General features: G+C 37.5%; 3 protein-coding genes and 1 non-coding gene across 4 annotated transcripts in view; 3 read left to right on the forward strand and 1 right to left on the reverse strand.

Annotated features, from left to right (window-relative positions):
- The window catches only part of CPED1 (cadherin like and PC-esterase domain containing 1), a 366,758-nt gene extending 360,740 nt beyond the window's left edge, over positions 1-6,018 (forward strand). Inside the window, exon 23 of the mRNA XM_049771138.1 lies at positions 5,484-6,018. Coding sequence (XP_049627095.1) covers positions 5,484-5,702 — 219 coding nt within the window. The 3' untranslated portion in view covers positions 5,703-6,018. The remainder of the gene's footprint in view (positions 1-5,483) is intronic.
- Positions 6,019-31,247: 25,229 nt separating this feature from the next.
- On the forward strand, positions 31,248-41,581 carry WNT16 (Wnt family member 16). Its single transcript, XM_049771149.1, has 4 exons — positions 31,248-31,342; positions 31,569-31,810; positions 33,631-33,917; positions 40,998-41,581. Exons 1-4 carry the CDS (start codon positions 31,248-31,250, stop codon positions 41,460-41,462), a joined length of 1,089 nt encoding a protein of 362 aa, XP_049627106.1. The 3' UTR covers positions 41,463-41,581.
- A 4,064-nt stretch (positions 41,582-45,645) lies between these two features.
- LOC126031426 (small nucleolar RNA SNORA51) lies at positions 45,646-45,778 on the forward strand. Its single transcript, XR_007503306.1, has one exon. It is a non-coding gene; the product is annotated as a small nucleolar RNA SNORA51 (small nucleolar RNA).
- A 12,120-nt stretch (positions 45,779-57,898) lies between these two features.
- FAM3C (FAM3 metabolism regulating signaling molecule C) lies at positions 57,899-87,871 on the reverse strand. Its single transcript, XM_049771128.1, has 8 exons — positions 87,771-87,871; positions 83,453-83,482; positions 81,504-81,627; positions 74,712-74,770; positions 73,304-73,354; positions 70,092-70,176; positions 59,389-59,515; positions 57,899-58,395 (listed from the first exon to the last, which is right to left on the reverse strand). The coding sequence occupies exons 1-8, from the start codon at positions 87,796-87,798 to the stop codon at positions 58,306-58,308; spliced, it is 594 nt and encodes a 197-aa protein (XP_049627085.1). The 5' UTR covers positions 87,799-87,871; the 3' UTR covers positions 57,899-58,305.
- Positions 87,872-144,179: the final 56,308 nt, after the last annotated feature.

The raw sequence follows: 144,179 nt of genomic DNA on the forward strand, positions 1-144,179 counted from the left end.
TAACACATACATTTAACAAATTTTATACACACCTCTCTCTCTCTCTCTCTCTCTCTCTCTCTCTCTCTCTCTCTCTCTCTCTCTCTCTCTCTCTCTCTCTCTCAGTAGATGTCTCTCCAGTGACCTAGGATATGCTTCCAAATTTGGAGAAGCATATATTTCCAAGTGTCAGACCTCAGAGTTTGCCCTTAGTTAAAATAACAATTACACACAAATTTATATCAGTTCTTTATCTCTGTAGCAAGGTCTTTCATCATTGTTTTCTAATAGGTTATTTGTGCTATGTACTATTATAACACCTTGAAGCTAAATTAACATTGCTAACTGTTCTCTTCCAAAACCACATTCCAGTTGACACTTTTATTGGACTTTAATAATCCTAAATGGTCCTCTGATTTTGAGAAGGACCCAAATGGGCACATTTCCACACATGAGATCAAAAGAAGTAATTGGCTCTTTACCATACAGGTATCAAACATTTTCCACTTGCATAACATTTCCAACCTTAAAAATAAAACTGACTTTCTCCCTTAACTTCACAGCCCAGTAATAGGTAAAATTTTGAAATTCAGCTTGATAGTACTGCCAGGTAGAGAATTAAAAATAAATTCAAAGGAATAATTTCCATGTGAACATATTATTATGCCCACCGAAAAATAGCTCCGTGTGTGCTTCATGTACTAAGAAGCTATTTATTACATGGAAACAACATGGTGCTTGACCTTGGGGAGCTAGTCTTAGATAATGCCTTTGAAGTCATTTCATCCTTGTTCCTACTTCAAATATCTTAGACATGTGTCTTTATATAGTCCCCTTGAGGGTAGAGAGCATATCTGGATTATCACATGTTTTTTTCTAATATAGATAAATCTTAAAATTGAAAAATGGAAAATGTATATAATCACTAAATTTTATGAGTTGACATAATTGTGTTTATCTTCTGTTTTTCTGTTTTAAAATATTTTCAGACACATGAGGAGACAGGAATTAATTGGATAGGGTGGGTAGCAGGATCATTGTCCTCATTTTCATCAGTGGTCTTATGATCCTGAGTATATATGTATATTTCTATATAGCAGTATGTAGATATATTGCAGTGGTCTAGCTATGTATCTAACCCCCAGAGCCAGCAGCAGTGAAAGCAGGAGAGCCAAACCACAATGACCAAACTTTGAAGTTTTCCTGTAAAGGAAGCTTTTCAGGATCTGGGAGTTCTGGGAGGGTACATGGGGACACTGGTAGAAGAAAGTTGACACAGATGGCTGGACTGGTACAGGAACATAGTATGCCTAAAACTCAACATAAATGACTTTGTAATCATAGTGTCTTGATTAAAAAATATTTTTTTTATTTTTTTAAACTTTATTTTTGATTGATTGATTGGTTTTTGGGCCACACCCAGTGGCGCTCATGGGTCACTTCTGGTTTCTGTACCAGAAATTGTCTCTGGCAGGCTGGGGGCCTATATGGGATGCCAGGAATCGAACTGGGTTCTCCTGGGCCGGCCACATGGAAGGCAAATGCCCCTCCTGGCTGTGCTCAGAAATTATTCCTGGCAGTCTGAGGGAACCATATGGGATGCTGGGCATTGAACCTGCATCTGCTGTATGCAAAACAGATGTTCTACCCACTGTGCTATCACACTGGTTCCAAGATATTTCATTATTTTTCAATAGATTCCTTACCATTCAAGGTAAACAATTCAAAGATAAAATAAATTGTAAGCAATTTCAGAAATAAACAAATATATATGTAGACAATTATTTAGCAAATTCCTATAACAAAATATTTTATAATAATGAAATTTTACTCCTGAAATTAATTGCATGTTTAGGGATATATAGCACATGTTGATTTTTAATGCTCCTCATTTCAATTAAAAATAATATTTTTGGCATATCAAACTTGAAATAGGTCTTTCTAAATAAGATTCTCAGATTTCAGGATTTAGTATGAAGAATCCTGACTTGACAAAAGAATTAAAACTTATCATCTTTGATTATTACCTGCAATATTTTTAAATGAACAGTGTGTTGGGCAAAATACCTGGCATTTGGCATATAGGTAACAAAATTAATGTCAAAAATAATGCCACAAAAGGGATACTGGCTTTCTACAAAGTATTGAGATTGTCCTGAACAGGTGTGGAAAAAAGGCATTCCTGTCTTCAATTTTCAGTAATAACCTCTTTATTTAAAAATAAAAATGCGGACCCGGAGATAGCACAGTGGCGTTTGCCTTGCAAGCAGCTGATCCAGGACCAAAGGTGGTTGGTTCAAATCCCGGTGTCCCATATGGTCCCCTGTGCCTGCCAGGAGCTATTTCTGAGCAAACAGCCAGGAGTAACCCCTGAGCACCGCCGGGTGTGACCCAAAAGCCAAAAAAAAAAAAAAAAAAAAGAAGAAGAAGCATGATTATTCTTCCTAGTATGATCTGTCTAAATAATGACACTATTACCAACTCAAAGCTGTATGCAAATAGACAAATATGTATATTTCTATATCCATTTCATAAATCACATCAGAACTGCTATAAACAACCACATTATCATTATTAAATGCATCCCTGAAATTAGAACAAAATATTGAAATAATTTTTAAAGAACTATAATCTCTTGCAATGGGAAGGATCTTTTTCTATTTTACATGCAATAAGTATGTAGATTATCAAGAAATTACAAAAGCCACAACTTAAGATAAAATCATAAAAACAAAATGAACCTTATTTTGGCTTGAGGAAACTGGAATAATATTTTTTCAGGGTTGAATGTAATATTTATGCTTAAGAGTTTTCTTAAATAAACTTCCCTAAGAATGTTCACTAATCTTGCCATGTATTATTATAAACCTCAAAATAGACAAGACTTTCAGAAAAACATTAGTGTACCTCCCCAACCTATCATATTTAAAGTTATTACATAACCAACCAAACAGAGGTGAAGGTGCTATACATAATAGGAACTTACAGGTCTTGAAATCTGAAATAATAATCAGCAGTTAGCTGCAAACTGAGCTCTAAATTATAATCCATGGGGATTCTATACCACAACCCACTGATTTCACTAGATTTTTAAGAATCACTTCATTTGAAAGCCTGAGCAAAAAAAGTCGCAACTCCCATAACCGCAGGAAAACATTTCTTTGAGGCTAGCAGCATATAATTGGTTTTAAAGTACAATACAAATACATTTTCCATCAAAATTATTATGGCTTCCATAATTTATGATTATAAATTAATGCACCATTCATTAAAATTATAACCAACAGTTAACTAAGAAGACATTTAAAATCACCTATAATACTCTACCCAAAGATTGCTATTAACAATTTAATATCTATAAAGAATTCTTATTCAAATAAATTTTTAAAATTGTTCAATTTAACTTGCAATAAAACTAAATATATTTGTATATAAATATCACATGAAATTTAAAATATTTTTATTTTTAAGTGCTTTTATTAATTTTCTTAATGAAGTAAAATCGTATCTCCAACTCATTATATGACACTAAAGAATTTTATTTATCCATAGGAACAGGATTTTTATTAGTCAATAATAAGAGAATATTGTGTCTCTTTATTAATTAAAAGGGTCTTATTAATATGAAATATATAATTCCATTCAAGATATATTTGCAAGATATATTTTATCTTCTCTCTGCTTTCCACCATTATCACAAGCTCTGTCTTGGTCCCTACTTTGTTCCCACTAAATATTGCTATTGACATTATTATTGAATATTGTTATTGAGTTAATTTTACCCAATAATTAAAGATAAAATTTTAGAACTTTGGGGTCAGAGCAATAGCACAGAGAGTAGGGCATTTGCCTTGCATTTGGCTGTCTCAGATTCTACCCCCGGCATCCCATGTAATCCCTTGAGCCTGCCAGGAGTGAATTCTGAGCACAGAGATAAAAATAACCCCTGAGCACCATCATTTCTGGGTGTGGCCCAAAAACAAACAAAAAATGTATAGAACTTTACCAGAACACTATTTGTGAACTGTTCAAATGAGCAGTAAATATCTCTTCTTTGTATCTGTAAGTGAATCCTTCACAAAATTTCTATAAAGTCACAAAGAAATTAACAATATTTATTGCCTCTAATAAAGGAATTGGTGACAAGAAATGTGGGACACAGATGGGAAATAAATTATTAAAATTAATTTGTGATTTATAATATTTCCAATATTAATTAGTCAAGGTTGTTTTTGTGTAGTCACATAGAAATACAAGTTTAAGAGAGCATAGGCTACTCCTTTAAATTCTATAATTTAATAAATGTCCAAAGAACAAAATACCAACTGTTACAGTGTAAGTTATGGTACATGAAAAAATATTTTATTTCTCTGAAAATAGTTTTATTGCCATTCTATGAAAAAAATTCTATGACAGGTTTAGAATACCATATTTGAATCAGCGATTCACAGAAGCCCTGTAAGTACCTATTTACATGTTAGTATTTCACCTACACACATGATTAAGAAATCATCTGATGTCCAATAATTATTATGGAGAAAATTATCTTCATCATTTATTATCAGGAAAATGAAAATCAAAGCAACTGTAAGATATCACCTCACACCAGTGAAATTGGTATGCATCCAAAAAAGTAGAAACACCTGGTACTGGCAGTATTGTGAGAGGAAAAAGTAACACCCATCCACTGTCAGTGGGAGTGGCATCTAGTTCTGCCTCAGTGGAAATCATGACAGAGTCTTTTCCAAACATTAAGAGTTGAGCTGCTATATGATTCAGCAATTATATATCTTGGTATCAACTCTAAGAACACAAGCAATATTTTTGAAAAGATAGATATTTGCAGTGCTATTCATGAGACAAATGTGGAAACAATAAGTGTTCAAGAATATATGAGTTGATAAACTGTGGTACATATACTCAGTAGAAAACCACTCATCTATGAGGAAAGATGAAATCATTCAACTCATCACTATATGGATGGAAATAGAGAGTATCATTCTCAGTCAATTCAGTCAGAAGGAGAAGGGCAAATACAGAATGAGCTGTCTCATGTGTGGCATATAAAGAAACATTGTTAGAGGAACAAAAGTGTCCATTGGTAATAAACTCTACAGAACAGGGTATGGGGACGAGCAGGAAGGTGAAGATGTGAGGACATTTGTGGAAGGATGTTAACACTGTGGTGGTGGGTGTGTTGTTGAAATACTGCATGCCTAAAAGTTTTAACAGTATGCAGATCATAGTGACCAAATAAAAATTGGAATAAAAAATAATTAATTAAAAAAATAGAAGTTTTCTTAACCAACTCCTTAGTTGTGTTTGGCTCTACTCCCCTGAGGTAAGAAAAGCTGTCAAAATCTCAATTTATTTGTCTAATCTTTTTGAAAAATAAATGATGCTTGATTACGTCTATGTGATAAATATACTGTTACGGTTTGGTCTCTTGATTTTCAATATCCCTTGATTGTCAATAGTTTTTTTCTTTTGCTCTTTTTCTGCAGGTAGTGAGATCAAAGTTAGACACAGAATTTCACTTCATTAAAATGAAATTATCAAGAAAGCATACTGTGGGAAAGTATTTCAGCAATCAACATAAACTCCAGCAACAACAAAACTCCGTGCGAAATTCTCAGTCGCCCTATCATGTCAGAGGTCCAGTTAATCAGGTTTACTCTGAAATCCTTCTCAGCAGAATGTGTGCAAGTAAAAGAACTGTGTAGACTCCACTATGATGAGTGAAGTTGGAAATGGGGATGAGCCCTTCACATGGATCACATGGTTCACCATGGTCTGTGAACCAGATTTCACCTTCATGCACACCACCACTTGCTTATGTACAAAAATACATGGTGTATTTAAGTGACCACAATAGCAGTTTTTACTACACCCTTATAAGTATGTGCACCTGAAAATAAGTTGGCTTTGAGGGCCATAAATGTGCTCATCTGAGAGAGCACAGGCCTTGAAACCCTGAGTTCGATCTTCAGCACCAGATTGCCTAATGAAACCTCAACATGTCTCCTGAGTGTCAACAAAAGTAACGGGTCATAAGCACTGCCATATATGGCTCCCACAACAATAAAAATTGTTAAGTAAATAAACAAATTGCTTCAAGGTGAAAGAGTTAAAAAATGACTTTTTAGAATATAATCACAAACTAAAGTCTCTGTGTGCCAGCTTTTGCATTGTGGTGAAAGAAGATAATAAAGACATTTGAATGATGTAGACAACATAGAGAAGATAATGGTCTTACGGATTGTGCTATTGTCTCTACCAGTACATGAATACTGATAAGGAGAAACGCAATTACATTCCACTTGCCAGTAGGGACTGTGCTTGTGTTTTGTGGAACTACAACCTTTGAAAAACAGTAATGCTTCATAAGAGAATTAAATTAAAGTGTACAAGGGACCGGGGTAATAGCACAGCTGGTAAGGCATTTATTTGCCTTGCATGTGGCTGGCCTGGGTTCAATCCCCAGCATCTCTGATGGTCCACTGAGCCTGCTAGGAGTAATTCCTGAGCACAGAACCAGGAGTAACCCCTGAGCACCTTCAGGTGTGACCCCCCCCCAAAAAAAAAGAAAAAAAAGTGTGTGAGAGAGGGGAGGGGGTGGGGAAAATGTTATATTTTTGCAATTAAAATTCAGTATATTTATATTTGTACTCTATGTTTTGTAATCATTCCCACCTACCCTATCTCTGAACTTGGGTAGGACAACTGAGTCTTAATGATTGAATACATACTTTTAAAAGTAAGGAACAAAATATAGTTCCTTATGTATCACTTTATTATATTTATTGATGATATTACTTTAGAAGGCTTTCATTTACTATTTGTGACCTAAGTAACTTTGGACTATAATTAAATTGTATGCAAATATCTTGCAATGAATTAGACATTCTCAATTGCATAAGCAGTTTTAAATGTGTGTATGGCCAGAAAGTATTGTGATTCCAATAACTATTTTTTATGCAACTGTACCGTATCTAAATCCAGAGTTGTCCAAAAGTTATCTTTTTATTGAAATCTGACAAGAGGGCCCAGAGATGGCTCAGTGGGAGAGCACCTACCCAACAAGCTGATAGTTGGATTCCTTATACTGGCCCATATACTAAATACAATGTCCATGACACTGCCTTTGTGATCCCTTGTTACCACAACAAAAGTGTGACATCTCCAGTTCACACAGCAAGGTATGTGAGAGCACAACTAACACAGAAGTGTTTTGGGGAAGCCTCACCTAATGGGTTATCACAATGACAATAGCCAAAGAAAAGCAAAAGAGGGAGAAACAAAACAGCAAAAGCAAAGTATGTGGCAAACATTTAAAACATCTAATTTCTAGCACTGAGAACTTTCTCAACTGTTTTAAGTTCAAAATAGTCAACTTCAACTTCATTTTGCAAAAACTTCACTGGGAAAGATTCCAAAATTACAACATTACATTTTAGATTTTTTTTTAACCAAGGCACCACAACTAAAAATGGTTTTTTTAAAGGATTATTTGAGGAAGGAGCACTGAAGGGTTATTTCAATACATGATTGAAATTACCAAATGTACAAATACCTCAACTTCTTTATCAGGCAAAATATAAAACTGTTTTGATTGACCAATTTCATAGTATAAATAGCTACTTCCTTTAAATACTCTATTTTTATACAAATATATTTTATATGAAGTAAATGAATTTATATTTAACTGTTTTGAATTCTATTTAAGTATTATATTACTCATTATAAACAATGCATATCTGCATATTACAGGAGATCAATTTTTAAAAGATGGCACATAATTAACTTTTGAAAATAAAGATCTTTCTAATATCTGCAGCACTACACATGCATAATTTCTAGGTTTCACAAATCAGTGATAATCTTGTCAATTTACATGGGCTTCTCTTTGTTTTTTTAATATATTATGTACTCCATAACAGTATTATAGTCAGTAGGGTGTCTTATAATTTACTGTCCATTTAACTGTAATCACCATCTAACTAAGGTGACTCAAGCATTCACCTATGCACCATTGAAATAGTAACTAATTTTTGAAACAGCTGTAAAATATTGCTAATAAATGTCTTACTAGCAATGGCCTCTGTATAGATGTTTTTGTGTACTTTTTTTACTGTTCTTTTTAATACCTTACACACATTGACCACTTGAAGATGGATTATCATATGGAATCAACTCGAGTGTGACTTAATAAGATAAACACAAACATTCTCTAAATTTTAAATCTATGAACTTCATGCTGTAAAATTATCAAAGAGTTTGAACAAGGTCTGGAACAATAGCGCAGTAAGTAGGGAGTTTGCTTTGCACATGGCCGATCGAGACAAACCCGAGTTTGATCCCTGGCATCCCATATGGTCCCCTGAGCCTGCCAGGAGCAATTTCTGAGTGCAGAGTCAGGAGTAACCCCAAAGCGAGGTCAAGTGGCCCCAAAACAAAAAAATAAATAAATAAATAAATAAATAAAGTTTGAACATATGGGCTGGAGGTATAGTACAGAGGGTAGGAATCTTGCCTTGTATCCTGTCAATCCAAGTTCTAACCCCAGCCTCACAAATGGTCTCCAGAGCACTAAAAAAGCTTAATCAGAAGTAAATCCCAGAACAAAGAAAATATTGCCAAGCATCCTTGTTAACTGTGTGTGTGTGTGTTGAAAAGCGGTGTGCTATTTGTTAGCCATTTAAATAGAAGAATAAGACCCTGTAAGGACACATGGAATAAAAAATATTTTACTATTGCTTGCTGATTGAATTTCCATTTGGGTTATTTTATCTTCCTCATGTTAGTTATACCTTAAATTTAACAGTTCTCTCTACAGAATAATCAGATAAATTATTGATTATGATGATGAAAATGGTACTGATAATATTTGTAAGTAGGGGAAAAAACTTTTTAGCTCTAAAATGTCTTCATTTAGTTCAGTTTCACTGAAGAATTTCAAGGAGATTAAAAGAAAACTGGATAAGTATTTTTTTTCACCAGAAGAGTTTTAAAATTAATGTTGTCGTTATTTTGCTTTTTTGGTCACACCTGACTGTGCTCACTCACTTCTGGTTCTGCTTAGCAACCACACCTAATGATTGTTCACTCTTGGTGAGCTCGGGGATCATATAGGGGCTGAACTCATGTCAGCTGCATGTAAAGCACGCACTTAATCTGCATAGCAACCACCTAAACGAGTTTTAATATTAAGGCTAGAAAGACAATACAGTGAGTAAGGCACTGGCCTTGCATGCAACACCTGGGTCCTTCCCTGATATCACATATGGTACCCTGAACATCAACAGGAGTAATCCCTGAGCACAGAGCTAGGAGCAAACCCAGTGTATGTCAGGTGTGGCTCAAAAAAAATTTTAATTAGAATAAAATAGTTTTTAATTTTAAAATTATATAATGAAACATAAAATTATCACAAAATTCCTGGTTAGGATTATGTTAAGAATGGAAAAAAATTGAGTACTTTTAGCAGCAGTAATCTCAAAAACTTGAATCTAAGTACAAAATAATACTACAACAAAAAAGTAAGTGTTCTGCAAATGCTACGTTAGCTTTTTCTAATAAGTGTATAAAGTTTAACTGATTTTGATTGCTCTTGAAAACCAAGGCACTTTGATAGATCACTTCGTCTTAAGGGGATGAACCAGAAACCCCAAAGACCTATAAAGACAGCAGGATATGCCTGTGTCTACAAACTAGATTTTGTACTTGGCACAGCTTCCAAGATTTCAAACTGTCAGAGAGCCTTTTATCATGTTTTTATTACAGCAGTAACTGCTATTATCAACTTCCATATTTCTTTATGATTGTTGTAGGGAACTGCAAAGTTTCTTTCCCCTTCGTTTCCTAACTGATAGAGGCCCTGTTCATAAAAATGTGCTCTGTTTTATTGCTATTATTAAAGCCTAGAGAATTTGTTTTAAAGCCCTACCAAACAGATTCCTATGCTTTAACACACGAATGCCAATCAAACTATTTATTTCAAGTATTGTTGCAATTTTTATGTCTATTTCTAATGTAAGTAATGAGCATTACTTAACCTCTACTAAAAGAAAGAACACACTTATGGCAGACACTTTCAGATAAAACATAGGAAAAATCAGGTACTTACAAAGTAGTCATGTTTTAAGTTTTTCCTAAATTTATAGGCAACACGTTATTTTATTAAGTAACAAATAGCATTTTATAAAATTAATTAAATATTTACATAATATAAATTATAAAACAACTTTAATTGATCATTGATATATCAAAATTCAGAAATAGAATGGCCTCATAAATACAAAATGCAACTCATTGTTTTTAAACCTTCCTTATTTTATGGTTGATTGCAAGAATTCATCAATTTTATGCTAAATTATTTAATTATGGTGGTAATGTAATTTATATATATTATTTAATTGCATTTCCATGTTTTTAATCATCTATTCCAAGTCCAAATTAAAATTTTTAATTTTGACACCAAAATTGATATTTTAGTTGTATTTATGTTGCATAGTTTATAGTTTTAATTTGTCTATAAATTACATGCTTTTAAATTGTATAACTGTCTTTAATATTAAAAATTAAGAAGAGTAAAATAAGAATATAGTCCTATGCTACATTTATCCTCAAGTGGGATGTTTCTCCCTTTTCTCTACTTTTCAATAAACTTTTCTACCTTCTGAAAAGAAAACAAAATAAATTAAAATAAGGTGATTGTATATTGCAACCTATAATCAATTAGACAGCTTCTAATCTTCAGTTAGGTATAAGAAGTTGCCTGGTCTCCAATATGTTTATGTTAATAACTAAAAATCATAGATACACAGTTTTTTCTAATAATGCCTGTATTTAAGCACCAGGGTTACAAGTATGCTTGTAGTTGGGTTTCAGTCATAAAAGTACATCCCCCTTCACCAGTGCAACCCTTCTGCCACCAATACCCCCCCAATTCCCTCCTCTCCAACCTCTTGCCTGTTTTTGAGATAGACATTCTATTTATCTTACTCGCTACCACTGTAGTGATAGTTGTTGGTGTAGTTATTTCTCTAACTGCACTCACCACTCTTTGTGGCAAGCTTCATGTCATGAGCTAGTCCTTCCAGCTCTCATCTACACAATTCTTGACATCCCTTTGCAGTAAGTGCATGGAGATGAGAACATAATAAAAAATGCCAGCATTAAAGCAAATGTGGCTTAGCCTCATCCATTAGACTCATCATAATCAGGACACAGAAGAAAGGAGACTATAGCTTTGGCCTTCATTCCAGAAGTAAGCCTTTGATGTGCAGGATTCTTAGATGGTTAAAAATGAACACCGGGGCCGGAGAGATAGCAAGGAGGTAAGGCGTTTGCCTTTCATGCAGGTCATCGGTTCGAATCCTGGTGTCCCATATGGTTCCCCGTTCTGAGCATGAAGCCAGGAGTAACCCCTGAGCACTGCTGGGTGTGACCCAAAAACCACAACAACAACAACAAAATGATGAACACCTTCCTTTCAGTTTGGTAGACCTTGGATATCCTTCCAAAACTCTGCTTAATATATAAGACTTCACAAGGTTTCATTTATAAGAAAAATTAATAATTCTCTAATTTTACTGAATGAATAATCTTAACCTAGATTATCCAAATAGAATCTAAATGACCTTTTGTTTGTTCTTTAGTTTGGGGGCCACATCTGGTAGTGCACAGGGTTTACTCTTGGGTCTGTGATTACATATCATTCTTTATGTTGTGTAGGGGACCATGTGTGATATCAGGGATTGAACCCATGTTGGTCACATACAAGTACCTTTTAACCAGTACTATCTCCCCATTCCCTGAATATGCTTTACATTATATATTCTTATCCTAATCAGAAAAAATTTAAAACATAGTCTAAGCATCAATAAAGCATATCATCCAGAGAAATTGAACTAACTTATTTTTTCACACATCAAATCATTTACCAATTATTATTTATACTTATTTTTCTGGCCTTTGTCTTTAAAATGGAATTTATGCAGTATTTCTGTGTGTATTTAATCTGTAATCAAGGTACATTTAAACCTTACATTTATTTCATTCTCTGCCTAGCCTTAATTAAATGTAACATGAAGCTTATGTTTTAATGGGCATGAGCACTCCACTTTTACAATATCTTGAAAAGAGTTTATGGGACTTTCACTAAAAAGCAATACCTATATCATTGGCAGGACATGAAATTATTTCCAGCTACCTCAAGACAGGCGATAAAATTTGGTCTGAATTAAGAATGTTATGGGGAGAACTCAAACAAATGTTTATATAGCATTGGAGTTTACTCATCAAATGGCTTCAATTTGGGTTCATTGGTTTCTATCACATGTGCCCCCCTAGGGGAACCTAGGATCTGTTCATACTTGTCTGTGAAGAGTCCCGATTTCAATGTTCACATTAGCTATGCAAAATCAATGGCATGTTTTTAAAAGGGTGTGGATGCAGTCCTTAGTACAAGTTATTGCTGCCAAGAAAGGGAATAATTTCAAATAGCATGGTGTTTCTAAGGTGTTATTGGTAAACACCCTCACTCTATCTTGGCACTTTTCCTTTAAATAAATTGATATCTTCCATGAATTATTTATGGATTCTGAGATGAGATTAATACAGACATTGCATCTCAGGTTCCTATTTCTCAGAAGAATGAATAGACTAAAGTGGGTGGTTGGCCTAAGTACTATTTTTATATTTCCTGACATTATCCTAAGTCTTTGGTTTGCTACATTTCTATAAGATAATGTCTCTTCCAATAAAAGTCTCCCTAGGTATCTTCTTTAGTAAAATATAATAAAATAATTATTTAATTATGCTGCTTCTTATTAGCATGAAAGTGAAACTGGACCAAAGTTAGGATGTTCCTGGTCTGTACCTGGGAGAATATTCCTCAGGGAATAGATTCAGCCATGGGATTTCAAGTTAATTTTATATGAAAACATATGAATAAAAGCACATGGATATATATGTAAGTAAATATGTGTGATACACATACATTGAAATAAAATGCAAAGAAAAGTCAAATAACCTTTATATCTATTATATCTGATCCTAGAAACATTCTTCTTATTTATTTATAGCAATGTGCAAAACCTTTCGACTAGTAGTTTCTCTATCTCTAGATGCCTCAGCCAGGTGTTCGTCTGGACATGTGGGGAATGTGGGTGGAGGCTTCTGCCAAGCAGAACTGGGAGGGATGTGCTAGGAAGGTGTTTGGCAGATACCTCTCTTGGAAAGTGACACAAGTGACTCAGCTGCCAAAAATCACCAGAATGAGAAGATGCTAGGAAGACACTTGCAGACATTTACTGTAGAATTTGTAAAGGGAATGGAGAGAAAGAATGAGGATTTGACCACTCTATTCTCCACTGAAAATAATAAAAACAATAAGGCTCTCCTGTAGGAATTACATTGAGTGGGGAATCTGGTCACACACACACACACACACACACACACACACACACACACACACACACACACACACACACACACACGGCATCTTTGCCCTCTACTCCACCTTACAACTTTCCTTCTGCACTAGGCGGAGCTCGGAGTACCATATGGATTGTGGGTGATTAAACCTAGATATGCTGCATCAAAGGCAAGTGCTTTACCCTCTCTGTTTTCTCTCCAGCCTCGGTTTTAATTTTTTTATATGATCCGCATACCAAAGTTTTCTGATTTTATGTGTACAGTTTAATGTTGGTTTTTTTTTTATCACATTTACACTGGCTTACCACAATCACCATAATTGCACTCTACATTTTTGTCACCCCAGGAAAAATATAACAATCACTCTCCACCTTTTCTTTCCTTTAGTTTTGGACAATTACTGATTTACTTTTTGTTTCTATCGATCTGCTTAACCTAAACATTTTGTACAAGTGTGATGACATAGCATAACATCTTTTGTGGCTGGCTACTTCTATCTTACTTTAATCTTTGCCTTCTCTGTTTAGAAATAAATTACTTAGTACAGAAAAGATACTTCATAAAAATCTTTTAATACTAGCAAAAATTCTTGGACTTTAAAAAGTGTTTATTTTCTGGAGTGAGAAATTGTACTCAGAGCATTTGTCTGAGGCTTTGCAAAAGGATTTAGTTAGAAAATGGTGCTATCACTTCCTAAAGCCCTCACTTGTAAGGGCAAATATTTCTTTGTTCCATTCCATCCTTGAGGCTAAGGATGAGTGCCAAAGAGATGGCTAGAGAAATGTGAACACATATGAGGACAGCTTGCTTCTCTGGAATCTGAGAAAAACTGAGTCTGTGGGTACTCAGGGAGATACTGGTAAAAAAGAAAGCCAGGTTCTCAAGTCTGCAGCCTAGATGATTCGGGACTCTTCATAATACCTCATGTAGCATCTGCTCATGTACTCTTTATTCTGGCCCTGTCAAAACTAGGCAGTCTGAGAAAGTTACACTCTGATAATGACTCAACAGGACTTATACCACAAGCCCTTATACAGGCTTTAAGAGAGGACAATTGTTGGACAATGTTTTTTTTTTTTTTTATGGCATCTGACGTATCAGCTATCTAGAAATAAGACAGTAGGAGGAAACAAAGAGCATCGTGAAAATTATCTCAATGAGTCTGCTATTCTGAAGAACAGAAAAAAAACAAGAGCAAGACTGTAATTGTGGACCCAGCTAAAGCTAACTGCTAATCAGATCCTAGAGTATGAGTGAATATTGACCATAGAACCTTCCTTCAGGCATGCAGACCATGGTTTCTGATCTGATGAAATATTTCTATTAACTTTTTTTTCTACTGTTGTCAAATGCAATATTAATTTAGCATCAAAATTCATCATTTTTGTGTCATAAATCTTCCCTTAATTTTATATATAATAAGTGCTTACAGATGCAAATCATACTTATATGGAAGAACATAATGGTTAAAATCACTATTGGCCATATTGTAGTAATTTTGCAAACAGCTGTTTCAAGTTAACATATGTGTATTCCCAGTCTTGTGTGTATGAGATACAAGTTAATGTCAACAGTACATTAACAATGCAACTGAATTTGATTATGGAATTGAAAGTTTATGGGTAAAAGAATCACATTTTCACTGAAAAACATAGGTAGGAAGATGTTTTTCTAGTGAATTTCTAATAGACACTGAATCTTTTACAGTCATTGATTTCATAATTTTTGTAGCAGTGGATAAACTGAAAGATTATTTTGCATAAATGCCTCCTCAAATAGGATAGTAAATTTATTCTTCAGCAATTTAAAGTTGCAAGTGACACTAGAAATACATTTTAAATATAAACCTATAGAATTTCAGAAGAGCTGAGTCAGTAACAAAGTGCCTTTACTTTTCACAAAGTTGTGTCTAGAAATAAAGACCAAAGGAGTGAATCTTTGTTTTGTAATGGAATGACTCCCCACTACATCCATAATTCTTTATTTTGCTATATTTTTCTGCTACAAACACTTTCAATTAGTGAAACATCCTCAATCTCTTTTTTTTGGGGGGGGGGAGGTCACACCCGGCAGTGCTCAGGGATTACTCCTGGCTGTCTGCCAGAAATAGTTCCTGGCAGGCATGGGGGACCATATGGGACACCGGGATTCGAACCAACCACCTTTGGTCCTGGATTGGCTGCTTGCAAGGCAAACACCGCTGTGCTATCTCTCCAGGCCCATCCCTCAATCTCTTATGGTACTAATAATTTTTAAAATTTTTTTTTTGGTTTTTGGGTCACACCCAGAGGTGCTCAGGGGTTACTCCTGGCTGTCTGCTCAGAAATAGCTCCTGGCAGGCATGGGGGACCATATGGGACACCGGGATTCAAACCAACCACCTTTGGTCCTGGATTGGCTGCTTGCAAGGCAAACGCCGCTGTGCTATCTCTCCGGGCCCCAATTTTTTAAATTTTTTATTGAGATTATTGTGAATTACAAGTCTTCCACAGTTGTACTTTAGGCATATAATGACAGTGAATTAGGGCCATTCCCACCATCATTGTTGACCTCCCTTCCACCAAAGTTCCCAGCGTGCATCCCATATCTCCACCCTTAGCCACCTGGTATACTAGTGTAACAGATTCATTTTGTGTTTAGCTTGTTATAGTTTGGGTCTCTTAATTCTATTGTAGTTGTAAATAAAATAGGCATAATTTTATTTGGGGCAGGTTTTGTTATTTTAATATTTTTAAGGCACCACGATTTGCAAGGTTGTTCATGATAAATTTAGACATATAATATTTTAACTCCAATTCCATCACCCAGTGTCAACTTCCATCAACCAATGCCCCTTATGCTCTCCCATTCACTCCCAGTCTGTCCCCAGAACAGGCATATTTGAAGTTTGTTATTGTAGTGGGGTTATTCTGCTTACAGTGAGCATAATTTTAAATGATGCCTGAGAATCAAAGGGTAATTGACTGTCTTTGAAGTACTAAGAGCAAATATAACATGATTTACCAAGTTTATCTCTCAAAGCTAAACTTTAGAATCACTTACATTTGAGCAGTGGGTTCAGAATATACATAATCTCTGAGGAATAACTAAAGTAATTTTAGTTATTCATCTGGCAACTTAAATACTTTGAAGCTCACCTGGCATTACTAATACTGAGTAACCATTACCCATTGTTTGTATTTTGTCAATTTAGTTTAGTAAAATGTTATAACTTAATTATAATTATAATTCTTTATAATCCCTCCACCTTTTCTATTTAATAAATTCTAGCACTGACCAAAACAACAAAAACTTCACTTCATTGTGCTTCATTTTTAAGCAGGAGTTTTCTAGTAATAGAAATCCACTGAGAAGTTGGCAAGGACATAAAATGTTACAAAGATGAAGAATATTATTCATCTGTTTAATTATAGATGGAAATTAGAAGTTTATATTCATTCTTTACTCCTGATAGAATTTAAGATTAAATGCTGTCTAGCTATGATGCCAACTGTCTTGAGAATTTTCTCAATTTCTTTGTTTGCCCCACTAGAATATGTCTCCAACTACTCTATCCATTCTCAGGGCTCAATGCATGTACATATTTTTTAGAAAGAAAATAAATTACCATTCAACTTTATTATAACAATAACCCTCTTTTTCTAGAGTACCTCCCAACAAAATATTATGAATAATTTGTATTCACATACATATGCTCATCAAATTTCTATGACAGGTTAAAAACAGTGAAATTCTATTTCAAAAATATTTGAAAGAATTTTTTTTTAAAGTTGACTAAACATGCCCATTTCCTTCCCTTTAGTGTCCTGAAGCTAAACCACAAAAACGTGGAACATGTACAAACCCTTGAGTTTGATTCTGACATCTCATGCTCTCCCACTAGTACTATGGGTGTGACCCTCTTTTTTTTTTTTTTTACTGTTCTTCTTTTATATCCATGCAAATAAAAAGCTAAGTGTTACCCAAACAGACTCTGCTCTATTTAGCAATGTTTATTTCTCTGTTACAGTAAAAGCAGTTGCTGGCTAAAGTTTGTCGAGAGAATAGGATTAAAACATTTAAATCACCCAGAAATAAAGAAAGACTAAACTGTTTCAGCCAGAACATTAATTGGAAAAGCTAAACAGTTTTGTCCATCAAAGGAGGAGGTTAGGATCGGAACAATAGTATAGCCGGTAAGGCATTTGCCTTGCACATGGCCAACCCAAGTTAGATCTCCAGCATCCCATATGGTACCCGGAGCCTGACAGGAGCCATTTCTGAGTGCTGAGCTAGGCGTAACCCCCGAGGGCAGCCAATGTTGCCCCAAAACAAAACAAAACAAAATGGAGGAGGTAATTGAACTTGAAAAGGCAAAGAACGTGTAAAACTGTGAGCAAACAAATTTAAATGACGAATGAAAGAGATTTAGGGCTGGAGGGGTATAATCATGATAAGGCTCCTGGCTTGCAAGAACCAGATCTAGGTTTGATCCCTGGAACCTTATATTACCCCTAGAGCAGGCCAGGAGTAATCCCTCTGCAAAGAGCCAGAGTAAACTCCAGGCATCGCCAGATGTGGCCCAAAACACAAAAAAGAGAGAGGTGCCGAAATACCAAAGAAAAAATGTAAGGTGTCATTTGATGTCACAATATCAATGAACAAGAAAGAGTCTTCTAGAACTTTGCACCAAGTCCTCCAAGTAAATTTCGAAGGCTATAAATATGTAAAGGCATTAGTCTCTCACTGAAAACTAAAATGTTCAATTGTGTAACTGCACATTTGATTTTACAGCTATTAAATATCTGCCTTGATTACAGATTACAAAGATGCTCTCAGTCTAAAGATGATTGTAGTTACAAAAGAAATGTCTTACATTATATTAAGTAATCTGATTAGTGCTACTTTGAAACTGTTTTTTAAAAAGCACTAATCCTTTTTTTTAGCTTAGTTTCAGATTCATAAGAACTTTCTTGTTTTAAGAATAAGCATAACGACTGTAATTGACTTACCAATTGTATTTCTCACATTTCTGAGTAATAAGAGTGTTCCTAGTGTAGAGATTTAACCCTTCAAGTTATGAGGACTACATTAGATTTACAGTAAAAGGCTGCTAGTGATTCAATCTTCCCTCAAAGATACCCCCTTAATTGTTTTAGTATTAAAAATCTAAGCATTTAAAATGAAGTCTGAAAAAAATCAGCATCCAGTAGTTTAATTTTCTAATATTCCTGCAGCAAACAATACTTATATTTAATAACCTTATTTTGAAACATTGGAGCTACCATAGAAACCATGTCTTCCACTGATTAGCACAACTTGTGCACTATGAGAGACCTATAACGATATCATAATTATAAGTACCTGTTACCCTCCCTCCAATTTCCTGCCTATCTCACCTGGAGAGGGAGATCCTTCCAGAGCTGGGAGGGGTCTGTGGTTGGTAATTTAAGGGTTTGCCTGCCTGGGGGGTGGGGTGACACAAAGGCTCATGGAGAACAGAAGGAGCAGGAAGAAGATGCAGCAGAGGGAGAGAGAAAGAGAGGGAGAGAGAGAGAGAGAGAGAGAGAGAGAGAGAGAGAGAGAGAGAGAGAGAGAGAGAGAGAGAGAGAGAGAGAGAGAGAGAGAGAGAGAGAGAGAGAAAGATGAGAGATGAGAGATGAGAGATGAGAGATGAAAGATAGCATGAATGCAAAGGCTGTTTAGCTTAGAAGCCACACATGGTGATTAGGGCCTTATAATAAAGCAGCATCTCTCCTGACTGCTGTGGGTCATTTGCTTGCCGTTATCCTGATACCCACAGACCCACAATAGGGGCAGCAGGTGCCAGGTTGACTCCATGCACCCTCAAAGACTCAAATATTAATATTTAATACAACAAGTACCTACAATAGTCTTAGGAAGTATTTTAATAATTAATAGCATGATAAATTTTAAATCTAAATGTAAGTCTTATATAGCATCCTAATGATATAGGGGTTGACATAAGAGTACAGCAGATAAGGTGCTTGTCCTGCACACAACCGACTCGTGATCCTGCACATCATTCTTTCCAGAAATGATCCTTGAGTGTAAAAGGGAGTAAGCCCTGAGCAGAATGGAACATAGCCACTCCCCACCAAAAGAAAGAAAAAAAAAATCCCAACAAGGTAAATTTTTCCTGATAATTTTAGTAGTTCCTGACACTACTAACTGTGGTCTTATTGTTTCTGTCTTCCTGGTCTCAAGCTGTCAGATTATCTGGGTATTCTATGCTACTGATATGAAGATACTGAAATTACTGCACAATCATAATTTCTACATGATTTCAGAGCAGATAAATACATAACAGTTTGGAGAAAAAATACACAAATGAATTAACTATGCTTCCCTAATTTGATAAATTGGCTTTCTAAGAATTTTAAAGAAAGAACCACTACTTTAACTGGTATTGTAAAAGATTTATAAGTTTTTTTAAAAATCTGCATTATTTAAAAATGGAATTTTACTTTTTGATTCTTTCTAAAGATTAATATCTCTAATACACTTAGTGTATTCATGTACCAAGTAAAAGAATAAAATGCTTATACAAATGTTGTTCAGACATTTCAAATTTTAAATTGATTAGTAACAGTATGTACAGTATTATGTGTTATCAGGTATTTACTCTTTTTGGAGACTGGAGGGAAGAATACTTCTTAGTCTATCTAGCTTTTGATGACTCCTGGCATTCCTATAGCATTGCTCCAATATCTGCCTTGGTCATCTCTTCCTCTGAGTTTCCTTTTCTATATCATTAGAATTTTTGTTAGCAGGTGTAGTACTCCCTAGATAAGCCAGGATGATCTCATAAGTGTCTTCATTTGATTACATCTACAAAGAAACATAACTTGGAGAAAAATCCAAATAGGATCAAATTCATAGGTTTTGGATATCTATGTTTTGGGGATATTCTACTCAGCCTTCTATAATATCTTCCTAATCCCTAAACTATGACTGTTTACCTTGCAGTTATAAAATCTGATGGAGATGCTATTAAGAATTTTAAAATAAAAATATTTTCCTATTATTTGCCAGGTCCCAATGTATGTATAAGGTCCATACAATAAAAAGAATAAAAGTGTCATCATTTAAAAAAGTGATACTGATAATAGAAGCATAAGAAGGCAGGGAAATGAGACAATATAATCAGAGATCATGTTGTATATATTATTTTTAACAAATGGGAAAATTGGATACAAAGAAAAAATAATTTAGTTGAAGGAGGTGAAAGTTATTACTTCTGAAAAATGGGGATAAATTGCAAAATTTGTAGAATTGTTTTATTTCTTGTGTTTTAAATATTCTGTGGTATCATCAGAATTTTAGTGGATATTTTACTTGTTTTGCAATAATTTACTGATTGATTTTATTTTAATTCTCCAGATAATCAGAAGTGAGATTTCTGGATGTGGTGGCTCTATCTTTAATTCTTTTTGTTGTTGTTTTGTTTTGGGCCATACCTAGTGGTGGTACTCAGGAGTTACTCCTGATCTGCACTCAGAAATCATACCTGGCAGGCTCAGGGAACCGTATGGGATGCTAGGAATCAAACCAAGGTAATGCTGTTTGCAAGACAAATGCCCTACCCATTGTGCTATCATTCAGGCCCTTCTATCTTTAATTCTTGAGGGAACTCTATACTGTTTTCCAAAATGATAGTACCTGTATACAGCAGTGTTTCTCTTAATATTTCTGTAGCATGCCATAGGTTCTGGAAACTTAATTTCTTATTTTTAATCATCTATAGGTATTTTTAGCTTTATGCTTTAATTTCTTTGACTCAGTGTTTGTTGAGAAACATATTTCTTAGTTTCCACAATTTAGGCTTTTTCAGATTTCTTTCATAATTACTGTCTAATTTTATAGTATTATGATTTAAAGAAAAAGCTTTTTCAATCTTTGTAAGTTCTTTGATATTTATTTTATATCCTAGCATTTGTTTTATCCTTCAAAATGTTCTGTGAATATTTGAAAAACTACATAAACTCATGGTTTGAGTGAAATGTTCTATTTATGTCTACTATGTCTACCATTTCAGTTCATCATTAAAAGCTGCTATGTCTTTCTCATTCTGTTTAGAAAACTGTGCCCTTCATTATAATGTAGGCTGTTAAAAAAATCCCCTTTTATGAGATTACTATCATATCGCTCTATACTCTTGTAATGGCTAAATCTACTTTTGTGTTCCTCATTTGCTTCATGTATATTAGTCATTATAATATTTATTAAGTCTTTATTGTGTAGTATCCATCCCTATGCCTTATTAATTTATTTTAAGATATAAGTTATTTATATTACCTGTTATAATCATATTATACCTGATTTTGATCTTGACTATTTGCTTGAATGATTTCATTTCAACCTTTTACTTTGAACCTTTATTTTCCTTCACACTCACCTTTCTCACCTCATATTGACTACACTAGGTCGATATGCTTCTGAGACACTGGTAAAATTACAGTGTGTAGGGGATGGAACAACAGTGCAGTGGTAGGCTTTTGCCTTGCACATGACTGACCCAGGATGGACCTCAATTTGATTCCCAGTGTTCCATATGGTCCCCCAAGCCAAGAGTAATTTTCTAAATTAATTTAATACCTTTATTTATACCATTTGATTACAAACATGATTGTTGTTGGATTTCAGTCATAAAAAGAACACCCCCACACACACACACCAGTGCAACATTTTCATCACCAATGCCCCAAATCTCCCACCTCCCTACCACCACCACCCCAGGCCAGGAGAGATTTCTGAGACAATAGCCAGGAGTAACCTCAGCGTGTGTGACCCAAGAACAAAAAAAAAAAAAAAAAAAAAAAAAAAAAAAAAAAATTACAGTGTGTTATTAACCTATGGTGCATCTTAGGTTAGCACATGCAAGGCAAACACCCTACCAATTACACCACCACTCAGGTCCAACAGTGTGTAATTTTTAATTACACTAATTAATCACTTAGTTTAATGTTACCCAACTGTTTAATGTAACTACAAACAGAAAACTAAATCAAATAATATATTTTGAGATTTAACAGGCAGGAAGGAACAATATTTAAGGATATTATCAGCTTTGGTAAAATCATTCCTCTGCTTCTCAGAGTTATCAATTGAGTATTATTATTGAGAAGACACCATCTCTTCCAGTGGCAGGAATACATAGTGCTTTAGTGAGTGTTAATGTGACACTAGCCATTGCCTTGACTAATTGTCACTGCATAATTTTTCCCTGAGTACAGTATAAAGCTTTTACATCAGAGTTGCCCTGCCTAGTGATTCTGTGATGATTCTTAATCTGCCCATCTATTTTGCCTTATTTCATAGGTGGGCTTGTCTGAATATCTTTCTTTCTGCTTAAGGAAAGTAATGACTTCCTTAAATAGTTCTAAACTATCTTATGTGATAAGAAAATCTATACCTAGGCCTCCACTTCACTGTTTCTTCTTTACCTGTGGAAAAATTCTGTGGCCAATTAATTGGTTCCCAGTAGTAATGAGTGCTTCAAAATCACAATTGTGCCATCTTCCTTCTTCATAGAACTGGATATCCTCAACTACAGTGAGCTTTCGTCCCTACTTCTTTTTGCTTTATCCTTGTCTCCTCACTCAACTTCTCACCCTAAGTCTACACTGATATATTCTTCCAGCCTAGCTTTGTTAGCCTTAGTGCCTTTAATTGGGTGGGGGTGTGTGGAGGGGGGGACATAGGAAACTTTACTTTGCATAGTCTAACTCTTCTAGAAAGGCTTATGCTTAGTAAAGTTGATCCTTTGCCCAAACTAGTTCAGTTTTCTCTGTACATGATTTATTCATCAGAACCCCTGGGGCAGGGAGGGGGGTATAGAATGAAGGATAAGATTCCAGCTCTGAACCCCACCCTAGACTGCCAACAATTACTGTAAGATTAAGATGCACTGAGGGCCAAATCAGTTCCTGCAGGAAAACTCCTTCCAGCCAAAACCTGCCATAACTCAGTTAACCTAGAAGGCAAATATTAGTTCTCTCCCCAAAACAGCATTAAAAAGTGGCTCCACTGTATTTGTCTGGTGCTGGTTTCATGAGTGTGCCCTGGGGATTCCAGACAATGCACTGGTGCTCAAGTAGCAACTGGAATCTTTTAACCAGTCGGCTGGACTCAGGCTCTCTTCTGGCATGTGGCCCTGTATATCAATATTGTGGTTTTCAGCCCGTTTTGGAAGCTGCTTCACGAAGCCATGTGACAACCCCAAAAGTTGGTCTGGCACCAGAAGACTTCATCAGATTGCAAACTTGAGAGGCTTCGAGTCTCGAGTCGGCTGTTTTTGTATTGATGCCTCCCTTCCCATAATCATTTACAGAAGGTGAGGGGGGCTGCTGCTGGAACACACCTTACACCTATTATGCACTTTGTGTTTATGTTTCTGAACCCTCGTAAATTTCTCGGGGTCTGAGCACTTGCCTATTCAAATAAAAAATTAATTCTCTGGAGGAAACCCCAGTAGAAGTTTGAGATATTAGCCTTGCTGAACAAACTTACCTGGAAGGAGAACACGGCACAAGCAACAGACCTGTCAGAATGATTTAAAAGTATCCCTTTATTTACTGACTTTAACACTAGTAGAAAGCAAAGCTGTGAAGACTTTAAGCTGAGCTATCCACAAAGTCCCCCCTGGAATTTGTGCAAATCAGGCGGTACATATTAATATGATGTACTAGGTATAAATCATGGCAAATGTCTGATTGAAAAGTGGCAGATTAGGAAATTATCTCTCTGCTGACAGCTCTCAACTTAATGCTTCATTGATTCTGCTGTTGTGGGAGAGTTCTTGTCTGTTAAAACAAAAACCACACAGCCATTATTAAAAGCTTACTCTGTAAGAAGACTTCTTGTAGGCAATAGCGAGCTGCAAAAGAATTATTCAGACTTACTAAAGATGTTTTTAAGCTAACTAGTAAGTGACACTTAAGGTCCATTAAAAGAAGAAGTAAAAATAAATTCAGTGATTAATTGAGGGGTAGGTACTGGCTGGAGATGATATAGAAATGAGGGTGGAGAAGATGGAGATGGAGAAAAGGAGAGAGACAAAGACAGAAACAGAGACAGAGACAGAAATGTTAATTTTGTTAACTTTGGAAGGCTTACTGAAATTGTATGAACTAAGGGATAGGTAATTGGTTTGGGGTAAGTGTAAAAAGAAAAAGATAGTGTAGCATGAAGGCAGTGTTTCTTTAGAACTAGAAATATGCAAGCCCCCCACTTGTGGAAAGGGTAACAACAAAATTGAACTGCCAGGCCAAATGAGACCAAAGAAATAGAATGAATTTAATCAGCAATGACGGCTATGTACAAATCCTGAATGAAGGATTTTCAAAGTCAAACCAAAGGATTTAAAAACATATTGAGGAGTTGAAAAAGAAGAGGACATCATTAAAGCATTCAGCCAGAAAAGTAAAAAAAATAAAATTAAATAAAAAATTTAAGGTCCTGTTTAAATGTGATTTTCCTCATGTGAAGCTTGAGACATGAGAAATAAATGGTAATCAGTGGTTGAACATAGCAACAACAATCGAGACTAAAAGAGCATTTTTTAGCATTGGTCGATTTTTGACTGTCATTTTGTTGGTGGAAAGATACTTATTCCATCATAACAACTAAGTGTAATTATGCAGGCCAGTGGTTAAATCAGATACACATAATCATTCATTTCTAAAGGACTTTCTCCTCGAACTATTCATCCTGAACATTAGAGTATTGCTCTTTTAGCGAGAGAGAGAGAGAGAGAGAGAGAGAGAGAGAGAGAGAGGAAAAGTGTGTTGCTTCCATAATTCAATTTTATACCATTGTGGATTAGTATAATAATAAAACATGACTAGTACTTTAAATATATATGAGTCCGATATTTTAAGTCAGTTTCTGGGTAATTTATCAAAATTGATCATGATTCACTAAATTGTTTTCTTTTACAAAATTCAGAAACAGGTTTTAAATGGGGAATGGAGAGTCCACATTGCTGTGTATTTCAGATTTGCTTACCTGTGCCTGCAGGCAGCAGTGATTACTCTTGTTTGACAAGATCATGTTTTACTCCCTCCATTCCAAAGATATTGCATAACCTGCACAAATACCCCTAGAGATAAGCTATTTCTTTATAATTAGGCTTCATAAGACCTCTTCAACAATAATTTCTAAGACAAGTAGACAAAAGTATTTTTCATTTTAGTTACTGTGAAATTTCAACATGTAAGACAGCATCTTTTTTTTTCAGTTCTCACATTTTCTCCTACTTTTGGCCTCAGTGGCTCCTTTGGCTGCTCCAAGTCTGTCATTCTTATGGGTTTTCCATGCCACCAAAGGTCAACAGGACATCCAGAATATCATTCTCCAGCTCTACAGGCAGCCAGTAGTCATAATCCTGTGTTCTGTTCCACACTGGTAGCATCCAGGTGAAATTTAAAATAGAATGGATGGGAACCCAGTTATGGAAAAAGTCACCTTCTGGTCTTCTGTTCTATCATGGGAGTTAAGACCAGCTGGGGTGCTTCTAGTATCAGTTTCCAGAACATAAGTCTCTGTGATCTGCAACAGAAATTCTTACAACAGGGCCCTTAGAAGTCTTGTCCTCTGATGGACTGCCAGAGGCAGAGTCCAAAGCATATCTGTGTAGGCAGACGTTTTGCTAAGTTTCCCAGGGGCTGAGAGAAAATTACGAGAAGCAGCAGGATCCCCTGGGTTCTACAGTTAATAACGTATACTTGTCCTTGGTGGGAGATGAACTTTATTTCAGGCAGACTACTTTTCTAGCTCAGTTAGTCAAAATGTTCAGCCCCATTCAGTTCCACTGGAAAGCTCCTTAGAGTGAAATGAATATACTACCTATCTTACTCCCTCCCCTCTGAATCCCTTTCCCAAAAATGTAATTCAAAACACCTACCCCTGCTAAGAAGATCTATTTAGCTCTTTGCCCTCCTCACAGATCAATATAGAATCCTCATCAACCTGTGCAAATTTAGAGTCATGGGGGGGGGGGATTTAGAGTCATATAGTGTTTTTCTTAATAGAATCAATTTGAAGGGTCTGAGTTTAAATCATGATTTAACATAATATCTTCTCACTTTATAAGAAATTAATGAAATGATCTTTGGGAGATGGTATAGAAAGTTTAGAAAAATTTATACTACACAGCAATATCGGTCATATATAATACTGAACAGTTAATATTTTGTCCTTTCTCCAAGTAGCTAAATTAAGCTAACAAATAGAGGGGTTGGTGCTAAAGAAATTAAAAATTTTAAATGGGTAGTTGTCCATATGTTTGGATTTGACCATTCACTTACTCTATTCTCAAAAGAGACAATATTCCCACTAATAAGAGTGTAAATGAAGACATATAAATTACACTATGAAAGAGCTCCTCACTTTTTGATTCCAGGTTCTAAATAAAATATCTGTTGCTACTTTTGCCCTCTAAGTAAAATTTTATCTGACCTTATAAAACTGTATACTAAAGTCAAATCAAAAATACTTCTGCAATTAAATTTATTCTCTTTAATTTATCCAGAACCAAAAGTGCAATGAATAGCATAACATAGAAGAAAAAAACGATCAAGCCCAGGCCACTTTTGGATCTGGGCTCCTCTCCTAAGTAGCTACCCACTCATCAATTCAGAATTCTTCCTCCCTAGACCTACAAATCTCTAGGACTTACAGTGGCCCCATCACATATATACACACATACACACATGCACACACAATCACATACAACCACACAGAAGCATGCACACATACCATCTTCCACCTCTAGATCTACAGGATCTCTAATAAGAGATTTCTATTTGAGTTTTCCATAATTTTATAAGAGAGAAAACTGGGGTTCAAGGTAAAACAAATTGTCCAAGATTAAAAAAACAACCTGCTGAGTTTTTCAAATTTTGGTTTCGTTTGGTTTGGTTTGGGATCACACACAGTGATGTTCAGGGATTACTTCTAGCTCTGTAGTGCAGGGTTCAAAGGACCAGATGTGGTGCTGGGGAACTCAACTTTGACTGCCTGCCTGCAAGGCAGGCAAGTGCTTTCTTTACCCCTGTACTATCATCATTCAAATCCATAATCTATAATATACAATCACTGCTACTCATCTCAGAGCTCTTCCCACTGTTTTTCCCAGCCTCCAGAAAACATGGTAATGAAGGAAAGATTGTCCATATAGATCATCATCTATCAAATAAACAAACCCTTCTGAAAGCCCTCCTCAGAAGATCTAAACTTGGTGGGTTTTGCTTACTTTCAGAAAACAACTCTTTTGATAAACTTTCTGTGAACTTTTATACAAAAAAACTTGAGCCACATAAAAAGTAAATTTAGATCTGAGATCTATTAATTTCTAGTAAAATTTGAAATTGGGTCAGAAACTTAGAAAGATTTTGAATTAAGTTATATTGTAATATGTTGTGGTGAAAAAAGCTGGGCCTCTACAATGAGATGGAATTTTTACCCTACTACTTAAACTTACTAATTAAATAGAAACCCTAAGCCTCTTTTTTTCTCCAAATTCAATTTTTTATCTATAAAATGAAAAGAAATGTGAGAGTTGTTGAAATTTCATGTGGAGAAAGAGAGAGGAGGAGACAGTGAAACAAAGAAAGATCGAGAAAAAAGAATACTGGGACACATAAGAGACTCTAGCAGGGGTCCTCAAACTTTTTAAACAGGGGGCCAGTTCACTGTCCTTCAGACTGTTGGAGGGCCAGATTATAGTAAAAACAAAAATTATGAACAAATTTCTATGCACACTGCATATATCTTATTTAGAAGTGAAGAAACAAAATGGGAATAAATACAAAATGTGGCCCTCGGGCCGTAGTTTGAGGACCATTGCTCTAAAGAATAGGAAAGTTCACAATTATCTGGCACAATATAGAAAACTAAATGCATGCTCACTTGGGCTGGAGAAATAGTACATTGGGTAAGGAGCACACCATGCTTTCAAGTGAACACTGTTCCATCCTTGGCACCACAGATATCTTCTCACCTCACCTACTACTCTGCTCTCAACCCCCAATACCATCAGGAGTGATCCTAAAACCAGAGTTAGTAATAAGCCCTGAGGACTACTGGGTATGGACAGACTCCCTTATAAAATCAGTCAAGAAAAAGCTACTCTTTATTTGAATCAATTCCTGAAAACAATTCCTTTGCTTTAGAAATATGGTCAAAGTGACCCTAAAGGCTTTAGGCCATATAACATTTTATGACTCCTTAGGCACTGATATTGTGGGTCTTGGTTTTGAAAATGGTTGACCTAGAGGTCTTAAACCCCTAAGAATAGAATACTTTGCTTCTCCAACGGCTTTATCTGGATGGATGCCTGGACAGATTCGGATCCCTAGAGTAATAACAAAGGCAAAATTCAAGCGAACCCCCATTCCCAAACTAGTTTATATAATTCTCCTGAGTGTGTTAAGGCACACTATAATCTGATATTTCAAACTCTGCTCTATAGCCTTCTCACTGGTCTGTCTTGCCAACTAGACTGTGAACTGCCTTGCCAACTAGACTATGAACATTACTAATTAGTTCAGTGTTATCTTTACATTTTTTAAAACCATAGATGTTTATAATTTTTAAACATTCTTAAAACATGTATCAATGTTAGTTCTAAAAACTTTAATATACAAATGATCTCTACTCCCACAGTTTTACCATTGCTCCTTTCATTCCTTAAAAAAAATCACTTCTTTAATTTCATTATTTAGCTTACTTAGGTATCTGTACAGTATGTTCTTCATGTTAATCCACCCAATAAATGTTCAAAAACCAGATCTTTTGTATTGTGCTCAATTATGAGGGTGATTGCAAGAAGGCTCCGTGATCTCTTCTTAAGGCGTTCATAGGATAAAGTGAGTTTAGAAGATGGCTTTGATTTTTTCAGAGACCACTAGGCATTAGCTAAAATATTTCTGGATCAGAAACTACACCCTATCATCAACTTGACTCTCAAAAAAATTATAATGTGGCTTGAAGACCTGGTACATAGTGTTCGCTCATAAATATCTGCAGGATAAAGGAATAATTGGGATACTGTGGAAATTTCAAGGAGTTTTTATGGTTCTGGGCTGATATAAAAGATACACAGCAAATGAAATTATTTAAGGATAAGGCAAGCAAAGCGAATATTTTATTTAAGTCTGCATTTTGGCATCTGTGTTCACCATAAGAATTTGCTAGCATTTCAGAAGTCCTCTGAGGAGCAGGTGATGCCTCAAGAAACATTTTCTTTCCCAAAGTAGGTCAGGCCTCGCTTTCTGGAAAAAAGAAATTATCCTGAAAAATTCTGGATAATGAACCTTACTGAACCACCAACCACCACCACCACTCCAAAGAGTACAGGATTGGATTCTATACTTTATTGGTAATCTCCAAATATTTTAGAATTGTCTTCATACTAGCTTGTACATTTTAAAAAGAGTTCTTCCTTTTTTTTTTTTTTTATAAATTTCTGTAGTAGTGAGCATACCATAGGTATTTAATAAATTGGGTTTTAGCTGTCTTTAATATGTAGCCCAGTCCAAGAAGGTCATGAAAGCCCCAATGTGGACATCACTGGAAATCAAGGACATAATCTTCACTGTTCTTGAACTATCTATAGTTCTGTCCCTTTCTTTCACTTGCCTCAATCATCTTTGAAAAGCTCTCGGGGACTTTAAAAAGTAAGACAGCCTGGAAAGATGAAATCACATACATGATTAAAGTATAAAGATTTGGTGCAGGTCTTCTGAGATCTTTTCTTTCAATAAAAACAAACAAATGCCTGCTGAAATGACAAGTATCACAGGTCTGATGGCACTTCGATGGCTGCTCCAGCTTTAGTGGGGACCTCAGTGAGGATGTCAGGATAATGAAAGGCCAGTCAGTTTGGTGCCAGCTGTGACTCAGAAAGGAAGGAAGGAAGAAATTGGAAAGAATAGGAAGGAAGGAAGGAAGGAAGGAAGGAAGGAAGGAAGGAAGGAAGGAAGGAAGGAAGGAAGAAGAAAGGAAGGAAGGAAGGAAGGAAGGAAGGAAGGAAGGAAGGAAAGAAGGAAGGAAGGAAGGAAGGAAGGAAGGAAAAAACAAGAGAAAGAAAAAGGAAAAGAAACTCGAGTGAGGGGGAGATAAAAGAAACAAAAAAAGATATTTGCAGCCACCCCAACCGGTGAGACATTCATCCAAAGTGGCTTGGAGTAGTGGCATTCAGCTACCTCCCAGAGCACTCCATGCCCTTCACGGGGGGCTCATTGAGTCAGAGCCCCAAGACTTTCCCAGAGGTGACAGTCTAGGAGGGCAAGGTCAGCAACACACCCGGGATCCGGACCGGCCGCCTAGAGGTCCCCTGCGGAGTTTGCTGGCAGCCAATAGGAACTCGAGGGGTCCGGGGCCGATGAGGTGCGGGGCCAGGGCTGGACCAATCAGGCTCCCAGCGGTGCGGAGGAGGGAGGAGATGGGAGGCGAGGCCCGGGCGATGGAGATGGCTACATCCCCGCCACTTTCTCACCTTGGAATGCAGGGGACGCTCCCTCACTCCAGCACATCCTCCCCTCCGGGCCGCCGCGGGACACCCCCCTGGCCACCCTGAGCTATTTTCTCCAACTCCTTCCACTGCGCTTGGCCAACGAGGAAGTTTCCTGACCGAAGAAGAAGACGAAGAAGAAAAACTGCTGCCCTGCTTTTCTCTACTCTGCACGGAGAAAGGGGTGGGGGGCGAGGGAGAGGACCCAGCTCAGGCTTGCAGAATTGACCTCTGATCCCGCAGGCCTCGGGGGGCGGGGAGGACCCAAGAGGTGCGGTTGGGCCCGGGGGGGACTCCACATGCGGGGGTCATGGACAGAGCAGCGCTCCTGGGACTGCCCCGTCTGTGTGCATTGTGGGCAGTCCTGCTCGCGGTCTTCCCCTGCGAAACGCAGGGAAATTGGATGTAAGTGTTTGGGGGTGGCGGGGTGTGCAGGGGACAGCTGGCAGGAGAGGGCTTGTGATGTGGGGACCCCAGGAAGGAAGTCCTAGACTGGCAGCGGGGACAACCTGCCTGGAGCTGGGGGAATCCTTCGAATGCTCCCGTTTGCAGAAAACCTCTAAAGGCGGGTGTGGGGAGCAGAGCTCGGAGAAGCCAGCGCCTTAGGGTGGCGGTGTGGGGTGTCTTGCAGGTGGCTGGGCATCGCCTCCTTCGGGGTCCCCGAGAAGCTGGGCTGCGCCAACCTGCCGCTGAGCAGCCGCCAGAAGGAGCTGTGCAAGAGGAAGCCCTACCTGCTGCCCAGCATCCGCGAGGGCGCGCGCCTGGGCATCCAGGAGTGCCGGAGCCAGTTTCGCCACGAGAGATGGAACTGCGCCGCGGCCAGCAGCGCCCCGCCCGCCGCCAGCGCGCTCTTCGCCCGGGAGCTGAGCAGCGGTGAGTCCCTCCCCGGACACCACCCGGCACCGCCTCCGCTACCCTGTGCCGCGCGGTAGCCCCCCTGGACATGCCTTTGCGGGCCTCTGACTATTGGCAAGTCTTCCCAAAGAAAGGGTGGGGGGGGCGTATTTTTGTTTATTTGTTTGTTTGGGTTGCTTTTCTTTTTTCAGGGGATCGGTGGAAAAGCCCGGGTGCAGGTGTGTGTGGTCCCCTAGGTGCAGGAGGGTGGGAGAAGGATGATTTCCCCAAGGCCAAGGCGTCGGGACGCCTTCCCGCAGCGCTCAGCCGTGTCCCGCCGACCCCTCGGACCCCGTAGTGGCCCCCTACGTGGGAGACCAGCTGGAGAAACATGAAGTCGGCAGCAGGGAAGGAATGCCCGCCGCCCCATCTGCTTTGATTTAAACCTCTCCAATGCGCTCCTGAGCCCTGGACAAGTGGAGTTCCCGCGTTCCGGGGCTCCACGGAGCATCGGGGAAACGGAATAAGGGTGATTTTTTTTAAAGGGGTTTTCTAAGACCACTGGTTAGGCAAGGGAGTCTAGCACTGCTACTGGTTTGAATTCCTCTTTCTGCCTCTTTTTCTTCCTTCCTCTACATACAATCCACTGAGCGGCCAGTTACAGAAAAAGCCCCCTCCGGTCTAGGGACCCGATAAGGATAAAGAAATACTTAGGGCTTGTTCCAGGAATAGCGACAGATGCAAGACTGGTAGGACGTGGGAGCTGAAAGATTCGTTGTTTCTTAGGTTCATTTTCCGTTCTCCCACCTCCTGTGACCTTTCCCCACCCGGGTCCCCCTACGCACATCGCCGCCCAAGCACCCCCTTTGCCCCCCGCTGCGTTTTGGCCAACACACTCTTCCCAAAGATCCCTGACCCCCTGCAGGGAAAAAAAGAGAAAAAGAAATGTGTTCTGGACTTTTGCTGAAATACAGAGACATTAGCTGCTGGAAAGGATAACGGGCTTAAAGCTGTTTCTACTCCAATCTAAACATCTCCAAAGGAGGGGAAAGTATCCTGCTAACTCCATTCTAGTTATTTTTATTACTGTTTTGATGGTTGCATTCATTTTTATTTTAGTCTCAAACTCTGCAGCAGGTATTCTAAATACACATTCAATCGTCTTCCAGAATGTTTGATTTTATTTTCTACTGACATTTCACTGATTTTTAATGCCCTGAAGACTGTTAAATGATTAACTAGTACTTTGTAAAATACTTAACTTTCATAATAATATCAGGTTGGTTATAAATAAGAAAAAAAGTTATTTTCCTAAACATAGTCTGATGTGTGTAAGGAAAGGTTTGATGTGGAAAAAAGTCATTTGTAAGATTTTATCGACCAATTATTGTGGTCTTTTTGTGCTAAATTTTGATTTGCATCTTGAGATATACTTTCCAATTGTGGTTTTGCAGAACCACATTTTAAATTTTAAACGAAAGATGTGCAGTACACATTTTTCATTGTAACCACCATGCAAAGAATTGTTATTCAATAGCCAATTATTGTCATTTATTGTCTATCAAATTCTGAGCTTTGTGCTGGCATATTAAGTTTTACCTTTGGTAAAAATAGAAATTTTTGTCATATAAGGATGATTTATGTTAGGTGAAAATCCCCTAAGAGAGATACTGTAAATTAATTGTCACTTTAAAAAAGACTAGAGTGGGAAGTTATGCTTCCTTCATGTACATACTCTAAAGTATTCATGTAAGCAATTGAAAATTTACTTCCTTGATAAGAGGCTAAGCTGGTCTTTATTTTGAGTATGAACAGAGAACTGATGGCTTTTTCACTTCGCATTGTGTGTTTTCTTCTAGGTACCAAGGAAACAGCATTTATTTATGCTGTGATGGCTGCGGGCCTGGTGCATTCGGTGACTAGGTCATGTAGTGCAGGTAACATGACCGAATGTTCCTGTGACACCACCTTGCAAAACGGAGGCTCAGCAAGTGAAGGCTGGCATTGGGGGGGCTGCTCTGATGATGTTCAGTATGGCATGTGGTTCAGCAGAAAGTTCCTAGATTTCCCCCTCAGAAACGCCACTGGAAAAGAAAGCAAAGTACTGTCAGCCATAAATCTACATAACAGCGAAGCTGGAAGGCAGGTATGTATTAGAAAAATAAAATAGAATAAGAAACTTGAGGCAAAGAATAGCAGTAGGCTTACACTTCTATATGAATCCATCAAAATAGTCTAAAAGACAATCTATTAATTATATGCTGCATTCTATATATAATGCCTCTATGAATTGATGGTATATGAGTACTGGTGTACCTGTTATCATCTCATTGTTCTTCCATGGGTGTGTACTAATCGTACTGAGTTTACTTTTTCATCCAATGTGACTGAAATTTTTCTATGAATGTGTTCACCAGTGTATACTTTATATACAATAATAAATGTGCAAATACCTGATGGGTTCTTTGGTTCAATTCTGTCACTAGTAAGTAGCAAAATAGAAATTAGATCTACAGCATTTGTTTTCTAATAGGACTGAATAAAATTCCATTTCCTGAATGCTGAATTTTTGTGAAGTTTTAGTGAGCACTGATTCCTAAGTTTATCGGTTTGTCTTTTCAGTGTCCAAAATTTTGCTAATTTTTTTACTACATCAGGGAATGTACAGGATTAAGAAATATAACTTTACAGAACAAAATTTATTGAAGCAATTATTTTAAAATAAAGCAATGCAGAGTCACTTAAATAGTGTTGAATACCAAGAAATATAAACTATATATATATTAAATTAATGGGTATTTAAAATAAAGGTAAATTGAAGATGAGAAGGAATGCAAATATGAAAAATCAATATATTAGTGTTCTATATATGCTGTTTTCTCTATACTAAATTTTCTTAAAATGAAGTAAAATGTAACTCAATTTAGCCTGGATATATTTACCTTAAGACACAATACAACTTAAGTTGTATCATATGGCTTTTTATAAGTGGCTCTTCTAACATAATTAAAACCTTTACATGACAATGTTTAATATGTTACAATAATCTTTTCAGAATAGGAATAGGAATATTACAGTTTTTTAAGATTTCAAAATAGTCACTGTTGCAGTCTCCTGAAATAAACTTCTTAAAAATTGCAGTATCTTTTAGGAGTAGTTAAAGTATACATTGCATTTGGTTTACTTTTTTAGGCAGTGCATAAATCGACTCCACAAGAAGCATCTTTCAGAATATTTAAAATAGATGCTGAATTTATTTTACATTTTTGGAAAGTGAATAAATAGAACGCACTCAGAATAGTTGCAAGTTTCAACTAGTTTTATAAATTTAACCACTTTGGTTTTAAATAAAAAAACAGAACTCAACATATATATCATAATAACTTAAATTCAATGTAAATATTCATTTTAAAAGAGAAAATAAGAGGCTATAGCTATGTGATTTTTTTTATATTTTTGTTTGCAAGATTCAAATGTTATTTTTACCACACCTAAATAGCATCCAAATAAGGAAATTTTATTTCAGAAATATTAATGTAAAAGTGGTTAAATGCCATTAACATGTTCTTCAAAAACTCTAAACTAGAAAGACAGGATAGAGTATAGTAGAGTGCTTGACTTGTACGCAACTGATGGATTCGATTCACAGTATTCCGAATGGTGTCTCCAGCCTTCGAAGGAATGGTCGCTGACCACACAGCCAGGAGTAAGTCCTAAACATTGTGGAGTCTGGCCCCAAAACAAAAGCAAAAAACACAAAACTAGAGAAAAACACCAAGATAAATCAAAATATATATGTTTCAAATGACAAAATAATTAAATGAAAATGTTATCAATCTAGATCTGAAATGTTTTTTTGACATTTAAAAAATAAATTGATAGAATTTTTTAATTAACTAGAAAGCAACTCAGGCACTCTTCTTATATTTAATTTTCTTTATTAAAGTTATCTTTGGGCTTATAGGAAACCTTGTAAGTATTTTTAAATGTACATTTAATTAGTGGCAATAAGTAACTATTTAATTTTAGTCCATTTTGTATATTTCTTTCAAGTACATTATCCTTTAAATCTTGTCACTTTGATCTTAAACTATTGTTTATATTGATTTTATTTTAAAACAAAAATCGTTCAGCATAATTTTTTCTCTATCTTCTGTTGGCAAAATAAAATCTTCTTAGGTTACCTAAGCTTTTGCTAGTACTATAATCACATATAAGATAACTCAGCACAAACATTTGGTATAAGTTTTAGTCTTTTCTGAATTTCTTTTTTCTTTACTGGTCAAGATACACCTTAAAAATTACAAGATATTATTCGACTGTTTTGATGTTTTTGTTTGTCTTTTCTTGTGTGTGTTTAAAGTATTTTCTTAATATGAATGGCCAGAAATGACAAGCCAATTGCTGCCATCATAACAAAAAAAACAGACCAAGTTTTTATGTTATCATCTAAGATAAAAAAAAACCACCTCCCTATTCAGATATTATAATTAGAACTTAAATTTAATAGGCAGTCTTCTGAACAAACTTTAAGGCCTGCAGTCAATCAAATTGATTTTCCCTAGTCTCAAAATCTCAAACTGAAAATGTAGGAAAGCAGTCAGAAAAATGTGGGTACTGGCGCTTAGTAGTGCTATGAGCAGGACAGATAATTTTTCTAACCGCTGACCTTAAATACTCTGATTCCCACTTGCTTTCTGACACCATTCCTAAAGTTATGACTCCAAGAATAATGTTGCCGAACGATGATTGGCTGGCAGAATGTTGTGATGTCTTCCAGGGGCAGAACTTCTGGGAATAATATGACTTGGAATATTTATGGCTATTTCTTTTGGTGTGCTTAAAATATTTCCATTCTTCCCATGTCTACCTCATAAACTTTTAAGTTTCCCTACCCCATAATTTGTTTTATGATGAGTAACTCAAAAAAGTGGGAAGGGCTAACCCCAAATTTTCATTGACCTGTTTTAAGAATATTTATAAGTACTTGAACAGCACATAATTGTTTTGCTTTTCAGCAGGTTCAAATGTATTTTTGGACTGCGAGAGACAACATGGGTCAGAGGAATAGAAATTCTACATATAACCATCCGACCTTATGTAGCAATTTTTATAAAAACTTAAACAGATCATCTGAGGGTTGTCAAAATGAAATGCCCCTTGCAAAATATTCCACAATAATTTCTGCCCGTTTCTGTAAAGTTTGGATAAAGTAACAAACTGGAAAATAATTCTGACCTACTACATTTCCCCTGAGTCAAATTGTGAGACCAATCACCTCTTTAACTACTTCTTAAGTAGTTTCTATTTTTACCTTAGGATTAATGATACACCTTTCTGATTTCACTTCATTAGAAATTTATCAAACCAACACTTAACACACAGAGTCTTGTAGATTAAACACTACCCTCCTAATTACTCTCCCATTGTTTAAAATACGTTTTCCAAGTGTGCACATCTGTTTGCAATAGTTAACAAAACATTCCTCTGTTAATATCGTTATAAACCTTAACAACTCAACTAGAGAAAGGAATTTTCTCATAACCACACACAACTCATTCAGCTGCTATTCCCTTATTTTTCCTGTCACCAGAAAATGCCTGCACTATCACAATAGCTTAAGTTGGATATTTATCATTAGTTAGGAACAATATCCAAAAAACACCAATACGTAATTTTTAATGTGCTCGTACAGTTTTCTTAACTAAATTGCTTTTTCCACTTTCATTTTTTTCTCTGTCTGCTAAAATTATCCTTCTACATATTAAGAACTTATATTGTGCACCACCTACTTCCCTCATTTAAGGTCATAAGTATACTTTATTTTTCCTGTATATGTGTAATAATTAGCACATGTTTATTAACTACCTACTGTGTAAGGCAACTTTTCCTACAAAACGAACCTGAGTAAAATAATTTATGATCACTTGCTCAGAAGTGCTCTCAGTGCTGTAAAATTTGTGTATATGTTTGTATACATGTTGTTTATTACATTTCTTTATTATAATCCATATTGTTTGTGTGTTTTTCTAGGAGTTTAGACAGGCATAATACTTTAAATTGCCTATCAAGTTATTGGGATTCTTCTTGACTTTTATATTATATATAAAGAGAGATGATAGAACATTATTTCTTTTCTAATAGTTACTATCTGAAATAAAAAGTAATAGAATTTAAAGGTAATAGGAAAAAATTGTAAATGTCCTCCTTGAAAGGCATTAAAACTAACTTCATATATTTAAAAGGACAAGTTCTTTTATGGCAGAAAACTTTTCCTCAAATTTCTATATAAGCTTAACAGGCATTGTAACTAGATATGAAAATCAATCTCTCTTTTTATTCTTCAAACAAGTGATGCAGTATGTCACCTTTGGGGATTCAGTCTGCTGTGGGCTGAAAAATAGGATAGAGTCTATTCCATCGAATGTCCCTATACCATTGTCCTTCGTGATTTACACTTTGGTGCAGGACAGTAGGCTTTATTCCTACACCCCTATTCCAATACAGGGTGATGCAAAACGATTTAAGTGAATTGTACTAATTAATTATTCTGTCGCCACGTAATAACCTTTCTTTTAATTTTCCATGCTTTTCACATTGGTAACACTACCAGATGTCTGAATGGTTAACTAAAGAGATTGTTGGCTTCTCTGTCAGGTTTCCGAATGAGAGGCAACTTTAAATCACCAAGTGATGACTGTAAGGAACGTTAACCAGGTTTAAACACATAAACATACATTTTTAGATTTTTTGCTTTCTTTGGACAATTTATTTGGTTATTACCTAACATTGATGCAGCCCTATTTTTTTCTCATGTCCTTAAGTTTTAAATATCTGAACAAAAGTAGGTAGATTAAATTAATTTGAATGTTTATTTGCCGGGAGATGTTTTAAAGGTTTTGTGACTATCTAACACCATACGTTTAACCGACTATGCCTGTGATTCATGCTTTATAAGTTGCTTTCATATAATTTGAAGCTACCTTTTGCCTGAGTTAATGAGGAGACATATCTACTTGCTTCTCGATTTTATGAAGTAAAAAAAAGAGCACGAGTGCTGTTTTTTTATAAAGTATAGTTTTAACTATTAGGCTGTTTATTTTTTCAAACACTACTAAAAAAGTATTGGATATTACAAAAATCAAAACCATATGCTCTCATTCAAGGTTGCAAATATTATAAATTGTTTTAAATATCCTGTCTCCTTAGATAGCTCAGAAACTGCTTAAGCTGTGATGAAATTTAACATTTCACAAAAGTGTCAGTGTCAGGTTTGGAAGAAAATAGCAAAACCTACAAGGCTGTCATTTTATTGTTTCGATAAGAACTGTAAGTAGAATTTGAGCTGGGAGCTTTTCTCTTTCTTTGATGAGATTACATACAGAATTTCCACGTTATTGAATGAAGAGGTCTATTTTTCATTTTCCTCAGCATGTTGACAGAATGTCAACTCTGCAGCTAGTCCTGACAATTTATTACTCTGCTCTGCCATCCTCTGGGAATTGGAGGAAGTTAGGCCAAGCAGTCTGGCATATGAGAGATTAGAACCTTAAAACTTTTGAAATCTTAATATTGTTTTTGCTCTGTTAGTTCCATTTGAATATTCATCTCGACTTTCACTGCAGTTTCTTCTTCTGGGAGAGGAGGCGTTTATGTAAACTTTAATATTGTGTCAGTCATTATTCAGACTAATTCCTCAGTCTGAATAAACTAAACTTTGCTTAGAATCAAAAAGTTGTATAAATGTTATTTCCTGCCTATTTTTACGAAGATGCTTCTTTCTGTTAAAAATCAAACATGTGTTTTGAATTAATTTTAAAAAAAAAAAGCGATGAAGAATTTGCGGGGAGCAACCACATACTCCAGTCCCTTCTTTTAAGTTGACTAGTCAGGGTTTTGCATGTGGTCTCTGACCAGGGCAAAGCATGTTCCCCAGGCCTCAGAGAATAAAACTGACTTGGAGGATCAAACCTAAGAAATCTCAATTGAGTTAGTAGGTTCTCATCCCTGATGCCCATTAGCATCGTCTAAGCTGCCTAATTGAAATAGTATTACCTGGATTCCATCTTGGGTGATTCAATCCCAGTGTCACGGTTTCAGGCTTAGTAGGGTTTCATAAATATTTCCATGTACTGCATGAGTGAAGTAGTATAAGGACTCTCTTGTGCCTCTCAATTTTGTGTGCAATGAGTCACTCAAGGGTTTTATTAACATGCGAATATCTCTCTGGCTCCCCAAACACCTCAGGAGAAACCGCTGAGCACAGAGCAGGGAGTAGATCATTAGAAATGGTCCAGAAGTGAAGGAGGTGGTGTGGGGAGGAACAAATTACAAGTTTCTGACTCTGACAGTCTGTATTTCTCCTAAGCATTGCTCCTATGTTACTCTGACCTGCAGGATGCTCAATGATATTGGTCACAGAGGCATGCAATATCCTTTCAATGCCTCCAATTAGACAAAGTTTAGAAATAAGGAATAAATTAAAATAATAAGATAATAAAAGTATTAATATATTTTATTAAAAATATTTATTTAAAATATTAATACATTACTGAGGTAGTGCTCAGTACTGGCTCTATGCTCAGAATTAGTTTTGGTGTGCTTGTGGGACCATATAGATGCAGGGGATCAAACTTGAATCTGTCATATGCAAGCAGAAGGAAGGTGGTTTGAATCCTGGCATCCCATATGGTCCCCTGAGCCTGCCAAGAGCGATTTCTTTTTCTTTTTTTCTTTTTTTTTTTTTTTTTTTTTGCTTTGTTTTGTTTTGGTTTGGTTTTTTGTTTTGTTTTGTTTTGGTGCCACACCTGTTTGATGCTCAGGGATTACTCCTGGCTAAGCGCTCAGAAATTGCCCCTGGCTTGGGGGACCATATGGGACACCGGGGGATCGAACCGCGGTCCTTCCTTGGCTAGCACTTGCAAGGCAGACATTTACCTCTAGCGCCACCTCACCGGCCCCTCCAGGAGCAATTTCTGAACATAGAGCCAGGAGTAACCTTGAGAGCTGCCAGGTGTGACCCAAAAATCAAAAACCAAAAAAAATAATAATAATAAAATAAAGTAATAAAAGTGTGAACTTAATACAATCTGTAAAGGTTCTTTATATTCTAAACCATCATTTTCTTGTAGGTAGGTACAGACCCAGACAGCTAAGTGTTCAGTGCTCTGCACTGTTGAATAGTTCATTCCTGCTTTATATTTAATGCAACAACTGTTGTTTGTAGGCTGTCGCTAAGTTGATGTCAGTTGACTGCCGCTGTCATGGAGTTTCTGGCTCCTGTGCTGTAAAAACATGCTGGAAAACCATGTCATCTTTTGAGAAGATTGGCCATTTGTTGAAAGATAAGTATGAAAATAGTGTCCAAATCTCAGACAAAATAAAAAGGAAAATGCGCAGGAGAGAAAAGGATCAAAGAAAAATCCCCATCAGCAAGGATGATCTGCTTTACATTAATAAGTCTCCTAATTACTGCGTCGAGGATAAGAAACTAGGGATTCCAGGGACACAAGGAAGAGAATGCAACCGAACATCAGAGGGTGCTGATGGCTGCAACCTCCTGTGCTGTGGCAGAGGCTATAACACTCATGTGGTCCGGCACGTGGAAAGGTGTGAGTGCAAGTTCATTTGGTGCTGTTATGTCCGATGCAGGAGGTGTGAAAGCATGGCAGACGTACACACGTGCAAGTAATTATTCCATCATGCCTTTGGCAACCTTGTTCAGTGACATACAGATGAAGTATCACCCAAGAGTGTATCTCTCACTATGCAGGACTGACCGTTTCTTTTATCTGGGCAAGATCCAATCACACATGGAACATGTAAATTTCTTGAAATTTTAAAGTTACAAAAGTTTTGGATTAATGTATTGCTGGCTTGGGGATTATACTGATTTACAAGGAAGATGACCTGCTTTCAACCAAGATCCTTCTTGCCAAGACAGTTGGTCCATTCTCTGGTTAAGATCCTTGACTGTGGAACTCAGCTATTTACAGAACTCGATAGCAGTGGGTAAATAGTAACCATGTTAATTAGGCATCTTTTAAAGAAATAGGAAATGTGAGACACATTGCAGCTAGCTCGCCAGGAGTGTTTTCTGAATAGAGGTCCAAGAGTTAGCCCTGAAATCTGCTGTGTATGGCCCCCAAATAAACAAACAAATTTTAAAAAATTAAAAAAAATTCCAGCCACATGAAACTCACCTATTTTCTTTATGAAATCATATAGATGTGCATGGAAAAAATGCTGAAAAAAATAAAAAGAAGCGGTGGGTTCTTGCATTTCTAAAAAGAGTAAATTTAAAAATCTTTAGAATATTTTATATTGTTCCTAAAATGTGTTTATCAGAGTTTTTAGTTACAGAAGGAAAAAAAAAACAAAGTATAAAAAGGAAACTATCATCAATATTTTAAGTGCCTTTTAATCACAATAATTGATCTAGAAAATTATCAGTAGAATGATAGCATCTTTAAGTTTTGACTTTCTATTTGAATCATCAATCAGTTTCTACTCTCAGCTGAAATACTCAAAAACTTTTGAAATACAGAAGGTTGAAGGGATCCTGGAAGCCTGTAGCAAATGTTAAGAGAAAATTGTAAAAGGCTCTCCTACATTGTAGGGAAAAGCATGCTTTAAATATGTAAAAATGGTATTTTGTAAAGGATCTTACTTTTAAAAGTTTTATATTTTGTGAATACAGTGTTTAAATTATGATACATACTAAGAATTTGGACAGTTATTGCCTAAATATAAGAGCTAAGGCAATAAAATCATCTTAGAAATAGGAATGACTTCTGTTTCTTCTCATAGTCTTAACTCTTTTTCAATACATTAAAAAAAAAGAAGCTAATTGTGGAGTTATATTGATGTGTATTTTTTGCCCAAATGACAGTTTTATATGTTAGAGTTTAAAACGTGCTTCAAAATATCAAGAATTATGTTACTTTAGCAGTCAGATTAGTTGAATTCTGTTTTTAACTAGCTACGCTTACCTTGTAAGTTTATTTTACATAAATTATGCTGTAAAAGTCTTAACTGGAAAAAAAGAATCTAAATCAGAATAATGATCAATTTGTGGATTTAATAGCCTAGATATTTATTATTCTGTAAGTAATGCTGCATTTTCATGTGAATGTTGAATAGCCTTTCTTGTTTTTCATTCATGCATGTATATTCATATTTTATGTGGTTTTATAGAATTATATTCAAAGTTGTATTTTAATATGAATGTTTATGTTTTTATAAAATTGTTAAATATTTTGGAATTATATAAAAAATATATAAGTTCAGAATGGTCAAAACTATTCTTATCTTATAATCAGCAAATTAATGTTTCCCTGCATTCTTCCCTCCCATAACTTGACAATTTTGTTTAAGTTTCATGTACCATAACTTGTGGAAAAGAACAAGCATTTTTACAAGAAAGCATGACAGGCTTAATAGTAAAATCAAGACTAAATATTTAACTGTGACCCCTCAAATTGAACAAAATTGTTATTTACTAAATCAAAGATTCATAAATGATATGTGAAAAAATACAGCTCAGATTTAAAAGAGTAATGCACTAATCTTTTTTATCCATTAATTAGAATAACCCAGAAAACAATACTATCCTTTTTTAATAGTAAATCTAATTTTTTCTGCAATAAAAATAGGCAGGAGTAAAGATGATTAAGACTATAACTCCCATTGGGAACAATTTATTCTATTAACTAAATTTTATTATTTTATTAGTTATATTTTTCACAATTATCTTACCCATCAATTATGGAAAACATGCAACCTGTAATTCACAAATACCTGATTTCTATTAAATCATTGCTTAAAAGTGGCATAGCCAGTCCAGATTCTCTTTTATAATATTCCTATACAAAAAGGTCTAACTCACAAGCTATGTCCTTGAGTTCCTTTTTCTTCTATCTTTATTATGGAAATTATCTTTGAAATATCACTTTTAAGGTTAGCAATCTTGCCTTTGGCCAGTGAGACAACTCAATGTATTGGAGTGCATTCTCTGTGTAGGGGGCTAAATTTGATTCCTGGCAATACATGTCTGAGGATCACAGCTGGAGTGACCCCATGATACTGAGCTGAAAATAGCCTCTGAACACCACAGGATGTGACCCCAAAACAAATAAGCAGGGAAAAAAAAAACACTCAATAATTTTTGACTTGGCCATTTCCTTCCTGTCCATCACAGAAAAGGGAGCATTGTGGTGCTGCTGGAATATAGGTTTTGGGCACCAGCATTCCCATACTACCTATTACCTAGAATGTTTTGCCTGAATCAGTTAAATTTCTTTATTGTTACAAGGTTGTCAATGATGTCAACCCAATCACAACAAACACTAAAGAAAATGTAATGACTTAGGCAATGAGAGTCCAAGGCTCAAGTGAAGCTTGATTGGAAAGCTCCCCTAAGTTTCTCAGGATTCAGCTCTGAAAGAGGCTGGCTTCTGTCATTGTTTGCTACTTAGGCTCGACAAAGTGTTGTAGTATTGTTTCAGAGCCTCCCTCAAACTCTATGCTTAGCAACTTTTCCTAATCTTTTGGCTGTCATCCTGCAGTCAACACTTAGAAAGCATTAAGGTGGGTAGGGTGGTTGCTTACACATTGCCGACTCAGTTTCAATCCCTCAGAAGTAAGTCCTGAGCTCCTCTGAGTGTGACACACATACCCAGAAAGGAAAACTCCTATTTTATAACCAAGTGAAATTGGTTATAAAATTGATTAGAAATTTTTCCAGATTTTTTTCTTCCTTTTTTCTTCTTCCCTTTCTACCTCCTTCTATCTCTCCCTCTCTCCCGTCCTCTTTTCATTCCTCCCTCCCTCTCTCCCTCTTTTTCTCTCCCTCCCTCTTTCTTTCCCTTCCTCCCTCCCTCCCTGCCTCTCTTCCTTCCTTCCTTCCTTCCTTCCTTCCTTCCTTCCTTCCTTCCTTCCTTCCTTCCTTCCTTCCTTCCTTCCTTCCTTCCTTCCTTCCTTCTTTTTTCTTTCTTTTTTTTCTTCTTTTCTGGTTTTCTTTTTTTAGATTCTTTTTTTTTTTTTTTTTTGGTTTTTGGGCCACACCCGGTAACACTCAGGGGTTACTCCTGGCTATGTGCTCAGAAGTTGCTCCTGGCTTGGGGGACCATATGGGACACCGGGGGATCGAACCGTGGTCCGTCCAAGGCTAGCGCAGGCAAGGCAGGCACCTTACCTTTAGCGCCACCGCCCGGCCCCTAGATTCTTATATAGGAGAGAAAAATATTTATTATCCAGCATATCCAACAAAGGTTCTTGGAATCTTAGTGACTCTGATTGGGTAATTCTCACTTAACCAATCACAATGATCATTGGAGATTTCATTTGGGAGATGATTCACCTATCATCAACACAATAAATACAGCCATGCCTGAGACAGGCTATGAGATTCATTTCAAATAAACCATGTAACTTGTGAATAAAAAAAGAATTAATGCACAGGAGGAAACCTGGGTGTTATATCATCATTTAAATCTATTTGGGGACTGGAGATTTAGCATGGAGATAGGGTGTTTGCCTTGCATGCAGAAGGACGGTGGTTCGAATCCCAACATCCCATATGGTTCTCCCCCACCCCCCACCCCAAGCCTGCAAGGGGCGATTTCTGAGCCCAGAGCCAGGAATAACCCCTGAGCGCTGCCGGGTGTGACCCAAAAAAACAAAAACAAAAACAAACAAACAAACAAAAACAAATAAAATGTACTTGGATGCCTGAGCAATAACATTAGATATCCCAAGTTCTAGTGATGTGTTTTGGAAATCCCATTCTGGTATCACCTGGTCAGACTACAAAGTGGCCTGAGGTGATTCTATGTCCTTATATATATATTAAAAAATAAAAAAAGATAAGATAAGGCCTCCCAATTCTTACCACAGGCTGTGTTCTTTACACTGACTGTATAGAAAGAGGAGGTACAATAAATGCATCCTATATACACCTCAACACAGGCCCTTTGCCTGGTCTATATTGTGAATTAGGGGACAAAAAAGAAGAAAGAATAGTATTAATTTTAGTAATTTATTTATTATTAATACAATTTATTAATTGTATTAATTTTCAACTGAGTTCAATACTTTTGTAAATTTGGAAATGCCTCAAAAAGGCAACACTGAAACGATGAGAGACAACAAAGAAATTAAATAAAATTAAGAGAAACATCAGGGCCCGGAGAGATAGCACAGCGGCGTTTGCCTTGCAAGCAGCCAATCCAGGACCAAAGGTGGTTGGTTCGAATCCCAGTGTCCCATATGGCCCCCTGTGCCTGCCAGGAGCTATTTCTGAGCAGACAGCCAGGAGTAACCCCTGAGCACCGCTGGGTGTGACCCAAAAACTAAAAAAAAAAAAAAAAAAAAAAAAGAAACATCAAATGGCAATCGATCACTTTAGTTAAGAAAGTAAGTAAATAATTTGTCTTGTATGAATATTTATACAATATTAAAATTACTTTCAAGATTAGCAGAGGATGTGCAGGGATGCGATTTGACAGAGACTCTGGATTTTATTCCGCTGCACAAGGTCTCCCAAATACCACTAGCAATATGGTTCTTGAGCGCTTAGCTGAGAGTAGCTTCTGAATACTACAACATTTCCCCCCAGTGATAATAACAATGGAAAGTAGTTCTCTATGTTAAATGTTCACCCTAGCTTTATGGTTTGTTAGCAGCTTTAGGGCCTTATATTGTTCATAGTAAATATTTCAACAATATACTTAAAATTTCTGAAGTATTATCAGTACTGAAATGAGTGGCATGTGCCTATCAAGTTTGAAGTCCTGAATTTGAGCCACAGCATCGTATGTTTCCTTCCAGTCCTGCCTAATATGACCTCGGTGACCCGGTAATCATTGAAATTGCTCTAAGACTCTCCGTTCTCACCCAAATGGAATCCCTAATTTTAAAAGTGTGGAACCAATAAAGTTTTTTTCATAATATTTAGAATAGAAAAATTGATGAGCTGCTGATACTTTTTGCATTATCTTTTAAAGCCACCCCCAAACAATTAAATCAGCCATTTGAAGCCAATTGGTTAATTATATTCACATAACTGACTTGAGAGAAAAACTTTTAATTATATCTCAGGGAATCATGAATTTTTCTGATAAGCCCTTCTCAAGAAAGTTGGCTAAATTGCCTTAATTACGTTTTAGATTTTAGTTTTACTGTAGACCAGTTGTACTATGTTATTCACATTTCTTTGAGTTAGATGATGAGGTCAGTTGAGGTTAATGCCTGCAGATAGCCTACAGGACACAGATATGCCAGGGTGGAATTTTCTTTAAAAAGAAATAAAAAAGGAACCATAGAAATAGCACAGCAGTAGGGTATTTGCCTTTCATGCAGCCAACCCGGGACAGACCCAGGTTTGATTCCCAGCATCCTATATGGTCTCCTAGCCTGCCAGGAGCTATTTCTGAGTGCAGAGCCAGGAGTAATCCCTGAGGGCCTGTGGGTGTGGCCCTCCCCCATCAAAAAAATTATCAAATACGAACATAGCTCTTTTTATATACCAGGAGTTGTTTCAAATTGTAGGTGTCAAGACATTTTATTGTCAAAGTGAATTCACAAAATAAGTATCCTTGCTGTGGCCCTCATTTACAGATGACAAAACTAATAATGAGTTAAGCCCAACCTCATGAGCAATGAGTTGATTTTCAGCATCTGTGCCCTTTATCAGTAAATGATTTACAGTCTCAAAATTGTTCAAAGCCTGAGTTTTCAGTATACCATATAAAACTTTGTGTATTTGTAAATATAATGAAAACTAGAAGATAGTTGAAAAAGTACTGAATTTTCATGGTTTGGTTATATAAACTCGGTTGGGGAGCAAGATGGTGATGAACAACTAAGATCTTGGAACTCACCATGGAATAGAATTAAAATACACCACCTCTTTATTTCTAAGATCATAGTGTTTTAAAATGCCTGCTATTTTTTATCCCAATGTGGCTAACAGTTGGATTATGCAAGAGCCTAACCATCATTCCAAAAGGAAATGACTGGGGGTAAAGATCAAACTAATTTAGTGTGACTTTAAATAAATACTTACATCCTCTTTATTGTTGTGCTTATAGCCAATTGTTACATAAGGTGCTATTTTTAATAGATGGATGAAATTTACCATTGGTGATGGTTTACTTTCGCATCCAAGGAAAAACCACTCGAGGTGGTTTTCCTGATTAAAAACTTTTGAAACAAAATCATGCTAGAAAAAGCAGCCTCTCCCACTAGTTATAAAGGAAAAGGAAGAATAAATGTGGACCAAGTCAACAAAAACTTGTTTCATTTGGGACTTTTTCATTCACTGAGTAAATGAAGGCATGTGATTCTTTCACGGAAAAGCAAAAAGTGAACAGTGGGCTACCCTCTCTGCCTTTTTCAGCCTTTACTTACTGCCACCAAGAAACAAAAAGCTTACTCTCCTGCATGTTAGCCCCAACAAACCACCCAGATCTTTTTTTTTTTTTTTTTTTTTTTTTGGTTTTTCGGGCCACACACATTTGATGCTCAGGGGTTACTCCTGGCTAGTGCTCAGAAATTGCCTCTGGCTTGGGGGGACCATATGGGACTTCGGAGGATCGAACTGCAGTCTTTCCTTGGCTAACCTCTAGTGCCACCTCGCCGGCCCCATCAGATCTTGATCCATATCAAGTCATTCTTAGCTAGGAAGAGTAACTTCTAATGAATTTAAAATAGTCTCAGCAAATTTACCTGCATAGTTAAATCTACTTTGAGCTCCATATAAATCAAGAATATTTATCAATCTATAAAATGTAAGTTGAGGGGCCAGTGAGGTGGCGCTAGAGGTAAGGTGTCTGCCTTGCAAGCGCTAGCCAAGGAAGGACTGCGGTTCGATCCCCCTGTGTCCCATATGGTCCCCCCAAGCCAGGAGCAATTTCTGAGTGCTTAGCCAGGAGTAATCCCTGAGCATCAAATGGGTGTGGCCGAAAAAAAAATATAAGTTGATTACCTACTCTAGTGTACAATTATTTTTTATTAAAATAAGTTTTATTGATTTCAAAAACTATTTCCATATTTATTCACACATTCACAAATGAATGCATAATTAACATTTCTTCTTTTTTTTCCCCTGTTGTTTCATCTCAAAATCCCTGGAAAACAACTTATTTCTGATCTTTACAAAGCTCTTTAAAGAGTTTCTAGTGCAAGATCAAATTGGGTAAACAGAATAAAAAAAGACTAGAACAAATCCTCCTGAACAGGCCTTTTCTTTCTGATGGTTACAGGAAAAATAACTTTATTAGATTAAAGGTAAGGTTCCCAATTCACAATGAAAAATTCTCACTCAGCTGTCTTAAATATGCCTTCTTCCCCTGAATGCGCCATTTATTTCTCAAGAAACTATACTTTCAAATGTGTCAAATATAGGACTTTCAGTTGCCATGAATCCTGTAATAAGGTCCATATCTGACACACACAATGCTGAGGATTATAGGAAGGATCCTTAAGAGCTTTGCTAATTGAATCTCATTAGCCCTGTGCATGGTGTTAATTCTCATTCCACAAGAATTGACTTTCAGAGGACTAAAGCATATGTTCCCCTGAGCCCAGATAGTAGTGATTCATGAGCACAGAGACAGGAGTAAATCCTGAGCACAGCTAGATGTGGCAGAAAAAAAGAATTGACTTTCAACCATTTTACCATATACAGAAAAGCTCATAATTTATCTTTATTCTTATACTGTATCTAGATATAAGAAATATGTATATATATGTAACCATTGTGATTTACAAAGTCCTTCAAGTTGGATTTCAGGCATACAGTGACAGTGAATTAGAGCCATTCCACCACCAGTGTTGACCTTCCTCTACCAAAGTTCCCAGCATGCATCCTATGCCAGCATTCTTAACCACCTAGCCTGCCAGTGTAACAGGCCCATTTTAAGTTTATATTTTAGTTTAGGTATCTTGATTCTATTGTTGACTTTGGCTTGGGTATTTCGTTCTGTCCTTTTTTATCTTCACCAATGCACCTGAGACCACTTGGCTCCTGAACCCCACCCTCTTTATTTTCTTCTCAATTTTATAGAAACTGCAAAAATATGAGGTAAAACAAAGTAGTTCATATTCACAATTTTATTTTCAAAAAAAGATAGGAGCCCCTATCTAGAAGATAACAATAAAATTAAAAAGGGGGTGGCAGGTTTTGTTTTGCATAGGCACAGCAAACAGTTGGTAAAATTAGAAAGGAAAAACCCTTGGCCTAAAAATCATGGTTACCCTACCCATGAAGCATCATATCATAAGACCAACTACAGGCACCTGGCATACTGTTGGTATAACTGTCTAACCTTGAAGTCTTTCTTCATTCTCCCAGGAAAAGTTCTTCTTAATCATGGTTGTGATATGCTTCTGTAATTATAGATTTTGTTTTTTGCACATATCCTATTTCAGTCAGTGTGTCACAGAACATCTTATGTTTTCATCTCACCATTAGATGGCAAGGCAGGGAAACCTGCCCTGAAAGCAAGTTTTTGCTCTTTCCTAGTCTTCAGCATGTCATATGAGCCTAACCTAGAGCAAATCGGTGCCAGGGTGGCATTAGGGTTTCTCCTGGTGAAAGTTTGATTTCTAGTGCTGGTGCAGAAAACCTTGCTGGTTCCAAGGATGGGATCCAAGGTTCAGAGTTGGATGGCCAGTGTCCAGTCAACTGACGCCTAAGTCAAGTCACTATGACAAATGTTCAGGGTGAAAAGCACTATATAATTTATGAGTTCCTATCCCTATTAGATAAGAAATTCTTTCAATACATAAGATTTCCCACATTTTAATGTGGCTATGCAAAAAGGAATAATGACACATTGTACTATGCATATAGCGGTAAAAATAGCAAGCTAAATAATCCCGATAAACAGGTTCTAACCCAAACTCAGACTCCAAGAGAAACTTTTCTACTAGAATTTTTTACTAAACAGATCCAAAAAAGGGATGGGGGAAGCTAACTCTACATAAGAAAATACACACTAAGAATTATACCTATTGAGGAAATACATCTAAAGAAATATACAAAGAAAAAAATATATATATATATAACCTCTAAGTCAAAAAATTCCTAATTTCTATAAGAGCCAATGTCAAGATTATTGAGAGATCTTTTTTTTTTTTTTTTTTGGTTTTTGGGCCACACCTGGTAACGCTCAGGGGTTACTCCTGGCTATGCGCTCAGAAGTCGCGCCTGGCTTGGGGGACCATATGGGACGCCGGGGGATCGAACCGCGGTCCGTCTCCTAGGCTAGCGCAGGTAAGGCAGGCACCTTACCTCCAGCGCCACCGCCCGGCCCCTAGATTATTGAGAGATCTTAAAGCTCCTTGGAAGAGAGCAAAAGGCACTAAGTGCTGGCCACAGTCCCTTGAGAAGTATCCAGAATTTAAGGTTTGCACTTCTTTCCCACACCAAAAGATTATGAGCTTTCCTACTTTCTTCATCACTCACCAACTCTCAAGGACCATGGTATTCTCCAAGAACTGTATACTACTGGTGATCATAGCTCTCTGCATCATTCACTTTATAATTTCTTCTCCAGTGCTGAGGGGTGTGGCTCAAGTATAGCAAGTGTGAGAACTGAGTTCGATCCCTGGCATTGCCAAAATTTCTCTTCTGCTCAAAGCTTGAACTGGTATGACACGCTACTTGAAGCCTTCAAGGGGTCCTGAAATGCAGGGATCAACAAAAGCTACATTTTGGGAGTCTCTTTTTTTTTTTTTTTGAGACAAAATTTGAAATCGTTTTATATGCAATTTCATGATAATGCTCCTAGAACTCATACTTAGCTAAAACAGCATTTCTATGGGTAGGCATGTAGTCTGCTCGCTAGAGTCTCAAACTCGCGGCCCACAAGTTGTTGCAGCCCTCCATACAACATTTTGTGGCCGGCCTTCTAACATGCGATTTTTATTCGGCAAGCGAATAATGGCGAGTACTGCGATATTTGAAGGCCAGCCGTGGGCCACAAAATGTTGTACGGAGGACCACATAAGAAAACAGTTCCATTTCCAAATTGCCCATTCTATCTATTGATGATGCAGATTTGGCAGTGAATTCATTGGCTCTAGGACTGAACATGTTTGTCCCATCAGGCCACAAGCATGCAGTGGCACTAACATCAGAATGACAGTCTTCTCAGATGCATTATACTTTACAGGGAATGTACTCCAAAGTTAAATGTATACTGTTAAATAAATAAACTTACCCTATAAGGGAAGTGTTGATCTCAGAAAGCCATAAAATATGTTAATATTCTCACAACTGAGATTCCAACCTTGCCAAAGTCCCCTTACAAAGGGTTCAGGGAAAGATGCAAAGGGCTGGGTGGATGGTTGGGAGATTGTTTGGAACAGAAGTCTAAATCTCAAGTTCTTGGTTCCTCCAGGCCTGAGTTTCAACTCTTAGCCTCCTACTACGAGAGACTGCCACTAAAAGCACTACCCAGCAAAAGCAACTTAATCCCTCTTGGGTATTCCTTTGAAAGCTCCCAGGAAATACCAGTTTAAGATCTGCATATGAAAGACAATCATCAGTAAAAATGAGAAGGGTAGTAGAATGTAGTCAGAGGCTTGGATATAAAGAAACTCAGGTGAAGAGCTGCATCCTCTCCAATGACTTGTTGTCCCATTTTATTTTTACAGTAAACAAATTAATTTATTTAAATACTGTAGTTTATATAGTTGCTCATAATACATTTGTTTCTGACACTCCATATTCCAATACCAATCCCACCACCAGTATAAAATTTCTTCCACCACTGTCCCCAGATTCCCACCCACTCCCAAGCCTGCCCCCTTGACAGTCAGAAAATAATATACTTTATATATTGCCTATTTATAGGTAAGTGATAAATTATTTAAGAAAAATTACAAGTAAAGGCAATTTGTGAAAATTATTATATCTAGCAATTAGGTCACTAAATCACTGCTGGTTGGGGCCAGAGCAGTGGCACAGCGATAAGGCATTTGTTTACCTTGCACATTGCTGACCTAGGTTGGACCACGTTTCGCTTCCTAGGCATCCTGAGCCAGGAGCGATTTCTGAGCACATTGCCAGGGTAACCCCTGAGTGTCACCGGGTGTGGCCCAAAACCAAAACAAAAAAAACAAAACATAGCACTAAATCATTGCTGGAAGATTTACTAAGCTATTTGTTGTGAGTTGATCTGTTTTGTTTTGTTTTAAGTTAACATTAGGTGGCTTCTATGCCACTCTGATATCTAATTCTGTGTGTTCCTATGGGTGACTGGTTTGTTTGTAGTTTGGTGTCTCCTACATTTGGGTTTAGGTATAACAGTATAGAGCCAATATTCCCAAACTCGATTGTTCTACAGCTTTTTCCAGATCAAAAGGAAAAAAGATCAGTCAACATTCCCTAGGAAATAAACCTTTTTTAATCTAACAGAATGTACCCCTAAATTGTATCTGAAGCTCCTGTAACTCTTCTCCTCTGCCATCATTCCAATACCTTCAGCTGTACTATCCACTTTCGGAAACACTGGAATTTCCTCCTTCATTCTGGAAAGACTGGAAAGCAGCAACCCTGGTCACTGTGCTGAAGATCCCATTCCTGCTCTGTGGTCTATGCATGGGCTCTTCTCCCATTTGTGAAGGCTCTCCCTTCCAATCACCCTTCCAATGACCTCCCAATGGACAATGGACCCACTTCCAGATTTGAGAAGGAGCATGTGGACAAAAAGATTCACATCACAGAGCTTGGTATTACTGGATGGAAAAGGCAAAGGCCAATTTATTAACTTTTATCTGATGGGCCTTTCTAGCCTGCAAGAAACAGCCAACAGTAATAGGAAGAGCAGTCGCACTAACTGAATAGTGTGCCAGGTTAGCACCACCAACATATGGCACTATGGTCTCTGCTTTACAAGTGAAGATGTAGATTTTCTCAAGGTCCTCATATTGCCAACCACTTAGAAAAGGTAAGCAAGTCTCTGCTTTTAAGCCTAGTATGTCTCCTATGTCTCCTGTCTCCTAAGGCTAAAATCCCTTTTTATCATGCAAAAACATACAGGCTGACTGTACATAGTATGAAGAACTCAGAATCTCACAAGTTAAAACTTGTACATTAAAAAAAGACACCAAGTTGTCTTTTTGCTATTTGTGGTACTTCATGGCTGGAAATGATTTATTAGAGTTAAACAATGAATGCAGTAATGGCAGCATCTTGTACCTTTCAACTAGCAATACTGGAAAGACAGACTGTCCTGTGTTAAGCTTGTCTATAAAGTGCCCATGGAACAAACCCAAGAGAAACTTCTGTCTCCAACTGCAGAACTGGCCAGACTTTCCCCTCTGTGAACACTCAGAAAAGATACCCTGGGGTTCAAAGTATTTTCTCAGCAGATCTGCCTGGCAGCTGTCGAACAACTGAGAAGAAAATACTGATGGATGAAGGTTTCTTAAATGACCCCGAAGGGCTTTCAATATGCTGCCATCCTCCTTCCAGCTCCAGGAGGGAGCTGATAAAAAACTAAGCCAAGCCAGCCTGTTTACTCTATCTAGCCCTAAATTTTACACAATCTACAGAAAGTACATGGGGTAGTTGGGAGAATGTAAGCAACTGCTGAGGACACAGCTTGATTAAATGGAGGGAATTCTGAGAGGAAAAGGAAGTAAACGAGCCACTGGAATATAGTGATCCAAAACTAAGTGAAAGAAAAATCATACTTTTTTTTTTGAAGGGTCAGTTAAATCATTCCTGAGAGTGTATAAAAAAAAAAAAAGGAAGATTCTGGTGGAAGGAAGTTGACACTGCTGCTAGAATTGGTTTTAGAAACTTAATACCTGAAACTCAATTTTGCATTAACTTTATAAATTATGGTGTAATAATAAAAAAATCAATAAATTAAAAATCAAGGAAAAAAGAAAAATTCACATCTCCATTTACATGTACTGCTGCTTTTTATCCCAGGCCTAAATGCAGATGCTAAGTGGATTTTTCCATCTTGCCACTGATGGATGCGATCAGTGTTTCAAAAATGTTGTCTAAAGGTGTTTCCACTAATCGCTCTAATTCAAAGAATAATTCTCATTCTTTCACATAAAAATGGGACCCGTCAGCCAATTTGAATGAAATTATCTTTTTTTTAGAGAGAATTATAATACCTATGAAGCTATTTTTTTCAAAAATAGAGAACACTCAAGTGTTCAGGAGGCTTAGGAACCATTCCTGGTGTTGAGGGTCTGGTTTGATGTTCATGCTCGCTCAGGGCATGGTGGTACCAAGGCCACCAGAGCCACAAAAAATGCAAGACTGACAGTGCTTTTGAGCATGCACCACAAATAGGGTATCAGCCTATTTGAGTGATACCTTATGGTTAATTTCTATAAACTTTAAAATTAGAAAGTCCCTGTGCCAGCCAGGAAGGGTGCTTGCCTTCCACATAGCCAACATGGGTTTGAAACCTGGCACCCCATGTCGCCTAAACATCATCAGGAGTTAATCCCTGAACTGAGTCAGGAATAAGCTCTGAGCACTGTGGGATGTGTTCTCATACCATCCTCCTCTCAAGAGAATAAAAAAATAGAAAGTCCAATACTTGAACTTCTTACGAAATAAAATATTAGTGGATTCATTTCAAAACATGTATAAAATACCAAGAATGATAAAGTTTGCTTTAATCAAATTAAAGTCAGGAATATAAAAATCTAATTCAGTTTTTAAAATTTCTCAAATATTATCTATTTTTTTTCTTTAAACAGTCATAACATAACACACTTATTCTGGAAAAGCACTTAGATTGCAAATTAAAAATATACATTCATAAGTTTTTAAATAACAATTAAGATACCAAAACATAAATGCCAAATTTCTTATTTTAATAAAGAAAATTTTAATATTATATGACCATTGTTTCATTTATAATGCTGATTTTAAAAAGATATTATCAGAAAACAAAATGTCATATATTTATTGCTTCTGAAGTTGGCACAATCTATACAAGATAGAACTAAACCAAAAATAAACTGAACTGAAACAGTTACAGACTCACATTTGTTCATTTTAAAAACTTTTATGCACCTTCACAAAGCAATCATTTTATCGTTTTTATATGGTGAGGGATTTCCTGCCACATGATACTTTAAATTCTCTATATACCCAGATATATCCTAAGCATCTTAGTGTTAGCCACGGGAATTACTTTAATTTTGTATTTCAATAAACATAATACATGCTTGACAGACCTTCATATGAAGTTAAATAGGTGTATAATCTTTCCAGGTAATACCCCCCTACCACATAGCAATTTCAAAAATAAACACCAAATTTAATTTGTAAACCCTGAAATTGAATTCGTAGAATTAATGGAAGTACTCAAAATAAAATGTGCATATGAATTGAATTTGATTTAGCATATAACTAAAAATATGAAGCTTACAAAAATTGCACAATACATGTCTACTAACTACATTCAATCTGAGAAAATGGTATTCCAAATTTATTAATATTTAAGAAATAGCTGAATAGCTTCAAACTTGGTTTACAACAAAATAAGAAATACTGCTTTTAGACTTACACAATTCATCTAAAAATTTAGATCCAGGGCCGGAGTGATAGCGCAGTGGTAGGACATGCGCCTTTCACACAGATGATCCAGGACAGGCCTCAGTTCAATCCCCGGCATCCCATATGGTCCCCCAAGCCAGGAGCAATTTCTGAGCACATAGCCAGGAATAATCCCTGAGCATCACTGGATGTGGCCCAAAATCCAAAAAAAAACCCAACTTAGATCCAAAGTTAAGTGTTTTCTTTTGGGGCCAGAGAGATAGAAAGGAGGTAAGGTGTTTGCCTTGCATGTAGAAAGTCAGTGGTTCGAATCCCGGCATCCCATATGGTCAGTCCCCTGAGACTGCCAGAAGTGATTTCTGAGCATAGAGCCAGGAGTAACCCCTGAGCATGGACGGGTGTGACCCCCCAAAAAAAAGTGTTTTCTTTTATTGTAAATGACCTTGCTCATAATGTTTATGGTTTGATACATCGAACAAAATAGATATATAATGACCTAAAACAAATAAAAAAAACAAAACACGTCATTCAGGGAACATCTGAACTTAAAAATATTAGATCTTTTTTCTCTCTCTCTAAATATATATATATATATACACATATATATTATATACAAAGATATTATATAATTGCAATATATATATTTATATATATATTGGTTTGGGGGCCACACCCGGTGATGCTCAGAGGTTACTCCTGGCTATGCACTCAGAAATATCTCCTAGCTTGGGGGACCATATAGAATGCCAGGGGATCGAACCAAAGTCTGCCTTTGCTTAGCCTGTGCAAGGCAAACACCCCACCGCCTGTGCCACCACTCTGGCCCCAGGCTTCTATATTTTTTATGTAGATAGAATTGGGTATAAAATCATTCTGAGTCAAATACAAATGATTTTCCCCAAAACAAGACTGGTAACCTTAAAGATAATAATTTAAGTTTTGTATAGCCTTATCAAAATGTAGTTTTCATCAATCATTTCTTTTTTATATAATATTTTTATTTAAGCATCATGATTACAAACATGTTTATAGTTGGGTTCAGTTATTAAAAACACTCATTAATTATAATTTCCTAAATCTGTTCTTGTATTTTCAAATAAAAATTGTTGTTGTGATATTATATGAATATAGAATTTCTGAGCTTGAAATCAAGATCATTGTGACACTGAAAGCTGAGTTTCTCCAAATCATTTGGTCACTGCTGCTAATACGTAAGTAAGAAAACTATCTTGCCAGTACATGTACTGACACGGCTGCCCAAAATGACATATTAGGTTGGAGAAGAGGTCTGGCCTGGTCCTCTAGTTCTATGGTATTTCCACCTCCATCCTCATCTTTAAAATATCTCACACAAATTAAGTTATTCTCATTGCTAACACAAAACCCATAAGGTATATCCTGAATGCCATCTAGCCTTATATATATTATTATGTACATTATTAACAACAGAATTGCACTGTGCTTTTCACTTCTCTTGGTGTACAATATTTTAATGTCTTGGTTTCCTTGGCAAGGAAGAGAAGATAAGAAAAGAAGTACATCAGGGAAGTCAGACAATAATGTAAAATTACACACACAACTAGTCAAATATCTCTTTAATTTCAAAGATATTATCATCAAAAGACAATATATAAAACAAAGTATCCTCCCTAAAAATCCATAATTAATTAATTAATCATCACATATATTTTTCCACAGCAACTATACATTTTCACAATCAAGCCAGTTTACATTGAGTATGCTATCAGAACCAAGTCATTTATCATAGTAGGCTAAAACCTGTACTATCAGGGCGATGAACTTATAGAAATGGTTTGGTGATTTGCTCATTTTAACACCTATGTACAAAGATATCTATTTACGTTAGCAATAAATAATTCTTATTATCAAAAGAGATGATGCTCGTGCACACAAGATGGTTGCATGCTCATAAAATATTTACACAGTTTCTCATTGAGCAAAGTGCAGATCTTCCATTTTCTCCATATCAGTCTTGCTTCTGGGGGATACATCCTTCCATTTCCACAACTTCAGGCCATCCCTCGTATTTGTTTGTGTCCTTATTGTTCTTTATGTGCTGTGGGAATACATTAATAGTATGACCTATAAGAATGTTTGTGAACTACTTATAATGAATAGTACACCTGTTAGGGAGCCAGAGATAATAAAGTGATTAGGACACTTGCCTTGTATTTGACTGACCTGGGTTTGATCACTGGTGTACCACATGGTTCCCTGAACCTACCAGGAGTGATTCCTGAATCAGAAATCAGTGCCAGGATTAACCTTTCAACTAGCAAGTCTTGCCCCCACCCCCCCTAAAAGCAATAGAGTACCTTCAGCACACTCATTTCAGCAGTATATGATATTAATAGAGAATTCATCTGAATGACTGCTCAGGATATTAATGGAGATATTCTTGGGTCTGGCAGGCAGTGGAATAAAATAATAGCTAAAATTACACAACACACCCATTCTATGCTTCCAATGCCCCTTTGTTAGTGAAAAAGTTAATGTTCGACTCAATTCCAAAAAACATATATACTTTATTATACTTTTGTTTTGTTTGGAGGGGGCTATATTTGGTAATGCTCAGGAATTATTCCTGGCTCTGCATTCAGGAATTACTTCCGATGGGCTCAGGAGACCATATGGGATGCTAGGTATCAAAACATAGGTCAATTGAGTACAAGGCAAAAGACCTACATGCTGTACTATCTCTCTGGCCCCTATTTTAATATACTTTTATAAGCAACATTAAAATGTCTAAGAAATTTCTAAGGAATTTCAACACAGTTTATAGAAGAGAATGTACATTCATACAAAAAATAAAATTAGAAGAGAATGCACGTTCATACAAAAAATAAAATTCTCACTTGGAATCTTTCTGGTTTTGAAATTAAAGTGTCATGAGTATTCCGCATAATTGATTTGAGGGCCTTTACTAAAATATACCAACATATTTACTATTCATTTTCTTTTAGTTTCAAGTAACTGTGACCAAAATCTGTACTAGAATGTTCACCTAATTTGCTTTTGCCTCTACATTTTAAAAACTTGTGACACTAACCTGTTCAAAAGGGCTTTTGGTCTTAATTCCTTTTCCACCACAGAAGATCCAGTTGTCTCTGAATCCAAGACTAGTTATAGACGTACTCCCTAATTCAGCGATGAGATGTCGGGCCTCATCATTGAGTCTGAAAGAGGAAGAGTGAATACAGAGATAGTATAGTTGTCTAAGTGGTATTGATTCACCTAGATCACTCCATAGATAGCCTGATTAAATGAGAAAATGTCAACTTAATTAAAGTGAATTCTAAGTTTTAATACTCCCCGAGCAACTTTCTAATTTGAACTCTTTAGGCACAAAAGACAGAATCTAGAAAGCAACAAAGTTTATTCTATTAAGAAGTTTTTGAATGTGTTACATCACAGCATTCACTTTCCTCTATATCCATCAAGTAAGAAAGAGGAATTGCAATTAGTGAATGTCTTTTCTTGTGATGCTGTTGATGCAGCTAAGAAACTAGCCAGAATTCAGTGTCTGAGTATACAAATGGATGGAATTTCACTACCTCCTAGATCCTGTGGCATCCTAAAATTGCATGGAAACAAAAAGGGCTTGGCACTATTTTCAGAAGACACCTCCCTGACACAAAATATGCTTATATAGAGACCTAACTGGTTGATGTTCATTACTGTACAGACGGACACAGAAATAAATGGCTGCAGGTGATCTTTGGAAAGAAAGCTAGAAACATTACAGTCTTAAAGCCTTCAAGAAGGTGGAAACCTATTTTTTCCTTTGTTTCCTGTTTCATTCAGTTAACAGGTGTATCCCTTTATTTTCATCTCAACAACAATGTCCTGGCTATAGATGGTTTCTTGACTGATTCCAGTGACTTTCTCCAGACAAACAAAACCCAGGTGATGACGGGGATCACTTCACTGCCTCATGGAAGTGGACAGCCTTTGTTGTAGAGGGCAATGATCCATATAGTTTGTCCCTATTTTTAAGGAAATTTTTGTTACCAATTTTTTAAACACATTAAATATTGGTCCTCCAGTTAGGTAAGAGATGGATTTCCTTAGATTTAGTTTCATTACTACAGAGACAATATGTATACAAAATGACCAACAGAGAAGTATTGGTCAATGACTGCCACAAATCTTTGATTTTGGTTTAATTTTTTAAAACTAAACCAAACCAAACAACCTTACACAAAAAGAACTCCACATTTTCTTTAAAACACAAAATATAATAAACAAGGTATGTCTGGCAATTTTTTTGTATTTTTTTTGTTTTGGTTTTGGGCCATACCCGGTGATGCTCAGGGGTTACTCCAGGCTCTGCGCTAAGAAATCGCTCCTGGCTTGGGGGAACCATATGGGACGCCATGGATCGAATCCAGGTCTGTCCTGGGTCAGTCACATGCAAGGTAAACACCCTACTGCTGCGCTATCGCTCCGGCCCAACAAAAAAAAATTTAAATAATTAAAAAATTTAAAAAGCAAGGTGAGGGGCCCAGAGAGATAGCACAGCGGCATTTGCCTTGCAAGCAGCCAGCCGATCCAGGACCAAAGGTGGTTGGTTCGAATCCTGGTGTCCCATATGGTCCCCCGGGCCTGCCAGGAGCTATTTTTGAGCAGACAGCCAGGAGTAACCCCTGAGCACTGCCGGGTATGGCCCAAAAACCAAAAAAAAAAAAAAAAAAAAGCAAGGTGAGATACATAAATGTCTCACCTCACTGAGCCTACTGCCACTGGCTTTATTTACTGATCCTTTAGCTACTTAAATATTTATCAAACATGTCCTGCCTATGATGTTAACAATATACTGTTCAATGTACATTTTAAATTTTACCTCTTAGTGACAGAAAAGAGTTGAAGGCCAAATACCTACACAGGTGGCTTTCAATGACCCTTTTGTTCTTTTCATCATCCACTCTGCAGGTAGCATGTATATGCTGTGCTGCTTCCTTTTAGTGACAGATGAGAGGCTCAGGGCCACTGGACTGGGACATTAGCCTACACCATCGCCCCTACGGGCATCTCTCAGTAGTGTATCCCGGAGACGTTTTTGTGGAGACCTTTCTTCCACAGACAAGTAACTTCCGCTGCTATGAGGTTCATCTTTCTTTCCACTTCTGCTTTTTTTTTTTTTTTTTGAGTTGTCACTGAGGAGCAATTTGTATTCCTGTTTTAAAATTTATTTTCTTTTCCACAGGAAGTCTAAAAATGTCAGGCTTGTAACTTTATTCTCTTTTAATGTGATTTACAAAGGGCCTAAAAGAAGATACTCAAAATGAGTTTTAATTTTACCAGGATACAAGGTGCTGGATTTCAGGACCCATGTCTTTCCCAAATCCAAAACCATAGTTTGCTGTGTCTAAACTAGGTATCCAGGTGGTTAATGTACATTAACTGTCTCGGAATCCAAAATTTAGGGACACATTAGGCAGAGGATGCCTACAAATGATCAGTTCTCAGTAACAACTGCAGGGATTCAGTCTCTAATAAGACACCCTAATGGGTGGTCAGGATCCAGTGCTGGAGAAATTTAGTATGTCCTACATCCTGTATTTAGCATGTCCTGTATTTGGAAGGACTAAGAAACTTGGGCTTGGTTCCCCACATACATTCTGTCTGCTAATATGACCTTGTATTTATGGGTTATAGTAGACCAAAGATTTAAGTGAGCAGGATTTACTATGCTGAGTCCAGTGAGCCATTGAGTAAATTATCAATCCTCATGGGAGGTCTCAGTATCCCTATCATATACAAACTACAGATTAAGAACAAGTTGATTTTTTTTTCCTGTATTGGTATTCTCCAGTCCATGCAAACTTTGTTAATGACTAATAGTTTTTCAGATTTACCCTATGTAGAGTTTGGGGAGACAGGGGACCTTACTCCTCTTTGATACCTTCTATTTAATTAAGGCAACTTCATATTTAAAAAACATGTTGAATGCTATCCAAAAAGTTGTAATTTTCAACATGAGATTGAATAGGTCTGTCTCTGTAAGTCAGAGGAACTCATATATTCATATATAGGACAGAAGTTAGAGATAAGCTTTGTATTCTATATAAGAGCACCATAAGTTTCCAAGATATATTGTAATGGTCATCACATGGTCATTAACCAAGTTGTTAGCAAAAAAGTTTGGATAAGTTTTTCACTTAATAATTTGCTTAAAAATTAACAAAAAGGGGCTGAAGTGATAGCTGGAGAGAAAGTACATTGGGTGGGGTAATTTTTGCCTGTATACAACTGACTTGGTTTTGATCCCCACCCCAGGACTCCATATGGTTGCCCAGAGCCACCAGTATTCCATGAGAGCAGAGACAAGTGTGGCCTCCAAAATAAACAACAAAGAAAGAGAGGAAGAGAGACACCAGGTATAAGTCACCACACAGCCTAAATTTTTAGAAAATATCCTGGGGGCCGGCGAGGTGGCGCTAGAGGTAAGGTGTCTGCCTTGCAAGCGTTAGCCAAGGATACGACAGCTGTTTCCGATGCCCGCCATCTCATATGGTCCCCCCAAGCCAGGGGCAATTTCTGAGTACTTAGCCAGGAATAATCCCTGAGCATCAAACGGGTGTGGCCCGAAAAAAAAAAAAAGAAAAACAAGAAAATATCTGTGAGGGTGAGTTCAGAATAGTGACATTGAAAAGAAAGCATGAGTCTTTAAAATCAGGCAAACAAAACCCCCAAACACTCAACTTCTAAGTAATAAGTATCTCAGGACAAAAAGGACAGGAAAGTTTCCAAACCAGTGCTTCAAGAAGAGCACTCTATGATAGGCTAAAACTTTAAAAAGGATGCCAAATTATGAGTTCCAAAGACAAACGTTTAATACTACTTTAGAGCAGTACATGAGACTCAGATGAAACTCATAAAAACTCTTAAATACCATAGAAAGAGCTTTTGCGACAAAGGAACCAAGAGTTTCCCATGAATGATACAATAATGAGGGATCAAAGCATAACTTTTCTAGGGAGGTGAACACCCTTTGATCAACATAAATAGGGAATAGTGGTTCATGAACATCTATAAAGTGCTTTAAAAGTACACTTAAGCCCCCAGGTCCATACCTGTTCACATACTTTAAATTTTAAAGGAATTTGTTAATGTAATCTTCAAGATGGTATCAGTTACCTGAGAAGCCACCATGGAAAATGGAGATGCTAAGGACATTAAAAGCTCATACTCCAGATTTCAAAAGCAGCCAGGAAATTTTTAGAAACAATGTTTAATGAGATGAGTTTCCTAACAAAATTTCTAGAAAGGATTATAAGCAGGAGAGACCTTTGGTGAGCATTAAAAAAGAAAACAGTAATCAAAAAAGAAGGAATAGTGGGAAGGAGAAAAGAAATAAAGCCTAGTTAAGTTCATGTCAGCAATTTCAGCTTTTGAAGAGGTTTTGAGGCCGCAGATCAAGGTATTTTAATTAGCAGTCTGAATTTCAAGTGTGAGCATATGGTAGTTTCAGAAAATAGACTCTCTGAATAAAACAACACCATATAGTAGGATGGTATGCACTGGCAATTATGTGCAAATTAATCCCTGTACTTATTAATAAAGAAATCCTTTGGGGAGCCTTTGGTAGAGGCATACTGCCCTTAAATAAACATCTTTATCAATGACTTAGATTTGGATATAAGAACAACTCTGGAGAGAGTACAAATCCTAGATCATGAAAATCTCAGGACAAATGTCAGAATCAAAGCCAAGTGAGCCAAAATCAGCAGAACTGCATTTAACAAGGATAAACGAGCATAAAGTCCTTCATTTAGATGAAACAAAATCAAGTTCTGAATGAGGAGAAAGACCTGACTTGGCACTGAGTTGAGAAATAATAATAAAAATGAAGCTGGATATCACATGAAATGATCTTGAGAATTTTAACCCAAAACCATGAGCCTAAAAAATGTGATATGAGTACTTAAAGAAAACGAATACAATACTATCCTGCATGAATATTCAAAGAAATGTAATCTTTCCAACATAGTGAGCTAACGGCTCTGTGATGCCCCATACAGGCCAGACCACAGGCGTGTGGAACATGGCGTTCCATTTCAGGTTAAGAGAGACAATAATCAACCGGGAGAATGAGACAACCAAGAACGTAGCAATATAGAAGTCAAAGGAGCCAAGCTATTCTGTGGATACTGGAAAGGAAATGAGAGGGGGTCTGTTGGGGATGGGAGTTTAATAGACTGTGAAGGAGGGATGTTTGGTACTTTGATAGGGGGCAGCGTGTGTGGTGATATAAAGCTGCATAAGATGGGTGAAATAAGACCCCAAAACACTTATGATAGTTTCGTGAATTAATGTTATCTCAATTCAAAAACAAAAATCCAAAATAGGGGATGGAGTGGTGGCCAACAAATGGCAGGGCATTTGCCTTATAAATCCTAACCATGGCTGGATCCCCCCGCGCTCCATATGGTCCCCCAAGCCAGGAGTGATTTCTTAGTTCATAGCCAGGAGTAACCCCTGAGCATTACCAGGTGTGGCCCAAAAACAAACAAACAAACAAACAAAAAATCTCAAAATACACTGTTATTGAGTCTAAAAAAAGAGAAAACCTTAAGAGAAATACTGGTAATATGAAACACATGGAATATCAGGAGACTGAATCCTGGTGTCTATACGCAAGCTCAGCCCTTTGAATTATGCCCCAAAATTTCTTAGCTAAAGGGTGTCTATTGTTTTTGTTTTAAATGGGAATACTAATAAAAACATTAAGAAATACTGATTAGTATTTCCTTCCTTCCTTCCTTCCTTCCTTCCTTCCTTCCTTCCTTCCTTCCTTCCTTCCTTCCTTCCTTCCTTCCTTCCTTCCTTCCTTCCTTCCTTCCTTCCTTCCTTCCTTCCTTCCTTCCTTCTTTCCTCCCTCCCTCCCTCCCTTCCCTTCCCTTCCCATTTCCATCTTTTTCTCTCCCTCACTTCCTCTCTACCTCTCTACTTTTCTTTCTTTGTTTCTTCTTTCCATCTTTCTCTCCGCCCTCCATCCCTCCTACCCCAAAACAAAAACAACAACAACAAAAAACTCCACTGATTAGGGCAAAAATACAAGATGCCAGTTCCTCTCCCCATATTCCACCCCAAACTTAATTAACAATTATTGTCTTAAAGAATTAGGGTTCAATCAGAACCTACTTTGGGAAATTGCTTTAAGGAAGATCAGTCCTCAAGAATCCACTAAAATATACAGTGTAGATGAAGGGCTCACCATGTTTAGTAGAACTAGGATAAGAAAAGAATTGACTATAGAAAGCCTAGTTCTGCTTTTCTTAATAAACATGCACACAAACCCCTTACCCCAGAGTGAACAGGTACATCCATTTCATCCTCTAAACAACAATATTTTTATAAAGTCCAGTTAATCTTGAATAAAAAAAGACATAAGACATCAGGAGAAGCAAGAGCTTCCAATCATAACACATATGGGCACAGCGTAATTAGACACAGGCTAAAATGGTGATTCGTCTTTGATTTTTTTTGGGGGGGGCACACCCAGGGGCCATTCCTGGCTATACGCTCAGAAATTGCTCCTGGCTTGGGGGACCATATGGAATGCTGTGGGATCGAACCTCAGTCTGTCTGTCCTAGGCTAGCACCAGCAAGGCAGATGCCTTACCACTCCATGCCACTGCTCCAGCCTCTGGTCTTTATTTTAAGATGGTCCTTAAGCATTTCTTCCTTTATGAGTAAAGGACATAATACTTAGCTCATTTCTGGTGTTTAGAAGAGGAAAAAAACTGTTATTAATTGGGGGCAGGGGTGTTGGTTACACTTGACTATGGTCAAGTACTACTCCTGTAATGGTGCTAAGCATATGGGCAATGCCAGGGATTGAACCCAGGGTTCCCTGTTTGCAAAGCAGATACTCCAGTTCTCAATCTCTTTGAGCCCTGAAGAAAAAAAAAATCCTGCAACTATATTTTCATGCGCTACAAACTGTAAATGTACACAATGAATTCGTGTACAGACATACACAAGTTAAACCATATATATTCACAGATTGAACCGCATATAAATCAAGACACTGAGCTTAGGTTATTGCTGTGGCCATATAGGCAGAATCCTTTTCTGCGGTCACTTCTGATACATTTCATAAGCAGCAGAGTATACAGTAAATATTCCTGCCCTGGTTATGAAGTCTGGCTACCATTTATTATTAGTTGGAGAATAAACTGGTGATCACTAAATACATGATAATCTATCTATTGAGAAGTCATTTGTTTAACAAGAAAAGTGGATTTGAAAAAAATTTCTGGATCCTAAATTATACATGCAATATATTGCAGTAGGGGTTACTACTTACTCTATGCTCAGAAGTTATTCCTGGCAGCCTCAGAAGACCATATTTCCAGAATGCTGGACATCAAAAATCAGGTTGGCAGCATGCAAGGTAAATGCCCTACCTGTTGTGCTATCCCCTAATTTTGAAGTAAACTTGTTTAATAATATGCACACTTTTTCTTTTCTTTTTTTTTTTTTTTTTTTTTTTTTTTTAAAAATTTTTGGTTTTGGAGTGTTTTTCCCCAGAATTTTACTGGAAAATTTACCCCCAAATTATATAAGAATTATCTATTCTCAGAGGCCAGAACAATAGCACAGTGGGTAGCATGTTTGCCTTGCACACAGTTAACTCCGATCAAATCTCCAACATCCCATATGGTCCCATGAGCCTGCCAGAAGTGATTTCTGAGCATAGAGCTGACAGTAACCCCTGAGTGTTGGCACTAGGTGTGGCCCAAAAACAAATCAAAGAAATAAAAGTAATATCCTATTCTCTCAGCAAGAGCAAATGGCAATTTATTTATGTTTATAAGGAAAGTTTGCTTTATTTACTAATCTTCAATCTATGAATTTAACACATTCTGATTTGAAAACTATTTCAGTTTATAAGCGTAAAATTGTCTCATATTGTGTTCTTATTGCAAATCTGCAATAATGTACCCACAATACATGAACTTAAAAAGCATGCAATTTGGAAAAAGGAAAGATTTTTCTCTTTTCTTTTTGAGAAAGAATATTAAAGGGGATTTGGCTGCACCAGAAAGACATTAAATTAAGTACATGTGAACAGGCATTTCTAAATTAAATGCACGTGAAGAGGCATTTATAAATCACTAGAAAATTACAAGTGAATTTTGTTTTGTTTTGTTTTATTTGGGGGGACCACATCTGGCTTGTTCAGGGCTTACTCCAAGTTTTATCCATAGTGGTCATTCCAGGCAAAGCTGGGTGGACAGTAAGTGGTCCTGGAGATTGGATCCAGGTCAGCTGTGTGCAAGATAAATGCCTGACCCACATACTACCTTTCTGGCATAAAAAATAAAAGAATAAAAAGGAAGAAAAAAATCTATGACAAATTTTAGACATTACTTCAAGTATTAGAATAAAAGAAACAAACAGAAAGTTCATCGACTTGATTGACCACATCATAAGAGTTAATCTAAACTTCTGAAAATTGGAAAACACCAAATTTTTTTTTAAAAATTAAGACAACTGGGGCTGGAAAGATAGCAAAGTGGTAGGGTGTTTTCCTTGCATGCAGCCGACCCAGGACAGATGGTGGTTTGAATCCCGGCATCCCATATGGTCCCCCGAGACTGCCAGGAGGAGCGATTTCTGAGTGGCAGAGCCAGGAAACCCCAGAGCACCACCGGGTGCTCCAATAAAATAAAAAAATACATAAATCAATAAAAATTAAGACAACTGGAAAGTAATATATTTTAACAAGAGAAATAATTAATGTTCTATATTTAAATCCTAACAAGTTAAACCATATGGCCAAAATAAAATTTGGCAAGAAAAAAACATTCAATCTCACCAATTAAAAACAAAGATATGTTAAATAAGAACCCTTTCCAATACTTTTAGGGTTGAGACCTTAATAAAAAAAAAATTAATAACTATATCATGTGGCCTCCTATTGATATGTAAATGACCATCTGAATTACTCAACTTTGCCCCTCCTGGTATTTGGGAATTAGTTTAATAAAGAGGAGCTCTGGCTTTTGGCTCAGGGAGACACCATGATGGAGAAGCCACGAGAAGCCACTGGCTCCATTACTTTCTCCTGACTGGCTTGGTTTATTATTTCTTTGCTGCTACCCTCTTCTTCAGACCCATCTACATAGGATTTAGAAACATGATGCCTCGGGTGATCTCACAACCTGTATGTTTTATTTTACAATTATAAAACTATTAAGGAACAAGTAAAATTCTGAAAACAAAAACTTAAAAAAATAACTAAAAAATGTGCATGCTCTGCAATTCAACAAGTTTACTTCAAATATAGGGGATAGCACTGCAGGTAGGGCAATTGCCATGTATGCAGACTGAGCTATTTTTCGATACCTGGGATCCCCTAAGGTCCCTGATCTGCCAGGAGTAACTCCTGAGTATAGCCCTAAAACAAAATAAAACAAACCGTGTGTGTGTGTGCGTGCGTGTGTGTGTACATGTAGAGATATTAAAAAATAATTCAAAAATTTTGAAATTAAAACAAAACATTTTTGTTAGGTATGAAAAAATGGAAACACTGCCATCCTAAATATTTAAAATAAAAACAAAATATGCCTGAGAAATCTAGAGATAAAAAGTAAATACTGCTAATAGATACATTTGAGTAATGAGATGAACTGGAACTTTTCTTTTTTGGTCTTTTATATATTTTCCAAATTGTTCAATGCTTACAAGCTTAAGAAAAATGGCAGAAACTATATCATCTACTGAGCTTTTAAAAATAGGAGTCAGAGAGAGTTTAGTGTGTGGCTTAGTGTTCATATATGACCCCCTAAAGAAACTTCTGAAGTATGTCCGAAGCATAGAGTCAGGGTAGCCACTGAGCACCATAAGATATTGCCCCCAAACTAAATTAATTTGAAGATCTAAACAATTTAAATCTATCACACTTCCTTTCACAATTTCACTTCTATGGAAGTAGACATAATCAAATATAATCAAACATTTAAAAATAATGTATAAAAGAATGATTATCACAATGCTATTTATAATATTAAAATTTTTCAACACTGTTTAAATCAGGGGTCTCAAACTCGGCCGCAAATGGCCCTCCGTACAACATTTTGTGGCCATGCCCTAGAAGAATCTTTTTTTGTTTTGTTTTGTTTTAGTTGTTTGGGTCACACCCCCCAATGTTCAAGGCTTACTACTGACTTTGCACGCAAGGATTACCCTGACGTTGCCTCCTGCAGCCCCCAGGTAAATTGAGTTTGAGACCCCTGGAATGGTGGGGCCATATGACAATGGGTTGGAAAACCATAAAAAATGTTAGGAATAATTTTAATCTTAGGAAACACAACATAAAGTTACTACAAAGACAATATAAAGGAGTATAGAAACTTTTATGTCTGATTCTAATTTCACAACCATATGTGATATGTATACGGAGATAAAAAGAAATAAAAAATGTTAGTAAGAGTCTATGGGGGCAGGGGGTGCCAGAAAGATAGCATGGAAGGTGTTTGCCTTGCATGAGAAGGTCAATGGTTTGAATCCCAGCATCCCATATGGTCCCCTGAGTCTGCCAGGAGCAACTTCTGAGCATAGAGCCAGGAGTAACTTCTGAGCACTGCCAGGTGTGACCCAAAAACCAAAAATAAATAAATAAGCAGTCTATAGGGATTTGGATTTTTTGCTCTATTTTACAAATTTTTCTCAGTGAAAATAAATAGCCTTTATAAGTATTAATCATAGCTGTATTTTATACATTTTTCTTTTACATACTTGGTTGCTCCATCATCATATGTTCCCATTAAGACTATTGTTCCATCTTGTATAAGCTTCAGAAATTCAATAAATGGGGCCACATCTGAAGGAAAAGAAAAAGTTTTGACTTTAAAAATAAATTCCAAGTAACTGACATAATAATCTCCAAAGTATAAAATATGCCATAACTCACTATAAATTATAATGTAGAGTAAAAGTAAAATCCTATGAATTATTTTAAAAATATTGTTTATGGGGCCGGGAAAGTGGCGCTAGAGGTAAGGTGTCTGCCTTGCAAGCGCTAGCCAAGGAAGGACCCCAGCGTCCCATATGGTCCCCCCAAGCCAGGAGCGATTTCTGAGCGCATAGCCAGGAGTAACCCCTGAGTGTAAAACGGGTGTGGACCAAAAACCTTTTTGTTTTTTTTGTTTTGTTTTGTTTTAGTTGTTTGGGTCACACACCCCCAATGTTCAAGGCTTACTACTGACTTTGCACTAAAGGATCACCCCGACTTTGCCTCCTGCGGCCCCCAAGTAAATTGAGTTTGAGACCCCTGGAATGGTGTTTGTACCACAAGTTTACATTTTCCCACCCTAATTCATCTCATGCATATTTTCAATAATATTATAAAATATAAGTGAAAAAAATCAGTACTATCATAGTACAATAATTTATTTAAAGCAAGAAACTTAGGGGAACTTGAGAAAGTCTCAGCCTATAAGTAAAATTATGTATCATGGCTATTTTTCTAAAAAGAATTACAAAGCTTTTATCCAATTCACTACAAGAACAGTAATATGTTACATGAATATGTGTGCATATATACATACATATACACAGAGTTAAGAAATCTTTAGAGGATAGATACTGCCCCCAAAATTAGTGAATAAATGTACGCTGTCACTAAAGTCAAAACTACTTATATTAAACATTAGTAATTACTTTACTTAGCACAAGAATAAAAATGAACTTGAAAATAAATCATTTTAGGTATTACAACTGGGACATGTTAGAAGCAGTTCAGGAACTACACATTGTTAATCTTCAACCCTTTACAATCTCAGGTATCCTTAACCTCCAAATCTATCACTACTAAAAACTGGCTTACTTCAAATCTACGTGGTGTCTTCTCACTGCTAAGATTACAAAGACTCTCTAATTAAATTCTATTTAATGCAAGCATTTTCAAATTAAAAACATTATAATAGCAGCTAACAAATCATTTCCCTTTAAATGCAATGATGGAAGTAAAACTAATTCTCAGTTGGAGGATTTTCAGTCATGATTAATTTGCCTATGATGAAATACAAGCCCTCTTGGCCTCACGATTAATTTCCACAGTAGTTTTATAAAAGTGTTTCTAGGTAATAAGTTTTGAAAAGGCCAACTGATGGTAATATTTTGAATTTGTGGTTTTGACAGACATTCAAAATTCTTCAGATCACATTTTAAAAATAAATAGTGTGTGACATAGCATTTCAAACTGTAAAAGCAGGAGATGAACTGAATTAGATTTTAGGAAATCCACCGACAATTGATCTTTAGGGACATACATGAAAAAGATAGGGACAAGAAGGTGCTGACAAGGGCCTCATGACAAAAATTTTCCAACCAATTATTTAAAGTATCAAAGATTAATCATTTCTTGTCTTTTTTTTCAGACTGGAGGAAGAAATCTCGTGCAGGCATGTTTTCCTGTGAGGCTCTAGCACCTTGCTGTACACACTAGAAACTGCTTTCCTCCTGCTCCATAGCTCCATATCTCGCCCAAATATCAGCCCCCCCAAATCTGTATGTAACTCTCTAAGTTATATAACACATAAGAACAAATTTTTCCTATTTTGCTTCTCTCAAATATGAATCTACTTTATGAATAACTCTAGTGACTTGCGTTTAAAAATGAAGAACTATATGCAATGAAATCATTCCAATCATGCATTTTAAATGTGTGGGGAGCACAGAGAGTACAGGGGGAAAAATACTTACTTGGCTGGCATGTAGGGAAAAAAAACAATTTGAGACCCTGGACAGCATATGGTCCTCCACCAACAGGAATGACCCTTGAGCAGAGTCAGGAGTAAGCCCTGAGCATAGGTGGTAAAACTCAAATCTTCAATCCAAACAAAAATTTAGATAAATGTAAAGAAGACCAAAGCTTTGAATCAGTTACAAAACATAGGACTCATAATTTTTAATGTTTTTATATTGTTATTACTTTTAAAAATATTTTACTGATGTACTTGCATTATTTTATTACACTACTTTTCAGATATGCATCTGTGGAAATCACTATTATATGTTATATCCACTACTTAAAATCTACTGTAATTCCATTCTTTCATTATACATTAGTTTCCCATTTTTTTGGATACAACTCACATGCAGTACTCAGAGCTCAGAGCAAAGCCTATGAGAGCATGGTCTACAGAATTCAGGGTTCCCCAAGCCACACCTTGGAGTGCACTAGGGTTGGAGTGGTAGTGGTGGTGGGCAGTGCCAGAGATTAAATTTAAGGCTTTACATGTGCTCTTGTCACTTGAGCTATTTCTACAACTCCTATAATTTAATGCTGTTTCCCAATTTATCTTTCACTTTACCCAATTCCCTTGAGTAACCACTAACTTGGTCTTTTATTCTGAAAAGTTTATTTTTATTTTATTAAGTTTTCAGTTGCTAATGTTTCACTTATAAGTGAAATCCTTTGGTGAATCATATATTATTCATAATCACATTGTGTGTGTGTGCATGGTATTATTCATAGTCACATTGTGTGTGTGTGTGTGTGTGTGTGTGTGTGTAAAGAACAGAGTTGGAGATGATAAGCAATCAGGGTGCGTACCTGGTTTAATCATAGCGTTAAATGACCTCTGAAGCATCACTGGATGTAACCTTAAGACGAATAAACCCAAGAACCACTGGGTTGGCCTTCCCTAGAGATCTCAACACTGCAGGGCCTAAGAGCATGACATCCTGGGACATTGAACTGTTAGCCCACCATAAGAAGTGGCACCTAAATTTCCCTGAGCACGGCTTTGGATGCCCCCAAAATAAGAACGAAGTATAGCCAGCATGACTGATTATTTAAATACAGCTGGACATTTAGTAAAAATGAAGTAAGATAAATAAAATGAACAAAGAACAATACCACTATTCTTTTAACAAAAGGCTACATTTGATTTAAGCGATTAAATCAGTGTTAGCAACAGGATAGTTTTATCTTTCACACTTACCTCCTCCCCACATGTCAAAATATTTAGTGTCTATTAGTTGGCCTGTTTTTCCTGAAAGAAATTAAACTCAGATCAAAATATGCAAGTTAAACATTCTTTATATCCTGGCTTCTTATTCTTAGCCTGTGAACTGAGGCCCCACAGGTGGTAACCAACTCTGGATTGCCCTTCATATAGGGTTCTTTTTAAATATTTGCTTTACAACAAATTTCTTTATGATCTATTACAGTAAATTTATTGACTGGTATATCTTGTAAACCTACATACTTAAAAAGAGGTAATAAAACGCATTTGACCTGGGTTCTATCCCTGGCATCCCATATTGTTCATCAGCCCTGTGAGGAGTAATTCCTGATTGCAGAGCCAAGACTAAACCTTGAGCACTGCCAGGAATGGGGCAAGTCCCCCACAGAAAATTCTCAGAAACGAAAGGTTTGCCAAGTGGGAAAAGTTTAAAAATCTTTTCTCTGTGCTGTATAATTTTAACTAATGGTTGTTGTAAATTTAGTAGCAGAAAATATTATTTTCAGAAAGACATAAAAATTGGAACTATTTGCATCTAAAATATACATAAATATAAGCTAATTTCTGAATGGGATTTTCTCAAGATTTGTTTTGTTTTTTGAGCCACAGCGGCTATGCTCAAGGGTTACTGCTGGCTCCGCATTCAGAAATCGCTGCTTCTCCAGGCAGGCTCGAGGGACCATATAGGATACTGGGGAACGAAACTAGGCCTGTCCAATGTCAGCCGCATGCAAGGCAAATGCCTACAGCAGTGCTATAACTCCAGCCCTTTCTCAATAATCTTATTAAGACAAAGAGCAGCAAACAGAAACCCCCTGCTGACAGGAGATCTATTCAAAAGTTAAATGGTTTTCATCCTTGTATCTTACCACCTTCCTTTATCATCCCATAATAAAATATAAAAAACTAAACATGCAAAAAAAAAAAACAACTAAACATGCTATTTTCTACCATTAAAGACATCCTCTTATGAAATTTACTTTGCTATGAATAATTTTTTCCTATGCTAGAAACAGGGCAAAGTGTCTTTGATCTCCACACAACACAAAGAAAATTGCATGATTTCAAGAACAAACGGTAATTACCTAAAACACCCGTCTCCAGCAACAGTTTGTTGAGGAGGGAGGGAGAAAGAGGGAGAGGGAGAGAGAGGGAGGGAGAGGGATAGAAGAGGGGGGGGGAGAGAGAGAGAGAGAGAGAGAGAGAGAGAGAGAGAGAGAGAGAGAGAGAGAGAGATGAGAATGACCCAAGGAGTGAGGGTGGGGGCTCGATAAGAAGAAAGTTTCAGTGTCATGATTGGTACTTTAATATGATCTTCAAGATAGCTAGATATTGCTCTGAATCATGCCTACTTTTCTACACAAACTAAAATAATTATTCTTACCATTTACCAAGGCAACATTGATACCTCTTCCAACATTATTCTTAACACCACTCATTAATCTGAAGGGGAAAAGACAAATCTAGAATTAGCTAATGTATATAAACTTACCAAAATAAATTACATGAAAAAGTACACATATGCAGTATAATTTGTTTAGTAATGCAGAGGGAATGAAAAGCAAATTAAATAGTCTAATGTTGAAAAATTTAAAGGAAAATCTTTAAAGAAAATTTTACTCACATACAAAAACACCTTAAAGAATGGCTATAATAAAGAGTATTTCTTGATACTCCGTTTAAGATTATGAAACACCATCTTAAAAAAAAAACCTTGAAATATAGGCCCTAGATTATAGGCCCAGAGAAATTATGCTATGGGGAAGGCATTTGTCTTGCATATGGCTGACTCAGGTTTGATCTCTGACATCATATATGGTCCCCCAGGAGTGATTCCTAGGTACAGAGCCAGGAGTAACCCCTGAACATCACTGAATGTGTCCCAAAACCAAAATTAAATAAACATATGTGCCATTCAAAAGGAACTAAGTGAATGATAGTTCTTTTCTACTTTCTGCAACAGCAATGTCGTGGAACAGAAAAAAGAGAAACAACTCTTATCTAATCTGAAAGCAGTTAAGAGTTTCACCTAGTTGTGAACAGTCTCTAAGTGATCATGAATGTAAAATTTCTTTAGATTTAAAAAAAAAAATACATACTCCTGTCAAGAATAATCCCCTCAGCTAAGGGCCAGGAGGAAGACTTTAGCAGTTGGATTATAGTTCCAAAAACAAATTAATAAAACATAAGTAGATGATAAAGGATTTAAATAGTCACATTTTTGCATGAAATTTCACACCAATTTTTTTTTTGGGGTCACACCCGGCAGTGCTCAGGGGTTTTTCCTGGCTCCGTGCTCAGAAATTGCTCCTGGCAGGCACAGGGGACCATATGGGACGCCGGGATTTGAACCGATGACCTTCTGCATGAAAGGTAAACGCCTTACCTCCATGCTATCTCTCCGGCCCCTCACACCAATTTTTATCACTGAAAATCTATACCCTGACAATTCCACACTGACTCCTTTCCCGGGCTCCTGGTGCTTACCATTCTGCTTCCAGGAGCTTCATACTTTCCAACTGCGATAAGACTGTCTTGGGAGTTTGGTTCCATACACCTTTGAATGTACATTAGGCAATTCTAGTTTGATTGATATGCTGATATGCTAGGTGCAGGCTGGAAGCTTCCTTGAGCCACCAGGACAGGGACATACAAGAGTCCTCTTAAGTCCTCTCATTGAACCACTGGGAGGGGCCCCAGAACTTCCTGAGCATAGTTGGGAGATGCCCCTTAAACATACAAAAATATTCCCTACTTAAGTGAAATTATGTGGTATGAAGGATCATGTATTTCTGTATGTTACTTATTTCACTTACAACAATAAACTTCCAGCCTCCTCATCCATGTTGCACAAAACAGATTTTCATACTATGGCTGAACAAACACACACACACACACACACACACACTCTTACTTTATCTACTCCTCTCTCAACAGTATTTAGGTTACATCCCTATCTAATAAGAACAATGATGTCATGAACAGTTAACTTTTTCGAGACACTTTTTTTTTTTATAAAAATATTATTCTGAAAAGATTGGTAAGCATTGCTTCACGTAGGTGAGGTACTATGTTTGCTCCCTGACATGACAGACAACAAATATTAAAGAGGCCAGAACGACAATACAATGGATAGGGCATTTGCCTTGCACACAGCCAACCCAGATTCGAGTCCCAATATCCCAAGTACAAATTCCTGAGTGCAGGGCCATGAGTAAGCAAAAAACATCATTAGGTGTGGCCCAAATACCAAAAGAAAATTAAAAAAAAAAAAGAAAAAAATGACCAGAGATATAGCTACTTGACAGAGCACATGCTTCATACTTGGGAATTTCAGTTTCATATCATACACAAAATGATTTATTTATCAAGTCTCTCCCCCACAGCAAGAATCACGTGAGTGCTTAACAGCTACTAAACTACAGTCTACCACGCAGCAATGAAAATGAACGCAAGCACAATAGCACAGACTTCCCACAAGAGGGCAGAAGTTTACCAGGTTTTTTTTTTTTTTTTTTAAACTGGCATTCAATATTGGAAACCCATACTTAGCATAGGACAAAAAGCACTCAAGCTTTTCATTAAATATGTAAAAGGTAATCATTCTTGCTGACACAAACTGAAACTTTTTTTCATCCCTCATGAAACTATAATTAATTATAGTTGGGGAAGAAAGATTTTTCTCCACAACTTCATACCTCAAGGCAAAAAAAAAAGATATATTCTCCTTACTTTCTTCTAGATCTTCCAATACAGATTTGCTTCAAAACTGCAGGTCTTACAGGTTTTAAGAGCAACTGCTTAAAATGAAAGATCAAAGCAGAGCCTAACAAGCTAAAACTCTTGGACCAAGTCTGGCCACCTGGTTGGCTTTTTGCTAGTTTTGTTGTTTTACAAAATTCAGGGGCTTGCATTGATCTTTACATTGATTTCTTTGCTTATTTGGGGAGTTGGAGGGTGAGGAGGTGGGACATACCCTACCCCTACCCAGCAGTGTTCAAGACTTATTCCTGGCATTGTGATTAGGGATTACTATGGGTAGGCTCAGGGAACAGAAGGGACGCTGGAGATCAAAGCAAGGTTGGCAGCAGGCAAGGCAAACCTCTTACCTCTTACTGCCCTCTGGCCTTGGGCTTCACATTTTTACCTGGTTACATTTTAAGTAATTTTATATGTACCTACATAATAATCTTGATTTACCTCTTGAACCACACAGTCAATATCCTATCTGGTTTTATCTTTAAGCTCACATTCTATCTTGAACACGTACCTTGCTTGTTTGCTTATCTGTTTCTTGCTTGTCTATTTCTCCCTTTCTCTGCCCTTACATCTTCTCAATAAGTTTCAATAAAAACTACATTTAACCACTACTATCGCCTTCCTATCTGATAGCTGAGGAGATAGTTCAAGCGGTTGAGTTAACACTGAGCTTGTATGAGGCTCCGAGGTCTGTTTTTGGACAGTGGCCTTTCCCACTATACTCCCATTCACTGTGGAGAACTGAGATCTGTTGGGAAAGCCCACAAAAAAAGCTATCTGTGTTCTCTCTGACAGCATATATAATTAAAACGATACAGAGAAAATTAGGATAAAAAATACTGTTTGACCCCCTTATTGCAAAAAAAAATCTCTCAAAATAGTCTACTGTATACTACTATACTAACCATTAAGAATATAGTAAAAGAGGGCCCAGAGAGATAGCACAGTGGCGTTTGCCTTGCAAGCAGCCAATCCAGGACCAAAAGGTGGTTGGTTCGAATCCCGGTGTCCCATATGTTCCCCCGTGCCTGCCAGGAGCTATTTCTGAGCAGACAGCCAGGAGTAACCCCTGAGCACTGCCAGGTGTGACCCAAAAACCAAAATAAGAATAAGAATAAGAATAAGAATATAATAAAAAAAAAAGGGGCCAATGCGGTGGCACAGTGGTAAGGCATTTATTTGCCTTGCACGCAGCTGACCTAGACTAACAGAGGTTCGATTCTCAGGCGTCCCAAACCAGGAGTGATTTCTGACTGCAGAGCCAGGAGTAATCCCTTAGCATCACTGGGTGTGGCCCCAAAACAAAAAAACAACAAAAACAAAGACTGTAGTAATAGATGAAATACTCCAGGCTTCTAAAATATTCACTAATATATCTTGATAGCATTTATTTGCTCTTAAATTCAATAGTATACTCTGATATTCACTACCATCTTTTTTGTGGGTTTGTTTGTTTTTTCTTGCAGGGGTGGGGGGGGCCCACACCCAGCAATGCTCAGAGATTACTTCTGAATCTGCACTCATGAATCACTTGAGATGCTCAGGCAATCATATAGGATGTTAGGGATGAACCCAGGTCAGCTCTGTGTAAGGCAAGTGATCTTACCCAGCATACTATCTCTGGAGCCCCAACTATCACCTTTTGTCTATATTCAGCTTTCTCTCGTTGACTCTAAGGAAATGTTGGGGGCTTATTTTTAAGAGAGGCCTATCCTGAGTACCAGAAGATGTTTCAGAGAATCTCCACAGCCCCATCAGCAAATTCACCCTCACCACAAAGGAAGATCTGGACTAGCAGTCTCTAAAGTGAGTTGCAAGTACTCAGCACACAAAGAAGAAATATTCAAAGTCCAACTTAGGAGTTTTCATAGAAACTCCTGATTTTAGTGAGCCTGACAAGAGTTAGTTTACCAAGACATATCAAAATTTGAAAGAAATTATGCAATGACTGATTCAATCTCGTCAGTTCTTCCAGCTCCTCTGACTCACCCTCACCAATATCTGTCACACCCTGCTGCCCTCAATAGTTTTATAGTTGCTTATTTACATTTACTGCTGAAACATCTGTTGTCTCTACAAGACAAAATTCCATGAGAGCAGGAACTATGCTCAATAAATATTAGCTGAGAAACAATGAACAATGCTATGAAAATGCAGCTTCTTTTAACTTTTGATTGGAAAAAAAAAACTTCCAAAGGGAAACAGATGTACTAGAAAAATTCTCGAGTCTCAGTTGGTCCATAAAAAATTTTCCACTGGGGATCTCGGGCCTAATTACAAAGTCCTTCTCTGGGGACTGGATTTTATGATCTGAATGGCTAATTTCTTATGGGAAAAATAGAATGATTAGTAAAATGAAGGTAGAAAAGTGGTCTTCCACAACTTACGTTTAAAGAAACTAAAATACAATTCAACATGTTACTGTACTAGAATCAACTTCTCTGATTTAAAGTCCAACACTATTTTACTGTTCCTGTATGCTTCCTGTATGCTTTTATTTATTTATTTTTGGTTTGGCATTTTGGATGCTCAGGGCTTACTCCTTGCTCTGTGCTCAGGGACCATACCCAGTGGACAATAAGCCTGGATCAGTAATGTTTAAGGCAAATATCCTGCCTGCTGTACTATTTTTCTGACCCTACTTCTTTGGTTTCTATCTGGCCTATATATTTTGTGGATAGAAAATTTATGTGAACACTTGGTCTCCTCTTCGCAAGAAAAATATTCATCTTCAGGGAGGCAAAAGAACTCTCCAAACAGTCTCCTAAAGGCTGGTCACTCACATTACTTAGCTGCCTTCACATTACTTAAAATCAAATTTAAGGCTTCTTTTGAATAAGGTGAATAGGGGAACGGCTAAGTCAACAGGAAGGTTAGTCTTTTTAACAAAAAAATCTAAAACTTTTTTTTTTGTGCCACATGCGATGATGCTCAGGGGTTACCCTGGCTATGCGCTCAGAAATCGCTCCTGGCTTGGGGGACCATATGGGATGCTAGGAATCGAACCTCGGTCCGTCCTAGGTTAGTGTATGCAAGGCAGATGCCCTACTGCTTGTGCCACTGCTCTGCCCCCTAAACTTCTATAATCTAAGTGTTTTATAGCATAATTGAGAAAAACAGCTATAAGGGAAACTAAGAGAGGGGCTTTAGCAATGACATCATTACCACGAAGAAAGGAAAAAAATTAGTTGGAACATTAGACATCACCTAACTCAAATATTTTATTTCATAAGAAAGGAATTATTCCAATAAGTTAAACAACCTGCCTCTAACTGATTGGAATGTGGGCAGAAATGAAATTTTAAGAACTTCTAATAGAAGACACAAAGGAATGTTAGGAAAAAAAAAAAGAGCAGACACAAAATATTAGACAACCCTGCTTCATTTCCTTCTTTCTGAAAGATTACCTCACTATTTTTCATAATTACTAACTTAGTAATTATGAAATTCAAATGAGCAGATGCCTACTCTTTTTGCTTTTTTAATTGGTTGTGCTCAGGAATGACTCCCAGTAGGGCTGAGGGATGGGGGCTAGCAGGTACCTATATGGGGTGCTGGGAATCCAACCTGTGTTGACCAGGTGCAAGGCAAGCACCCTACCTGCTATACTTATCTCTCTAGCCCCTAATACCTAATTTTTTTTTTAACTAGAAATAAAAAGGCAGAATAAAAGCCATGAACCAAAAGCAGGGTCAAAAGTGATGTCAGTGGGAGGAAGTGACAGTTGTCACTGAGGTAGAAAAGAATAAAAACCTACAAAGTAGACTTGCAGAGCCTCACAATACAGGAAACCAGCCTTGTGGCTACTCCTACAACATCAGCAGCAACTTGAGGCTACTGCTAGGTAATTTCACACTTCAGCAACCAGTTCAGCGACATATTTTACAGGAGGGCAGCTGGTCTGTGAGATAAAGCACTATCTTAGGTAGGGCTGGCAAATGCAAGTTTTTGCAGAGATGAAAAAAGTTCTTTATTTGTGCTGTTCAGTACAATAGGCACCAGTCTGACATGGTGATTGACTTCTCAAAACGTGGCTAGCAAGACTAAGGAACTGAACTTTGAAATTCAATCCATTTATATGAGTGGATGAGTTAAAATAAACCCCTATAAAGAATTTCCTCTAATCAAAATAAATTTAGCCACCTGTGTCTATAGCTAGTATATAGGCCAGTTCAGAGCTAAAGAATACACCCAAGAACGCTCTCATCTTTACATAAACTTGGGTAAAATGTCACTCTCTAAATAGAAAATTTAAGAACTATAAGACTCTCTCAATTAAAAGAAAAATTATATAAAGAAAGCTGAAGTCACTTCGTGAAAGTAAAAAGCATCCCCAATACATCTTTAAAAGATCCATTAAGCTCAGATTCAATCTGCTCAAATTTCATCAAAAACTAATAAACTAATAAACACTTACACCTGATCTTCCAGACAGATTTTGGGTCCAACCACATTGGCTGCTCCACTAGCCATTTTGAAAGCAAAATGCTTTTCAGGGCAAGCTTTTGAGATTCCACATTTATATCTAGGAGGCTTTGTAGCTGGGGAGAAGAAAATATTTTCAGAGAAAATGTTAGTAGACTTCATAATGAAGTTAGTTTCAGATCTCAAACCATAATTAGTAGGTAAAACACTGATACACATATCTTAAAATACATGCTACAGTTTTTCCCTCACCCAAAGAGTTCAAATAACCTTAGAACAAGAATCGTTTATGAAAATAAAAGCTAATAGTTGACATAAATAGATTAAGCTATGTAAAAAAATATTTTTACCTAATTATTTTAACTTTGTTTTTAAAATCTTGGATGGGAAGGAGACTTCAGATTGCTACTTTACATTTTCAATTCAGAAATACACAATAAATCTGGCAAAGAGTATCAAACATCTGAGTATCTGCTATAAACTAGTTCTAGCTAGATATTCTCCTTTACACTTTTTTTTTAATAATTCTGATGCTAAAAACAGTAATGAAACAGAATACCCAAAGAATGCTGAGTGTTTAATCAAAAGAGTCATACTTAAAAGAGTCATACTCAGACAAGTGGATCATGAAGATGTGGTACATATGTATAATGGAATACTACATAGCTGTAAGGAATGATGCAACCATGCAATCTGCTGCAACGTAGATGGAACTGGAAGATACTGTGTTAAATGAAGTAAGCCAAAGGATAAATACAGGATGGTATCATTTATACGTGCTATTTAGAATAATTGCATAAAGAAATGCAATAGTTCAAATGGGGATTGTCAGGACTGGAGAGATAGCATGGAGGTAAGGCTGCCTTTCATGCAGGAGATCGGTGGTTCGAATCCCAGCATCCCATATGGTCCCCCAAGCCTGCCAGGAGCGATATCTGAGCATAGAGCCAGGAGTAACCCCTGAGCACTGCTGGGTGTGAACCAAAAAACAAAAACAAAAAAAAAAAAAACAAAAAAGAAAAAACAAATGGGGATTGTCAGGAAACGCCCCCAGAGAATAATGATAAGAAAGAAAGAAATTGAGTGGAGAAATAGAAAGACAAATAAGAATGGAAGGCAGGGGCCCCAGAGATAGCACAGCGGTGTTTGCCTTGCAAGCAGCCGATCCAGAACCTAAGGTGGTTGGTTCGAATCCCGGTGTCCCATATGGTCCCCCGTGCCTGCCAGGAGCTATTTCTGAGCAGACAGCCAGGAATAACCCCTGAGCAATGCCGGGTGTGGCCCAAAAACCAAAAAAAAAAAAAAAAAAAAAAAAGAATGGAAGGCAGGGGCTAAGGAGTCTCAGGTACATTGGTGGTATTAAGAAAGGACAGAACTAAATATCCAAGCCATAGTCAACAACAATGAAATCATTAAGCCCACACTTTACCATTAAAAATTAAAAAACTTTAAATTAAAAATGGTCCTGTTATGCTGGTAGTTTGGGACAGGGGATGGTGGCTCGGGATGCACTCTGGCAACACTGGTGGTAGGACTGGTCCTGAAACACTGTATGTCTAAAACCCAACCATGAATAACTTTGGAAACTACAATGGTTTTAAAGAAAACAATTTTTTTAAATGGTCATGTCTAAAAAAGGAAGAGAAAGAGTAGAAAAACATCTGCCACAGATATAAGCAGAGGAGAAGACAAAGGGGAGGGTGGGAGAGAAACGCCAGTGTGCACTGGTGAAGGGTGTTGTCCACTGAAGGAATGAGATTCAATCATGAGTATCTTTGTAACTGTGCATCTAACAGTGATTTGATTAAATTATTTATTTATTTATTTAAAAAGTCATTTCTATCAGTTTACTAATACTGAATTCTCTCATTGTCTGATTATAAGCTCATGTATGCCCAAGACAGAACAGAACAAATCATCTGCAAAATACTGAGTACTTACAACGTGCAGCTGTGTCCAATGCTGATCTTGCTAAGGAAAGACAATTTAGAAGCAAATAAGTATAATGGAAATTATTAAATATATTCATGTCATATAAACTAAAGTGAATTATTACTTAGTAAATGATAAGTAAAACATAAGTAGCACTTTAGAGACAAAAGACGGACATTAAATTCAGGTTAAATAAATCATGGTAAAAATTAGGCAGAGGCATTTGGGAAATAATATTTTAATATTTATGGAATAATTTATTTTTTATTCTTATATTTAATAAATATAAATCCCAATCAAAAACACACTCTAAAACTTAAATGATTTTAGATACATATGATATACACATTAGGGTATATAAAGCTGTTGCTGGATAATGTTGTACACTATGAATAAAAGTCCTGGAGAATAAGCATAAACCTATCTTATCCTGGGCTGGAGCAATAGCACAAAGGTAGGGCGTTTGCCCTGCACTTGGCCAATCCAGGAAGGACCTTGGTTTGATCCCTGGCATCCCATATTGTTCCCCGAGCCAGGAGCAATTTCTTAGCGCATAGCCAGGAGTAACCCCTGAGCATCATAGGGTGTGGTCCAAAAAGCAAAAAATAAAAAAATCCTATCTTATCTTAGTAGTTATACTAGTAAGCTACACAAAAGAGAAGGTACAGTGAGGAGATTTAATCCCTTTACAATAGAAACGTATTAGGTATAGTATAAAAATTAAGGTCATACATATAGTTTTATAACCTGTTCAAAGGAAATCAAAATCTTCCATTCAAATTTGAATTTGAAAATAGCAGATCTCAATTACTCCTCAGAAGCACTATCATATGCTGACCACAATTCAGGAAATGACTATCCTGGTCACCAGTTGTACCATGGACTGTGTCATGTCGCAACTGTACTATGGACCAATCTGGCAGTTGTCACAAATGTTTGCCAGCTGTTTGGCTATAAATAGTCACTTGGTTTTTAGTTCTGTATTATTTTAGATCATCATGAATTTCCTGTAAGACCAGGATTCAAACTAAAGAACACAGATTCAAAACAGTATGTAAATTTTTCAAAAAAAGGAAAATGGTCAAGTACGGGAAGGTTGTTTAACTTAAAAGAACTCTCAGTAGACCATGTCCACTGAGGTCATGAAGGCATCACCATAGTGGGGGAAATATGTTAATAAGCACAATAGAGCAGAAATCAAATGGCATCTAAACTGGATGTATGATTAAAAAAAAAGTGTGGATAATGATAAAGAGTTGAAGAAACACAAAAACTGATCAGTTTGTAAATTAGGCACTAGGGTTACTGGATGTGTTCTTTCAATTTCCATAATCATATCATTTTCCCTTAATTATGTCATAAAAGAGCAGCGTAATGATGGGAATATATCATCTGTTTCAATGCTCGCTTGTAAATGACAAAACAAAAGCAGTGATAAAAAAATCAACACCAGAAGTCCTTTACTTTGTCCTGAACAAATTTAAATTCTTAGAGTTCATGGTTAAAATGCTTATAAAGGAATTCTGAGGCATCCAACTATATGAGAAAGCAGTTGATTCAGACCAGGGGCAATATAACATCATTTGCATATGCTGGGCATTCTATTAAGTACTTCTGCATGTATTACTGATTTGATCGTCAACCCTATTTTAAAGGGAAACAGACTAGAAACAAAGTAATTTACATATCTGATTTATTCTGTTAGACTGAGCAACTGGCAGAACTAGTTTTAAAAGCATATATATATAAATAAAATCCCTTTCAAACACTAAAATGCATATTGTAACACCTCTACATATAAAAATTTCTCAAGTTTCATCATTTGTTAAAAAACAAAACAAAACAACAAAACTTGCTAATCTCGCTGGGAAAAATCAGGAGCCAGCATAGAAACTCTCAAAATAATCTTTCAGATTGAGAAGTGAGAAAATACAGCAGAGAGCTCCAGATTATAGGCAAAATCCACAAAGACAAAGACACTGAAAACAGAAAAATTCAAATAATAAATTGAAGCTACACAAAGGTAGAGAAGGTTGGTTTGAAAGAAGAAGACAAGACAGATCCATGTAGTTAAGGAAAGAACACTTATATAGAACCTGGAAAAATATCAGATGAAGGATGATAGAAAGGGGAAAGAATTTTTCTCTCAGCATTTGGCTTTAGATATACCATTTTCTTTAATCACTTATACAAGCTAATAACAACAATAAAACCCTCCACTTTCGTACATAAAACATTTCTAATCTAGTGTGCATTTATAAAGGGTGTGAATGGGGTTGTGAGTTCTGTGCTGGACTGTTATTCTTTTTTTTTTTTTTTTTTTTTTTGGTTTTTCAGGCCACACTCGTTTGATGCTCAGGGATTACTCCTGGCTAAGCGCTCAGAGATTGTCCCTGGCTTGGGGGGACCATATGGGACACCGGGGGATCAAACCGCGGTCCTTCCTTGGCAAGCGCTTGCAAGGCAGACAGCTTACCTCTAGTGCCACCTCGCCAGCCTCTGGACTGCTATTCTTAAAATGCTCAGAGCCATGCAAAAAAATCTAGAAGCCTGGTGAAAATGAGATCTAAGATGAAGTCCTAAATTGAAAAATATGCAGATGGATGACAACACTCCAAAAAGGGATTTCAAGAAAGAGTCTTAAGAAGTCTTAGAAAGACACCGATTACAAAATAATACTAAGAGAAAAAGAAGGCAGAAGAGAAACCAGACACAAGTTCCTAAAATGATCAAATGAGACTGTCTTTAAAGCTTAAAAAAATGTTACTTCAAAGTATTAATCGAAAAACAATTTTGAGGGAAAAAATTTTATTAACCAGGAGTTTAAGCAAATGGTATCACCTCCATTTAACTATGAAAGATTAAGGAAAGAAGAGGTTTAAAAGTAAGGACACTATAGTGAAACACATTGCTTTCCACTTAAAAACTGTTATACAGTATTCATTTCAACTAAAATTCCTTTACTTGAGGCTTACAATTCTGAAAATTTTAATACTTGGAGGCCACACTCCTTTTCTAAAGAAAAGTCTGGGCATAGCAGAGAACTGGAACTGCACTTGGCAAGTAGGGTGTTGCAGGGATTAAAACTCACTTGGAATATATTCTTACTCCTCAATTACCTATACTCATTTCCATTCAATCGGCATTAACTACCCACAGGGCCAAGCACCAAGATATCATTGCTCTCACAGTTCATTCTCTAGTGAGAACACTGAATACATGCAAAAGATGAAAAAGACATTCTCTAATACAAAACAGAATCAAACTGGTCCAAATTGAGGCAAATACTATGCATTAGAGTGAACATTTGAAGAAAATAAAAGAAAAAACAATGCATTCTAAGAGGAAAAGAGGCGATTCAAAGATGATTTCTCTCAATCTGCTTATTCAGAAATTGACAACTAGATGCTATTTCACATGTGGGATGGAGAGCAGCTTCAACAAGCTAAAAGCTTGCTCTTAATGTAGACATAGGTCCTTCAGAATCTCACTTTAGTGAAGTTCTCTGGAGAATTCTTTGACATAAAAATCCAAAAAGCTAAAATATTTTGGCTTAGTTTCATTTGGCTTGAAACTAGATGTGAGAAGAGGTGACTTAGTACTATGAAATAACTACCTAATATTAATTTATGAAAAGACCAACTCATCATTAGAGAAATCTCAAAAAGAAAAACTTTCAAGATCAAAACACTTCTTCTGGGTTGCAGTCTCACTTGTTATGTATTGTTTTGATATCCTATGCTTATTTAAATACTTATCAACTTATAATCTTGTTTATAAAATGAGTTGATAGGTAGCTTGCAATGGTATAATTATAACAGTTATAACAGCATTAAGTGGAAAAAAAGAGAAAACATCACAGAAAAAAAAGAAAACATCACAGAAACAAACAGAAGGAAAGCAAGATGGCTTGCTATACAGTAAGCATATAAAATGCTTTAAAACCTCTCACTTTACTCACTTTATTAACTGCAGTCCAAAATTTTGTTCCAAGTTTTCTAGTAGGCAACTCAAATAAACAATTTAGGCTTAGGGGTGATAAATTCTATGATGTGTATTTAGAAAACATGCTTAATATTCCTAGTAAAATAGATCCTATTAAATGTGTTCAAAACAGAAACAGGAAACTCAGGCTTCATGCTATTTTAATTCTAAGGCCTCCTATCATGGATTAAATGATATTCAAATAAATCACCTGAATGATATAATTACACTTTCTTTTCTAGATTCACTAAATAGTACAATGAGTCAATGAAGGCAAACTGACAATAGTTAAGACAACCACATCAAACATAAGATTTATGAAAGGGATTAAACTGAAACTTACCAAATAGATTTCCTAAACTTGCATCCATTTTTATTTCAAATACTTGAGAAATAACATAAAATGTCAGTAAAAATACTGCCACAGCTACCACCAATTTTGCAGCACCTACAGGGCAGAAATAATTAACCGTGAATACGAATACAAGAGAGCTTTTATAGCTGAATTTCCGATGTAAATTACTTTTAAAAAAATATTTTAATTTTTGTTGTTGGACCACACCTGGCAGTGTTCAGAGCTTACGTCTGTCTCTGAGCTCAGAAATTGCTCCTGGTGGGTTCAGGGGGCCTTATCGGGTGCAGATAATCAACCTGATCAGTTGCATGCGGTGCAAGCACCTTACCCACTGGATTAACTCTCCACACCTCTTCTCTACTAAATTTCTTTTTATTTTTCACCGATTTAATTTTAACCTGAGTTACAACAAAAACGATCTCAACAATCCATCAAGAGAAGGAAATTTTATGCATCTAAAAATAATCATATTAGCATTCAGGGTAGATACAGGATTGCGCTAGTCATCAGCCTAATTTAACATGTAAATAATGATGTATCATCATTTCTGGTTGACTACTACACAAAACAATCATGACTAAAGAAAAATATCTCCAAACATACTGATGACTTTTTTTTTGGGGGGGGGGGGTCCACACCCAGCAGCACTCAGGGATTACTCCTGGCTCTATGCTCAGAAATCGCTACTGGCAGGCTCGGGGACCATATGGGATGCCGTGATTCGAACCACCAACCTTCTGCACGCAAGGCAAACGCCTTACCTCCATGCAATCTCTCTGGCCCCGTGATGACATTTTTTAACCTTTTCAAATACTATGCATGTGTGGAATGAATCCTAAGAAGTGCTCCGGGACCACTCTCAGTAATGGGTGGTCCCATTGTGCAGATATGCAAAATGCCTTGGTGGTGCAGTGTTTCTTTAGACTCTCCTGTTTGGAGAATTAAAATTGGAACCTTCACATGCAACACTTTCCTGAGTGTTTCAACTGTCTAAGCTAACTGCCTTGTCCCTTATCTTTGTTACCCACTGTTTATGGGAACAACCCCAATGATACCAGATATTGAAGTGTAGTACTGGAGATCCAGACTACAAATACATGAAACTTTTGGTCTTTAAGTTTAAAATCTTAAGATATTAAATAGCAAAGTCCACCTGAGCCAACTACTAAGCATACTTCATACATACTACACACATAAAAGTGCACAGACGCAGACATAGCACACATATATTATAAAAACACTTATGGATCCTACTAAAAAGCTAAGTGCCTATAAACATAATTTCATCTTTCAGTTTTCAAAATAGTTTTAGTTACTAATAAGGAAAATAAGACCAATAATTTGGATAACGCACATTAAGCTCAATTGTCAGTAGCAGAACCAAGTCTTAAATTAAAAACATTCATTAGTAGAACATCAGAGAAACAAGAAGGGTGCAAAAGCTCTAAAGAGAGAAGAGTTGTAGGTTGAGAAGCTAGACCGGTAATAAAGCAAGTGAATACTTCCATAGGTAGAGTACTGGAGCTTGCGTGAAAAATCTCACAGTGACCTACAAGGCTTCTTGTTGCAAACTGGCCTGAACTCAGAACCACCATTTATTTTAGTCTTAGAACGATCGTCCATAGCACTTCACAATTTTTAACTTTCCAGAACATTCACTCTTCCTTACAGCTATAGACTGACTTAATCTTAAGAATCTTTCTATTATTCACAACCAAAGAATAGGTTTAAATGTTGATACCTTGCTGTAAGCGCGCGCACACACACACCGCACACACACACACACACACACACACACACACACACACACACACACACACCTCAAAATAACCAGACTTCAAACAACCACTTTTATTTGAGAGAAGATGAATTAAAACAATAAGGGGGGCTGGAACAATAGCACAGCAGTAAGGCATTTGCCTTGCATGCAGCCAACCCCAAATAGACCCCGTTTGATTCTCGCTTCCCATATGGTCCCCCCGAACCTGCCTCGAGTGGCTTCTGAACAGAGCCAGTAGCAACCCCTGAGCCCCTCAGGGTGTGGACCCCTCCCCCCGCAATAAGATCTTTCTTTTTCATTTATTAAAGGTAGTTATCTCAAGAGCCAAATGAAGATGGTTCCAAATGTAAAATAAGGACTGAGTAAATAATTGCTTTTAATTATGAAATCTTTTTTCTTTTTTGTGGTTTTTGGATCACACCCGCAGTGCTCAGTGGGTTACTCCTGGCTCCATGCTCAGAAATTGGCTCCTGGCAGGCACGTGGGGACCATATGGGGACACCGGGATTCGAACCGATGACCTTCTGCACGAAAGGCAAACGCCTTACCTCCATGCTATCTCTCTGCCCCTAATTATGAAATCTTTAAAAACTGATTAGATAAAAGTTAAATTCAACTACAATAAATGCAAATCATAAGAAAAAAGAAAACGTGCTTCTATAATTTCAAATCACTGGTGTAAATAAAGTACTTTCAATTGCTGCAAGATAAGTGAGCTACAGCCAGAATAGTAAGTAGTACAATGGGTAGAGTTGGGTGTTTGTCTTGTATACAGCCAACCAAGATTAGATGCTGGCACCCCATCTGATATCCTGAACACTACCAGAAGTGTTACCTTCAGTGGAGAGCAAAGTATAAGCCTTAAACACAACCAGATATGACCACAAAAAAAAAAAAAAAAAAAAAAAAAAAAGGATATGTATGTAAGCTTAAATATTATTTAAGAAAATAATGTAAGAAAAAATAAAATCACAAAATTTGCTAATATACAGATGGATATGGAATATTACGTTGAGTGAAATAAGTCAGAGGGAGGATAGACATAGAGTGATCTCACTCATTAGTAAGAAAGAAAAAGATAATATGATAATAATATAAAAAAAAAACAACAGAGATAAGGGACAGGAAGACCAATCATAGTATGAGGCTTCCCACGAATAGCAGGAGAGTGCTTTTAAAACAGGAAGGGACCACTAGGGGCACTGATAGCTGGAAGTGATTACTCTGGACAAGAACTGGGTGCTGAATAGAGATAAAGAGATAGGCGTGATACTCCCTTACTAACAATATTGCAAACAACAGTGTTTAAAAAGAGATGTAGGGGGCTCAGAGTGATAGTATAGGAGTAAAGCATATGCTTTGCATGCAGCCCATCCTGGGCAGACCGGGCTTCGATCTCATATGGTCCCCCTGAGCCTGTCAAGAGTGATTTTGAGTACAGAGCCAAGAGTTAACTCCTGAGCGCCCCCAAAAACAATAAATAAATAAATAAATAAATAAATAAATAAATAAATAAATAAATAAATAAATAAATAAATAAATAAAAATAGGAGGTGAGAGAAAGAGAGAAAACTCTGCCCCATAAACAGGCAAGGGGGAGTACAGGAGGGAAATTGAGGAAATTGGTGGTGGGAAATAGACACTGTGAAGGGTACATTGTATGACTGAAACTCAATCATAAATAATTCTGCATTGGTAAAAAGAAAGCATATTGGGCCCGGAGAAATAGCACAGCGACGCCAGGACCAAAGGTGGTTGGTTCAAATCCCGGTGTCCCATATGGTCCCCCGTGCCTGCTAGGAGCTATTTCTGAGCAGACAGCCAGGAGTACCCCTGAGCACCGCCCGGTGTGGCCCAAAAACCAAAAAAAAAAAAAAAAAAAAAAAAAGAAAAAAAAAAAAAGAAATCATATGGGTATTATGAACTACAAAAAAAGTTGAATTGGTGACTTGAGAGTCATCATTCTGAAATCACTTATATCACACTTGAAATGTGTTCTACCTCTGCATAAATAAAAAACAAAACATTAAAAAGAAATATATTTTTATTAAACAAACTCTAGTTTCAATCTTTTTGTAGAGCTATTGAAAGAGATGCTTTGTAATTACATAACCAAAGGATCTAAAATTTCAAATTTCTACAAAAAGCATTGTGAATAATCCTAAATTATCTTTAATAGCCATGATATTCAGTAACCTGCACCTGATTCTACTCAATTATAACTAAAGCTTGGAATTTGCTTGTTTACCTACCCTTATATCAGATATTTCTAGGAGATGATGCCCAGATGAAATTTTGTTTGTTTGCAGGTAAAATAATTAAAGCAAATGCTCTTGGTTTTTGACAGATTATAAGCTTTCTCCTATGTTGAGCAGAAGCAAAGATTTCTATAAAGTGTGTCAGTTTTGATCTTGGCAGTACTGGAGGAGGAGGGATGAGGAAAAAGGAATGCATTTATTTTCACTATTAAAGTAGGCAGAGATAATAGTTTGTTTCAATTATTCTCATGTCTTTATATGTCTTTGTATAATGTTATGGTAATTACTCTGAGGCCAGGTAGAGATCTTGCCTTGTGCATAGCCACCTGGGTTCAATCACAGATACTACATATGGTCAGTTCCCTTTTCTGCAGAAAATGATTCCCAAGGCACAGAGGCAGAACAATTGTTGAGCACCAGTGGGTATGGCCCAGTGAAGGGAACGGGGGAGGACACCTAATACCATCAAGCGATGTTCTGCAAATTTTTTCAATATATCGCCCAAAAAAATATTCTTTCACATAACCACAGTTACGCATATTGAACAAGAACCAGCAAATAGTCACTTAAAACAAAATATATTGTATTACATCTTTCACAAATACTAGCTTTAAGTAAATACAGAGGAAAGACCTATGCTTTTTAAACTTTCCAACTCACAGTTCACAATAAATTAGAACTTAACATAAAACAAAAATCAGTTTGCACAGGTTGTTAAAATCATTCATTATATGGATGTTTTGTATATCAGACAAACTAACTCAATGCATAATACCAAAAGCACTGAAATCATAATTAAAATATATGGCCATACAATAATGCCAAGGGAAGTATTGTCAACTATATAAAATAACAAAAGGCTGTAAAATGAGTTCTAGTTCAGTTTCTCATACACATGGAAAGATTTACTATCTCCTTGAGTTTTTACTAAACAGGTTTATACAAAACATAAAACTGGTTCTACTGAATGAAATATCTTTACCTGCTACCCTCATGTTTGGGTTTTTCCAGACTATGGCACTTTCATTAAATATGACCCTAAAATAAAAAAAAGGGGAGAGGAGACAAAATTCATTAGTGTAGAATGGCATTCTCCTGCAGGTTGAGCTTAATTTAGAGTCTATTTAAATTAATTATTAATTATTTAAATTAATATTTTATTAAATGATTAAATGCCATGACATTCTTAGGTCATTTACCAATAATGACAATAATGGAAATACATAATACTAAGCCTGATAGCTTTCACTAGATCATAAAGAACTCTTGAGAAGAGGCTTGCATTTTATACAATGTCCCCAACACCCTAACAAACACGACCTGCCACCAAATATGTGCATGAGGACAACCCCTTGCTGAAAAAATGTGATTATGAGTGGATAATGAACTAGATATTTGTTTGAACCTTCAAAAATCACCTAGCTAATTGCTTATCAATACAGAGGAAAAATGACGAAGAAACAGGAGTACAGACTCTGCTCTACCTCCTGCTCTGGGGTTCATGGCAGCAGTTGATGCCACTTCAACATAATTCAGATGACACTGTGACAAGCACTTACTGTAACAGCTAGTTACTTTAACACCAGGGGTTCTTTTCCTCTTTATGTTTTCAATATAAGTTTGTAAAGTAAATACGTTCAGGAGAGCAGAACTGAAATGTTAAACAGGCTGGCAACTCTCATTCTGGACAACACATGGTATCCATCAAGTGAAGAAATAATTCTGATACTACTTATGAATCAACAAGAAACAGATGCTGGAAAAAAAATGATCTCTGTGTTGTCCATGTATGTTTCTCTCCTAAGAAAGGTAAAATCTTATTGGTGGGGGGACAGAAGGGTTGGATCACATGGGCTAGGGCATGGGGGGGTGGGAATAGTATTCCTGATTCAAACTGAGGTTGGCCAAGCTCAAGGCAAGTGCCTAATCCCTGTACTAACTTTCCAGCCCCAACAGTAAAAACAAACACTAACTTGAGTGCTAATGATTTGCTTTTTCCATCATTATCTGGACAAATTCCCATAACTGGAAAAGACAACCTTACATATCTATTTAAAGTGGTTCTCCACAATAAATCATGAATTAAGAACAAGAGGTGCTAATATATCCCCAAGAAAACATTGAAAAGAAGGTGGAGATCCCGGATTCTTCTTCCTTTTAAAAAATATCCTGGCTTTCCAAATGAAAACATCCGACTGGTTTATCAATGCTTTTTGACTTCTATCAAAACTGAAACTAAACACACAACATGCCATATGCCTTTCCTCCCGAGATAATAATCCAAAAAATAACTTTAACTATTGTCTCTCTGTGGGTCCAGAAACTGTCTTGGACAGTGTGAAAAGCAGTTGGGTGTTTGTTTGCCTGTAGCCACTCACTATTTCCATTCTGTGCTCTTGAGGTCACTCCTGGCCAGTCACAGCCACTAGCTTCCACAGCTAGTGGAAGGACACACACTTCTGGAATAAAACACTGTCATGCATAGGATCTGGTGAAAGACCACCTAAATTAGGATCTCAGATTGACAAACTAAATTGGTGTGGATCTCCTGTCATTTAAACATTTCCTTCAGCCCAACTATCTAACTCTGGTCTCATTTAGTACAGTCCAAAAAAAAAAAAAAAAGGTTTTTTTCTTTTCCAAGTCAAGCCTGAATAAGCTGGCATTATCCTAAGATAGACATCAGGAACAACAGATAGAAATAAGACATCTGTTCTTTCCTGGTGGAAATGAGGGTGAAATGACATCAGTGAATTAGAAGTCCAACACTTTGTACCAACAAAATAGGCCATAAAGACAATTATTTATCAGGCAGCACTATTCTTCCCGGTAATAAAGCATGAACTAGTAATAATGTATACAGAGCAGTTTGTACTCTTATTTTATGGACTCATCCAAAGAGTTCTCTGGCTTAATGGGTATTTACACCACATTGTAACTGAGGGTCAAAGATTAGTCCTAAAGTCAAAAAAGTAGTTTGACAGTACAAGCATATCCACTTTAATTATTTTACTGCAGCAGTTCATAGACAAAATCCTAATAAAGTGGCCTGTGACAAAATTCCACACCATTCAATTTGGCTTTGTAAACTGCCCTGGGAAGTTCTCATTTCTGATACCAACTAGGCACTCAAATCATTGGACAGTTGGTCAAAATTACTAAACAGTCATATTATAAACCCTGTCCATGAGAGAAAAGCATACAAGAAAATGAAGCTTGCAACTCCACCTGCGAAGAGTTAATATCAAAAAACATCCCTTTATTAAACCAGAAAAAGCAAACACAAATTAACTCTCATACGTAGCTGAAAAGCAGCTACTGACAAAGCATAAGCTTATGGGTTTTGGTGGTGTTCTAATAATGCTACACTTGTAGACTCTAAATTTAAATTTCATAAAAATTTCACAAGAAAGGGCCAGAAAGATAGCATGGAGGTAGGGCATTTGCCTCTCATGCAGAAGGACAGTGGTTCGAATCCTGGCATCACATATGGTCCCCTGAGCCTGCCAGGAGCAATTTTTGAGCTTAGAGCCAAGAGTAAGGTGTGGCCCAAAAAACAAACAAAAATTTTTTTTCACATGAAAATACAATGTTTTTTTGATTTTCTTTCCCCAAGCACTTTAGTTTTTGGGTCACACCGGCAGCTCTCAGGGGTCACTCTTGGCTCCATGCTCAGAAATCACTCCTGGCTGGCTCAGGGGACCATATGGGACACCAGGATTCGAACCACTGTCCTTCTGCATGCAAGGCAAATGCCCTACCTCCATGATATCTCCCCGGTCCCTTTCCCCAACCACTTTAATAATAAAAAATAGACAATGTGAACTTGCAGATTATATAAACCAATGTCCCATTCCATGATGAAGGAATCAAAATAATTTTACATTAAATAAAATCAAACAAATAAAACAACTACAACATTTTGTTTTTGTTTTTTTGGGGGGTGGCGGCATTCATCAGTGCTCAGGAGTTACTCCTGGCTCTGTGCTCAGAAATCACTCCTCGCAGTCTTGGTGACCATATGGGGATGCCTGAGAATCAAACCCAGGTCTGTCCCGGATCAGCCATGTGCAAAGGCAAACACCCCTACTGCTATGATATTGCTCTGGCCCCAACAATTACAACACTGTGAAGAAGCCAGAGACATAGCTCAAGTGAAGCATTATATTCTAAAGGCCTAACATTGAATGGTCCTCCTAGAAATGTTAGAGGAATGGTCTCTATAATAATAAATATTCCTTTAATTTTTAAAATATAGGACTAAAAATATTTCTGGGACCATAGAGCTAGTACTGTATAGAAGGTACTTGTCTTACTAAAGCGTCTGACCTTTGATCCCCCAGCATTAGGTACCCAGAGCTCTGCTAGGGGTCACTCTAGAGCTGTGGTGCAGGAATAAGCCCTGAGCTCTACTGGGTGTGCAAACTAGGTGTGCCATCCTCACCCCAAAGAAAACCCACAAATATTTTTTGATCATGTCCTCATATTCCAGTGTTTATTAGAGGACTACCTGCAGAACATATGACTCCCACAAGGTATCTATTGTTTCTTTTACAAAAGGAACATAGATCAAATTGTCCAACGTTCTGTGTTCAAGGAGTGCATCAGACATTTTCACATCAACAACTCTCCATGGAAGGAACATACACTCGTTGAGAAAAACAGAATGGATCCTCTTCAAAAGAAAAAATAGCCTTTGCTTCCCACATTATCAAATAGTTAAAGAGAAGAACAAGTCTCTGGTTTTTTCAAAGCAGTTCCCAGAGGTTAAAAAGAAATGGAGGGGGCCGGAGAGATAGCATGGAGGGTAAGGTGTTTACCTTTCCATGCAGAAGGTCATCGGTTCGGAATCCCGGTGTCCCATATGGTCCCCATGCCTGCCAGGAGCAATTTCTGAGCACGGAGCCAGGAAAAACCCCTGAGCACTGCCGGGTGTGACCAAAAAAAAAAAAAAAAAAAAAGAAATGGAGTGGGGCCGGAGTGACAGCAAAGCTGGTAGACTGGACCTGGGTTCGATCCCTGACATTCCACATCCCAAGCCTGCCAGGAGTGGATTTCTGAGTGCAGAGCCAGGAGTAACCCTTGAGTACTGCTGGGGAGTGGTCCCAAAACCAACACAAATAGATTAATTTAAAAAAAAAAAAAAGAAAGAAGTGGATGGGGCTGGAGTGTTAGATTCAGCAATAAAGTGTTTGCCTGCACACGGCTGACCCAAGACGGATATGGGGTTCAATCCATGGCATCCTATAAGTCTTCCAAGCCAGGAGCTATTTCTGAGCACATAGCCAGGAGTAACCCTGGAGCATCACCAGGTGTGGCCAAAAAACAAACAAACAAACAAACAAAAGAAATGGATTAAAATTTATTTCACTATAAACTATTTTTAAAGGGTAGTAGTTACACTGATGAAAAAAACCATACTGCTATTTATTTCATGTATCCTGTAGGTGCTTAAAAGTTGATTCTTTTTAAGAGCTAAAAAGGGTATGTATCTTTGGTGCTGAGTCAACTTTTAAAATTCCAAATATTTAGCTGAAAAAAATCTTTAACAAAAAATCACATTTTAGGGGCCTGAGAGATAGCACAGCAGTCTGCCTTGTATGCAGCAGGCCCGGAAGGGACCTGGTTTTGATTCCCAGTGTCCTATATGGTCCCCCAGCTTGCCAGGTGCAATTTCTGAGTGTAGAGCCAGGAGTAACCCCTAAGCCGCTGCAGGTATCCCAAAACAAATCTATCAATAAAGTTAAAAAAAAAAAAAAAAAGTTACCACTTAGTAAATATAGCCACCAATAAATGTGATGTCCAGATTCTGCCTTACACACACTTGGGCAGGGTATTAAAACAAGACAGGTTTAGAAAAGTGTAAGGGATAGTGATTGCTGACTGATCCCTGCCATCACAAATGGTCCCTCAAGAACTGCTGGAAAGGATCCCTCAGCAGAGATCCAAGAATTAAGCCCTGCCCATAACCCAGTGTGACCTCACCACACACAACAAAATAAAATGATGGGGTGTGTGTGTGAGAAGACTGCATTTGTTTGAAGGAAAACTCTATCTTCTATAACTGTCTTTATAGATTGTGAATGTAACCATTTTATATGAATACTAATAATGGTAAAATCCAGTTACTAATTTAAGAAAGTTTCTTTTTAAAGGTCAAAGAAACAGCTTCAAGAGACTGGAGTGTATATGCTAGATGCAAGAGTCAAGGTTCAAAATTCCCAGCACCACTCACCAGCTCAGGCCCCCAACTACCACCAAGAGCAATCTGAACATCCAGCCAGAAGAAGCCCCTGAGCAACAACAGGTGAGGCACCCAAATCCGCCCCCCCTCAAAAAAAAGCCTTTTTCTTAATTGTTTCTATTCTAATAGTACACAAATAATCAAAGGTGAGATCTATATGAATTCTAAAGTACCTCTAAGAACGTTTTCAAAATTATCACTTAGCAATACACAAAAATGTGTACTCCTCTAGCATGATCTTCATAAAGTTGACACTATATAGCAACAGCCGAAAAGACTCAAGAGATCTAAGGAACCAATCCTTTGACATAAAAAATTAATGTTCAAACTGAAATCTGGAAGAGGAATGTGGCTGCTCTATTCCTGTATGTATTATGTATGTATTCCTGTATGTATGTATTCTATGCATGTTCTGACAATGATTTTCCTTAGCTTCTTAAGCAACAACATATTTAAAACTATGCTGAAAAGATTCCATTTTTAAATGATGTATCAAAACAGAAACAAACAAAAATATACTACAGAAACATACAAACAAACCTATAATTTTTTTTAATTCACTTCAAGAATGTTAAGCAGTGAATGACTAATAATGAGGTATGCTGGGCCTGCGTGGAGGATAGGCCTTCCTCAACAGACTACCATAAATCTCTCTGCCTTGTATTATCTGGTTTCCTATCAGTGTATGGAGAGATCCTTTTAGAAAATGTCTATCTAAACTACAGCAGTAATTATTAGACTCCATACTTTTAAGGATTAAAAATTGTCAGAATAGAACTTTCATCCTGGCATTTGTTCTTCCGTGAAAAAGTGCCTAAATGTGACCAGAAATATGACTCAAAAGGAGTAGAGCAAATGTCATGCACTTTTAATAACTAGACTTTCACCTCTAGCACCAATTCCCTTCTCCCTTCCAGAACCTCAGTTTGTGACTCTGATGACTCAAGGACCCTTAGCACTCAGTGTGCAAAGTGTAGGAAGGGCCCCCAATAAAAAAATTAAAAACAAACAAACAAAAACTGGTTAGGTGGTCTCAATAAATCATACAAGGGATAAGACCAACCCACCAAGTTGCTGTCAAAGACAGTACAAGAGGTAACCACACCTAGATTGACAGCAAAAGTGTTTTGTACAATGAACCTCAATGTTAAGAACAAAACAGGTTAGGTGTCCCACTAATCATTTAAGGGACAAGACTTACTCACCAAGTTGCTCCAAGACAGTGGAAAAAAGTGACCACACCTAGATTGATAGCAAAAGTGTTTTTGCCAGGATTAACTTCAATGTTAAGAACAAAACTGGTTAGGTGTCCTACTAAATCATTTAAGGGACAAGATACCCAGCAAGTAAGCTCTCCAGAACAGCCAGCGGAAGGGGAGAAGTAACCACACCTAGATTGACAGCGAAAGTGTTTTGTACAGTTTATCTCAGTGTTAAAGAATGCCAATGTTAAAAACTCTAGTTTAGGGCGGGCGGTGGCGCTAGATGGTAAGGTGCCGCCCTTGCCTGCGCTAGCTCTAGGACGGACCGCGGTTCGATCCCCAGGCTTCCCATATGGTCCCCCAAGAAGCCAGGAGCAACTTCTGAGCTCATAGCCAGGAGTAACCCCTGAGCGTCACAGGTGTGGCCCAAAAACCAAAAAAAAAAACAAAAAAAAAAAAAAAAACCTCTAGTTTAACTCCTGCAACCAATGGGAATTCAAAGAATTCTAAAATTCTTTTCCTCTTCAGAAATGTGAGAAATTAATATTAAGGAAATGTTTCAGTGGGTCATTTAACCATATTTTCTATACATAGGACATGCCAACTAAATGGGCCAGACATTCTGGTTCTTAGAGTAAGGAACAGCTTACCATGGCAGAGGGGAGATGTTGGGGGGTGGCAGAGGGACAATGGATGACACTGCTGGAGGATGTGGGTGTTAGAATGTCTTATGGATGAAACTTTGCATTAATAGGGTTTGTAACCATGGTGCCTAAAGTAATAATAATAAATAAATACTATACATACTTCTCAGCCCAGATCCCTAGAACCGAAAGATTAAAACTCCTGCAACTTTAACAAGCTCCCTAGATATTCTCATCATGCTCAGATCCACATTACGCCAATACAATCCAAACCTGGGGAGTCAGGGGAGGTGAAAAATTCAAAGGTAGGGGCCAAGTAATAGCACAGTGGTAGAGCGTTTGCTTTGTAGGCTACCAACCTGGGATTGACCCAGGTTCCAAACCTAGTATCCCATATAGTTCCCTGAGCCTGCCAGGAGCAATTTTCTGAGTGCAGAGCTAGCAGTAACTCCTGACCACCGCCGGGGTGTGGCCCCAAAAAAATAAAAAATAAAAGGTAATTCAATTCAATTCAAAAATTCAAAGGTAATTCAAAACTCACTAGCAAAAATATTTTCTTTCCCTTAAAACGAAGACTGGCAGGCAGGTCTCTAGGGAGGATGTAGGGAAAAGAGAGGGGTCTGGAGATGGACAAATTAATCTAAGATGGGGTGCTGAGGAACACATCAGAGAGGGCTCCTGGGTGCTGGGATCACAAAAGTGACAAGTAAAAATCACTCCCTTTTCGTTATCTACAAAAGCAGAAGTCTGGTTTTTAAAAAGCCATCATTCATTTGAAGAAATAAAATGATCAGATCTGTGGCTGAGAACAAATGCAAACCCAACCGAGGCAAAAATGGCTTTTTTTGTTCTGCCTTTTTCATCAGTTACATAACCGTTTATTAAATAAATTAGTCATCTAACTACCTACACTATTCAGAAAAGTAACGGAAAGATGGGTATACAGATAGAAACATCTAGTGTCCATAAGCAATGGCAAAAATGAGAATAGGGTTCCAATTGAAACAGTTTACAAAGCTGAATGAACATAAATAACCAATTCATGAATCTCTGCATAAAGATTAGAGAAAGACACAAACTTAGAGTACAATGTCCTATCTCATCCATTTTAAATGTATCAGATAAGAAAAGAGCTACCAATTCTGAAGAGAATGGTTCCGCATTTCCTGACTCTAAGCTCAGAGTGACCTCTGCCATGCCTTGGATCTAACCAGGCTCACCACATGCAAAACAAGCATCTTATCCTCTTTCTCTCTAGCCTCTTTTATACTATCTTAAGTAAACCACAGCATTTAGCTGCCTGGGATGACAAATCTTCTAAGGGAAGAAACAGAAGAATAAAATGAGTCTCTGGCAAGGTCATTAGGTAAAACACCTTTCCTACCACATGTCAGATAGGTAAAAAAGTTTCAAATAGTATTTTCTGACCCACTTAAAATATCATTTTTTACTGACCACATTTCCTCCAAAATATATTTGATGTTTAATAGAGAACTTATAAAAAGTGATTCAATAAAACTTCTGGAATCACCTGCCTCATCTACCAGAAAACTTTAAACATTGAGACAAATACTTCTACACTATGTTCAAAAAAACTGCATAGTAAATACTTCCCCCAAAATAGTTGTTTAAAAGTCACCATAGTTAATGGTCAATGAAGTGTAGCTAGTGGAAAGGAAGTGATATTAGCATACATGGACTATCAAACTACGTAAGAATTTTGTGTCCCATGTTATAAAAATCAATTAGGTACTTTCCTCACTAGCCCATAAAAACTGTGAACAGAGTCATCAATAGATGAGTCTGTATCGACACACGAGAATATTAACCAGTACTATGAAGTGGAATAAAATACATTTCACAGCATGATGAGACCAGTCAAACATGATCAGTGAAAGAAGCCATACACAAAGGATCACAATATGTAGAGGATAGGTAAGTAAATCCATACAGAAAGCACACTAAAATAGCACAGTAGGGACAAGGGAAGAGAGTGTAGCTGCTCAATGAATACACTCTCCATTGGGAAGAAAATGTTTCAAAATTACAGTGATTTTATAACTTGTGTGTTAAAAGCCACTGAACTCTAAATAGTTGTGTGGTATGAATTAATTTTATTTTATTTGTTTTTTGGTTCTTGGGCCATACCTGGTGGGTTACTCCTGGTTATTTCTGCACTGAAAAATTGCTCCTGGCAGGCCAGGGGACCATATGGGATGCCAAGGATTGAACCTGTGCTGGACCTGAGTCGGTGGCATGCAAGGTAAAGCCCTACCCACTGTGCTATCACTCTGGCCCCAAATTAACTTTAATTTTTTAAAGAAAACTGAAAGTACTTGTGAGAAACTTTCAAAATGATGACCAGAAGACTAAAAAGAAAAAACACCACCAAAAACTAGGGTAGGAATGAGGAAATATAAGCAACACACTAGTTTCAATCAAATGAAGATTAATAATGCTACAATGGGGTAAAAAGTGGAAACAGAGGAATCGATTAGAACATAAGCTCCTCTTCTGAGAAAGTTAGCATTAGAAAAAAATTAGGAATTATTTTTAAAATAATGACAGGCCTCTATTTTTTAACTTTTTTTTCTTTCTTTTGGAGGGAGTGAGGGAGGGAGGAAGGAAGGAAGGAAGGAAGGAAGGAAGGAAGGAAGGAAGGAAGGAAGGAAGGAAGGAAGGAAGGAAGGAAGGAAGGAAGGAGGGAGGGAGGGAGGAAGGGAGGGGGGGAGGGAGGGGAGGGAGGGAGGGGGGAGGGAGGGGGGGGGGGGGGGAGGGAGGAGGGAGGGAGAGAGGGAAGGAGAAGGGCAACAGACCTCTTTAAAATTATAAAGATCTGGGGCCGGGAAGGTGGCGCTAGAGGTAAGGTGTCTGCCTTGCAAGCGCTAGCGTAGGAGGGACCAAGGTTCGATCCCCCGGCGTCCCATATGGTCCCCCCAAGCCAGGGGCGATTTCTGAGTGCATAGCCAGGAGTAACCCCTGAGCGTCAAACCAAAAAAAAAAAAATTATAAAGATCTTTAAAAAGGCAACAAATTGCGTAATAAAAATTGTGATGTCATTTATAAAGTAACTAAATGTAGAGGGAGGAAGGAAGGGAGGGAGGGAGGGAGGGAGGGAGGAAGGGAGGGAGGGAGGGAGGAAGGGAAGAAGGGCGGCAGGCCTCTTTAAAATTATAAAAATCTTTAAAAAGGCAACAAATTGCATAATAAAAATTGTGATGTCATTTATGAAGTAACTAAATGTTGAACTGCTGCAACCCCCCCAAAAAACCTTCCAGGTTATATAATCCCAAGGATCTGAACCTTTCTGGGATAAGCTTATAACAAATTGTTGCTATTGTTCTAAGTTCAGCACTAGAACTCTGTGAACTGCCCACCTTTGTTTCTCAGGTCTACACTTCAGAGCTTTAACAAACAGGTCTATCAGGAGAAACAACAATAAAATCCTGTCTGAGAGAAAGTCAGTACTAACTTACAATTACCCCTGATACCTGCAAACAGGGTTTCTTCATCTTTTTCTCCTTTCATCTAAATATTTTTATGTAACACCCAAATATATAGGCAAAACAGGTACACGAATGATAATAAATCATAAAGAAATTTAGTTCGAAAAAAAAACAAAACCACACCTCCCCCATATAGCTACAGGCCTATGGGGTTGCCATCAGTTCAAGAAGCTAAGCTTGCAATCACTGTTACATAGTAGGCACTCTCATAATTTTCCTTTTTTTTTTTTTTTTTTTTTGGTTTTGGGGCCATACTTGGCAGTGCTCATGGGTTATTCCTGGCTCTGTGCTCAGGAATCGCTCCTGGTGGTGCTCAGGGGACCATATGGAAGATGTTGATCATACCAGGGTCGGCAGCATGCAGGCTAAACGCCCTCCCCACTGTGCTACTGCTCTGGCCCCTCATGATCTGACTTTTTTTTAACTTTATTAATTTGATTGATTGATTGGTTTGAGGGCTACACCCAGAGGTGCCCCGGAGTTACCCTGGTGCCCTGGCTCTACACTCAGAAATAGGTCTGGGCAGGCTGGGGGACCATATGGAATGCCGGGAATCAAACTGAGTCCCTCCTGGGTCGGCCACATGCAAGGCAAAGGCCCTACCTCTGTGCTATCTCTCTGGCCCCTCTCATAATTTTAATTTAAGAATGTTTGGATGCTGAAAATGAACATTTAAATCTCAAATACTTGGCAAAGAAATCCAAAATCTTAGGGGCATCCTGAGAGTACATGCTATTAATTGTCATTCAACAATCTCAGCCCTTAGCCCCTTTCCAATTACTTTTTCTTTTTAAAACATCTTCATTAATTATTGAAAGATAAATCAACAATACCTATGATGGCAATGCAAATTAAAGAGACCCAATTGTAATAAAACATTCCTGAAGTTCATTTTGAAAATTACTTCAGTGGTGCTCAGTCTTATTTTGACTTCTAAAACAGAAGACCCTGGCACTGGGAATTTGGGAAGGCCCCATTCTGTGTTCATTTGTAGGGTGGTTTTTTTTTTTTTTTTTTTTTGGATGATTCTGAGAAGCCAGTCAGGCTGATAATCACATATTGCTGTCACATTAGTTTTGTTGTTGTTATTGAGTTTTTGTTTGTTTGGGGCTACACCATAAATACTTGAGGCTTACTTATGTCTCCATGCTCAGGGAGCACTTCTGGCAATTCTGGAGAACCATAGCAAGTGCCCTGGATCAAATACCAGAGTTGGCTGTCTTCATGATAAGTGCTTTCACCTCTTTTACTAGCATCTTTCTGGCTCCATCTTTTACATCTCTTGTTACGAAATTTTTTCCTCTTATTATCAAGACATGCTCATTGTAAATGAGCTGAGTAAACATTACAGGGGATTTGAGAGAATTAACACATTTTAAATGACGGGAGGGGTTAAGTGGCTTAATAATAATTCAGCCAGCGCAATCAAGATTGTATATTTAAATGATCTAACTACACCCTTCTGATTCTGCCAATTTCTCATAGAACTTGCACACTCAGAGATCTCTTTGTCTAGAAATCCATAAGCCAGGGGAAAATGTGCCTATTTACCGCTAGCTCTGCAAAATGAAGTGTTCCAAGGCTCTGGTATCTGTGACCAGCATCAACCTTTGTGGATTCTCTAGGGATCCTCTACATGTGCACACGTGAAAAGAGAGATAAGGAAAGGCCAGCACCTTGGGCTGTGACTCTCAAACGTGCATCAGGAAAGCAGTTGGCACAGTGAGTGAGCAACTAATCTCATCGAGCATCACTGCAGATGTCTGACTCAACCGTAGAGAAGACCGAATTCTATGCATTAGTTTTACATTAACTGGTGTCCAAAAAAAAAAGCTTATTATGGGAGATGGAACCACACACTCAAGAGACACAAAATTCAGAGTTTTCCATTTCAGTTCATCAAAATGTCACAGTTTAGACCTGGAGTCACCAAAAAATAAAAAAAGGTGAATAACTTTTAGGAACAGCAGAAAACAAATGAAGGGGGGTGTTGGTTGATAAAGAGAAAAAAAGGAGGTGGGGTGTAGCAAGTAAAGAAAACCTGTACTGATGGCACTCATGCCCAGCCCAGCATCAGTGCCAGCCAGTTGGCAGCATCCTGCCAGCCAGGCACCAATGAACCGGCCGGCTTTGCCAATGGTCCAAGCACTCTCAGTTTTTACTGGACCACGGAAACTTTGCAAGCAAGGCCGTGCACAGAGTTCCAGGGCTGCCTCCAGCCAGACCCTCTGCCCGGGCGCTCTCAGCCCCGAGGAGGTCCAGGTCTCTGCGGAACTCGGAGCCAGCCCAGGCGCGGAGCCAGGTGCAAGCGCCGCTGCGGGGATGCTCCACCGGGGCCGCCGCCCCCGGCCAGGTTCGAGCCCCGGCACCCCACCAACTGCAGCCCGCACGCACCCTCTCCCGGCGGCCGGCCGGGCCGCGCCACGCCACGACACCCTCCGCCCTGGGCGCGCCGAGGGAGCCGCCCCCGGCCGGCAGCAGCCCGCGAGCTCGCAAGAAGGGCGGCGGGGGCCGGAGCCTCCATCCCTCCCTCCCTCCCTCCCTCCCGGGCGCCGTCTTCCTCCCGCTCCCGCTCCCGCTCCGGCTCACCGCGGCCTCCCGCCCGCCTTCCGGCCTCCCCGCGCTCAGTCCTCGCCGCCGGGACCGAACGCCGCCGCCGCCGCCGCCCGGCTCCGGCTCCCGCTCCCTCCGCGCGCTTCCTCCCGGGCTCCTGCTCCCGCCCGCTGCTCACCCGCAGGAGTGGCCAGAGGGGAAGCCAGCTCGCCGCCTCCCGCGTCCCCGCCACGACCAATGGGCCCCCGCCGCCGCCGAGCCGCGCCCGCCCCCTGGCGGTGGAGGACCGAACTGGCGCCCCTGGCGGCGGCCCGCTGAGCAGGACCCGGGAGCCCAGGGAAGTGGCGGCCAGGCCCAGCCCAGCTGAGTGCGGCCCCTCTCGCCACCTGTTCCTGCCCCGTGGGAGCTGCGAGGGGGGGGTGGCGAGCCAGGAGAGAGGCGGGGAAGGGGGCCTGCCTGCTTGGAGCCCCCACTTTCCTAATCACAAACCCCTTTGGTCATCCTAGCCTTAAAAGCAAAAACGTATGTCAACCATAGGACTTTAGGCATTTAAATCCCATTCGACTTGGGTTTGGCCCCCACTTTCTTTTGGGGGGGGTTGGGGTCACACCCAGCAGCGTTCAGGGGCTACTCTTGGTTCTACGCTCAGAAATCGTTCCTGGCAGACTGGGGACCATATGGGATGCTGGGATTTGAACCACTGTCCTTCTGCATGCAAGGCAAAAGCTCTAACGCTGTGCTCTCTCTCCTGCCCCATGGCCCCCATTTTCTTAATCACACCCCTTTGGTCATCGTAGCCTTAAAAGCAAAAACTTGTGTGTCAACCAGCCTCTTAGTTCTTTATCTAGGGCTGTAGGCATTAAATTAAATTCCATTCGACTTGGGTTTGGCCTCTACTTTTTCTTTTTCTTTTTTCTTTTTGGTTTTGGGGTCACACCCAGCAGCGCTCAAGGGCTACTCCTGGCTCTAAGCTCAGAAATAGCTCCTGGCAGGCTCTGGGGAGTATATGGGATGCTGGGATTCGAACCATTATCCTTCTGCATGCAAGGCAAACGCCCTACCGCTGTGCTATCTCTCCGGCCCCATGGCCCCCATTTTCTTAATCACACCCCTTTGGTCATCGTAGCCTTAAAAGCAAAAACTTGTGTGTCAACCAGCCTCTTAGTTCTTTATCTAGGGCTGTAGGCATTAAATTAAATTCCATTCGACTTGGGTTTGGTTTGGGGGTTGACACCTGGTGGTGCTGAGGGGTTTATTCTTGCTTCTGTGCTTAGGGATCACTCCTGGCTCAATGAGGAGACTTTGGAATGCAGGGGGTTGAGTCTGAGTGGGGTGAGCCACGTGTAAGGCAAATACCTTGCTCACTGTCTTATTGATTTCTTAAAATCTAACAAGACCATTGGAAAAATATCTCCTGCCGTGGTCTGAGCTAGTGCTCAGTACTGAGAGCTGGGCGCTTTACTTTGCAAAATCAAACGCAGGTTTGATTCCCGGTACATCATAGGGTGCCCATATCCCACCAGGAGTGACAGAGTGCTCCATGAGGGCAAAGCCAGGAATAAACCAACCCTCAGCAAAGCTGAATGTGGCCCCAGAATCAAAATAATAAAAGATAACACTTGTCTGGGTCACTAGTCTTGACCCCAGCCCCGGTCTTGGAGGATTGCCCCTTGGAAACCAAATGCTGTTTGTACTGTGTACATCAAAATCTTTATTTTATTTAGCAATATAAAGGTTAGGAAAAATATTCTTCTCTAAGGCATTCTTACAAGAATAATATTAATAGCTGCGAAGTCTGTGTAAGTACCATTATACAAAATTCAGGAACACGAAATTGTTGCAACATTCATATTAATACTCTATTTTAATTAAAAACTGGTATCTCGTTAGCAGTTGGGTAAAAGATAGGTAAAATATACAGTATGTTGTAGATATGAAAGTTGCTTTGAGAGGGGCCAGGGATGTGACTCAATGACAGAGGGCTTACCTTACAAGTCGGAGGCCCTGGGTTTAGTCCCTTGCACCAAAAATATAAAATAAAATTTAAAGTCCAGATAGTATAAGTAGTAAGAGACTTGGCTTGCCCTTGGATCCTTTTTTCCTGCATAACTAATTTGGACCATATAGAAATCACAGTTTTTCCCCCCTTGAGTCACACCCAACAGTGTTCAAGGCTTACCTGGTCCCTGAAGGACCAAATGAAATGTTGGAAATGAACTCAAACTGCCACATGCAAGGCAAGCATCCTGCCTGCAGGACTGCTACAGCTCTAGAAATCACATGTCTTACAGCACCATACTTAAAATACTTTCTGGACTTGAAGTGTTTTCAATGGCTCATGCCCCAAAGACCACAACAGAGCTCTTCAGTAGATAAAGAAATTTATGAGTGGAATACAAGTCCCAGATTGGATGGTTGTTGATTCACAGAAACATGATATAAGTGGCTGGAGCCTTGGCACAAGCCGTAGGGTGTTTGCCTTGCACATGCTAAGCTAAAACGGACCTAAGCTAAAACGGACCGCGGTTTAATCCCCCAAACCAGGAGCAATTCGGATTAACCCCTGAACATCACCGAGTGTGACCCAAAAAGAAAAAAAAAAGAAAAAGAAAAAGAAAAATGAAAAGAAAAAGAAACGATATAAGAAAAAAATCATAACACACTTGAAGACAATTATTTTATAAAAACATTTGACCAGTTTTAGGTGTGGCAAGAATGTATATGGCCTGAGTTACAATGTAAATTATATTTCTTAACATGGATTGCAATATTTAAACGTTGATTAATCTCTTCTGAACAATACCTGCTATCAAGTCTTTGTACCACTAGTTGAAAAGTAAAGATAATTTTCCTGATTCCGTTTTTTAACCTGGTCAGGGGTATAGAAGGAAAAGGACATAATTGGGATTAATGGTTACAGAGAACTTTACAAATCCAAGAAGTCTAATGCAAATAGGTGATTCCGTTTTTTAGCCTGGTCAAGGGTAGAGAAGGAAAAGGACATAATCGGGATTAATGATTACAGAGAACTTTACAAATCCAGGAAGTCTAATGCAAACAGGTTTGTCTATTACATAATGATAGATAATGATAATTTGTGTTTTTAAAGCTAATATTTATTTTCTACTTACTGTGTGCCAAGCTCTTTTTTTAAGCACTTAGGTTTTCTGACTCACTTAATCCTCACACTAATCCTCTAAATACAGAACAGAAAAGTGTGAAACTGAAAGGGAAAGTTGCCTAAGGCCCTACTGTTTTGTGCAAAGCAGAGGCAATGTTCAAAACATTATGCCTATAAAGCATGTCCTTTGTACATGAGAAAAGAAAAAAATTCACATTTCCTTGTGAAATATAAAACTTAATTACATGACAAACTTCTTATAGATCCCATGCTCAGGCAGAATATTCTTGACATCAGTTTTTTGTATGTAAAATAATGAATTCCTTTCGCAATATCCTTTATTCCAATACAATGGTAGAGTCCATTTTTACTCCTTGTGAATCTCGATGGCCCTTGCACTTTATTTTTTTAATTTTTTGTTTGATTGGTTGGTTTTTGCGTTTTAGACCACACTCAGCAGTGCTCAGGGGTAGCTCCTGGCAGGCTTGGGGGACTGAACTACTATTGAATTATCACTCCAGATTGTACTTTTTTGGTTTTGGGTTTTTTTGTTTTGTTTTGTTTTGTTTGTTTGTTTTTTGTGTGGGGGGAACACAGAGATTGCTAGCTCCAGACTCGAGATCCTTCCCACAAAGACCAGATGAGACTAGTCAGTAATGCAAAAAGGCATAGGAGTTAATTGTATACCAACATGCTGGGGCTGTACCTCTCACAAGTGGTGACCCGAGCCCAACTTACATTCTTACTTTTATACCCAGTTTAGAGAATTCTAGAATAGGCTAGGTGACCGTTGGTGTTGGATTCACTATACATTACATCATTGCTTTTAAGTGCTAGGTGATTGGTTGAACCTAATAAGATCTATTATGGCGGTTGCAAGCAGGATGTAAACATCCTAGGGGTAGGGGTAGGAATTCGGGTACCCACTAGATAAATTTATCACCTGCTTTCCATTTGAATGCCCACAGGTTCCCAGGTGCTAGTTGCTAGAAATTAGATTGTTTCCTGCATTCCTTAGTTTATAACCCTGCTGGTATGTGCTCATAATGTTTCCCTGTCCTCTGCAGCTTAAGCTTGTCATGGCAGTCCTTATGTCTATGTGAAAACAGCAGTTAATTATTAACTTACATTCTAATATTCCCTTCTAACAATATGGAAGATTGTGATTATGTGGGACTGCTGGGATATAGAGCTTTTGTTTTCACTCTCTGGATATCCAGTTACCACAAAAGAAAATCACACTAGGCCACTGAATGAGGAGAAACAACACAAAGAGAGAAAAAGAGAGCAGCTGAGGCCCAAACTATTCAAGACACCTCAGCCAAAACCATCATACCTGTAAGAAGCCATCTTGGATGTTTCAACCTCAGGTCCTCACTTAAATTCCTCACTTAATGTACCCTAGAAATGACCCTGAACATTGTCAGGTAAGGTCCACCCAGTTAAGTCCAGCTCAGCCACAGAATCTTGAGAAATAACTGTTTTATTATGCAGATTGTGTTTTTTAAAAACCTAACAATAGACAAATATAAAATATATCAAAAATGTTGTTCAGCAGAGTTATATTAAAATCTTTAAAGCTCGTTGCTGTTTACATTAGATTATAAAGTCAAACCTAGAGAGAAAAATCAATGACTAGAGATTCTCTGTTGAAAGACATATTAATTATTGAGTCCTGGATAGAGGTAGATGATGGTGAGATGGATGAAGGGTGAGGCCTTTCTCTGCCGGCCCAGGCCACCGCCAGCAACCCCTACCAGTCGGCGGGTCTCAGGGTTCAGGGTAGCTGCGAGGAAATGATCCACAAGCAGTCAGGTTTCAGGAGACATGAAGTTCTATTAATAATACCTAGCCACCTAGGCTAACCTATTAAGCAGGCTCTCATCAACTGCCCTGCCATCTAAACCTGTTTCTTCTTCCTCCATCCTTCCAGCTCTCATGCTGCTTCTCGCTGAATCTCCCTTAATCCATCTCCTTCTGTCCCTGAGGTAACCCCTTTCTTAGTAACCACAGACTCCTCCCAGATGTGGGCAGGTCTGCCTCTCAAGGTGAGCAAGGCAGGAAGTTGGAAGAGGGGAGTAACAATTCTCCACATATTCTGCTAGGAGAATTGCAGCAGAAAAAAATCCCAGGGGTGATTTCAAAACTTTTTTTTATATGGGGCCAAAGAAGTAGTAGAGTAAGTTGAGCACTTGGCTTGCATGTAGTCAGCCTAGTTTTGGTCCCCATTATCTAATATGGTTATGCAGAGCCAGGAATAATCCCTGAACATATCTGGATATCCAAAGCCATAATAAAACTAACAAAAAGGGTATATAGCATTTTCAGATATATGTATTCAGACCTTTTAAATGGTAACCCTTCTATTGGGAAGAGCCATGGGACAATAGCATTATAGATCTAGTCACCATATCTTTTCCTTCCAAGCAAGTGGTTTCTCAGTTGAGCCAAATTGAATCTAAACTATTAGATAAACTCCAAATTCCATGAGTTGATTCAGTGAGCCAGCTGGACTCAAACCATATCTCTACCAGAAATCCCACTACTTTCCTCTACCTCTGGTTTTTGGAGGGCAGGTTCAAGCCAAAGACCCAATCTTATTGTGCTTTATGTTGCAGTACTAAACATTTCTCTAGCTTTTTTCCTGTTGTTGCAGAACATATGATGTATCATCAGGGGAATACCTAGAAATGGTACAGTTGAAGAAACAAATGCAGGGTGGTAGAGATGACTCAAAAAGTTTGAACACATGATGTGCTTACGGGAATCGCTGGTTCCATCTGGGGCATTTTATGGTCCTTTGAACACCAGCACACCACCAGTCAAGAAGGAAAAGAAAAGAAAACTCAAAATGTCACTTTCACTAATTTCCTTTTAATGAATACATATCCTGGAGATTTCCATAGAATAATATTTGTACTTTAGATTTCAGAGCCCTCACAAAGATCTATGTATTGGATACCCTGGTAAATGGGGATGCAAATAGTTGTGAAATAGGTTTTTGGAAGAAAAAAATCTTTATTAACTTTAATGCAGTCATGCCCAAATCAGATTTCAGGCTAATTTGGTATTCTCAGTTTGGGTATTTATGCCCCATTTTCACATGTTAATTTTTGGTTTTACTACAAACAAATACAACATTTTCTTAATGACTAGTAAATATAGAAAACTATTATATTATTATAATTTCTATATAAATATAGAAAACTATTATATTATATAAAACTATTATAAATATAGAAAACTATATAATATTATTATAGAAAACATAATAATGGAGTTAATAGCTAAGTTATGACAATTCACTTATATGTTTCTAAGAACCTGTTTTTAGATGCAATGCTGATTTTTTATTGTTAATGAAGTTAAGGTAACATGTTTTTCATGTTAATATTTATGGTCTTGATAGGTAGTTGCCTTCCCCTTTCAGTAATCTGTTTTGTAACCCAGGATCAAATATCTGTCATAATTCATTCTTTTATGTTCCCTTCTTTTGTTTCTTTATTGTAACAGATAGGTGAGATAATCATTATTTGCCCTTCTCACTCTGATTTATTTTGCCAACAAGATACTCTCCAGTTCCATCGAAGTTGCAGTGAATTGCAATTTGTGTCTGGGAACATTTAAGGTCCAAAGAGTAGCATGTATACTACAGTATACATTTAATATTTTCAAACTTTCTAAGTTTATTATTCAATTATTTGTTTTATGATAGAAACAGGGCATCTTAATTCATTTAATAGTAAGTTAAACAAAGATCTAATTAAATAAGTAAGCCTGAAAGAAAAATAACACTGGAATGCCTACAGATTTCATGGCCTCATATTTTTTTGGAGTTCCAACTTTTATATAAAGATGACCATTTTAACAATTTTAAGTGTACTGTTCACTAGTATTAAGTACATTTGCATTGTTGTGTGTCTATCACTACTCTCATCCTCAGAATTCTGTTTCACTCTGAAAATATGAAACTCTGGATCCATTGACCAATAACTCATTTCCCCGTTTTCTCTGATTCATGCCACTGAAAGTATCATTCTACTTTGCTTATGCAAATTTGACTCTTTTAGGCACCTAAGAAAAAAGAGTGAAATTATAGAAACACAGCTGCAGTGTCCCCAAAAGCAAATAAAAGGCTATTTTACTATTTTTACCACTGAGTTTCAACACATTTGAGTTTCAACATTAATTCCTAAGTCCTTGGGCCAGAGAGATAGCTAGTCCAGTGGGTAGGGCATTTATTTTGCACAAAGCCGACCTAAGCTTGATCCCTTTATGGTACCTTCTGAGCCATGAGGAGTGATCCTTGAGCACATATCCATGAGTAAGCACTGAGCAAGGACAGCTGTAGCCAAAACAAAAAACCAAATCTTTGGTTTCAACTTAAAGAGCTATTAGGTATCTGGGTATCTGAAAAGTCAAATATTATGTCACACTCTATTTGATACATAAGCAACACAATCCATACAATATAAGTGGTTTCCTATGGAACATGTAGTACTCAATGATGTCAATATTATTGTTGTGTATGTAAACATTTCAATGGGATTATTATGTTACTGACCCTACCCAGATCAGTGATTTATGCTCTACCCTAGAGTGTGACCTGGCATTCTGCTCCCACCCTAGGGTGGTACCTGATTCTGCTCCCATCATTGGGTGGTACCTGATTCTGGGAGATAAAAGCAAGGGTCTGTGGAAGGTGGGGAGCTTTTTGGCTGGAACTGATGCTGAGGCTTTGGGCTTCAGTCTTGTCTACCAAATAAAGCTAATATTTTCACAAGCCTGTCTGTCTGCTAGCTGTTTACCCACCTCTGAACCTCCGGCTGAACAGGGTGGCAGACGCATGCTCCGAGCTGGAGGGGAAAGACCTCATCCTCCATCCCTCCATCAGTCAACCCCATCAAGGGCTGATTTGCAACAATTATAACAAATGACTCTTGGATAAAGGACCCTAATTTTGTATCTTTACATTTTAACAACTTACAAGTCCCAGTTACCAGAAAATGTGAGATTTTTTATAAGTTTTTTATTCTACTTAGAAAATTCTGACTTTGATGAGATTTTTTTTTTTTTTTTTTTGGTTTTTGGGCCACACCCGATGACGCTCAGGGGTTACTCCTGGCTATGCGCTCAGAAGTCGCTCCTGGCTTGGGGGACCATATGGGACACCGGGGGATCGAACCGCGGTCCATCCAAGGCTAGCACAGGCAAGGCAGGCACCTTACCTCTAGTGCCACCGCCCAGCCCCTTGATGAGATTTTTTAATAAAAAATTTTAGCATAGGGAAATTGGCATTTTTGTCTTTATTTAAAGAATATTAAATGATATGTTGCATATGGTAACTCACATCTAAAATGCATTATAATTATGACTATAATGTAATGTTCTTCCCTTGAAATTACATATAAGTTGGTATTAAAAATTATTAAGAATACTAGTCTTTTATTAGAAGAATAAGCTAATATTCTCCTTATAAAATTCTACTTCATAGAAAACTTTCTGAATTCTAGATTCTAATAGTTTTTATTTTGGGGGAGGCACAGACAGTGGTGCTCAGAGGTTACTCCTGACACTGCATTCAGAAATCACTCCTCTCAGACTTTGAGGACCACATAGGATGCCAGTGATCAAACCCAGGTCAAAGCAAATGCAAAACATGCAAGGCAAATGCCCTACCTGTTGTGCTATGCTCTGGCCCCACTAATATTACTCTTTAAGGTATGTATTTATGGCAGTTATCTTTCAATAATGCCAAGTAAAGGCACAGATCAAATTAAATCAAACATAGTTGTGCATATATTTCTTCACATACACATCACCTACAATAAAAAAGTTTATTAGGTATTTCAAAATATAGTTCATCAGACCTTGGATGAGAATAATTTGAACTTTGTTTTACTATTACAGTAAAAATGAGAAAAATATGTTCATACTCGTAACACTTTGATTAAATGAAGAATATGCTTCTCGTCATGTCACCTAAAACATTTGTTTTCATATCTCATTTCCACTGGACAACCCTTAAAAAGAAACAACTGAATGCAAAGTAATTACAGTTTGTGTTTTCTAAAATGCGATTGCTTAAGTTCTGTGATGTCATTCTTGGCAAAAACTGAATAATGGAAAGATTTGGAATTGAAAGGGAGGAGTATTGGGTCCAAGGGGAAGGGAACTGGGTATATTGGTGATGGGTGGTTGGAATTATGTGCATGTGAATCCACCAATAACAGTATTATGAATTACAGAACCACAATCAATAAAATAAATTTTAAAAATGAATGAGTTTTATGAATAATTATATTCAATTGTATGTTTTTCAGTTGCACATGTTTACTCTTACCCCATGGAAAAGTGCATTTTTCCCTGAAAAACTCCTAATTTTATCACTAGTCTGACTAGTTATAAGGTCAGTATAAAAACCTAGTCTCCTTCTCTCTATCCCCAGAGTTTATTCTTAGTCCCTGTTGATCACCCTCTTCCCAACCCCCCTTTCCTTGCAATTTGCAAGGTGTTTTCTTACCAATAAAGCTCTTCTTTTTTCATTCAAAAAAGATTTCTGTGAAAAGATTTCATCTTTGACTGTAGTATTTTCATTTAATCCTTAAGATCTCTAGTTACATTAAACAAAAATACATTATTTAAAAAGACCAAGCATAGGAATACTGGAAACAAAATAGCATATAATTGTTGGTATGGTATGAAGGCCAGATCTCTGGAGGATCTCATGGTCACTAAAGATAATTCAGCAGCACTCAGGAAAGACAGACTCCCATGAGGTTACAAATAACATAACCAAACCTATTCATATCATTGTGTCATTTTTCTATGAACTTCTGAATTGATTTTATATACTCTTTTATGTTTTTAAAAACTTTGGACTAATTTTACTAATTTCACTATTCCCCTTCCAAGGAATTAAGTGGAAACATTAAAATTCAAAACAATAACACTAACTTTCAAATCTTATAGGGCATATGATTTGTGCACAAACTGCCTTTCCTACCATTTATTTAGTCAGGGAACTAGAATCAACTTACCTCTCTCAATTGGTTTCTTTAACTGCATCTTTGATTTCAAGTATATTTCTAGTTGTTTTCCTTGTCCCCTTTCTCCCAAGTAACTACCATATATAAGCTGTGTTGAACTTGTGCCCTATATTTGCTATTTTGAACCAATTAAACATGAAAGAATATATATGAGTTCCTAAGAAAAACATCTTTTATTTTCTCTTTTCTTTTGAACATTTTTTTAATGAAACTACTGTGGTCTCTCTGAGGTTTGGTACATATTTTTAAATGGAACTTATTTGCTCAGAGAAATTCTGTTCCAATATAGCATCTGGTATTTTGTAGAGTTTTATCCGATAGTCAAATTTTCCATCTCAATTCATGAAGCAAAAATTCAGGGAAATTGCTTACTTAAAAAAAAAGAGCAAGATTTTTTTTACTCAGTTTTTATACATTCTCTTTTTTTTTTCTTCTTTCTTTTTTGATTCTAGGTATTACTTTCTAGTCTTTTAATGCTTACTTGTCACCTAAAATTTTATTATATATAATTTTTATAATACTTTTCACTTATTTATTTTACTTTTTAATGATATATTTTAAAATATATTTAATGGTTACAAAATATATTGTTATATGATTATCTTATTTAACTAATTATTAAATTATTTATTATTTAACTTAATTATGAATATTCATATCACTTACCATTTTTGCCTGTATGTGTTTGTTTACTGTGATATTTTTATATATATATTCTCAAACAAAGCCTCTTCTGCAGACTTTTTTAAGTCTTTGCAAGGCCTGAGTTGTGAGAGTTGAGCTGGAGTTGACTTTGTGTCTTAATGACTTTAGATCCTGGCTCCATTTATTACTTAGTAGCTGCTAAGTGACCTCAGGCAAATTTCTTAGTCTGTTCAAACCGTTTTCTTCTTTGCAAAAGGGAGCAGTAACAGTTTCCTAACAAAGGTTTTTTGGGGGGATTTTGTTTGTTTGTTTTTTGGTTTTTGGTTTTTGGGTCACACCCAGCAGGGCTCAGGGGTTATTTCTGGCTCTATTCTCAGAAATCGCTCCTGGCAGGCTCAGGGGACCATATGGGATGCCGGGATTCTAATCGCATGCAAGGCAAACGCCTTACCTCAATGCTATCTCTCCGGCTCCCCAACAAATTTTTGATATGTGGTGTTTTGGTTTGTTTTGGATACAGTAAAAAAATTAATAAAGGGGGCCGGGCGGTGGCGCTGGAGGTAAAGGTGCCTGCCTTACCTGCGCTAGCCTAGGAGACGGACCGCGGTTCGATCCCCCCGGCGTCCCATATGGTCCCCCAAGCCAGGAGCGACTTCTGAGCGCATAGCCAGGAGTAACCCCTGAGCGTTACCGGGTGTGGCCCCAAAAACCAAAAAAAAAAAAAAAAAAAAAAATTAATAAAGCCTTTAAAAATATAGAAATTAGAAGTCATCTGGAACCAGATAATTCAGAAACCAGAAACCACTCTCAGAGATAGTCAGCCAGATGTTGTGGGTCTGACCATTTCCATGTTAGGAGCCTGTAGGGACACAACTGGGAAGTGTGGGTGGGGTGGGAATGATGAGGCAATAGAATCAAACTTTGGGCTTCTGCTTTTTAGTAGGCTTTTGCTTTTTAGTCTTTTGACCTATCACACCATGCCTTAGAAAAGAGTGCCTCATCTTGTTCTTTGGTCTGCATGAAAAACCTGGGTAATAGTTCACTTATAAATATAGGGTATAAGTTATCCTGAAACCCTTATGTGTTCTATAAGACTAGTTTGAGTCTTCCTAATATTTAAGTTAATTTTATTTCCAGGGGAGTATATACCCTTAGGCACCCATTAACTGATTGCCTGTCTCTGTGGTTTTATCATGTGAAGAATTATATACATATATGAAATACAAAACCTTGTGGTTTTGACTTTTTTCACTCAACTTGAGTTCCTTAGTTTCTTGATAGTAGGTCACTAAACATTCAAATATCCAGTTCTCAAGAATAAGTGTGTGTGTGTGTGTGTGTGTGTGTGTGTGTGTAGTGTAGTGTAGTGTAGTGTAGTGTAGTGTAGAGGGGAGGCTCAAGGACAGAATTAAGCAATAAAGTAAATTCTTTGCATGGATGAGGCCCAAGCTTTTGTCCCTGGCATAGCATCCCTGGTTTGCTTGCCTCTCTCCCCCTACCTCAAAAGTTGTTTAAAAACAAAAATGAACAGGGGCCTCAAAAGATGTAAATGTGTTTATAAAAGAGTACCATGAAGGAGTTTTTTTGGTAAGATAATAATTCTTTTTCTTGATTCTCATGGTGGATACATGAAGTAGAACAGGTGATCAAATTTAAAGAAATAGATACCAGTGGAGTACAATTAAAATTGGGGAAATCTGTAAGTTGATAGGTTGTATTTAAATTAGTATCTTGGGACCAGAGAGATAGCCCAGCAGGTAGGGGGTTTGCCTTGCACACAGCCAACCGAAGATGAACCTGGTTTCAATTCTTGACATCCCATATGATCCCCCCAGCCTGCCAGGAGCAATTTCTGAGAGCAGAGCCAGGAGTAACCTCTGAGCGCTAGTGGGTGTAGCCCAAAAACTAAAAAAAAAAAAGGGGGGGGAAAGAGGGGTTATTTTGATCATGATATTGTCCTAATATTTGAAAAAGGTTTTTGAGGAACCTTGGTAAAAAGATCTAACTTTTATTTTAATTGGTACATTTGAATGTACTGGGATTTCAAAATAAAAACATTTAAGACTACAAACAGAACCAGAGAAATAGGACACCTGAAAGAGCACAGGCCTACCATATGTGAGATCCCATATTACTTTTTTTTTTTGAATTAAAGAATAAGTTTATTTTTTTGTTTTGTTTTGTTTTTTGAAAAAAAAAAACATTCCCATCACCAATGACCCAAGTGTCCCTCCTCCCATCCCACACTGGCCTGTACTCTAGACAGGCTTTCTACTTCCCTCATTCAGTCACATTTTGTTATGATGGTTCTCAGTGTAATTATTTCTGTGACTGCACCAAACAATCTCTGTGGTGAACTTCATGTTATGAGCTGGACCTTCCAGTCCTCCTCTATTATGTCTCTGAGAATCATTACACAAATGTCTTTTATTTTTCTCAAAACACATAGATGAGTGAGACCATTCTGTGTTTATCTCTCTTTCTCTGACTTATTTCACTAAGCATAATAGATTCCATATACATCCATGTTTGGAAAATTTCATGACTTCATCCCTTCTGACGGCTACATAATATTTCATTGTACCACAGTTTCTTTAGCCATTCATCTATTGAGGGGCATCTAGGCTTTTTCCAGAGTCCGACTATTGTAAACAGCGCTGAAAAATATAGTAATAAAATGCAAAATATTGTAAACAGTGCTGCAATGAATATAGGTGTGAGGAAGGAATTTTTGTTTTGTATTTTTGTGTTGCTAGGGTGTACCCTAGGAGTGGTATAGCTGGATTGTATGGTAGCTCAACCTTCAGCTTTTGGAGGAATCTCCAATATCACTTTCCATAAAGGTTGGACTAGACAGCATTCTCACCAGCAGTGAGTAAGAGTTCCTTTCTCTTCACATCCTCGGCAGCACTGCTTGTTCTCATTCTTTGTTATGTGGGCCAATCTCTGTGGTGTGAGATGGTACCTCATAGTTTTGATTTTCATCTCCCTGATGATTAGTGATGTAGAGCATTTTTCATATGTTTTTTAGCCACTTGTATTTCTTTTTTTGTCAAAGAGTCTGTTCATTTCTTCTCCCCATTTTTTGATGGGGTTAGATGATTTTTTCTTGTAAAGTTCTGTCAGTGCCTTGTATATTTTGGATATTAGCCCCTTATCTGATGGGCATTGGGTGAATAGTTTCTCCCACTCAGTGGGTGGCTTTTGTATTCTGGGCACTATTTCCTTTGAGGTGCAGAAGCTTCTCAGCTTAATATAGTCCCATCTATTTATTTCTGCTTTCACTTGTTTGGAGAATGCTGTTTCCTCCTTAAAGATGCCTTTTGTCTCAATATCATGGAGCATTTTACCTACATGTTGTTCTATAAACTTTATGGTTTCAGGTCTGATATCTAGGTCTTTAATCCATTTGGATTTTACCTTTGTACATGGTGTTCACTGGAGGTCTAAGTTCGCTAATTTACAAGTGGCTAACCAGTTGTGCCAACACCTCTTATTGAAGAGGCCTTCCCTGTTCCATTTAGAATTTCTTGCTCCTTTATCAAAAATTCAGTGACGGTATGTCTGGGGAACATTCTCCGAGTACTCGAGCCTATTCCACTCTTTATTCCAATACCATGCTCTTTTGATAACTATTGTTTTGTAATACAGTTTAAAGTTGGGGAAAGTAATACCTCCCATATTCCTTTTCCTAAGTATTGCTTTAGCTATTCGTGAGTGTTTATTGTTCCAAATGAATTTCAGAAATGTTTGATCCACCTCTTTGAAAAAGTCATTGGTATCCTTAGAGGGATCGCATTAATTCTGTACAATGCTATGAGGAGTATTGCCATTTTAATTATGTTAATCCTGCCAATCCAAGAGCAGGGTATGGATTTCCATTTCTGCGTGTCTTCTCTTATTTCTTGTAGCAGGGTTTTATAGTTTTTATTTTGTATAGGTCCTTCACATCTTTAGTCAAGTTGACTCCAAGGTATTTGAGTTTGTGTGACACTAATGTGAATGGGGTTGTTTTCTTAATGTTCATTTCTTCCCTATCATTATTGGTGTATAAAAAGGCCACTGATTTTTGTGTGTTAATTTTATAGCCTACCGGGGCCAGCGAGGTGGCACTAGAGGTAAGGTGTCTGCCTTGCAAGCGCTAGCCAAAGAAGGACTGCGGTTCAATCCCCCAGTGTCCCATATGGTTCCCCCAAGCCAGGGGCAATTTTTGAGCACTTAGCCAGGAGTAACCCCTGAGTATCAAATGGGTGTGGCCTGAAAAAAAAATTTTTTTTTTTTGGTTTTTGGGTCACACCCGGTGGTGCTCAGGGGTTACTCCTGGCTGTCTGCTCAGAAATAGCTCCTGGCAGGCACGGGGGACCATATGGGACACCGGGATTCGAACCAACCACCTTTGGTCCTGGATTGGCTGTTTGCAAAGCAAACGCCGCTGTGCTATCTCTCTGAGCCCTGAAAAAATATTTTTATAGCCTGCCACATTGCTATATGCTCCTATGTTTCTAAAAGCTTTTGGATAGAGTCTTTCAGGTTTTCTAAGTATAGTATCATATCATCTGCAAACAGTGAGGGCTTGACTTCTTCCTTTCCTATCTGGATTCCCTTGATATCTTTTTCTTGCCTAATCGCTATAGCAATTCTCTTTTCTTCCATATCTTAAAAGTATACATGTTTATTTGCTCTAGGATTTAAGATATACTGAATAATTCAGTATGATTTCAAGATCCTTACTTTAATTGCACCTAAACTCTTTCCCCCCCCTATAAGATCACTATCACAAATTCCAGATGTTTGGACATAGGGGTCATTCTGGGGTCACCATTCAACTTACTATAAGGAGCAATAGCTCATTTATCAATTCTTTAGAAATATTCCTTGAGATTATAAAAGGAATATAATAAATAGAATACTGTATTCGGAAACATGATTCCAACATCTTGGCATCTATCAATAGGTTGTAATCTTACTGTGGAGAAACTATGCCAAAACTTGCTGCCAATGAATACAAGAAATGCATAAATGCAAGTGAGGGCAGAGGTCACATGCAGGAGATCTGGGAAGGCTGATTCATTCATTACAAACTGACCAGGCAGATTTTTTTTATTTTTATTTTTAGGCCAGACCTGGCGGCACTCAGGGGTTACTCCTGACTCTGAGCTCAGAAATCACTCCTGGCCGACTCAGGGAACCATATGGGATCGAACCCAGGTTCACCCTGGCTTTCCCAGTGCAAGGCAAATGCCCTACCACTGTGCTATCACCCCGATCCCTAGGCTAATTTCATGTAGGTAAAAGCCTTGTTGTGGAAATTGTTGCTGTGGCCAAAATAGAAGTATAGAAATAAAACTTAGCTGTGACAAATAGTTGATCAACGATTGAAAAAAAAAAAAAAGAAAAGTACATTGAGGCTAGTCCCCAAAGGGCCTGGATATAATGAAAGAGTTTAAGATAAAGAAAAGTAATGGAATTTTTTCTAAACAGAGGTCTCACTGATCGTATTTGAGGAACTCATAGAAATGTATCCAAAAGAGAGATAACATTCAACTGGAATGTTGTGTAAGAGGCTTCCTTGATGCCTTCGGAAGCTTGATAGGTAACAAAGCAGCTGGTGAGAGAGATCTAGAAGCCTGTAATCATGAGTGATGCTATATTTGAGGAATGCTATAGTAAACAATGACTTAACATGTTAAGACAGGTTGGGCAGTCAGTTTAAGAGCTAGCATGCAGGCCTTGCATCCTCAAAGCCCAGTTTTCAAGCCTTGGTACCACAAACCTCTCCTAACCACCAGCTGCCATCACAGCACTGTCAGATGTGGTTTTCATATACCCGCAATTACCACGAGGTTAAAGCAACATAGTACCATCCAGATCCCTCAATGATCTATCTGGTCTTCTTGGCAAAGTATCACTGGGAGTGGCCTCTGGTCCTAACCTACTACTTAATAGACTCCCTCCACAAAACAAAAACAAGTACAGGAGAGTAAAAGAAAGTCATGGAAAGATTATTCTTGGCTTTTAAATTGTGGATTTTTCATCTGAGACTTGTGCTGTCTGCATTATTTTAATCTCTCCTCATTCTGTAAGAACTGCTCTTTGTACAAGGTATGAAATGGATTTAGCTTGGAAGGTATCATGTGTAAAGATTTCAAGAATGAGATAACAGTTTAAGTAGCTGTTGTGATTTCCCTATTTTATTAAAAGCAATTTACCGGGCCTGGAGAGATAGCACAGCGGCGTTTGCCTTGCAAGCAGCCGATCCAAAACCAAAAGTGGTTGGTTCGAATCCCGGTGTCCCATATGGTCCCCCGTGCCTGCCAGGAGTAACCCTTGAGCACCGCCGGGTGTGGCCCAAAAAAAAAAAAAAAAAGGCAATTTACCTTTGGTGGTGTGATAATACACTTGTTTTAATTTGAACCTTTAACTAAGGTAGTTTGTTGTCTTAATCGGAAATTTAAAATGTGGTATTTATTTGTCCATATATATTTAAAATTTTTTGTTAGACCATTGTGAATTACAAGTCCTTCATAATTGTATTTGAGGCATAAAGTGACAGTGAATTAGTGCCATTCCCACCACCATTGTTGTTCTCTCTCCACCAGAGTTCCCAGCATGTCTCCCAAACCTGCACCTTTAGCCCCTAGTTCACCAGTGTAACAGCTCTATTTGTGTTTAATTTGTTGTAGTTTGGGTCTCTTGATTCTATTGTCATTGACTTTGCTGTGAATATTTAGTTTTGACCATTATTTTCCCCACCTGAGACCATGTACCTGAGACTATTTGGCCCCTGGGCCCCATCCATCCATCCATCCATCCATCCATCCATCCATCCATCCATATTTTAAAAGGCTGTACTAGATATGAGAGTATAATGCAGGAACTTAAGAGTGATTGCCTGTCAATTATATGAATATGAGTTCAAATCCCTTTTATCCTGGATTAATAGATCACAAAGTTGTGGAGTATAAATACACAATGCAATAATATGCTGCTCTAAGAAAGAATAAACATGCAATGTGTGACAACATGGATTGGACTAGAGAATACACTGAGTTAAGGAAGTCTGAAGTAATATAGAATAGATACAAAACACTCTCTCTCATATAGAACTTAAAGATAACTTATAGAACACAGTAAGGTAGCAACAAAGGGTCATTGATTGGCTACACATATAATTGAGCTGGGGGATTAAAAGAGGAATTGAGAGGGTGGAAGGATCAACAGTGGTGATCAATATGGTGCTAGAGTCATGTGAAACTGTCATTAAACTCTTTATCTCTATAATTAAACTTCTCATTAAATGAGAAACTAGCATTAAATTCTCATAGTATTGTAAATCACAGAATTCAATCACTAGGTTAGCTCTTCAAGCCCATATTGTGAATGCATACTTCCCTTTCTCTTCTTTCAGATCTTTCTAAGTAAGTTTCATTCAATAAAATAAATAATTTTTATTTAATAAAAGTTTAATTCAATAAAAAACTATATTGCTTTACAAGAAAAAGAAATAATAAATAAACTCAATCAATAATTTTTTAATCCATGGTGTGTCATATACACCAAGCACAATCCTGGTAGCTATACTATTTTTAATCCCTAACACCTCAATTTATGCATGCGTTATAGCCAGGTACATGTGTGTGTGTGGTATGTGTGTGTGTGTGTGTGGTGTATGAGTACGAGAGAGACAATACCAACAAAATGGGGTGACCTGGTGAGCATCAAAACTAAAAGATGCTTGCACACTTTGAGCACTGCAACACAAACACCACATCGATATGTTGTATGCCTCACCAGAGTGCCTCTTCCCAGCAAACATGTATGCAAACATCAAAAATAAAGGCATGTAAACCTCAGTGGACATTGCAGTCCAGTGTGCAATTGCCAGCAAGTGCCACAACCAGATATGAGTTCAACACCAGTCTTCACATTAGTACCAGCGGCAATCAAGGGAAGTGGGTTGGGAAGGAGGGGAAGACTATACCTCAGAAACATCTGTACCACGATTTTAAATAGCTATATCTTCTACCAGAAACAAAGGCATGACCGATTGGCTTAAGATAATTAAAAGTTCATCACCTGGAATCAATCCTCTACAAGGGAAGATTCTACTGCTGCTCTGACATCAATTTACTCAAAAGAGTCTTCCCTTAACACTGAGATGATTTAAAGAACAACGATCTGCGTACTGGACAGGGCTTTCTGCATTGCCCTTTAATTGTGAGTTTGAAATTAGACGACGCTCCACACCATCCTGACTTCAATGTAGGATATACAGATTCTAAGATCTTCAATACAGAAACATACCAACAACAGAGACTGTGTGAAAAATAATTGTATTGGCACTGTATTGGCCACTGTATTGGCCAACTGTATTGGCACTACAATGACATGGATTGGACAAACTAATTTGCCCGGAACCTAGAATTGGGTCTTATGTCAGGAAACTTCAGAGGTAGGGTCTTCTTGTATTTAGGCCAAGGTTTTTCCTTTCCATGTCCCCCATACTTAGGTGGGCCTATGCAAATGATAATTTCCACTCTACACCATGTTTACTGTGCTCCTTTGACTCTAAATCTTTAAAAAAGAAAAAAAGAACACTTAAACTTTTGAGGTTGACTTGAATTAATATGCAAGTGCAAGGAAATGTAAAGAACTACTATGTCTTCAAGTTTAAGAAGTTATATAAATTTTATGGCTTTAGATTGCTTTGTGTATCTCTAGAAAAATTTATAATGTACTGCAATCTGGGGGTCTTGGGGGACAAAGTAATTTACATGGGTTCTGTTTTATCATCCTTTGTAAGTTTAAAATTGGGTGATTGTCCTTCCACTGTAACTTTACCTTGTCCTCTTTCTTTGTATCATTGTTCACATAATTAAAAATAAAAATTATAAAAAGATAATTAAAAGTTGTGTTTAATTAATTAGAGAATTAGTAGTTTTAATGTTTATATGTGTTAAAAAAATATTTAGACCATTTTTGTCCCTCTCTGGACCAAGTATAGAGTCTAGTTAAATTTATCCTTAAGAATGACCCCTAGGGCTAGAGTGATAGCACAGCAATAGGGTGTGCATGTGGCCAACCCTAGACAGAGCCTGGTTCGATTCCCAGAATCCCATAGGGGTACCCCGAGCACCCAGGAGCAATTTCTAAGTGCAGAGCCAGGAGTAACCTCTGAATGCCACAGGGTGTGACCCAACCCCCCAATTAAAAGAGAAAAAAAATGACCCCTAAATGTATACATTAATTGATGTTCCACTCTCGAAAATAGTGTGTTCATATCAAATTAAACTTTTAGTAATTCAGGTTCAAACATTTTCAGGTTACAGAAAACTAAAATTTTAAAAACTTCCAGAAGACACTTGACTTGTATGAATTATTTTATTCTGTTTTGTGCCTACTTGATAACCAACATCATAAAAGTATATATGGTAAAAGTCTGAGAGATAGCACGGAGGTAGGGCCTTTGCCTTGCATGCAGAAGGATCGTGGTTCAAATCCCGGCATTCCATCCATATGATCCCTTGAGCCTGCCAGGAGCGATTTCTGAGCATAGAGCCAGGATAAACTCCTAAGTGCTAACGGGTGAGACTCAAAAAAATTAAAATGTATATATGGCAAAAAAAAAAAAAAAAAAGAAATAAAGGGCCCGGAGAGATAGCACAGCGGTGCTTGCCTCGCAAGCAGCTGATCCAAGAACCTAAGATGGTTGGTTCGAATCCCGGTGTCCCATATGGTTCCCCGTGCCTACCAGGAGCTATTTCTGAATTTCTGAGCAGACAGCCAGGAGTAACCCCTGAGCACCACCGGGTGTGACCCAAAAGCCAAAAAAAAAAAAAAAAAAAAAGAGTAAAAAAGAAATAAAAAATGCCTAAAAGGCATATGAAAAAAATGCTTCACATCACTAACTGTGGTACATATATACAATGGAATATTATTCAGCTGTCAGAAGAGATGAAGTCATGAAGTTTTCCTATACATGGGATGTATATGGAATCTATTATGCTGAGTAAAATAAGTCAGAGGGAGAGAGATAGACACAGAATGGTCTCACTCATATATGGGTTTTGAGAAAAATAAAAGACATTTGTGTAATGATTCTCAGAGACAAAATAGAGGAGGACTGGAAGGTCCCAGGCTCATGACATGAAGCTCACCACAAAAGAGTGATGGGTGCTAGTCACAGAAATAATTACACTGAGGGAAAAAAAAGTATATATGGCAGATTTGGGACTAAAACTCACTTTAATTATAAACTCTCAATGGGTTGTAGTATTTGGCTTACCATCAACTAGCTCTATTGGCAACTACCATTAACTATCACAGATATCTGAAAGTTAAAATGAGCAAATTAGCTTAGGACAGATTTAAACCTTTCATTATACACAAATGCCACCCACATACAGACACACTTATAAATCAGATGTTATTCATTGGGTGTGTGAGACCAGATTCAAGAGAAATTTATGAGTTACATTATATAAACTTGAGAATTTGTCTTTGAAATTTGAATTAAAGGGCTGGATCAGCTTCCCTCTAAAATTATCCTTTCAACAGTGTCAAAGTATGAATATCTAGACAGAAGACAAAGGAGATTTATCATAAAAAATTTTAATTCCTTGAAGATTTTGGCATGTCTTTGTAAATAAAAGTTATATTTAAAAATTAAGTAGAAAAGGAATTTGGAAATATTCAACATAAGATTACTTTAAATTTTTTTAATTCTTTTTTTCTCAATTCCTTTACTTCTTTGTGTAGCAAGTATTTACCATTTATCTTTAGAGAAAAATGTTGGAAAAAATTAAGATATTCACTCCAATAAAGGGGACATCTATGCTGTGAGTAGTTATCAATAGTTTCTGGGCCCTTATGGTATACTTGAGAAATTTCAAAGAAGTTATCATTCAAACCATTTTTTCTTTGCTTTGATTTTGTTTTTGAGCCATGCCAGGGTCATGGGTTACATTAGGCTTTGCAATCAAGAATTACTCCTGGGGGCTGGCACAATAGCAGTAGGGCATTTGCCTTGCACCCTGCTGACCTAGGATGGACCTTGGTTTGATTCCTGGCGTCCCATATGGTCCCCCAAGCCAGGATCGATTTCTGAGTGCATAGCCAGGAGTAACTCCTGAGCATCACCAGGTGTGACCCAAAAACCAAAACCAAACAAACAAAATAATTACTCCTGCAGGTACTCAAGGACCATAAGAGACACCAAGGATTAAATTGTGTGTTAGCATAAAGCAAGGCAAATGCCATATCCACTGTATTATCTCGCAGGCCACAAAACCATTCCCCCCCCCCACTGATCTGTTTCTCATTTGAGAGGAAAAAATCTTCTGAAGTCCATCAATGAATATCATATTGCAATCATCTGAACTCCAGAAAAAGGCCAGTGATAACCAGATACTGAAACACTAAATAGCTTCTGGAAGGTAAAATGGATTATCAGGACTGATAAGAAACTACTTCTTGTAAAACAATATTCAAAAACAGTATCATAGGGCCCGGAGAGATAGCACAGCGGTGTTTGCCTTGCAAGCAGCTGATCCAGGACCAAAGGTGGTTGGTTCGAATCCAGGTGTCCCATGTGGTCCCCCGTGCCTGCCAGGAGCTATTTCTGAGCAGACAGCCAGGAGTAACCCCTGAGCACTGCCGGGTATGACCCAAAAACCAAAAAAAAAAAAAAAACATGAAAAAAAAAAACAGTATCATATATGTCTCAAATGTTATAACTGCATTTAGAATTTCATTGATCAGGTTAGCATTTTATGATTTCTTCTTACTGCAAAGGAAGAGCTAAATATCTTTCTTTTTTTCTGAGTTTTGATTTTGGGTCACACCCACTGATGCTCATGGGTTATTCCTGAATTACTTGGGAGTTACTTAGGAATTACTCTTAGTGGTGCTCAGGGAACCATATAGGATGCAGGTGATTGAACTTGGGTTGGCTGTTTGCAAGGCAAGAGCTCTACTTACTGTACTATGACTGAGGCCCAGACTAAATAATTTTCTGAGTAATTTGAATAGCCATATTTTTTTACTTTTTTGGTTTTATTTTGGTTTATGGGTCACACCCGGCAGTGCTCAGGGGTCACTCCTGGCTCCATGCACAGAAATCGCTCCTGGCAGGCTTGGGAGACCATATGGGATGCCAGGATTTGAACCACCATCCTTCTGCATGCAAGGCAAATGCCTTACCTCCATGATACCAGAGAAGACCCTACAGCTGCCCTGGTATTGACTTACTCTACAGAGTGTTCTCTTAACACCCAGCTGATTTAGCAACAGCAACAACCTGCTTGCAGGGCAGATCTCTCCGCATCTAATGGTGAGGTGAAACTAGAGGAAGCTCCACATCATCCTGACTTCGATGAAAGAAATGCACAGAATCCAAATCTTTAACTACAGGAACCTGACACCAACAGCTAATGTGTGAAAAAGTTTCACCGGGACCACATAGAAAGACTCAGGTGTTGAACAACCTAGTATGCCTGGAGCCCAGAGTCAGTCTTATGCCAGAAAACTTCAGGGGTAAGGTCTTGTATTTAAGCCAAAGGTTTTTTTTTGTTTGTTTGTTTGTTTTTTCCATTTCCCCCATATTTTTCTAGGCCTATGCAAACAAAAATTGCCACTCTCATGCCGTTATTATTGTGTGTGTGTGTGTTTAACTCAGAAGAAGAAGAAGAAGAAGAAGAAGAAGAAGAAGAAGAAGAAGAAGAAGAAGAAGAAGAAGAAGAAGAAGAAGAAGAAGAAGAAGAAGAAGAAGAAGAAAGGAAGGAAGGAAGGAAGGAAGGAAGGAAGGAAGGAAGGAAGGAAGGAAGGAAGGAAGGAAGGAAGGAAGGAAGGAAGGAAGGAAGGAATTGGCTCTTTCACTACTAGTCTAGGCTTAATCTCACCTTCAAATTTGTGGCAGTCACATAGCATCTGATGGGTGTTACCATCTTTCTGAAAGACTATTTTCATATTTTTTTTCTGTCCATCATAATATACTTAAAAATAAGTACTCAAGAGCCAATATTTTAACATGCTTTAGACTGAATTTGACTTTAGATATATAATTTTATCTTAGTTGGTTTAAAGATAGATATAATTAAATAGTACAACCACACATATCCAGTGAGCTCCCAATCTACGATCTCAGGCACTACCTGAAGGCTCATTTTAAAAAATGGCTCTCAATACTTAAAAATAGTTTATTATTCAATAAGGATAAGGATTTTCTTTTTTGTTTTTGCTTTTGTTTTTGGGCCACACCCGGCAGTGCTCAGGGGTTACTCCTGGCTGTCTGCTCAGAAATAGCCCCTGGCAGGCACGGGGGACCACATGCGACACCGGGATTTGAACCAACCACCTTTGGTCCTGGATCGGCTGCTTGCAAGGCAAAGGCTGCTGTGCTATCTCTCTGGGCCCAAGGATAAGGATTTTCTATTTCTTTTCTATTTCTATTTTTTTTTTTTGTCTTTTTTATTCAGATCTCCTGTAAGCAAAGAACGAATACCAGCAGGAGCAAGTTTTTTCTTATACCAACAAAAGTCATACACTGATATATTTGTTGATTACTTGCTATATATGAAGGAGATAGAGGAGGAGGAAATTTGGAGCAGACAATATATAGTCCTCTCTTCAAAAAGCTCATGTGACATCTATGGGTTTTAAGAAAAATAAAAGACATTTTTGCAACAATCTTCAGAGACAAAGAGACCAGGGTGGTACTTCCAGCTCACTTCCTGAAGCTCACCACAAAGAGTGGTGAGTGCAGTTATAGAAATAACTACACTGAGAACTATCATAACCACGTGAATGAATGAGGAAACTGGAAAGCTTGTCTAGAGTACAGGTGGGGGGTGGGGTGGGATGGAGGGAGATTTGGGACATTGGTGGTGGGAATGTTGCAGTGGTGAAGGGGATGTTCTTTACATGACTGAAACCTAATCACAATCATATTTGTAGTCAAGATGTTTAAATAAAGATATTGTTTAAAAAAAAAGCCCATGTGACAATGGGAAGATTTAAGGGAAAACAGCATTGAGATGTTGGGTTCTAAGGCTGAAAATTTTGACCAGTTTTGTGGGCATCTATGTCAAGGTAAATATCTGGGAAAAACTACTAAAACTAAAAAACTAAAAGGATAGAGTATGGTTTAGGAGAAGACTGAACACCCAAGCAACAAGCAGTTGGTATTGACTAAACTTGTGTATTAAGGAAGAGAAAACAACCACACATTTGCCTGAATCAGTCTCTAAATTTACTGTAGGTTTACCACAGTTAGAATTGCTCAGGGTTGGGGGCTGGAGAGATAGCATGGAGGTAAAGCATTTGCCTTTCATGCAGGTCATTGGTTCAAATCCTGGCATCCCATATGGTCGCCCAAGCCTGCCAGGAGCATTTTCTGAGCATGGAGCCAGGAGTAACCCCCGAGCACTGCCTGGTTTTGACCCAAAAACCAAATAAAAATAAAAATAAAAAAAAGAATTATTTAGGGTTGAAGAAGTGGTACAGCAGATAAAATACATGTCTTGCATGTTCACTCCAAACCTGTTTTGATTCCTAATGCTGCATATGGACCCCTGAACACTATCAGACGTGATCCCTTAGCATCGAGCTAGAAGTAAACCTTGAGCCCAGCCAAGTGTGATAGAATTGTTCATAGATAATGAACTTTGTATTTCTTTTAACCACTGTGGGTCAAAATAGAAAGGACTAGAAATGCACAATATTTAAAAATAATATTTTTTAATTTGTTTTGTTTTTTAATATAATTTTTATTTTGATCATAGTGGCTTACATATTGTTGACAATAATATTTTAGGTACATATTTACATAAAATCAGGGGGGATTCCCATCACCAATTTGTCCTCCCTACACCTCCGTTTTCGTCCTACCTCCCATATCCTCTTCCCTCACCCCCGGGGCTGCTAGAATATGTGGTCCCCTTTGTACCTAGCCTACTACTTAGTATTCTTGCACCTGTTTGGTCTTGGTGCCTCCCTTATTTCCCCCTCTAACTGGGAGGCAGGACTAGCTAGTTCAAGTTACGTGGTTTTGTTTAACTTTTTTTATTTTATGGTTTGGGGCCACACCCAGTGTCGCTTAGGGGTTAATCCTGGCTATGCGCTGAGAAATCGCTCCTGGCTTGGTGGACTATATGGGACTCCAGGGATCGAACCAAAGTCCATCCTGAATCAGCCGCGTTGCAAGGCAAATGCTCTACTGCTGCGCTATTGCTCTGGCCCCATGAAAATAATAAATTTTAGAGGCAAACAGGAGATAGCTATCTCAAAGCATTTGTGTATTTGTAAGCAAGGATAATATAAATCAAATCGTATCATTAATAAAATGGACCATTGTAATATGAACTATACCAATTATTTTACTTCTTCTATTTTTTTTTTTTGGGCCACACCCGGCAGTGCTCAGGGGTTACTCCTGGCTGTCTGCTCAGAAATAGCTCCTGGCAGGCACGGGGGACCATATGGGACACTGAGATTCTAACCAACCACCTTAGGTCCTGATCGGCTGCTTGCAAGGCAAACACCGCTGTACTATTTCTCCGGGCCCTATTTTACTTCTTAAAGTTATAATTCCTATTTTTTATTATAAATTTTTCACATAGAAAAAATGCTATTTCTTTCTTTCTTTATTACTTTTTTTTTTAAATTGGGGGTTATTAGGGGACTCCTAAGCAGTGCTCACTTGGCCCTGGACTCACTTTGGAACACTCTCCAACCACAACGGAGGGTTTAATGTTTGGCACAGTGAGACTTGGACCCAACAGGGTTGTATTTGGCTGTGTAGGAAGAGAGTTAAATTCTGTGACAGAGCTCAAACTTGGGTCCTTGTCCATGGAAAGCATGTGCCATGATCTCAGAATTATCTACCTAACCAATAGAAAAATTATTCAATGGGAGGAGAAAAAAGAAAGATTTTTTTCTTTTAATTTAATTTTTTTATCATTATTTTTTTTAATTTTTGAGTCACACCCGGCAGTGCTCAGGGGTTACTCCCGACTGTCTGCTCAGAAATAGCTCCTGGCAGGCACGGGGGACCATATGGGACACCGGGATTCGAACCAACCACCTTAGGTTCTGGATCCGCTGCTTGCAAGGCAAGCACCGCTGTGCTATCTCTCTGGGCCCCTTTTAATTTAATTTAATCTTGGTTTTTGAGCCACACCTGGCGGCGTTCAGGGGTTACTCCTGGCTCTGTGCTCAGAAATAACTCCTGGAAGGCACGGGGGAACCATATAGGATGCTGGGATTTGAAACAACATCAGCCCTAGGTCAGTCTCTTGCAAAGCAAATGCCCTGCTGTTGTGCTTTTTCTCTGGCTCTTTATTTTAATTTTAAATGTCTAAATTTGCTACAAAAATGTTTTTAAAAGTATATTTAATTTTACCCTCTAATTCATGTAGATAAGCCAAATTCTGTTTTGCAAGTAGGCTTTTGATTGTATAAACATTTAAGGCCAGAGTGGTAGAGAGCTTGTCATACATGTAGCCAATCCTGGGTTCAATCCTGGCACCATATATGGACCCTGTGCACTGTCAAAGTGATCACCTGAGCATAGAGGCAGGAGTTAGTCCTGACCATAGCTGGGTATAGCCCCAAGACAAACACACAAAAAAAAATAGTAGAGGCATTTGGATAATTTTTCCTATTATATTCTATTGTACAAGATTTTTCAAGAATATTAATTTTCCAAGAATGTTTATTTTTAGTGGACATTTATAATGAACAATATTTCTGCATGTTTTATAGTATCTTATGTTTAAATATGTTTTTCAATCCCCTATGCACATGAAGTTTAATTATTTGGAAGTGGTGGGCAAAACTTTTTAACACTGTATCTTAAAAATAAATTGTCACAGGGTTGTACATCTTGCTTTCCTATTTATGTGCTACATTTTTTATCATTATTTTTATATAATGTTGGATCTATTCCTGGAAGCATTTACTTAGGGAAGTACTTGGCATTTACTTAGGGAAGTAAGTAACTGCACTTTCATTTCTTTACCCAATTATATATTTACTCATTAAAGCTTGAACCATATTCAAAGAACCCAGAGTGTATTAAATGACCAGATATGATCTAGGAGAGTTAATTAGACTTGGTCAATGACCAAATAGAATTTTTCCTGAAGGCTCTTTCTTTAGTGTGGAATCAACATCATTCCCAGTGAAATTTGTAACCTCATCCAACTCCATGTCGATGACCATACATTTGAGATAAGGCAAAGCAAGTATGACCTTCTAAGGCATTATTTAATCTTCAAGAGAAAAAAAAAGTAACAAAAAACAAACATGGATTGAATTGGTATGGGGGCTTGGAGTCTAGAGAAAGAAGTATTCTTGTATTTTTACTTGTTTTGAAAAATTATAGGATGCACTTGTGAGACAAAGCGCTAACACAGTGGGTAGGGGATTTATTTGCCTTCATGGGACTGACCTGGGTTTGATACCTGGCATCCTGAGCCTGCCAGGAGTAATTTCTGAGTGCAGAGCCAGAAATAAATCATGAGCATTGCTGGGTATGGCCCTCCCAAAAAATAATGCATTTGCATGAGTAAACCTTTTATTATTATTTTGATAGAAACCATCTGCAGCAGTAGGAAGTAGAAACCTTGGCTTATTATATTCTGAGGTCTGCTCTGACAACCTGACTTTATGCTTTTTCTTTTTCTTTTTTTGGTTTTTGGGCCACACCCAGCGTTGCTCAGGGGTTACTCCTGGCTGTCTGCTCAGAAATAGCTCCTGGCAGGCATGGGGGACCATATGGGACACTGGGATTCGAACCAACCACCTTTGGTCCTGGATCGGCTGCTTGCAAGGCAAACACTGCTGTGCTATCTCTCCGGGCCCGACTTTATGCTTTTTCAATGCTGAAAATAGAAAAATAGCCAACTAACATATAAGAATATTAGAAAGGTTGTTTTCATTTTTAGTAATCAAAAATGTAAATTCAATAAAGAATAAAATTCAAGTCTGCCTAAAAATGTTACCACTAATATGAGGGTGAAATATAAGATTTATTTTTAGTTTTATCTTGAAATTAATAAAAGAGCAAATATATGTTGATGTATGTAAAGAGCAGAAATGGCAGTAGAGGTATTTGAATCAGAGATGTCTGAAAATATTAAGACCCAATTACTAACAGATTAAACACTAATAAGAATCTGCATATATATATATATATATATATATATTCAGTATCTCATGTTACCATCTGTTCAGATATTTTTGCTTGCAGGTAAAAGTCATAGAAACCAGTCAATTGAAAAGAAGCTTGAGAACTATCTTCATATCAACCTTAAGATTTTCCTTATATCCGTTTCTATTGTATATGTTATGCCATTCTACTCCTACTATTGTTTCCTTTTCTCCCTTTTATGTCTGTATTTGATGTGCAATTTGTATTTATTTTTCCTAATGGTTGTTTAACTAACCACTAGCTTGATTGCTTAAGATAACTGCTTGAAATTATATAAGTATTACATTACTTCTCTGGAGACCAGAGTACAAAGTTAAGGTGTTTTCAGAGCCAAATTTCATCTGGAAATTAGGGGAAAATCCTTCCTTGTCTCTTCCAGCTTCCGGTAGCTCTTAACATTCCCTAGATACCTTTGACTCATTATTATTACAATATCACTATTACCTCAGCCTCTATGTTCTCTTCTGTGTGTCTTTTCCTGGGAGTTTCTTTTACTTTTTTCCTTTTTAATTAATTCTTTTTTGTTTGTTTGATTTTATGTTGGGGCCACACCCGGTGATGCTCAAGGTTTACTCTGGTTATGCACTCAGAAATCGCTCTTGGCTTGGGGGACCATATGGGATAGCAGGGATCTAACCCAGGTCCATCCTGGGTCAGCCCCATGCAAAGCAAATGCCCTACCTCTGTGTGATCACACCATCATCTTAATCAATTATTAAATTGAATCACTGTGAGATTACACAATTAATGAAGTTATTTATGATTGAGTTTCAGTCATACAATGTACAACACCCTTCAACAGTGCACTTTTTCTGTCACCAATGTCCCCAGTTTTCCTCCTGCCCTCATCCCATTCTCTCCCCTGCCAGAATAGTATTCCACTCCCAAATAGTATATATAACATTTTTTTTATCCACTCTTGTTCCCAGGCATTGGGTTGTTTTCATATTCTGACTATTGTAAATAGTGCTGCAATGAACATAAGAATTAAAAGGGATTTTATGCATTGTATTTTTGAGTTCCTAGGAGATACCGCTAGGATTAATATTGCCAGACCATTTGGAACTCAATTTCTAGGTTTTTTTTTTACTATTTCCATATTGTTTTATTTGATTATAAATTAAAGTCAAATTTAGAAGGCTGGGCCAGTTAAAACATTCCAGCAGTAAGAGTCCCTTTCTCCCAGAGTCCACCCAGCAGTGGTTGCTCTTGTTCTTTTTGATGGGTGTCAATCTCTGTGGTATGATTATTATTTGATTTGCATCTCCCTAATGATTTATGATGTGGAACATTTTGTTATGTGCCTTTTGGCAATCTATATTTCTTCTTTGAGGAAGTTTTATTCATCTCTTCTTCCCATTTTTGAATGGGGTTAGATATATTTTTCTTGTTAAGCTCTGCCAGTTCTTTATATATCTTAGATATTAACCTCTTATCTCATGGGTATAGGGTGATTAGTTTATCCCATTCTATGGGCAGTCTTGTATCCTCACCACCTATTCTTTGAGGTACAGTAGCTTCTTAATTTAATGTAGTCTTCTTTGATTGTCTTTGCTTTTTAATCAATTCTTTTTGTTTTGTTTTGTGTTGGGGCCACACCTGGTAATGCTCAGGGTTTACTTGGTTAGTGATGTTTCATCCTTGAAGATGCCATTAGTTTAATGTTCTTTCGAAGGTTTTATTCTTTTTTTTTGTTTTGTTTTTGGGTCACACCCGGCAGCGCTCAAGGGTTACTCCTGGCTCTATGCTCAGAAATCATTCCTGGCAGGCTCAGGGGACCATATGGCATGCTGAGATTTGAACCACCAACCTTCTGCATGAAAGGCAAACGCCTTACCTCCATGTTATCTCTCCGGCCCCAGGTTTTATTCTTTTAAGGACACTTATCATTGGATTTTGGGACCACCTAAAACAATCTAAGATTATTTTTTGGTGTTTTCTTGATTATCTTAATTGCATATGCAAAAGTTCTTTATTTAAATAAGATAACATTCATTAATCCTGTAGTTTAGGAAAGAATTGTAGATCATATTTGCAACTACCATTTGACTCTTAACTCTTAATTTCCATTTACTTTTTTATTTTCTAGATTTGTCTTAAATTTATTTATATCATATATCTGAAAGTTAAACTTCTAAGTTTGAAAATTTTTGGCAAAGATGTATTTACATATTGGAAACTGTTTTTAACCTACATAGATTAGAGAACAAGCTTTTTTTTTTTTTTTTTTTGGCTTTTGGGCCACACCCGGTGATGCTCAGGGGTTACTCCTGGCTATGCGCTTAGAAGTCGCTCCTGGCTTGGGGGACCATATGGGACGCCGGGGAATCGAACCGCGGTCCGTCTCCTAGGCTAGCGCAGGTAAGGCAGGCACCTTACCTCCAGCGCCACCGCCCGGCCCCAGAGAACAAGCTTTTAAATGAGAAAGTGAGGTCTGATTTTACACTGAGAAAAGTTAGGTGATTTAACATTTTACACATAATTTGAGAGATGAGGAGAAAGGGGACATGCAAAATTAAGGAGCATAATAATATGTTATGTCTTCAAAAAATAGTAAAGAAGGAAGATCAGAGATATAGTTCAATGGGTTAAGCATATGCAAAACATGATTTGCATGGAAGGTGTGGATTCAATTTTTGTCATAACATGATCCCTTGAGTAATTAATGCCAATAGTGGCATCAAAGCAAGAGCCAGGAGTAGTGCCTGAAAACTACCACATTTGGCCCCAAAATTAAAAGAAAAATAAAGAGATGCAAAAGAAAGAAAGCTATGGAGAAATGCCATATGAGTGGTTAGTATGTTAATGAAGTGATAGGTAACTTTATTAAAAGGCTCTTTAACTAAAAGAGCCTCTAATGACTAGTTCTCTCTAGTCAGTACTCAGGGGTCTATATTAGCATAAAGGTATTTTTTGGTCGGCTCAAAACTAAAAAAGTGTGTTCCAGATAGGATTTTTCACATCATCCAGACTGCAATCCTAGGTATTTGCTTCCTTAATCTTAGAAAGCCTCTTTTAGACTTGATAAGGAAGATGTGGCCAGTGAATGATAATAGCCTTCCTCACCTTAGACTCTTGTTATGGTGGCCATATTAGGGACTTTTTTTTCTCTCTAATGATACAATGCATTACCTTAAAATTACACATCTGTATCTCTCTACATACTTTTTAACTTAGTTCTCACATATAAGAGCCACTTAGTTTTTCTGTATCTATAGATTTTCTTTGGTTTATGATCCTGTGTTTTTACTATGAAAACCTTTTGACAAACTGGACACAAATTTAGAGTTCTAATAATAAAATTAGAGATATTGTTTGCTCAAAATTGCTACCACTATAAGCTGGAGCAATAGCACAGTGAGTGGGCAACTGCCTTGCACTGCCTATCTGGGAAGGACCTGAGTTTGGTCCCCAATATCCCATATTGTCCTCCTAGCCTACCATGAGTTATTTCTGAGCATAGAACCAGTAGTAATCCCTGAGCACTGCCTGGTGTGGCCTAAAATTAAACACAAAAATTGCTACCACTAGTTACTAGTTACATTTTTGACTTGTTGGTTGGTTCTTTAAATCTATTTAGATTCAGAACATACATACACACACACACACACACAATTCATGACCCCATGTCATGTTTACATATTCATACTAGTTTAGAATTTTTCTTTTAGTATCAGTTGTTTAAGGCATAACATCAGAATACCGAATATTTCCCATATCACTAAAAATAAATAAATGAATATTTAGTGTTTATAATGATGTAAATTTTATTTGAAAAAAGTCAAGATGAATTTTTCTTTTTCATTTTTCCCTAGATAATTATTTTATTTTTAATTTTTATGTATTTATTGTTAATTCAATCCACATTGAGTTAATACCTAGATTCAATTCCTCATGAACCTCATTAGACAATGTACAAGTTCTGAGCCTTTTTATTGCAATGTTTATTCCTTTTGTTTTTCTCTCCTGTTTGAGACTTTTGTGCATTGTCATAGGACTTTACTTCCTTTACATCATGAAAACCACACTAATATGGTTTTCAGGATGCAGCAGTTCTCCTGTTTCTGCCCTGCACTCTTTGTCTTCTGCATTTTCTCTGATCTATGCCTTTCTACTTAGGGCCTTCTCTAGTATACTATGACCTCTGTCCATTGGCATATATTTCAAAGTGCATATTAAAAAATTGGTCAAAGTCTGAAATACAGAGTAGACTACAAGGTTAGGGGCCTCTGTTCTAACCCGATTTAAGAACTATGACATCATCCTCAAGAAAGATTTATTTCTCCTAGGCTATGTGTAATTCATTTCCTTTCTACGCGTATACTAAGTTTATCAACCTAATAAAATAAGGCCCTTTCCCTGAATCTTTGATTCTTGCTAAAACCTCTCTTTATTCTATTCAAGGCATATTGGCTTTCTTCCTGTTCCTCAATCCATTCTGATTCTTTGCTTTCACAAACACTGTTATCTGAGTACAGGGATTAAAGAGTTTATCTTGTATCTTAGGTTTGATCCCCAGTTCTTCAAAAAGATACTCCCAGCACTACCAGGAATGATACCTGAGCACAGAGCCAGGAATAAGCTCTGGGCATTTCTGGATGACATTTCCGGCCCCAAATATCTCCTCCCCCCACAAGATAAACAGCAAAACAAACCCAAACAAACAAAAAACAAATGCTGTTATCTCTACCTGGAATTTTTTTCCCCTAAATCTTTGTAAGACTGCTTTATCTCATAATTAAGTTCTCTGATTAAATAGAGAGGATTGTTTAACCTCCATACCTCAGAACTCATAATCTTTACCTATTTTCTTCCTAAATTTAATAGTTGACTTGTATTATTATGTAGAGACGATTAATAATACATTAATAGTCATTGTTTATTTGTTATTATTTACTTGTTAACTGTTAATCTACCTATACAGGGGAAGTTAACTGATGAGCTTTGTTAACCTCTTAGCCAATAACAGTAAATATTTGTTCAAAGAATAAATGAAGGTGCTACTACCATGACCATGGAAACACATTTTCTAGATAATAGGTGTAACTACAAAAGAAGTATATCAACTATTGGGATGAAAACACATCACCTTTCAAAGGTTTGATTAAAAAATTCAAAGTTAAATCCCCTTTGAATTACTCCCTCCCTATGTGAAGCCATGTTCTTCACCAAGTATGGCAGACATAACATTTTTCTCCAAGGAAAATTTTGTGCAGTATTTTAATCAGTCCAGTAAAACAACAACAAAATAAAAATGGAGCACCTTCTACATGCCTGTTACTTCGTTTGTGGCTTCATTTGTGCATTATAGTCAAGACTATAAATTAGCAGTTTATGCATGAAACAAGTAACTATGAGAAATGGTCATGCTTGAGGTCATCTTGATGTTGGCCAGAGTGTTGAAAGAAAAACAGAGTTAGCTGTTTAGCTGTTGCACATTGATTGGTTTTCCAGAGCCAATATGATGCATGTATATTTATGTGTGTATTTTGAGAGAGAAAGAAGGATGGAATGGTGAGAAAGAGGAGAGAGGAGAGTGAGAGACAAAGAGATACACAGAGAGAATTAAAAAAAAGTAGGACTTCGAATTGGTTCATGAAATTTCAGAAAATGCAATATTAACACTGGCAATTTGGACAACCTAGAGAGAGTTAACATTGCTATTTTTTTTTTTTTTTTTTTTGGTTTTTGGGCCACACACCCATTTGATGCTCAGGGGTTACTCCTGGCTATGCGCTCAGAAATCGCCCCTGGCTTGGGGGGACCATATGGGACGCCGGGGATCGAGATCGAGCCATGGTCCGTCCTATGCTAGCAAGGCAGACACCTTACCTCTAGCGCCACCTTCCCGGCCCCTAACATTGCTATTTGAGTAAAAATTCAGGTAACATTTCCTTTTCTTTTCTTTTCTTTTTTTTTTTTTTTGTTTTTGGGCCACACCCGGCAGTGCTCAGGGGTTACTCCTGGCAGGCACAGGGGACCATATGAGACTCCGGGATTCGAACCAGGTCCTGGATCGGCTGCTTGCAAGGCAAATGCTGCTGTGCTATCTCTTCAGCCCCAACATTTCTTCTCCATTATCTCAGTCCTTTCTTCTTTTAAAACTACCTCTGATTAGACTATGAAGTTCATCCATATAATAGAGACTTTCCTACTTTATTGAAAATTTAATAATTGAATTATTATCCTCACACAAATATTTTACAGAAATATCTAGAATCATCTTTTAACAACTACCTGGGTACTATAGACTAATAAAGTTGAGAGTTAATATCATTTATCGCAGTTAATAAAAAATGAATTATTCCTGAATAATTTTCCCTGATGTATAACTAGTTACATTATTGATGGAAAATAAAAGTGAGTAATAAAAATTGGGATTTTCACTTATTCTGTGAAATTCCCTCTATTGGTAAAACCAAATAATTAGAAGTTTAAAATAATCTTAGCAAAGATCTAAGAATATTTTTTTTTTCAGATTTTTTCCCAATCCAAATCAAACAATTAAAAGACCATGCTACTAACATCTGAAAGAGAAAATTCCTTAGGAAAAGGCTTTTTGGATTCTATTTTTTCCCCCAGATGCAATTTTTATATTAAATCTAATTATTTAAGCTGGTTATTATGATCAGTTTGGGAAGAAACAGTAGGAAAAAATCTTGTGAAACTGTGGGTAGACCTATATTTTACCCACCTACACTCTTTTTATTTTTGTTCCCTGGGAACTGTTAACAATCACTCTGCATTTATAAAACTACCGAATTTTATCTAACCGATTTTGCCACCTTCTGTTGAAGTGATAGGTAGGAACATATTCAGTGACAGAAACAAGCTGTGCAAAGTCAAGAAGAGTTATGCATATCCATGCTCATGTTACAGTGAGTGTGCAAAGGTTAAATAATGACCCTGCCACAAGACTTGGTGGTTTTAGAAATAAAGCATCATAGTAGTAAATTCACTTTATATCCCAGAACCAAACTAGAAAGTAACTTTTTGATATATACTACAAGAGTTTAACCTTGAGATATTACGCTAGGTTAAATAAACCTAACACAGAAAGATAAATTCTGAATAATTTCACTTAAATTCTGTGTAATTGCACCTATATCAGATATCCTTAAAAGTGAAAAACCACAGAACTAGACATTATCTTATGGTTTTCAGGAATGAAGGGAAATGAGAAATGGGGAATAATATTCAGTGTGAATCATTTAGTTTTGAAATATGAAGAAAATTATAAAAACAGAGACTATAGTTGCATGGTAGATATGTACATAACACAATTGAATTCAAACAATTAAAAATAACTAAAATGTAAGCTCTCAGGGGTTACTCCTGGCTCTGTGCTCAGAAATCACTCCTGGCAGGCTTGAGTGACCATATGGGATGCCGGGATTTGAACCACCTTTCTTTTCAGCCTGCAAGGCAAATGCCCTACCTCCATTTTATCTCTTAGACCCCATAAGTTTTTTTAAGTGTATTTTATAACAATAAATGATAGCAAAATTAAAATATGAAGAAAATAAATTCTAGCATATTAGGAAAGTTAGAAAGTCTTAAATAGGGGCCAGAGAGATAGCATGGAGGTAAAGCATTTGCCTTGCATGTAGGATGGTGGTTCAAATCCCAGCATCCCATATGGTTCCCCGAGCCTGCCATGAGCAAATTCTGAGCGTAGAGCCAGGAGTGGTTAACCCCTGAATGCTGTCGGGTGTGACCCAAAAACAAAAACAAAAACAAAAAGATAAGAAAGTCTTAAATATGTTAATAGTACTAATATTTATCACTTGGGAATGAAAATCTCCAAATTGGGTAGTGAATTGTGTTAATGGCAATTTGGTGTTTTTTGCCCTATAATATCACACATATATTTATCTATATATACTAAATGTATATGAATTAGAGTCTTGCTAAAATCTTTTTTCTCCTGTTTTAAAGTTTTTTGATAAATAAAATTGTAACATTGAAAGTATGCAATGTGATGATCTGATGCATGTTTATATTGCCAAAGACCTTCCTGTATCACATATCTAACCTATCCTATCCTATCCATCATCATATCATATCTATCACATCACATATTCACTTTGTTGTTAGTGTCAGTGATATGTTTTATGTACCATTCCCAGAAAATTCAATTATACAAGTATTATTCTGTTTTTATTAAACAGTGTTGCAAATGTCTTATCTTATACTTTTCATTCCTGAAACCATGAGTTCAATTTGTTTTTTCTTTTTTCAAAGATTCTATTTGTAATTGATTGCATTCAGTATTGGCTCTTTTTTTTTTTTTTGAGAGGGGGATAGGCACACCTAGCTGTGTTCAAGGGTTACTCCTGACTCTGCACCCAGAAATTGCTTCTGGCAGGCTCAGGGACCAAATGGGATGCTGGGGTTGAACCCAGGTCAGTTGCTTGCAAAGCAAACTTCCTACCCTCTGTGCTATTGCTCTGGCCCAGTACTGGCTCTAGCATACTAGTACTTCTCTAGCATACTAGCTGGTAGATTACTAACATAGGTCTCCCAGTTTCATCTCTTAAATTGCAAGTTTTATTTCAAGGCTGAATAATATTTTTATATGCATATCCTGTATTCTCTGAATTGCCTGATAATGGAGTGAACTACATATTTAACTTCCTCACTGTTGTGTATGTTTTTATGAACAGGAGAACATATATAGTTCTAAGAGAAATATCTTGTGTTCTTTAACAATACCAGAAGTGGTATTACTGAGCATTCCTGTGTGACTCTAATATTATCTCTTCCTCCCAAAAAGGGGAAAAAACCCAATTAAATAATAAGCTCATGCAGAGCTTTGTTTATTGCAGTGGTAGGCAACCTGTGGCTCGAGAGCCACATATGGCTCTTTACACTTTTTTTTTTTTTTTGGTTTTTCGGGTCACACCCGTTTGACTTTCAGGGATTACTCCTGGCTAAGTGCTCAGAAATTGCCCCTGTCTTGGGGGGGACCATATGGGACGCCGGGGCATAGAACCGCGGTCCTTTCCTTGGCTAGCGCTTGCAAGGCAGACACCTTACCTCTAGCGCCACCTCGCCAGCTCCTCTTTACACTTTTAATTTGGCTCTTCTGTGTGCCGAGCTGCCAGGAGTCAGGACTCTGCTTTTAGCCTTTGTCAGTGCGCGCGCTGTGTGGCTCTCAAAATAAATTTCAATCGTGGTTTTG

Source organism: Suncus etruscus, chromosome 1, assembly GCF_024139225.1.
Source record: "Suncus etruscus isolate mSunEtr1 chromosome 1, mSunEtr1.pri.cur, whole genome shotgun sequence".
Classification (NCBI taxonomy): Eukaryota; Metazoa; Chordata; class Mammalia; order Eulipotyphla; family Soricidae; genus Suncus; species Suncus etruscus.

Excerpts from the sequence above, each read along its gene's own strand:
- FAM3C (XM_049771128.1), bottom strand. The coding sequence starts at position 87,798 with ATGGATGCAAGTTTAGGAAATCTATTTG. Across the intron at positions 81,628-83,452 it reads ATTGGACACAGCTGCACGTT|CTACAAAGCCTCCTAGATAT; the intron begins GTAAGTACTCAG and ends TCTTCTCCCCAG. Across the intron at positions 59,516-70,091 it reads TATGATGATGGAGCAACCAA|ACTCAATGATGAGGCCCGAC; the intron begins GTATGTAAAAGA and ends TTCCTCTTTCAG.
- WNT16 (XM_049771149.1), top strand. The coding sequence starts at position 31,248 with ATGGACAGAGCAGCGCTCCTGGGACTGCCCCGTCTGTGTGCATTGTGG. Across the intron at positions 31,811-33,630 it reads CGCCCGGGAGCTGAGCAGCG|GTACCAAGGAAACAGCATTT; the intron begins GTGAGTCCCTCC and ends GTTTTCTTCTAG. Across the intron at positions 33,918-40,997 it reads ACAGCGAAGCTGGAAGGCAG|GCTGTCGCTAAGTTGATGTC; the intron begins GTATGTATTAGA and ends TGTTGTTTGTAG.